At 43.5% G+C, this 130,402-nt stretch overlaps 1 protein-coding gene and 1 pseudogene across 1 annotated transcript; one reads left to right on the top strand and one right to left on the bottom strand.

The window, feature by feature from the left end:
• Positions 1 to 9,959: 9,959 nt before the first annotated feature.
• Positions 9,960 to 113,076, top strand: LOC115096360 (protein-glutamine gamma-glutamyltransferase 6-like). The gene is given in 14 exon segments (XM_029610835.1): positions 9,960 to 10,031; positions 18,808 to 18,981; positions 19,591 to 19,839; positions 20,702 to 20,820; positions 26,117 to 26,245; positions 26,986 to 27,163; positions 92,608 to 92,740; positions 96,094 to 96,197; positions 96,312 to 96,554; positions 106,494 to 106,672; positions 106,674 to 106,815; positions 107,827 to 107,984; positions 112,240 to 112,373; positions 112,495 to 113,076. Coding segments are annotated over 14 exon segments (2,100 nt in total). The 5' UTR covers positions 9,960 to 10,024; the 3' UTR covers positions 112,646 to 113,076.
• Positions 113,077 to 115,732: 2,656 nt separating this feature from the next.
• LOC115098404 lies at positions 115,733 to 115,888 on the bottom strand (annotated as a pseudogene).
• Positions 115,889 to 130,402: the final 14,514 nt, after the last annotated feature.

Raw genomic sequence — 130,402 nt, 5'->3', positions numbered from 1 at the left:
ATCTGGTAATACCAGAATTACAGGTATAACCAGATCAGTTTCAGCATACACATTAACTCAGAGAACGTTAGCCAAGACTATCCAATTATCGTTATTTAAATTATGTGGTAGGAAGCCAATATCCTCCTCTATCAAATTAGTGCCAAATGCTTACAAGAGCATCTCCAATTTCAAATAATTATGGTTTAGGTGTCTTTTATGCACGTAATAAAAATAGTTAACTTTCCTAACTGGATCAGTCATCAAAATGCATTATGGTGTTAATGTACATTTTTTGGAGGAGCAGGATCAGGGAGGAGATTGGGTGGGATTTAGTTAAATGAGAGGGTAGTATTGCATGGTTTTAGCTACACCTTTTTTCCTGGTGTTAGGCTTAAAATGGCCATTTCTGGGGGGGGGGGAGAGAGAGAGACTATCTACAAGGCTCTCATAGAAGTTAAGTATTTATATCTCTATAGGAGGGCCATCTAATAGGTTGAGATGAGGTGTTGGTGGTGGTTTCGGTTGAGGGGCCAGTTTCTCATGTAGCGTGAGATGTACGAACAACACAGTACACCTCGGTGAAGATTTGACGTCATTTGGAGTGAGGAAAGTCTCACAAAGATGAAACTTTGCATTGTTATCTCACCCTAGCTGGATGGTACCCTGCATTAGTAACACTTTTTGATGAATCAAGCTATAAGTCTGCTATATCCGGGTAAGTGGATTTTTAATTGCTTGAAAATCCGCACATACTTTTTAGGCAAGTGCTTTCATTTGAAACGAAATTAGAAATTTCAACAAAATTTCCTATTTCATTTCGAAAATGAAACAAAACAAAAAAAACAAATGAATTGTAACCTGTTTTATTTTGTTTTCAAAATAAGGCAGTCTCCCCCAGTCCTACCCCGCCTCCCACAACTCTTATTCCATTTGCAGGACTAAGAGGCAAAAACAAACAATCTTAGACCCTCCTGACTGCTTGTCTCAAAATGGTGCTGGCTGAGGCCGGTGCCATTTTGTTCTACAGAGATGGGCAGGTACAGAGATCCCACCGTACAACAAAATGGCACCGGCCTCAGGACCAGCTGATGCTGTTTTAAGATGGAGACCCAGCAGGGCAGGAGCAACTGGGGATTGTTCTGCCTTTTAGACCCATGGATGGGGTAAGTGGCTAGGGAAGAGAGTCTGGGGTGCACTGTAGAGGGCTTTGGTGATGATGGTGACAGTGACAGCAGCAGAGGGAAGACTCAATGTTTTTTCTTTTTGCTTAGCTTTTTAGGGTTTTTTTGCTTTATATTTTTTTATAAATTGTTTGTTTTATTTTAAATAGACAAAACAAAACAAATGAAATTTAAAAAAATAATAAAACCAAACAAAAAAGTGCTCCCGTACTTTGTGCCACATAGAAAAGAAGCATGCCAGGGATGAGGACATTTCGGAGCCATGTTTGAAAATTGCAGGTATTTATTTGGAAGGTAATTTTGAAAGTCGTTTCTGTGGGTGAAACAATTATTTTACTCAAGGAAATAAGCTTTAGAAAATTGCTTTCCCTGCATGCAAGTAAACATAAGCCCCTATTGACACTACTCATCTACACATGTAACAGTACCTGCAATGAAAAGCTGTGTTTGCATGTATGCACTTACATTGGAATTTTCAAAAATATGCCTCCATTTTTTCTTGGGGTAAACCACTCTCAAAAAAAAAACCAGGTGTAAACATGTGCGAGTAGTTCTTTCCCTGAGATCATTTTCAAAAGTGAAAATAAGTGCATTTTTCACTTTGAAAATTGTGGCAAAGTCTGTGGATAAAAAGAACCCTCAGACTTTGCACTGAAGCAGGCAGTTACAAAAATACCCACATAATTTTCAAAACAGTGTGCATGTAGTAGACATGTCACTAACACAGATACTTTATACCAATCTTTTAGAAGGTGTCTTACACTTTTAGCTGCACTAATACCCTGAAGCTTCAGCCTAACTACTTTAACTTAACCTCCTCAACTGCCCTGAAATGTTTTGAGCAGTGTGAATGTTTTTTGAGATGTAACCCCTTATACCCTTGTTTGAGATGTAATTTCTTTTCCACTTGTTTCAATGTAAACCGGTGTGATGTGCAAACGAATGTCGGTACAGAAAAGCCACAATAAATAATAACCCGATATTTAAACACAAATTATGCAGATGCCTTGTGTTTGAAAATCTATTTGATTTGTGCAGCCTCACTGTGCCCTGCTTCTATCTGCAATGATGGCTCTCCACCAGCAGAGGTCTCCAGTGAGCACTGTTGCCAGCTATCCAAGCTGCCAGCCTGTCCAGTCCATCGATGCCTCTTCATGGAGTCACCCTTGACTTTCTGACCTGGCCACGCTTACCTTGTCCATTTGGTCTCCAGGTTTGCTCTTGGTTTGGGCCTTGTCTTGTGGCCTGCTCAAGCCTATCCTTGCCTTGTGGCCTCTGGGCCTCCTCTCACCTTTTGCCTTGCCTTGCAGCCCATCCAGGCCTCTCCTTGCCTAATGGCCTTCAGGTCTTATGCTTAGTGGCCTACAGTCCTTCTGCACTGCTGCCTTCGGGCCTCAGTGTTCTCTGTTCTGTGTTGTCTTTGTCTAGTCCTTGTCTGGTCTGTCTTGTCCTGCCATGTTCAATCCAGTATACTTTCCATGCTTGCCACTGCCTTGTATTTCCCCAGCCTGGTCCTAGTCCCAGTCCCTGCACATTCTCCTGCCCATCCTGTGTCTGTATCCAATTCCAGTCCCCAGCCTGAGCCTGTGTCTCTCTTCAGTCTCCTGCCTAGACTGTATCTGTATCCAGTCCTAGCCCGTGCCCAGTATCCAGCCTGTGCCTGTCCAGCCTCGTCCAGCCTGCTCCAGTATCCAGTCCTCAGCTTCCAGCCTGTCTCTGCCACAACATCCAGCCTGTGTCTAACCTCAGTTCCTGCCTGTGCCTTTCCGGCCTACTCCAGTATCCAGCCCTCAGCTTCCAGCCTGTCTCTGCCACAACATCCAGCCTGTGTCTGACCTCAGTTCCTGCCTGTGCCTGTCCAGCCGTATCCAGCCCTCAGCTTCCAGCCTGTCTCTGCCACAAATCCAGCCTGTGTCTGACCTCAGTTCCTGCCTGTGCCTGCCCTGCCTTGTCCAGCCTGTTCTGCCTCATCCAGCCTGACTTATCTTCAACCCTAATATTCTGCCGAAGAAGCCAAGCCCTACCAGCCCTGAGAACCCAAGGGCTCAACCTTGGCGAGAGAGGGGGGGACTGGCTAGGCAGGACATAAATCCCAGTCCAGCCCTGTGGTCCTGCCCTGGTCCTGAGGGGCTGTTCCCAGACCCCAGCCAGCATGGCAGGTGCCTTACTGAAAACGTAACCATCTATAACTAGAGACTAGCAAGGAGTAGAGGACAAGTAGAGGAGTAGAGGACAAGTCATTTAGCCTGGAGACAGGGTTTGAATTGAGTATTTATAACCCAGCTATATCAGTTCACTATATCAGCACTTCTTCAGTGAGCCAGACACAAGCGACAGTCGTGAAGCACAGGACATGGCACACCTGTCTGTTAGGGATGTGCAGGGGCAAATTTTTAGTTTCAGTTTGTCTGTTTCGTGGGTCAGAATAAATGGAACAAAAATGTGTTTATTCGATTCATTTGAAAAATTTTTATTTTTTTTTTTACAATAAATTCATAGGGGGAAGCAAGCCTTAGGCTCATTGACTTCACTGTAAAACCAAAAATGGCAGGGGGCTGTGGCCTGCCTTAGGAGCCTGGACCTAGGGCCGGCAGCAGCATTAGGCAGGGTAGACAGTGGCCTAAGTTGCCAGAAGTGGGCAGGGCGGCAGAGGAACGGGAAGGACAGCAATTTTGAAAGGATGGCCGAGATGAGACGTGGCGAGGGTGAGGCACGGAGCTGGAGGGTGTTTTCCACGTTGGGGTTCATTTGTCATGTGCAATTTCATAGAGAGAGATCACATGATGACATCACCGCCTAGGGCGGCTGGACACCCTTCCACTGACCCTGCCCATCCTGAGGTAGAATCCCAGAACTCAGGCTTAGGCCCAGCACAGGCAGAAGCATACCTAGAGTATTTGGCACCTGAGGTGGTGACTTCTTTGGCACACCTCCCCCCCCCCCCCCCCAATGTATAATTTTTAGGGATGTGAATCGTTTTTCAACGATTAAAATTATCGTCCGATAATTTTAATATCGTCTTAAATTGTTATAGAACACAATACAATAGAAATTCTAACGATTTATCGTTAAAAATCGTTAAATCGTGTTAGTGCGCACTAACTCGAGTTAGTGCGCACTAACTGAAAATGATACAAATTGACACTTTCCAGGTCAGTAAAGGTCAGTTAGGAATGAATATGTGTTCCTATTGGCTGGCTGCCCTCTTATCTATTGATGTTAACCAGGTTCCCACTGAGGTGATGGTTGGGGGGATGGGAAATGGAAATGGAAACTCAGGAACACTAACAGAAAATGATACAAATTATTGACACTATCCAGGTCAGTAAAGGTCAGTTAGGAATGAATATGTGTTCCTATTGGCTGGCTGCCCTCTAATCTATTGATGTTACCAAGGTTCCAACTGAGGTGATGGTTGGGGGGATGGGAAATGAAAACTGTTGGTAGTTGACAAAAAAAGTAATGTGATCAGTCAATATGACTAGAACCTGTGCCCTATTCCTGATACCAGGGGTGTTGTGATCTTCCTGCACTCAGTGCCCTATCTCTGATACCAGTCTGAGACAGCTCCCTCCCTGCATTACTAGTGAGAGGCTGGCTTCACAGACAGGGGGGAGCTGCCTGACCCTCACTCCTGACTTCCCCCATGTCCCAGCTAGTGAATGGTGTGTGGGTGAGGGGGGGGGAGGATGGTGAAGTCTGAGACAGCTCCCTCCCTGCATTACTAGTGAGAGGCTGGCTTCACAGACAGGGGGGAGCTGCCTGACCCTCACTCCTGACTTCCCCCATGTCCCAGCTAGTGAATGGTGTGTGGGTGAGGGGGGGGGAGGATGGTGAAGTCTGAGACAGCTCCCTCCCTGCATTACTACTGAGAGGCTGGCTTCACAGACAGGGGGGAGCTGCCTGACCCTCACTCCTGACTTCCCCCATGTCCCAGCTAGTGAATGGTGTGTGGGTGAGGGGGGGGGGGGGGGGAGGATGGTGAAGTCTGAGACAGCTCCCTCCCTGCATTACTAGTGAGAGGCTGGCTTCACAGACAGGGGGGAGCTGCCTGACCCTCACTCCTGACTTCCCCCATGTCCCAGCTAGTGAATGGTGTGTGGGTGGGGGGGGGGGGGGGATGGTGAAGTCTGAGACAGCTCCCTCCCTGCATTACTAGTGAGAGGCTGGCTTCACAGACAGGGGGGAGCTGCTGACCCTCACTCCTGACTTCCCCCATGTCCCAGCTAGTGAATGGTGTGTGGGTGAGGGGGGGGGGGGGGAGGATGGTGATGTCTGAGACAGTTCCCTCCCTGCATTACTAGTGAGAGGCTGGCTTCACAGACAGGGGGGAGCTGCCTGACCCTCACTCCTGACTTCCCCCATGTCCCAGCTAGTGAATGGTGTGTGGGTGAGGGGGGGGGGGGAGGATGGTGAAGTCTGAGACAGCTCCCTCCCTGCATTACTAGTGAGAGGCTGGCTTCACAGACAGGGGGGAGCTGCCTGACCCTCACTCCTGACTTCCCCCATGTCCCAGCTAGTGAATGGTGTGTGGGTGAGGGGAGGGGGGAGGATGGTGAAGTCTGAGACAGCTCCCTCCCTGCATTACTAGTGAGAGGCTGGCTTCACAGACAGGGGGGAGCTGCCTGACCCTCACTCCTCCGGGGTATTGTGATCTTCCTGCACACAGTGCCCTATCCCTGATACCAGGGGTATTGTGATCTTCCTGCACACAGTGCCCTATCCCTGATACCAGGGGTGTTGTGATCTTCCTGCACGCAGTGCCCTATCCCTAATACCAGGGGTGTTGTGATCTTCCTGCACACAGTGCCCTATTCCTGATACCAGGAGTGTTGTGATCTTCCTGCACACAGTGCCCTATCCCTGATACCGGGATGTGTGCAAGAAGATCACAACACCCCCGGTATCAGGAATAGGACACTGTGTGCAGGAAGATCACAACACCCCTGGTATTAGGGATAGGGCACTGTGTGCAGGAAGATCACAACACTCTTGGTATTAATAGGGATAGGGCACTGTGTACATGAAGATCACAACACCCCTGGTGCCAGGGTTATGGCACTGTGTGCAGGAAGATCACAACACTCCTGGTATTAATAGGGATAGGGCACTGTGTGCAGGAAGATCACAACACCCCTGGTGCCAGGGTTAGGGCACTGTGTGCAGGAAGATCACAACACTCCTGGTATTAATAGGGATAGGGCACTGTGTGCAGGAAGATCACAACACTCCTGGTATTAATAGGGATAGGGCACTGTGTGCAGGAAGATCACAACACTCCTGGTATTAATAGGGATAGGGCACTGTGTGCAGGAAGATCACAACACCCCTGGTGCCAGGGTTAGGGCACTGTGTGCAGGAAGATCACAACACTCCTGGTATTAATAGGGATAGGGCACTGTGTGCAGGAAGATCACAACACCCCTGGTGCCAGGGTTAGGGCACTGTGTGCAGGAAGATCACAACACTCCTGGTATTAATAGGGATAGGGCACTGTGTGCAGGAAGATCACAACACCCCTGGTGCCAGGGTTAGGGCACTGTGTGCAGGAAGATCACAACACTCCTGGTATTAATAGGGATAGGGCACTGTGTGCAGGAAGATCACAACACTCCTGGTATTAATAGGGATAGGGCACTGTGTGCAGGAAGATCACAACACTCCTGGTATTAATAGGGATAGGGCACTGTGTGCAGGAAGATCACAACACCCCTGGTGCCAGGGTTAGGGCACTGTGTGCAGGAAGATCACAACACTCCTGGTATTAATAGGGATAGGGCACTGTGTGCAGGAAGATCACAACACCCCTGGTGCCAGGGTTAGGGCACTGTGTGCAGGAAGATCACAACACTCCTGGTATTAATAGGGATAGGGCACTGTGTGCAGGAAGATCACAACACCCCTGGTGCCAGGGTTAGGGCACTGTGTGCAGGAAGATCACAACACTCCTGGTATTAATAGGGATAGGGCACTGTGTGCAGGAAGATCACAACACTCCTGGTATTAATAGGGATAGGGCACTGTGTGCAGGAAGATCACAACACTCCTGGTATTAATAGGGATAGGGCACTGTGTGCAGGAAGATCACAACACTCCTGGTATTAATAGGGATAGGGCACTGTGTGCAGGAAGATCACAACACCCCTGGTGCCAGGGTTAGGGCACTGTGTGCAGGAAGATCACAACACTCCTGGTATTAATAGGGATAGGGCACTGTGTGCAGGAAGATCACAACACCCCTGGTGCCAGGGTTAGGGCACTGTGTGCAGGAAGATCACAACACTCCTGGTATTAATAGGGATAGGGCACTGTGTGCAGGAAGATCACAACACCCCTGGTGCCAGGGTTAGGGCACTGTGTGCAGGAAGATCACAACACTCCTGGTATTAATAGGGATAGGGCACTGTGTGCAGGAAGATCACAACACCCCTGGTGCCAGGGTTAGGGCACTGTGTGCAGGAAGATCACAACACTCCTGGTATTAATAGGGATAGGGCACTGTGTGCAGGAAGATCACAATACTCCTGGTATTAATAGGGATAGGGCACTGTGTGCAGGAAGATCACAACACTCCTGGTATTAATAGGGATAGGGCACTGTGTGCAGGAAGATCACAATACCCCTGGTATCAGGGTTAGGGCACAAGTTCTAGTCACATTGACTGATCACATTACTTGTTTTGTCAAGCTACCAACTGTTTCTATTTCCCATCCCCCATATACTGTCAGTGGGAACTTTGGTAACATGAATAAATAAGAGGGCAGCCAATAGGAATACATATTCATTCCTAAACTGACCTTAACTGACCTGAAAAGTGTCAAATTGTATCATTTTCAGTTAGTGCGCACTAACTCCCGTTAGTGCGCACTAACTCGAGTTAGTGCGCACTAATCGGAAAAAACGATTTTTAACGATTTTTTAACTAAAAAATCGTGCCTAACACGATTTTCTTGCCCTGCCACACGATTTCTATCGTTAAGACGATATGGAAAACGATTCACATCCCTAATAATTTTAAAGTTTCCTAAACTTGATAAAATATTTCAAACAGCAGACACATCAAACAACACCCAATAATTAAAACTAATAAGGATTTTAAAAATCCCCCGCTCTCCATATCTGTCATCCTGAGACTATCGTGAATTGGGGTACACATACACACACAGAAACACAGACAAAATATGCTCCCTCTGACTCTCACACACATACATGCTTGGTGAGACAGAAGGAGCTTGAGTATGTGTGCGTGTGTGAAAGAGACAGACATGTTTCCTACGTCTCTCTCTCACACACATACACGTTTCCTCTGTATCTCTCACACACGATTCCTCTCACCCATGCACACATACACACACACATGCTTCCCCTCTCTCACCCCCCACCTCTGCACACAGGCAGCCTCTTATTCACACCTACAGGTACCCTCTCATAGTTATACACAGACAAAACACATACTAATATTATTTGCTGTCTCATACACACAGGCATCCTCTCATACACACCCATACACCCTCTCATACACATACACCCCCTCATACACCCCACATACCCACTCTCATACACACATACTCACCCACATCCTCATACACACACCCCCACATACACACATACGCCCTCATACACACATACACACCCACACCCTCATACATATACCCCTCATACACACCCACACACACACACCCTCATACACACCTACACCTTCATACACACCCACACACACACACCCTCATACATATACCCCCCTCATACACAAACATACACACCCACACCCTCATACACACATACACACCCACACACATCCTCATACATATACCCCCTCATACATAACACTGGCATTTACTCTCACAGGGCCAGTCTCTCTGTTCTTCAGCTGCCAGCGGCACCGTAGGGCCTCTTTGGCCACTGGCTCTGGGAGCGCCGGCGGCAGCATTGGGCCTGTTCTTTGCTGCTGGCTCCAGGATTTGCTGGCAGCGCCGCTGGCCTCTGCCACTGCTGCAGGTCGTTGCTTTTGCTGGCGGAATTTCCCCCACCATTTCACTGTTCCGTGCCACCAAAGGACCTTCCTGCCGGTGGCAATGGCACCACCCCCCGTCCCAGTACACTTCTGAGCACAGGGTCTTGGGCTGAGGCCAGATCCCTTTGCTGAGACCTAGGCCCGATGCTGGGGCCCAGCCCAAGGCCAGATCCTGTTGCAAAGGCCTAGGTTTGTTTCATTTGGAAGAAACCTAAAATGGCCTCATTCATTGCATTTTATGCATTCATTTTAAACGACTTGCACATCCCTACTTTCTTTTTGCCAGTTGCTGGAGGAACCTGTCATTGTGGAAGACATTTGCCAGGGCTATAAATTAGTCCATATCAAGTAATCCAATAGAGATTGTGAAGGTAGAACATGTCAAAGCTAGCCATAATAATTAGTGACATTCTGAAAGATTAAGTACCTTTATTGCATGAAGGAGATGGTTTCTACAAGTGAGATGAGTTATGTACGGGTGCTAAAAAGGGACTTCACTTTCACGCAGGGCGATCTGTTCTCCTCCCTACATCTAGCTCATGTGCTTCATCAGCTTTACCTGAAATTGATCTCTATACATTCTTCATACCTTGGAAGATCCAGCTAATGGGCAACTCCACCTTTCACCACCCCCAATTTTGACAAAATACTACGATCTGAGACTCAGGAAGAGTGAAAGATGTAGCATGCCTCACCCTGAATTAATTAGAAATGCAGAGTTACAACATACAAGGAAAACCACCAGTTCTCATTTCTAATGCTCATTGGATGAATCACTGCATAATTGTTCGTCTCTCCCTGAGGGTGAACTAGCAGAGAAGAGCTCAATAGACAGACAGGCAGCACCATGGCAGGTGAGTAAATTGGGCCCTCTTTGCTTATATTTGCCAGGACATTGTTGTTTACCACCGAAAGATGACTAAATTCGATATAATCTAACTCTATTCTATCCATCCTCCTATAGGACTGTACACAATTGATTTCTACAGAGTAACTTTAGATGTTCGAGTATATTCCAAGTTGCAGTGAAGAATTCTCAAAGCTGTATTTTCCTTGGGAAAAAAATCCTGATACCTTTTATACAACCAACATGTTTGTTTAGATGTAAACTTTAGATATCATATACTGTAGGCCACTTCTGACACAACTGAAGAAAGGATCTATAGGGTCTGGAAAAATCATATACAGTAGCATTGGGTTGATCCAATAAAAAGTACAGCATTTTTTAATGCAAATAGGCATCAGGCTTGAGGTTATCTTGGCAGGTTGCTATATTATTCACCGATGCAAGGTGGCCATTTTTTAATAGAAGAAAGAAGATGATTATGTGAAATAAGTAATATTTTAGAATACAGTACTTAGTTTAACTGTAGGATAATGGGAATAGCTGCTGAAGCTATTACCAGTCAATATTATAACACCACTGCCACATCTGGGGAAGTGGATTTATAACTGCCTGAATGTCTGCGCAGACCTTCAGAGATTGATTCATTTACTCTGACCGAAAGTAGCAGCTGTGCAACAAACAATTACAATGAAAAATCTCATCTATTTCTGCTAAATGTCTGGAGCTTCTGGCAAATAGACAATAAAATGAATGTTAGTGTAATGAAGCATTACAGTGCAGCATGGTGACTTCCTGTTCCAGGTGAACACTGAAAGCTTTTAGAAACACGAACAGACCTGCTGAGCTGAATTGGTTTCCTAACAAGCATTTCATTGTAATTTGAGCCCTATTACAATGCATTGTTTTCAATAGAAAAAGGCTACAAGACTCAAAATGCACTTACATGAATTTTAATAAATCCAATATGTTACCAGCCCCTCAGGCTTGGCTTTGCCAAGAGGCAAAGCCAAGCAATATTAAGCCTCTGTAGACATCCAGAATTTAGGAGCTGCTGTCTAGGAATCTGACATGAGCTTAATATAGGCAGCCAGGATTCCACTCGCTCACATCTGCCCTTTTACAATTCAAGTAAGACACTGACAACATGTTGGGTTTAACAGAGCCACAGCTTTAATACAAACACATGGGATGCCCGAGCCCAGTAATTAACATTATGCAACGTCCAGAAATCATCCGCCACCTCCCAGCAAGGTGGTCAGCACCAGCCGCCCGGCTAGTATTTCCAAGCCTTGACAGAGCTCCGACCCCCGCCACCACCCAGCAAGGAGCCCGTACTAGACAACCGCACCCAGTTGTCTGCCAATCTAAAATGTAACAGGAATGAAGCTTGCACATAGAAAATATGAACTGTATCGTCTCGGGCCATCCGCCTCAATAACCACCACCCCCCGCTGCGACAAAACAACCCCCTTTATAACAGAAACAGAGAAGGGTGGGTGGAAGGGAAGCGACCCGAAACGGCTGCTGCGACACCAGACACTGCCGTGCACCGGCGGCGCACAGCCAGCAGAACCCCCACCACCAAGGTGACGTCACTAAGGAGCCAATGAAAACCCGCCAGCACATTTTGAATTGCCAGAGCTGGTGAATTGAGGGCTTTACCATCAGCGCCTCACCAGATCCAGCTCCTTCCTCCCCCCCCCCCCCCCCTCCTGACTTCCTGAAAGTTAACCCCTAAGGGGCCGGATTGTCCGCAGACTGACCTCCCCGCGGCCCCCCCCCCCCCCTGCGAGGCCACAGATCCCTGGGCTGCTCCCCGAGTGGACCTGGCACCACATTTTCGTCGACCGGTCCGGTCCACCTCCTATTAACTCTGTAATGACACATTAGACATGACACCCAATTTTTATGGTGTTAATATTCCGACTAACGACTAATTATTATAACAGCCAAAATATTAAGTCATATAATTAAAATACTGAAGCAAAGCTATAAGTTTCTGCATTCCAAACTGATCGAGTGGTATAGGATGCGCACCTGGTATGAACTGAGATAAAAGACCGCGATCTTTAGTGGAATCATAGCAGCATGATGGCAGCTCCCCACAACTGGACGGGCAGACTAAACCAGGCTTACCGGGCATCTCCAGGACTTACCAGACTGGCAGTCACACGAGACCAAGCCCTCTCAATTGCAGGCCCCTCTATTTGGAATTCAATCCCTCCGTCCAGCGCCAAAGATTTTAAGAAAGCCTTGAAAAGCCACTTATTCAGGCAGGCATATCCAGATGTCAGCAATGTGTAACATCCTTCAAGGCCAGTAAGCTTATGCCGTTTTGTTTTTTTGCCCAGTCCAGTTTGACTGATTTTATGAATATCTTTTTTATTTTATTGTGAATGTTTTTACTGCAACCCGCCCCAAACATTGGAGGGCATGGGTAACAAGTTCTTTTAAATAAATAAAAATAAATAAAAAACTCCTCAGCTCTACAATCCCTGCCATTCCCTCAAAGATCCATATTCAGTCACAGTTTGAACAGCAACGATAGCTGGATAAATTTATCCGGCCTGCTTTGGAGGTATATTCAATAACTGTCTGATTGTTGTGATGATGCTTTTTGTATTGCCTGTGTTTTATTGTTAACCGCTTAGCATAGTTTTTCTGTTATAGGCAGTATAAAAAAAAACCTGTAAAAAATAAAATAAATAAAAATAATTATACTGCATTATTGAATATAGATGGCTATTGTCATGTGCGTGAGCCCTTAAGCTGTGACCTGGTTGATGCAGCCTAGCACACAAACCCACTAGGCCCACACTGACAGCTGGCGGACCTGCCTTTGCTGGGACAAGAGCAGGAGCTGCACCTGCACCAACCCTGTTCCCCTGGGTTGCACCTTTGGGTTCCAGGGGCAGGCAGGGCTTAGGAAAATGTCCCTCAAGGAGCAGTCAGAAGGCATCCAGATATAGATAACGTTCAGGGCTGGCAGCAAGTCGAGAATATCCGGGTTCGGTCCAAGTGTCAAGGTTGTCGGCGTGAAGACAGAGTCTGGGTCCAGGCCAACGGACAAGGCAGCTAGTGTGCAGAGAAACCAAGCAAGGGTCAGAACCGGGAAGTCAAGCCAGGACAGACAGGATGGACAGAGACAATACACAAAGAGACAGGGCAGAGCAGGACAGACAAGAAAAGGCAACGAAAACCAGGACAAAACGGGGAAAGGACAAGGTACGGAGGGCAGAGCAAGGGGCATGAACCAGGCAGGGTAAACACAGTAGGGACACAAGCAGGAACAAAACGAAGCACAGGAACAGCAAGACAAGGCACAGAATACTATAGCAAAACAACTGCAAGGCAGGAGGATCTGGTGCTAAGCCAAGGATCCAGGGTCTGACTGGTTTAAATAAAGGAAGAGGCCTGATATCATCAGGTGGCACTGAGAGCTGTTTCCTGCTGCGGAGACTGGTGTTGAGGCAAGGATCCAGGGCTCTGACCGGTTTAAAAGATGAAGAAGCCTGACATCACGAAGAGGTGCTGAGAGTTGTTTCCCCATCGCGGGGCATTTAAGAGTGGAGCTGGTGCGCATGTGCACACTTAGCAAGTGGCACAACGTGGCTGGAGGCAAGAGTGGTGGCAGCGTTCCAGGCAGCATCAGGGTGGGTCAGCAGCATCTGCAGTCAGTGCGCCAAACCTAGCAGCTATCTTAAAGTTAGCTGGACAACTTTATCCAGCTAACTTTAGGACAGTTCTAGGGTATGACCAGATTTAACCAGATAAATTATCCAGCTAATTCTGAATATCGTCCTATTTCAAAATGCTCCAGAATGCTGCTATTTATCCAGCTAAATTTTAGCCATATAATAAGATAGTTGGCTAGCACTTAACTAGATAAATATCCAAATATTCATTTAGCCAGATAACTAGTAACATAGAAACACAGAAACATAGAAATGATGGCAGAAGATGACCAATAGGCCCATCCAGTCTGCCCAGCAAGCTTTCACACTTATTTTCTCATACTTATCTGTTACTCCGACCGCTGCATTCAGGGTCCTTATTTGTAGCTTTTTAATTCTAATTTCCTTTCACCCCCACCATTGATGCAGAGAACAGTGTTGGAGCTGCATCAAAGTGAAGTATAAGGCTTAATGTTTGAGGGTAGTAACCATCATATCAAGCATGTTATCCCAATGTTTGTATACTCCCTCAGATCACTGCCTTGTTAGATGTTGGCTGGATGTAAATCCTATTTCTTCATTCCCCACTGCCGTTGAAGCAGTGAGCTATGCTGGATATGCATTCAAAGTGAAGTATCAGGCTTAATGTGTTACAAATAAGCATGGGAGTAGCAAGCTACTCCCATGCTTATTTGTTTATCCAGACTGTGCAATTCAGTCCTTGTTGGTTATTGTCTGAATATAAATCCTCTTTTCTTCATTCCCCTGCTGTTGAAGCAGTGAGCTGTGCTGGATATGCATTCAAAGTGAAGTATCAGGCTTAATTGGTTCGGGCTAGTAACCGCCGCAAAAAGCAAGCTACTCCTATGCTTTTTGTTTACCCAGACTGTGCAATTCAGTCCTTGTTGGTTGTTGTCTGACTATAAATCCTCTTTTCTTCATTCCCCCTGCCATTGAAGCAGTGAGCTGCACTGGATAACTAGTGAGTTATCTGGCTAAAAGCTTCAAAATATGGATCTCCGTGTGTATATCTTGAATTCGGATACTGTCCTTGTCTCTACCACCTCTACTGGGTGGCTGTTCCATGCATCCACCACACTTTCTGCAAAGAAATGTTTCCTCAGATTATTCTTGAGTCTATCCCCTTTCACCCTCATCTCATGACCCCCTCATTATAGAAACTCCTTTATATTGAAATATTACCTTCTCCTGTGCATTTCTTTATTGAATTAACTGATTCCTTGAAAGTATTTAAATATATCTATCATATCTCCCCATCCTGCCTTTTTTCTAGGCTATACATGATATTTAAGACTGTCCCAATATGCTTTACAATGAAGACCACTGACTGTTTTAGTCGGTACCCTCTGCAATGCCTCCATTTAGCTTATGCTCTTTTGAAGGTGCAGTCTCCAGAACGAAACACAGTATTCCAAATGAGGAACTTATACAGGGGCAACAACACCTCCATTTTTTTTCTGCTGACATTTCCTTTCCTATGCATCCAAGCAGCTTTCTGGTTTTTGTGATGGTCTTATCCACCAGTTTGGTGATCAAGAGATCATCAGATGCGATGACTCCAGATAACAGACACACTTGTTTTGTGCATAGAAGAATTTCACCCCCTATATTGTACCACACCCTTGGAATTTTGCAGCCCAAATGCACAACCCTGCACTTTTTAGCATCCAATCTTAGCTGTCAGACTAGACCATTCCTCAAGCTTTACTATATCCCTCTTCATGTTTTCCATACCTCTCTAGATGCTTACCCTGTTGCAGATTTTGGCATCATCTGCAAAAGACAAGCCTTTTCTGCTAGTTTTTCTGCATTATCACTAAGAAAATTGTTGAAAAGAAACAGTCCAAGGATCTATCCCTGCAGAATACTGCCAGCAATGCCCCTCTCCCTGGAGTAAACTCCATTTACGACTACTCTTACAGGAACACATTAGCAGAGAAAACAACATTCCAAGTGTTGTGGGTCCCCCATTTGAGCTGTTAACATCAACAGGGGTACCACAGATCCGGGTCCAGTCAGATGGGGAGAAGCCAGCTTCCTGGGCTCCTGGCAAGGTTAGTCACCACCAGTAAGTAAAATGAAACACTCCAGTTGGATGAGACTCCAAAAGTACAGCAAGAACCAAAATAGAAGAAATGACGAAAGAATCAGTAAAAGGGTTAGGTAGCGGTCACCCCCATACTCCATCCATTCAACCAGGAGTACTGGAAAAAATAACCAAACTGAGTCCTTGATGCTCTTCAAATTAAACTGTTTAAATCAACTTAAATATTAATATCCAGGCTAAAATTGAGAAAAATAAAAAATAGCATAAAAAATATTAAAGTAATAGAAACAGCAGTTTTCTTGTCTATCTCAGGTCCTCCCACTAATCTCCCTTCTCCTGCACCTCCATCCATATCAAAGTCTCGACTGGAAAAATTATCCCCCCAAAATATTAGAAAATCCAATAGATTAAAACTATTAACTGTCATCCAAAATGTCGAAAAAGTTAGGTCTGTTGATGTCTCTAGTGAAAAAGTCCAACAACTTCTTCTCACCCTTGCTTCTTCTGTTTGCTCAGGCAAAAAGATCTCTTTGGCCTCAGACTTTCAGAATCCAAGACTGAGCCCGTTTCTATCCAAAAATCTTCTCTTTACTCAAGAATCTAGGATATTCAAACTGTAGATCCAAACCTTCAGGGATGAGGAAAAAAAATGATCCTACAGCCAAGCTCCTACTTCTCTCCAGCCACTTGCTGGAAAATTAGTAGGGAGCAAATGTTAGTGACTGGCAAAGCCCCTTCACACAAGTCACTAAAAGTGGGGCAAAGTGGCACCATGAGTGGCATAAATTATCTAAGGCACCGTGACAGGGAAAAGCAGTCAAAATAAAAACATCAAGAGCAAAAGGTACCGTGAGAGGAAAAAAGCCACACCAAGCATGACAAGAACCCCCCAGGGCTCCAAAAGAGGGGCAAAGGTACCAACAATATTAGCATGAACACCATGAGAGGGAGAGCAACACTAAAAGTGGCAGGAACACCTCAGGGCAAGAACAGCCCAGTGCACCTAAAGAGCAGCAAAGCAGCACCAACAATGGCATGAATACCCTGATATATTGTGAGAGGGAATTTGAATGAATTCCTTATTCAAAAATATTGATAATAAATCAAACTAAAAATAAATAAATAAGTAAATAAAATGGTGCCAGATGTCCCAAGAGTTCTGGGAGGAGCAACACAGCAAGACATTGAACCAGAAGGGTAGAAGGCATTTATTTATTTATTTTGTTTGAAATTGTATGTTTTGGGAGCCAAAACCTTCCAGTATAACCAAGAAAAAGATAAGGTAGGGGGACCAGGCTGGGCTGGAAAAGTGAAACAACAAAACGACAAGGCACCGAACCAAGAAAGAGACATGCCATTTCCTAAGAGATTATTTTTCGGGACAAAAAACTGTTTTTGAATGAGAGCTGAATTGTTTTATGTACAAATGAAAATGCCTTTAAGAAATGACATATGACAACAGTCAGGGTGTTTAGCTGGGCTAGAAAGTGTGACCTAGCTGCCTGTTTGATGCTACTTATAAATTAATATATTTCTGTGTGCATTGGCGCGTACAAAATAATTTAAGGACAGGTTTCCTTCTTGTTTGTTTTGTTTTTTTGTTTTTAAATTGTTAAAGGTCTCTGAAGACTCCTTAAAGACCATTTTTTTCCACCAGCTCTGGCACCAGTCATGAACAGTGTGGGCTCATGATGTCCCCTGTATTGACAATACCCTTTCACTAGGCACACTAGTTGCTGGGTAGGAAAGGAAATGCTGGGTTACGTTGGCCAGGTTTGACCAAACCAAGGCCTTGCATACCCAATAGGTTAATGGGAGTAGTTTTTAATTTGGTGCCAGGCCAAAATTAAATCACGTTGTAAATGTTTTAGGAAGGCGTTAAAGGCACATTTGTTCAGTGAGGCTTTTGATTAGATTGTGATCCTGATTGATTATGCTTTTATTTGATTTTATATTATTTTATTGTTAATAATATTGTTTTATTGTATATGTAGAACTATTTTTTATGATGTTGCAATCTGCTTTGAACAGTATATCTGAGGAGGGGATTTTGTAAATAATTAAATAAGCCCCATCGCTCTCACCATGGCTCCACTGTGAGCTATTGCTGGGAATGTCAGTGTTGGCGCCTAATGTGTCATCAAGACATGCCAGTACTTGTGGGAGGAGTTTTGGCAACAATTGTCAAAGCCTTGCAGTCAGCACCATTAGGGGTTAAACCCCAGCAGACAACATGGAGTCTATCCTCCCCTATGAAAGAGATATGCGGAACCCATGGGGTAAGCGCTGGGCAGCCTTAGGCCACAAAACAGATGCCCCATTTCAAGCAGTGACTGCGCACTCTAGCGTGGCAGCACACTACCCTAGATGGTTTGGATTTTGACAAGACTTTCCATATAGATAAATATACTCAGAATACTAAAAATAATGAATATGGACAGAATAAATGCTGAATAAATTCTGGATATGTTGAATAATTTTATACTCAAAATACCATTTCAAATTTCCTGATAACACATCATTATTATACCCATTGAGCTAAAGAAATCCAGAAAGCTAAATTTAGAAGCTTCACAATTCTGACTATGAGAATAATTAAGTTTTCAGAAGTGTGTGTGTAATTTCAAGTGCACATAAATCCCCCTTGATTTTCAAAGACACATGTAAACTAGACTTTGAAAGTCAGGTTGCTATTTGCCCAGAAAATCCATACATAACTTTACCCACTGCAAACTGCAAGCTGTGTGTGTAAATAGCATGCCCTTTTTCATTTATGCAGATTTATGTGCATAATAAAATATATATGCATATTTTTAGGCAGCTGAGCACAAACGGCCAATTTACATGTATATCTTTTTAATTTATGTGCTAATGTCCCAACTAAGCCATTGAATATTTAGCCTTAAATGCTTAACCTAGATGAATTTACATATGTAAAGTAAAATCTCAAGATGGACCATACCTAAGAGATGACAACTTTGATGGAAGAATCTCATCAAATTCAATTATTGTTCTCACTTTTATTCTACCCGGTTTTACAGCTCTTAAAGTGAAAGACTACAATTTGCAACTCGATTTGAATCTGGTGGAACATCATACTGACCAGTACAACAGCACAGACCTGATTGTGAGGCGAGCACAGCCATTCAGCATCACGCTGAATTTCAACAGAGCTGTCAGCAAAGAGGACAAGCTTAATTTTGTTGCAGTAACAGGTAAGCAAGATTATCACTAGAATGGGTAATCTCTATCACATTTATCTCATGGATAGGAAAATCCCCATCAGACGCACCTTAATTCAGGCAGTCTCCATTAGACTTAGTACAATGACACATAATCCTCCACATACGTATCTCATAGACAGTGTCATGGAGTGTGAGCCCTTGACTGTGGTGTGGTTGACACTACAGTGCCTAACACTGGTAGTACTGAGCTTCACATAGGATGTGATGTCATCAGCTGCAGGACCAATAAAAGGAAGTCCAGAGCTACAGGAAATTCTAGCCAAGGTCTAGGATGCAGCCTGCTGCCAGTGGCTATAGCAGAGCCACTTCAGGTCAGAGGTGTGAGGCGTTACAGACAGGTCATCTTCCTTCATTCTTGTGCATGCAAACACCTTTCCTGGAATGTTAAGAGCATTATCAGCTGCAATGTAGACTTTGATACCACATCACCTTTGCTGTTACACTTCACAGAGACAGGCATGAATGCACACACTTGGCTGACAACAATCATGTTTTATTTTTTACAATTTTTAAAACTATTCCTCCTGGGGAGAGGCTGAATTAATATCTTGATTCCCCTTCTGTTTTTCCTCCCCACAGGACCGTCCAGTTCAGGTCCAGACCGCAGTATTAACCCCATCTTCCCTCTCTCCACTTCTGGGAGCAGGGATTCCTGGAGTGCCATCCACCAAAGCAGTGATTCCAGGGCGGTGAACATCACTATCTGCAGCCCAGCTAATGCTGTCATTGGATGCTACAAACTCAGTGTCCAGGTCTCCTCCAAGCAGGGAAAGACTTCTTCCTTCAGACTTGGCCAATTCATTCTTCTGTTTAACCCCTGGGCACCAGGTAGAAACTAGGTTTTTGCATACTAGACGTTAATGTGATTTTCGACTGTCCGTAAGATTCAACTAATATACGCACCCCTTCTTCTTTCTCTAACACCTAAGAAATTGCAAATGTTTCACTGAGAAACAGCACAATCTATCTACTGACGATCTCCCAGCACTTTGGTTTACAAGATGTTATATTCCAGACAGCTCTTCCAGTGCCTAAGTGATATACAGAAAACACCATCATTGTTTCCTGGAACAGGAGGATTTTCTCTTTTATTTTTCCTAGGAATGTCAAGACTGTTCCATCAATTTTTCTCCTGTGCATTATAACAAAGTCATTTTCCACTGATTCTCAAAAGATGTTTAGCGCTTCATTTAGGGCCATGGATTTTAGTCACCTAAATTTAGAAATTTTTCAGCTGAACTTAGGTGCTTAAGTTTTTGGCTGAAAATTCACCTGCATTTAGGGGCCTGAAGCTCAGGAGACTAAATGTATGCCTGCAATTAATTCCCTAACCTTAGGATCCCGACTTAGGTGCCTGGAGCTGATGATAATCAATGCTGAATGCCCAACCTTAACTCCTCCCCTTTAGCTGCCCTTTTTTTTCAGGATGAAAATCAGCCCCAAATTTAGACACTCAGCCCTAGTCAGTTTTCCAAAAGGTTTAGATCCCTAATCCCAAAGTTAGGAATCTAAACATTTGTAAGAATGACCCTTAAGGAGCCAATCTTCAAAAAGGGAGCAACACCTAAAGTCTTCCAGCTTCTGAGCAGCCTCTCTAGGCACGTTTTCAGCTGAACCTAAACCGCAGAGTTTCTTCTGCTTCTCAGTGACCTAACATCATGTAACGGCGTTTCTCACCGTGGCTTTCCAGATGACGATGTCTACATGGCAGAGGAGGAGGAGAGGAAGGAGTATGTTCTGAACGACTACGGGATCAGTTACTTTGGACATGAAAAGCATATTGCAGAAGAAGGCTGGAATTTAGGCCAGGTAAGGAGGAACTTGCACTTTCTGGTAATAAGAGAAGCACGGTGCCCATACTGGTCTGCTTGAACGAACAGAAATAAAGGTCAATAAAAAAAAAACATTACGGGGGTAAATTTTCAAAGGGATTTCACCTGTGAAAACAGCATATTCGCGCGTGAGTGGCAGGTATGTGCGTATATGCTATGTTATAAACATCGAGGGTACGCTCATATTTTCCAGGCCACGTCTACATTTTACCGGGGTGGGGAAGGGACAGGGCTCAGGAGTATGCACGGTAAGTTGCTACTTTGTCAGAGATATATGCTCATGCATTACCAAACTTAGTCATACGCTTTTACACCTGCTAATTAACGTGTGCAAGTGAAATCAGGCTTACCTGTTGTCTGCAGTTTCTGGGTGGGGGTTCTGGGTGAACTGGAGGAAAATGGGTGACCTGGTGGAGATATCGGCAAACTGAGGATTTCAGGTACATACTCAAGTATTTTCAAAATGATATATGCGCATATTTTATTATAAAATTCCTGCCTTCGCGTATATATTGGTGTTATTAAGCATACGTTACTGTATAGATTTTTACATACCTAAAATATGAGTGCATGTTTTAGTAATATAGATACAGGAAGTTAGTTATTTATTTATTTATTTAAAGGTTTTTTTATATACCACGGCACATTTCAAAACATCACCTCGGTTTACAATGAACAATAATTTAGCAACAGGCTTTACAATCAATTCAGAAAGAACAAACATATATCAATAAGGTCAACGAACAAGGCAATAAGTCCACATATAGTACAATTCAATCCCGTCTAATCTCCTGGGAGAAACTATGTATAATTACAAACTATATATTTGTTATGTATTTGTGCATACTTCTGGAGCAGAAATACACAGTATTTTACAAACTGTGCAGCTCCAGCCACAGTTTATAAAATACTAGCATTAATCTCCATGCATCTACTTACCCGCGTAAATGCTGTACTGCAGATAGGTTTGAAAGTTAGGCTTCCAAGAAGATAAACTTTCAAAAAAGAACTCAAAATCTGGCTATTCAGACAGGCCTTCAAAGACGGGATCGGTTAAGCCCCCCAACCTAATCAACACAGCACACCTGAATGGATATTTAAAACATACATATTCTTCTTTAAACCATACAATCACAGTTACTTAAACCACATAGAGACATACCCAATGCGAATGATGTCTCACTCACATCCACTGTTGTCCTTTTCTGTTAATCATCCCCAAATTTGTGGCAGTACCAGTCATCTCGGTACAATGTTAGATCTAGGTACGTTTATCAAGTAACCACCTGATAAACCACCTATCACATGTTGAACAGTTGCCATAATGTTTATCTATTCTATCTTATAGTAAAGCTAAATAATGTTTATCTATGCTTATCTTTTCTAAATTATTGTAAAGCCTGTTGCTACGTTTACGTTACATTGTGAACCGGGGTGATGTTTTTAACGTGCCCCGGTATATAAAAACTCTTAAATAAATAAATAAATAAATAAATAAATATTCATAACTCACTACATCCCCTTACTATGTTACCCCCACACTGTGTTATCTCCCCCACACGGTGTTACATGTTATCTCGTTTTATGTAATTCATGTTTCAGACAGTTAACATTATGTTTTCCAATGGTTTCTACACATGTAATTTCAAATGTAAACTGGAGTGAAGGCATCTAGCTAAACTTCGGTATATAAAAACAAATAAATAAATAAATAAATAATAGACTAGCTTATTACATTTCTAAACTAATTTTCAGGAGCTGCACTCCCTTCATCGAGTCAAAACATGATGAGTAGGTCAAAGCAAAAGGTGAACAAACAGATGAATCACAGATTATGTTACAATGATTTCTTTATGTTTTTATTGGTTTCCATTTGATAACACACCCTGTTATCAAGTGCCCAGGTGGGGTAAATAATAATCACTTCCAATCAAAATCAAAATGAATACACAAGGCATTTTTTCAGGGGGTACGTGCCCGTATTAAGCACGGGCACATTTTGCTTCACCTGCTTGATTTGCCCTGTGATCCATCAAAAACAAAACAAAACAAACAAAAACCCCAAACATTCATCTTGCATGTGAGTACCGGAACCTTTTTTGCAGAAAGAAAGCACTGTAAATACATGTACACTAATACAAATCAATGCAAGTTAAAACATTAAAAATGTAAATCCATAAAAATGTAAACAGTGTCTGTATAACGCAGATAGGGTCAGTAGAGCCAAAACTGCTGGTGTGAATGGAGGATGGAATGGGAAAAGGAGTGAATGTCAAAGCTTTTCCAAGAAGCAGCCAGAGCCTGCTCTAAGAGACCAGGAATATTCCTTCAGTAAAACAACTGAAGTCTACATAATAAAGGAGAGAGAGAGTTTTGTTTGGGAGTTTATCGATTATTATGCAGTGCGAGCTGTTAAAGGGTTTTAGGATTCCCTGAGCATCCACGAGATATGTCTTTGTCTACAAGGAGCTGCCCGCTGATTTGCTTCAAAGTCCATGATTTCTTTTGGTAGCCTGGCCTGCACAACAAGTTCTCACCTTTACATGCGACGTTCCAGCCTTAAGTCTTTGCGGACGTGCATTCCACTCCGGACCTGTGACACTCTGTTTTGCCTCCCGACGTTTTGTGTGGCTGGCGTGCTGACATCAGCGTATCCCAACCCAGCTCCCGCTGCCGAGCGTGAAAGAGGCATTGTTCTCCTTCAGTCTCCTCCCCTCCCCCCCCCCCAAGAAAGCGTGCGGCAATGTAAGGAGTTCTCTATCGCCTCCGTTTCCCTCCCCTCTCCTGCCGGCTTGAGTCTGTTGTGACCCGACTCACCTATGGGTTCATGGGCCTGCTCTCAAGCTACCGGGCTCATCCCTAGGCACTCCTGCCACATCTCTCTTCTACAACTGGAGCCATTCTACAGTGCTCCTGCTGTCATCCTTGCCCCCCACTTTGCAATCTGCCCTGGGCCCCTTCTGAATGCAAGGCCCCAGCAGAAATGAAAACCTGGAGGAAGCCTTCTCCTAAGAACATAAGAACACGCCATACTGGGTCAGACCAAGGGTCCAGCAAGCCCAGCATCCTGTTTCCAACAGAGGCCAATCCAGGCCATAAGAACCTGGCAAGTACCCAAAAACTGTCTATCCCTCCTCTCTCTCCAACTCCCTGATCTCGCCATTGGGCCAGAGGTTGCACCCTGCGCCAGCCAGCTGCAGCAGAGAGTGGCAAGTCATTGCACCATCCCCACCCGCCGCCTCCCAGCAGAACACAGAGGCACCTAGATGTATTAAACCCCCAACAAGAGGCACAAAACAACATTGTGCAGCATTTCTTCAAGCCAGCTAGTTATCCGTCTAAATGGCTAGCCAGCGGTAATCAGGGTCATATGCGCCTAAATTCTAGGTGCACAAAGAGATGTGCGCCTTGAATTTAGGAATATAAGTCAGAGGCGTTCCAGGGGCGGGAGCGAGACATTTCTGGGCGGAGCAGAGTTAGCCACATAAGTTATGCAGCTAATTCTGATATTCGAAGTTAGCCGCTTATCCTATATGGCTAACTCTGGTTGGCCCATAGGGCTGTCCCAAAGTAGCCAGTTAGACTAACTTTAAGATATCCAGGGATTTTCAGCACTACAGCCACACCACTGAATATCCCCGAAACGCAGGGGTCGCACAGGCGCGCATTCATTCATCCAGGCGGAGGAGCCGGTGGCGAAAGCAGCCGGCTCCTCCGCCTGGATGAATGAATTCATTCACTGCCGGTGGGGGTTGCCTCTCCGGCAGCCCCCACCGGCAGTGAATGAATGAATGCGCGCCTGTTCAGCGTTCAGCGATACAGTCTCCAGCGATACAGTCGTGCAATTGGGTAGGGTAGGCGGCAGCGGGGTCCGGGGGTGGCAGCGAGATCCGGGGAGCCAGCAGCGGCAGCATGATCGATCGCGCAGGCAGGTAGGTGGCAAAGTAAAGATGGCCGCCTGCACGGGAAAATCGTGCAATTGGCCGCTGAAGACGTGACGTCACACCCCGTGATGCCAAACGTCGTGACGTCACGTCTTCAGCGGCCAATTGCACGATTTTCCCGTGCAGGCGGCCATCTTTACTTTGCCACCTACCTGCCTGCGCGATCGATCATGCTGCCGCTGCTGGCTCCCCGGATCTCGCTGCCACCCCCGGACCCCGCTGCTGCCTACCCGCCGCTCCCAGATCCTGCTGCCGCCCCCCCCCTGCCGCTGCCCCCCCGGACCCCGCTGCTGCCTACCCGCCGCTCCCGGATCCTGCTGCCGCCCCCCCCGCTGCCGACCCGCCCGTGCGATTTTGGCGCTCATCCAGGCAGGGGAGGGAGGGAGGAAGGGAGAAGGGACTACCGGATGCCGCTGATGGCTGCCCGCCGCCCACCGGCCGCCTGGACCCACGGCCCTCCGACAGGTATTTAAAATTGTTTTATTTTTTTATATAACACACAGGTTTTTTTGTTTTTTACACTTTTTACACTTACCATAGCAGGCCCGAGCCTTGCTACTTTTTCGTTTGTTTTTTTTTGCCCTGGTCCCGTCCGGTCTCCTGCAGCCCCGTCCGGTCCGGACGGGGCTGCAGGAGACCGGACGGGACCAGGGCCGGTAAGCAATGTTTTTACCCTACACTACACTACACTAACTCCTACTAGGGGGAGGCGGTAAACAAGCAGGTTAAGGCCGCGGCAGAACAGCGGGTTAGGGAGGAGATAATATCAGCGCCCGTTACAGTATCGCAGGGGAATAGATAATTCCTTCATTATACAGCTTTTTCGTTCATTTACATGCCGGGTGCGGAAAGGGTTATGCGTCTGTTTTCAGAAGCGATACGGACGCGTGAAACTGGAGACTGTATCGCTGAACTGCCTTGCGCGCCCGAATTGTGCGCTACGAGCACGTTACAGACGGGCAATCCTCGAGCGGACGATACTGGATCGAGCTGTAAGTTAGCCAGATAGCCATATCAGCCTCTCTATTTTTTAAAGGAAAGTGGGGTCATGGCCTTAATGTTTGAACCAATCCCCTATGTAAAACATTGTTTCCTAGGGAAAAATCAGTTTCAACTTATGACAGTTTTCAGGAACCAATTGAGACAAAAGTGCAAGGGCTTCCTGTATGTGTCTTATGTACGGCATGTGCGGATGTACGGTATGAAAAGGGACGGATCTTTCCATTTGTCAGAGGGAGGGTAATTAATGGGAACATGATACTCTATGTCTATGTCTGCTAGCAACTTTTGAAAACGAGGCGTTGCTATTAATTATATATTTTTTTCAAGTTTGAAGAAAAGATTTTGAATATCTGCCTTGCTCTGCTGGATAGGAACCTGATGTACCTTGAAGATCCAGCCCTAGACTGTTCCTGCAGGAATGATCCTCTCTATGTGAGCAGGGTGGTCAGCGCCATGGTAAGAACAGACTCTGACCACTAATGGGAGGCACTTAGGGTCTGTAATATGCTGTCTAGGACAAATCAGGGTGGGGGGCATTCAGACTACAGGGTACGCTGGGGAGAACTTAATTAATCTCACTGCTCTTTAGGCCTCTGGGAGCTATTTACCTGGGCACGTACCGATCTACCTGGGTAAAAGGGATGTCTGGGAAATTGCCCATCCTTAACCCGGCAAAAAGCATGTGCGAGGATAAACCGTGGGTGCACTTTCAGCCAAATTAGGGAGAAGTGTGTGATTAGTTCACCTGTAGATCGCATTTTGCAAATCTACATGGATTATTTTCCATTGAAAACGTCCTGGCAAAAAAAGCAATTGCAAATGTCTGTTGGTCTGGCCACGGAGCACCCAGCTCCTCTTTTTTTACTGGGCAAATAAAAGTTATGATAACCTACAAATATTCCAGTTTTATCCAGAACCAATTTAACTGCAAGAACTCTCCTCCATGACATATTGTGTCATGCTTGCAGTTCACCTTGCAATCAGCCATGTAGGATGGTAGAAATGCATCAGAAGCTCTAGAAGGTTTGCCCCATGACTGGTTGCTGATAAAAGGTATTTAGGTTTGCGGGCACCACAGATTATCCTCTAGCCTAAGTACAAAGAACAACATTTTGTAACAGCAGATTCCTTCTCTCTCCTTTTAAAATACATTTTCATTTCGTTCAGTTGGTGGTATTTTATTCCCCCTACCCCAGGTCAACGGTTACGATGATAAAGGGGTACTGGAAGGAAACTGGGATGATCGATTTTCAGGCGGGGTTAATCCTGCTGACTGGCATGGAAGTGTGGAAATCCTTTGGAAATGGCACAAAAGAGGATACAAACCTGTTAAATACGGCCAGTGCTGGGTCTTTGCAGGAGTAACGTGCACAAGTAAGTTTCATTGTAAATCTACAACTATGGATGGCAGTCATCTTATGGTGACCTTTGTTATTTCAGTGTTTCCTTGAGTTAGAGAATTGCACCACAGTATCAGGAACTAGGGGCTTTAGTTGTTTAAGAACATAAAAAGGGCTGGATCAGACCAATAGTCCATCAAACCCAGCAACCTACCTCCTACAGTCAGGGCCGGTGCAAGGGGATTAAACACCCTAGGCACATTCTACCTTGCACCCCCCCACCCCCACCCCCCGCCCTGCCCCCGGTCGCAGCCCCGGCTCCTACCTCCAGGGGCGGGGGACCAATGCCACCGCTCCCCCACCCCTGTGCCACCCCCCCCAAATTTAAATAGAATAACCCCTCCACCTGGCAGCCCCTGTCACATGGTAGGGGCTAATAGCCACAGGCACCATTTTGGTTAGTGGCAGCCAATGACCCGGGAGTGCCAGATTGCTCTCGGGCCCCCTGCTGGACTACCAGCGGTTTTCGTGAGTCTTGGGGGGGGTCGAGAGGGTGGCGTGATGAGGGGGAAGGCAGGGTGATGCAGGGGCTGGGCAGAATTTTGAAGGGGCACTTTTTGATGCTTCAAAATTCTGTTGCCTGAAGCGACCGCCTCACCCTGCCTCATTGGCTCGCAAGCGGCAGCGGTGGCCCCTAATGGTTGGTGCCCTAGGCCTTGGCCTAGCTCGCCTAGTGCTTCCGCCGGGCCTGCCTACAGTGACCAATCTGAGTCACTCAGAAGCACCAGTGGATCCCAATAGGAAAGCTTGTTCTATGTCGCTCACTCCCAGAAATATGAGGAAGAGGCCACCCAAGTCTTTCAAGCTAATGATTATTTATAGACCTGGCTCTCAGAAACTTGCCCAAACCTTTTTAAAACTCAGCTATAACACTTACCACATTCCATGGTAGGGATGTGCATTTGTTTGAAACAAAAGTGTAAAAGAGGACAAATGAACCAATTTTCATTTTGCATTCAAACAAAATAAGTAATAAACTAAATTTTGTGTATTTTTTGTTTTCGGCAAATAGTGTGCACTATTTGCCAAACATTAAAACAATAACATGAAAAATGTTTAAAAAATAAAAATTCCAAAAATGAAAATTGAACAAAAATAGTCCTCAAAAATGAATTGATGAAACAAAACTGAAAAAAAATTGGTGTGCACTTTCCTATTCCATACTCCATAATTGTGCATTGACTAAAAAAGTTCTTAAATTTGTTTTAAATCTGCTACCAGTTAGTTTCACAGAGTGTGCCTAGCCCTAGTACGTTTTGTTCTGTTTTATTTTTTTTGAGATGAGGTGACCAGAACTGCATATAATTCTCAAGATGTAGTCACAGTTTTGTTTTCTATTCCTTTCCAAATAATTTCTAATATTCTGTTTGTTTCATTGACCACCATCACACACCGAGCTGAAGGTTTCAACACATTTTCCACAATGACTCCAAGGTCCTTTTCACAGATAGCAGCTCCTAATATGGAACCCAGCATTGTGTATACATAGCTGGTGTTGCGACCGTCGCTGCCCGTCTTCACTCTGCCCTATTTACCTCTGTGGCGACTCCCTCCGGGTTTGAAGGACAGCTGGCCGCCACGGTGTCTCCCTGCCGACTTTCTCTGGCATCCCCGGACCAGCTCGACGCTGCAAATCCGCCATGTTGCCTGAAGCCTAGGGGGCGCACGCGCTCCGACTGAAGTACCAGCAAGGGCGCGAACCTCAGGGGTGTCCCCCTGAGATGACGTCATCTGCGTCCAATATTTAAAGGTCTCTGATTTCGCCAACGATTTGAATTAGCAAGGGATTCGCTAAGGACTCGCTAAGCTACCTAAGCTACTCTGCCTCCTTGGACTTACCAGGGGTACCCGCTCCTCGGGGGCCTCGCTCTCTCTTTGCTTTCAGGTTACAGACGGGAACCGGTACGCGCTCCTCGAGGGCCTTCGTTCCTGAACTCTCTGCTGATTCACTTCTGTCTGGAAGCTATCGCTGCCTATCATCTCTGTGAGTTACCACCGCTCTCTCAGAGCTTTCCCTGGAACCAGGTACTCGCTCCTCGAGGGCCTAATCCATTCCAGCACCTGAGCTTCCCTGAGACCATTATGTGAGTGTATTTCTAAGTTCTGTTCATGAACTCTGCATACCCTGCCTACTCACTATCTACAGTTTCTCAACAGCTCTGCCATCCAGGGATTGCTGTTCCAGTATCTGAGGGACTACAGCTCAACCGGGCACTTCAGCTCACTACTGCCACCTCTGGTGGTTTCAAATCCTGTTTAATAAAAGAACTAGTGTGTGTCTGTCTCCATACTCTAAGCCTAGCCAGTGGTCCCTCTCGGGATCTTCCTCCGGGGGCATGGTCATCTGCCACCGGCCCAAGGATCCACCCACTCTACCATCAGATTGCTACTCATCTAGCAACTCCACTATAGTTTGCTATCTCCAGCAAGATGATTCTAACAGATTGCTTACTCCCAGCACTCTTCACATCAGATTGCTAACTCCATGGATCCAGCTTAAACTCCAAGGATCTGGCTTAAACTCCAGGGTTCCCTCTTGACTCCAGGGTTCCAGCTAGACTCTAGGGTTCCAGTAACTCCATGGATCCAGCACAACTCAGCGCCTTGCAGGCCATACCAGGCCTGGCCCTGCGCATCTTGGAGCAGCAAGACGCTTTAGAGAAACTTACTGCAGCTTTTCATCAGCTACACACACAGAAGGTTCAAAGCAGAGCGTCCAACCAAGAAGGTCAGTTACAGGAGGTAACTTTAAAGACTACTGTACCACTGACAGCTCCAATCTGCTTTTCCAGAGAAATCCAGAAGATCCGGGGCTTTTTGAACCAGTGCTGCATGCACTTTGTTTTACAGCCATCTTTATTTCCTACAGCTCTCTCCAAGACCACCTACATCTTTTCATATCTGGATGGTAGGGCCTTGTCTTGGGCATCCACCTTGTGGGAATGCAAGGACCCCATTTTGCAGGACATAGAAGGATTTATGGACTTGTTTAAATCCATTTTTGATGACCCTGCTCGTACTTCTGTAGCCGGTTCTGCTTTCGTGAAATTGAAGCAAGGCAACAGATCATTGGCTGAATTTGCCATAGAGTTTAAAACTCTTGCAGCAGAACTTCGCTGGGACCCCAAATGTCTCAAGACTCTCTTCTGCGGAGGCCTGGATACCCGCTTAAAGGACGAGCTGGCTGCTCACCAGACACCTAACTCACTGGACGAATTAATAGCCTTGGCCACTCGGATTGTTCACCGGCTCCAGGACAAGGTGAAGGAACTCTGGCCTAAGATGTCACCTGGGTTGAATCAGGCTAGTACTATACCTGCACCTCGAAAGGTTCCAGTAATGCCTGCTGCTGATACAGATGAACCTATGCAACTTGGTCATGGATGCTTGACCTCCAAGGAGAGAAGATTTCGGAAGAAGCACGGCCTATGCATGTACTGTAATTAGCCTGGCCATGATGCCTGTACATGCTCTATTCGTCTGGGAAACGGACGGGCCTAAGTCCTGCAGGAGGACTGTTCTTAGGCCTTATCGCGTCTTCTCCTCCACTCTCTCTCCCAGTCTCCTTGACCTACGGACCAGTCATGGTTCAGAACCCTGCCCTGGTGGACTCAAGGGCAGGAGGCAACTTCAAAATCCACTACTGTTATTCTCCATTCACGGGGAGCCCTTACCAGGCAACGTGACTTACAAAACAGTACCAGTTACTCTTCGCACCGGAGCACTCCATACGGAATCAATTTCCTTCTTTGTTCTGGAGAAGGCTATGCACCCTATCGTTCTAGGGTTACCCTGGCTGCAAGTGCACCAACTCCAGTTTGACTGGGCATCCCTGGATCTCTCCCACTGGGGCCCAGAATGTCATGAGAAGTGCCTTAAGGAAATCTCACCTATCATTTGCATGCCTACGACTCCAGCGATGCCAGGACTGCCGCCCCAAGATGCATCCTTCGGAGATGTATCCTCCGAAGAGGTGGATGATGTCCTTCCTCCACATGGGCCTTGTGATGGTGCCATGCGCAAGGGGACCAATACTGAGCTACCAGAAGAATGGGTGTATCCTCTCTTAGTTCTTGAAAAGAAAGCGATGTTGGAAGATGTGCCTGATGAGCCACAGCACATAATAGACTCGAAGAAGATACCCTTGCCAACCACCCAGTCTGTATCTGCTGGCAAGCCATCAACTCTCATCCAGCAAGATCTACTGGAAAGTCATCTTTTGAAGTGGGTTTTGGATGTTCCCCAACACTGCCACTTCCACTGAAGCTCTTAGTGACGTCCCCAGCAGCTCAATCCATTGCTGCTGATATCTATAAAAACACTCAGCGAATTTCTTCCAAATCTCAAGAACCACCTGTCATCAATGCAGAAGACGACTTAGAAATTAAAATCAAGGAGATTCTGGATGTTCGTAATAGAGGCAAGACTTTTGAATACATTCTAAAATGGGAAGGTTTCGGCCCTGAAATAAACTCTTGGGAGCCTCGGACCAATATCTTGGACAAAGAGATGCTTCGTCAGTTTCATCTCGCTCAACCTTCAAAAACTCAAGCCTGGTACCCGAAGAGGAGATCACCCTTTGAAGGGGGGTACTGTTGCGACCGTCGCTGCCCGACGTCTTCACTCTGCCCTCTTTACCTCTGTGGTGACTCCCTCCGGGTTTGAAGGACAGCTGGCCGCCACGGCGTCTCCCTGCCGACCCTCTCCGGCATCCCCGGACTGGCTCGATGCTGCAAATCCGTCATGTTGCCTGAAGCTTAGGGGGCGCATGCGCTCCGACTGAAGTACCAGCAAGGGCGCAAACCTCAGGGGCATCCCTCTGAGATAATGTCATCTGCATCCAATATTTAATATTTCAATATTAAATATCCAATATTTCGCTAACGATTTGAGTTAGCAAGGGATTTGCTAAGGACTCGCTAAGCTACCTAAGCTACTCTGCCTCCTTGGACTTACCAGGGGTACCCGCTCCTCGGGGGCCTCGCTCTCTCTTTGCTTTCAGGTTACAGATGGGAACCGGTACTCGCTCCTCGAGGGCCATCGTTCCTGAACTCTCTGCTGATTCACTTCTGCCTGGAAGCTATCGCTGCCTACCATCTCTGTGAGTTACCACTGCTCTCTCAGAGCTTTTCCTGGAACCAGGTACTCGCTCCTCGAGGGCCTAATCCATTCCAGCACCTGAGCTTCCCTGAGCCCATTATGTGAGTGTATTTCTAAGTTCTGATCATGAACTCTGCATACCCTGCCTACTCACTATCTACAGTTTCTCAATAGCTCTGCCATCCAGGGATCGCTGTTCCAGTATCTGAGGGTCTACAGCTCAGCCGGGCACTTCAGCTCACTATTGCCACTTCTGGTTGTTTCAAATCCTGTTTAATAAAAGAACTAGTGTGTCTTTCTCCATACTCTAAGCCTAACCAGTGGCCCTCTCGGGATCTTCCCCTGAGGGCATGGTCATCTGCCACCAGCCCAAGCATCCACCCACTCTACCATCAGATTGCTACTCCTCTAGCAACTCCACTATAGTTTGCTATCTCCAGTAAGATGATTCTAACAGATTGCTTACTCCCAGCACTCTTCACAACAGCTGGGATTATTTTTCCCTATGTACAACTCTTTGCGCTTGGCAACATTAAATTTCAGCTGTAATTTAGATGCTCACTCAGTTCACAATGTCTGACTGCAATTACCCACAATGTGTTCATGTTTTAACTACTTTAAATAATTTTGCATTATCTGCAGATTCAATTTGCTCACTCATTGCTCTCGTTTCCAAATTTTTAATGAACAAGCAAAACAATGTTGGTCCCAGCACTGATCCCTGGGGCACTCTATTATTCACCTAATAAGTATTTATTTATTATTTTTATATACCGACATTTGATCTCAATTGAGATATCACACCGGTTTACATTCAGGTACTGTAGGTATGCTATTGTGCTTTTTAGTTTCTTTAAACGTTATTGTTTTTCCTCTCTTGGTGCCCCATAGTTACAGCATTTACTCAAAGCATACAAAGCATACAAAAGAAGACAAACATTTATTTTATTTATTTTATTTGAAATTTTTGTATACCGACATTCGTTAGGCAAGCATCACATCGGTTTCCATGTAACATAAAACTGGCCAACATGGCTTTACAATGAAACATATCACACCGGTTTACATTCAGGTACTGTAGGTATGCTATTGTGCTTTTTAGTTTCTTTAAACGTTATTGTTTTTCCTCTCTTGGTGCCCCATAGTTACAGCATTTACTCAAAGCATACAAAAGAAGACAAACATTAAAACATTGAGTTTGATTAATCATTACCAATTTTTCTTCTAATTGGCTGTAACAAGTTGAAATCAGAATATCTGGCACCCTTTGCATAATACAATACCGCTGATCTTTTTTGGTGAAAGAACTGCATAAAACTGTTTTTCATATATATGCTATTTAATATTCATGAAGTAAATATTGACAAGTAGGTCTACTAGAGAAGGAATATGGACAAGGATACAGAATTCTGGCCTTCTACATATTATTGTGGCCAGCAAAAGGCATCACTTTTGTTGTCAGAATAATTCTTCATAGAGAAACCTGAAAGGTTTCAGACAAATTGAAGTTGGACTGTTCAGTAGGGATGTGAATCGTTTTAGGACGATTAAAATTATCGTCCGATAATTTTAATATCGTCTTAAACCGTTATGGAACACAATACAATAGAGATTCTAACGATTTATCGTTATAAATCGTTAGAATCGTGAGCCGGCACACTAAAACCCCCTAAAACCCACCCCCAACCCTTTAAATTAAATCCCCCACCGTCCCGAACCCCCCCCCAAATGACTTAAATAACCTGCGAGTCCAGCGGCGGTCCGGAACGGCAGCGGTCCGGAACGGGCTCCTGCTCCTGAATCTTGTTGTCTTCAGCCGGCGCCATTTTCCAAAATGGCGCCGAAAAATGGCAGCGGCCATAGACGAACACGATTGGACGGCAGGAGGTCCTTCCGGACCCCCGCTGGACTTTTGGCAAGTCTCGTGGGGGTCAGGAGGCCCCCCACAAGCTGGCCAAAAGTTCCTGGAGGTCCAGCGGGGGTCAGGGAGCGATTTCCCGCCGCGAATCGTTTTCGTACGGAAAATGGCGCCGGCAGGAGATCGACTGCAGGAGGTCGTTCAGCGAGGCGCCGGAACCCTCGCTGAACGACCTCCTGCAGTCGATCTCCTGCCGGCGCCATTTTCCGTACGAAAACGATTAGCGGCGGGAAATCGCTCCCTGACCCCCGCTGGACCTCCAGGAACTTTTGGCCAGCTTGTGGGGGGCCTCCTGACCCCCACGAGACTTGCCAAAAGTCCAGCGGGGGTCCGGAAGGACCTCCTGCCGTCCAATCGTGTTCGTCTATGGCCGCCGCCATTTTTCGGCGCCATTTTGGAAAATGGCGCCGGCTGAAGACAACAAGATTCAGGAGCAGGAAGCCCGTTCCGGACCGCTGCCGTTCCGGACCGCCGCTGGACCCGCAGGTTATTTAAGTCATTTGGGGGGGGTTCGGGAGGGTGGGGGATTTAATTTAAAGGGTCGGGGGTGGGTTTTAGGGGGTTTTAATGTGCCTGTTTTACGATTTTTCGATTTTTCACGATTTTTCACGATATTTTACCCCCCCAAACGGCAACAATACGATTCCCTCCCCCTCCCAGCCGAAATCGATCGTTAAGACGATCGAGGACACGATTCACATCTCTACTGTTCAGTATCCAAGTTGCATTATTCTGTCAGCAAGAAACACCTTTCACTCTCATTCCATAATGGACCAATGTATCAAATATTTAAGGTGGGTGGTGATGCCCAAGAACCTTTGAGGTCACATAGGACTCTTGTACAGTCATATATGCACTGCATAGCTGTCGTGCATTTGTATTCAGTTACTAAAACCAGAGGATAACCTGACAGGATGTGACCATCAACTATTGTATCACACGGAAATTCTAGCTGGGAAAGCTGATGTATTGTTGAATTTCCTTTAAATTGCTTGAGAGTTATACGTTGGTATATTTCTTTCTGATTCTTTCTGCCTACTTTAGTCTTGAGGTGTTTGGGAATCCCGACGCGCAATGTGACCAACTTTGCCTCTGCTCATGATAAGAATCGAAACCTCTGTATTGATGAATATTATGACAGTTCCGGAAAGGCCCTGAAGAAAAGCGACGGCTTGTGGTACCTGGCAAATTATATTCAATGTCACCCCATGCATTTTCCTGTATATATGTCATTTCAACCCTTTTCCCATCGCCCTGACTTCCGAGCTGCTTGAAAGTCTGACAGAGAGATTGTCGGCATCAGCTCTGGCTAAGTACAGAAGCCCCCAGTCAGATCATTCCTGTTTATTCTTATCTGCAGGAATTACCATGTGTGGAATGAGAGCTGGTTCAAAAGGAATGATCTGAAATCATCCTACAGTGGATGGCAAGTTGTGGATGCAACTCCCCAGGAGATAAGCGACGGTAACAGATAAAGCCATTTGGGAGCTGATATTCATACACCTGTTGAGAGGATAAGATAACCGGGTAAATATGCCCGGTTATCTTTACATAGATATTCTGTCGCATTTACCTGGCTATTTGTGTGGTTGAATATCTTGACTAAATATACCGGCTCAAAATTTAAACAGATAGATTTAGGCCTGCCATATATAACCCTCGTCTCGGGTACATAAAATGATGGAATGGATTTCCCTGTTTGTAGAAGGGCTATCCTCCCATATTTATTTAGTGAGTTCAATATGTTGGTCATGCAGATGGTGACGTGAAGTGTATAGAGAGAGCAGGGGTGACCTACATTCTTCTACTCATAGGAGGCAACTTAGGAGCCAACTTTCCAAAAATGATTGGGGCTGCTAAACTGAACCCAAATTATCCCTCCCTGGACACAATGAAGGAGCTTGCTAAATACTGAGGGTGCTCAAGCACCCACTGCATCCACAGAGCTGGCTCCTATGCTTCTACTGACTGGACAGGGAGAACACCACCCAACTCCCCTCTATTAACATCGGCCCATGCCCTACATTAGTGCTGACCAAATAAGGCATGTTAGACACCACTTTCAAAATACCAATACTTGAACTTTATTTCTGGGTTTTCCGGCCAGCAACATTTAGCATAGAGTAAAACCATCAATACTGAATGATCAAAATTCATGGGATACAATAATCAGTATTACATCTTCTCCCAATACCTCCTGTACTTTTAAAATATAATGTGAAGGCCTCTCAGCCTTCACATGAATATCTATTTGATAGATACACACACACACACACACACACACACACACACACACACACACACTCTCTCTCTCTCTCTCTCTCTCAGGAACAAGGATTACATTCCCCTATTTCCATAGGTATTCTTTCATCCTCTGTTAATCCACCCAAACTACCAAGGATGGCCTCAAATCCCAGATTCCTCTTCAAGTTTACCACAGTTTCACACTCTATAAAGGAACGAGATTCATTCCCTTAGACTTAACTCACAACCCCTCATGCACTCATCTTCTCTCCCTTGGTCTACCATACCAAAAATCACATCCAAAAGAGACATGAAAATGCCATTTCCCCAATCTACTCATGAATCCTTGGTCACACAATCTCCCACTCTTTCCACACTTCTCCATTCCCTTAGCATGCAAGGTTCCTTGGCATCTTCCACACAATGGTCCTCTTCAGGAACTCTTCATTTCATTATCCCCCTGATTCCATGTTCTCCTGGACTCATTCCTCAAAGGGAGTAACAATTGCTTCTTCACCCCTGTTCTGGTCAGTTCCTCAGGAAGAGGAAAATATCTTTCTACTTCATGGCCTCGGGCCTCTCCCCTTGAGATGAAGAATCCCTGAAGGGCTCTACTCCCATACTGGGAGGATCCCCGAGTCCACCGACCTGCAGGCTGGTTACTGCAGGCCACTACATCCTGAAGATTCTTTCATATGCTAGCCCCATCCCAGAAAGGATAGGAACAAATGAGTGAAACCCACCAAAATTCTCCCACTTCTATACCACCCTGTGGCATAAATATGAGCAGTCAGGGCTTTCCCCTTTTAAGTGCTTTTATTTGCAGTGGCAAAACATCAATATTCAGCATTTCATCATTAATCTATAAAACAGGCTAGCTATATTTCAAGGGGCTGCCTTACCCTACTTACTCTCATTCTTTAGCTTCACAACTTCCAAACATAACTCAGGCCAGCTATTCTCATGGGCTGCCTAATCTCTCTGTACTCAATGTAGTTTCACTTCACTTCACAAACGCTCACTCAGGTCAGCGATGTTTCAGGAGCAACCTTCTCCTGGAGTGCTGGGGTCTGCCTAAGTCTTCTAGACCTTGACTTTTATCCCCAGGTATGGGATCCTCTCTGGAACCATAATCCCTTGCTGCAGCTACACTCATTTTTTATGTAAACCAGGCCAGATACTTGTAGTCAGTCCTCAAGGTGTTCTGGAGCCTCTTGGGACATGCTCTGTCATTACTCCTACCTTTACAACTCCTCCACAATCACATAAATCTCAGTTTTTTAAGATAACCACCACCTTTACCATAACTGGAACTCTCCGGATTTGGCCTGGAGACCTCAGGAATTCTGACTGAATTGCCGGGTCTCCAGGCTAACACCTGAAAATTCCGAGTGCCCTGCTGCAGAAGGCTGGAAGGAAAAACAGCTGGAGCAGTGCAGACCCGAAGGAGGAGGAGCATCAGTAGTCATGCTGCAGGAGGACAAGGAGAAGCATGGGGCCATGAAACAGGAGTGAGACGAGCAGGAGCACAGTCCCTCCCCCCCCCCACAAGGAACAAGGAACTGCAGATGCAAGCAGCAGTGTCGGGCCATGCACAGAAATTGAAAGAAGGGCATAGCGGGCCAAAGCTGCAGAAGGAGGTGGAAGTGGAGAGCTTGTCCTGCAGGCCTGGGGAAATGAGGATTGAGGGTGAGAAGAGAGATTGAAAGTGTGTGTGGTGTGTGTGTGTGTGTGTGTGTGTGTGTGTGTGAAAGAGGGCGAGAAGAGGGAATGAAGTGTGCATGTGTGTGCATGATTGGGTGTGTGGAAGAGGGAGAGAAGTGAGTGATGGCATATATGTGTGTGAGAGTAAGTGTGAAGAGAGAGAGAATGTGGGTGTGTATGAAAAAGGGAGACGAGTAAGTGTGCTGGTGTGTGGAAAAGGGATGAGGAGTGCGTGTGTATGTGTGTGTGAGAGTGCATGAATGTGTGTGATAGAGGGAGAGAAGTGTGTGTAGACGAGAGAGAAAGTTGAGTGAGAAGAGAGTGAACATGTGAGGTGCTAGTGTGGGAAGAGAGAATTTGTGTGCATGCTGCTACCGCTATGCCCCCCCCCCCCCCCGCACGACAATCTCAGGGTGTTAAGAAATCAGAAGTTCCCAAGGTATTGCCCCTTACCCAAACAGTGTTAACTCAATACCTTGCATTGCTCACTCTATAAAATGCCACCCAGTGGCCATTTGTTGTATAACTACAAGTTCAACATTCAACATATTTCTCAGTGATTTAATATATAATAGGCTCCAATTCTCCCCCACCCAGAATATCTTGTAGTACTAGAAACCAAATAATGACTCAACAGTTGGGGGTCTTCTTACATATATGTGCGGCTGGGATTACCCAGCTAAATTTAGCTGTAATCGCAGAATATCACACTAAATGGCTAAATCTGAAAACTCGCCCAAGTCCTTTCTCAGCTAAAATAAAGAAAGATGGGAACAGCAAGATGCATACTGCCCCACAAGGGTCAACTAAACTTCCACACCTTAAAATGGTGGCAGTTGATTTTTATTTGCCAGGAACCCACCTTGTTAGGTTCTCACATGGGGCTGCTGCCCCCCCCCCCCCCCCCCAATTTAGGAGATAACCAAATACTCCTGGTAGAAAACCTAAAGGATTTTTACACTGAAGCCTTCCCAGACCTTCCCCTACCCCACCTCCCACTCTCCACTCACCCAGCTTTACCTCCATAGAACAAAATGGCACCATCCTCTGGGCCTGCCAGCATCACTGGCAGGGCAAGAACAACTGGGGTATCGCCTCTGCCCATTTAGACTCAACAAATGGGGCAAGTTGGATCTGGAAAGGGGTGGCAGATGGGATGGGGAAGGATTGGGGAAGCTTCAGTTTTTAAATCTTGTCGGCACTGTTGTCGTTCGGCAGGGGGAAAGGGAGACCAGAGTGCCTTTCTTTCATTTTATGTTTGAGTGGTTTGGTTTTGTTAATTTATTTTATAACCCACAGACAGATGAAAATAAAACAAACCATAAAGAAATGGAAGTGTAGCGCCCCTCGTAAATGTTTTTGCGTTGATAAGTGCGTGCAGCGTGGGCAGTCTCTCAGTGCTCTTCATTTGTCTCCATGTTCCAGGAAGGTATTGCTGTGGCCCTGCCTCTGTCCAAGCCATTAAAGAAGGAGACGTGGACCTGGACTATGACACTGCTTTTGTGTTTGCCGCAGTGAACGCAAACCGCCTGCACTGGATCTACTATGACAAGAAAATAAGAGAGAGAGTTTACTGTGATACTAAGGTAGTCGGACAAAACATCAGTACCAAGGCGGTTGGCAGTGATGACCGTGTAGACATCACAGCAAATTACAAATACCCAGAAGGTAAAGAGGTCTGGAACCCAGTGTGATCTTATTGGTCAAAAAAGTGATCTTTCCAGCAAACTGAACAGAATTTTATCTTAAGAATTAGAGGTGTGCAGTGAAAATTGTTTTTTTGTGTCACTTTTTCATGTCATTATTATTCTTTTGAGGTGTGAGAGGAATTGTTTTCATTTGGTTTTATATTCCCCTTTTTGTTTTAGTTTTTTGTTTTATGCTTTTTTTTTTTTTTTAACGGCCACACCCCCCAACTAAGAATAGCAAGAAAGAAATAGTTCATATTTACTACAAAATATGTAACATTATGCACGCCACAATGTCCTACAGCCACCTCCTCTTAAGGTATAGTGAGCCATAAATTATCATGGATTATTTCCAGAAGCCCCCCACCCCACATCACACTACTGTTCTTCATCTACCAGCCCTGGTTATCGAGAAGGGTTCTCTTTTATCCTCCCTTCCCCCTCTCACCACAATAATCTCTTTCTAAATCTCACCACCGCCCCCTCACCAGACCCCAGTCCTCCTCCCTCCCCTCCCCATAGGCAGGAGCAGCCCAGGGAGGACAGCAGACAACGCTGAGGCTGGGGAAAATATTACCTTTATTTACATATTTATAAGTGCGTTACATGAAAATGTAGTCCTACGCACCAGTCATAAGACTGCAGTAATACATGGCTATAATCCATCAGCCAAAAAAGAATAATTTTTACAATTCAAGCATGCACACATTTTATTAAAGCTGCAAAAAAAAATCATCAAGAAAAAATGGATGTAAATATCGTCAATGGCTAATACACCTCAGTCCTGGTTATTCACCCGCGGAGTTATTTTGATTGTACTTCTGTGGCAATTTCATATGAGGTGAGAAAGCCTATACCTTAAGAATCCCCAAATATAGGCAAACCTGCCACCACACAATGGAGTCAGGCAATGTAAAATGTATTCCTGTGCTTTTCTGGAATTGATGCCTAGCCTTTGAATCACAGTCCAAACCCTTCCCGACCCCTCCCTCAGGAATGCATCCACTTTGTCCAGGCAAACGTTATAGCACAGGGTCATAAATTTACCTGCATGTTGGACAATTTTATAACAAGCTATTTCCTGCACCATTTACCCTTGGAAATCTTGGGGAAAAGCCTCCGTGTGTACATTTTTCTTTTTAGATCAATAATTGTAAAGTATGACACTGATTCTTGTAATTTCCTTGATTTGCATTTTTATTCATGCATTTAAAAATATAAATTAATATAATGTGAAGGAATTCTAATTATATAACATGTTTTATGATGCACTTCCGATTTTATAGATTACTTATTTTGTCTGTATTGCCATTTTTGTGATCTACTATAGACTTTTTGGCTTTTATATTTTATCTCCCCTTTCCTCTACCATCAGGATCTGCTAAAGACCCGAAGAATTTACATAAAAGCATGCAAAAGCTACAGAAAGCTGGCATAATAAACAAAAGGCTACAGGAAGAGTCACCATTGGCAGAAAAAAACCAATAAAAAAAACGTCCCTAGCACCACAAACTGAAGCTCCAGTGAAACTCCCGAAGACCCAGCCGTGCCCTGACATCTCTGGAAAGTTCCAGCTGCAGGAGTCTCCTGCATTTGGTGACGGACATCCACCTTGTTCTGATTTCTCAAAAATTTGACTTCGGAGAGCAAGGTGTAAGGGTTAACTTAGTTCCTCAGCGATCTGTACACTGGAGTGCCAATATATGAGCTCTTGAAGGGACTCACTTTCTGCAACTATTGATCCAAAAGGAGGTAGTTCTCACGTACAGCAAACTTCACTAATTTTCCTTTTTCCCTGTTTCATGAAAATACGCAGTTAGGACGGGCGGAACCAAGGCTGGGATGTGCTGGAGGGCACTGCCCCTTTAAATTATTTTGTGAAAAGAAGTTTTACGAAGTAGAGCAAAGTGCTTTTCAAAGTTACCCGCTATGCCCAATGTTCTGGATGGAAAAAGTGACCACACAGGAGCAAATCTCTGCAGGTGCTGCATCCCGTCGCCAGATTTGAAGGCAAAAGAGCACGTGCACCTTCGGTTTGAAAACAGTGTGGGTAAAAAGTACATATAGACTTTGCACCAATGCAGGCAGCTTGAAAATTCACCCATTAGAGGTTGATTTTAAATCGAGCGCGCTTGCGCCCAATCACACACTTATTGGTGCGGAAGCGAGGATTCGCTGGAATTTGTAACTGTGCATGCACGCACGTTTTAAAATGCACCAACCACGCCTAATTTTAAGAGGTCACTCAAGCACAGCTAGCACGCGTGTGTCTTCCATAGGACCTTGTCCGCTTTTATGCACGTATGTCAGCAAATTTCAAAATATGCTCACATGACGCACTTTCCCAGTTTTACAATTGACCCACCGATTTGTCCAGTTAATAGCAAAGGCCTTTCGGATCCCTCTGGTCCTTCATCCTACATACTTCCCTCACCCAATTGACCCGGACGCCTCACCCTGTTTTGTAAGCCCTAAAACTCAAGATCTACTGACTCCCTCCTCATCAGGAGCAGCAGTAAAGTTACGCAGATATACGCGTGTATGTGGGCATTTTTGCGCGAGCAACGCTTTTAAAATCGACTTAACAGTTCACAGGCCTCTAAGCCTGCTAAGCCCAAGCTGAAATGAGCAGAAGACTGTACAGAAGCTGATTCATTTCTTTTATTATTATCCAGCAAAAAGAAATACAAAACCCCAATAATAACCAGAGATGTCCCCAGAGAATACTGCGAAGGCTCATAGACTAAATGTAGAAACTCCCTCCGGGTATGAGACTAAAGTAGCATTGCTGAGGAGCCAGGGTCTCTTAAATGTGGCAATCTCCTGAATTATACATGGGGAATGCGTGTCAGAATACAGCTGACCTGTCGCCTTCACGAGGGGACTATTTCAAGTAAAGAATCAGAGATGACAATTGCACCTGATGCAAACTACTTAAAAACAATAAATATAAATGTGTTTGGCTGAAAAACCTGTTTTCTAGGATTATACTGTTTTCTTGGAGTGGAGAAGTAGCCTATGGGTTAGAGCAGCAGGCTGAGAACCAGGGTTCAAATCTTGCTGCTGCTCCTAGTGATCCTGAGCCCTCTGGAGACAGGGAAATACAAATGGTACCTGAATGTGATTTACTTTGAAGTGGTGGACCCATGAGAAAAGGCAGAATATAAATAAACTCTTGCTAAGGCCAAAAGCTGCAAACCAGGAGCCTTATTAAGGATAGGCATAGAATGGAAAAAAAAGTCCTTTTTGAATAAGGCCCACTATATCCTAAAATTTTTCATTATTATTAAGATATAACTTTACAAAATATTATCACACAAGCAGACCAGTGTTCTAATTTATATTTTAAAGTTTTTGAACCTTCTGGGGTGAATTTTCTGATTGGATGTTGCATGCACGGTCAGAAGAAGTATTTTGCAAAAACCTGAAGTGTGTGTGTACTAGCAGTATCCTGCATAAAGTTAATGGGCATTTTGGGGCTATTTTGTAGGTAATGTAGGCTATTTTGCCACATTACCAAATTTGTCCGTACGCTTTTACACCTGCTAATGGACTTGTACAATTGAAACCACACTTGTCTTTTGTCAGTAGTTTTTGGATTAGAGGTCTGGGTGAACTGGTGGGGGGGTTCAGTGTAAATAAAGACCTGGATGATCTAAGTGAATTGGTGAAGGTATTGGTGAACTGGTGATTCCAAGTACACATGAGTAGGTGTTTTTAGAAGCAGAATACATGCACACTTTCTAAAATACCTGCTTCCATGTATAATTGACAGTTATTACATGGCTTCCGCCATGTAATATTTACAGTTTATAAAATGCTAGCATAATCTCTGTGGGCCACTTAGGCAAAGGACTTAATGTACCTAATTGTTTCTAAATACGTTTTAACTTTCCAGAAAAACAGATTCCATTAGAAATACATAACTCCCTGTATGAAACACATTTAACTAAAGACTACATGATAGAGGTGTCTGCCCTGTGCAATGTGAAACAAGGAAGGAAGCTGCTAGTGAGGAAGGTCGTCTCGCTGGAGAAACCTCCCATCACAATCACGGTAAAGAATTCTCCAACCAGTAGCCTTGAAGGGAAATGTGATTTGGATGAATGAACTGGTAACCACTCCGACCAGATCCGGCCAAGTTGGCTTGGATTTGTATCCGATTTGCTCGGCCATTGCTGGCACACTTGGAGGATGAGGTTTGTATGGGTATCTGTGACTTGGAAAGTAGGGAGTACATAAGATGAAGAGTGGTATACCACAATGAGGCTGATGTACTAAGAAGAGAAAAACTGGCAGTATAGCATGTGCTATTTTTCTACTGGAAAAATAGTTTGCATATTTTTTTGACAGGAAATTGCACAAAAACTTTAACTACACTATTAAATCAGCTCTGCAAAGCAAATTTTGTGCATAGTTTTATTAAGTGCCAACTAAGCTAATAATAATAATAATGAGGTGAAATCAGTAAATAAGGTGAATATAAGCAGAGCCTTTTACTGGCTCCCCCTTGTAGTTAATAAGAACATAAGAACATAAGAAATTGCCATGCTGGGTCAGACCAAGGGTCCATCAAGCCCAGCATCCTGTTTCCAACAGAGGCCAAACCAGGCCACAACAACCTGATAATTACACAAACACTAAGAAGATCCCATGCTACTGATGCAATTAATTCTCCAACATCTACTAATTACAAGGGAAAACCTTGCTCGGTGGTTTTTGTACGGTGGCTTTATGCAAGGAAAACCAATTTTCTGTTATCCTTTTTGTTTGTCCCGTCTATTATTCTTTATTATTTATAATTCTTTTGCTTTTTTCTTTTATACTATTTCTCTTTTATTCTTTGCTTATAAAATCCCTTCTCCCCCACGACTTACCGACCCACTGTTTTTCTTGTTATTTTATACTTATCCAGGCCGCTCCCTTGTCACTTCTTATGGGTTCGGATCTGCCCGCCCGACATTGGCCATGTTTCGGCACCATGTGCCTGCTTCAGGGACTGCGGGAGAATAATCTACTGTGTCCAAACCGGTTCACAGTGTCAATATCACTTTTTTTAATATCTTACTAGATAAACGAAGCCTGACCGACGTGCCGCAAATGCGCAGTAGAGACCAGCTCTACCGCGCATGTGCGGGCGAGCACGTCGCTCTGAGCAAGCGTCAGAAAGAAAAAATGGCGGCGTCCAGTGGCAGCAGCGGGCGGCGGCGGCGGTACCGGCAGCGGGCGGCAGCGAGCAGCGACGGCGGTAGCGAGCGACGGCGGTAGCGGTGACGGCGGTAGCGGGCGGCGGTAGCGGCCAGTAGCGAGGGAGGGAGAAAGAGAGAGGGAGGGACGGACTGAGTGGGAGGGAGGGACTGAGTGAGAGGGAGGGACTGAGTGGGAGGGAGGGGGACTGAGTGAGAGGGAGGGAGTGGGACTGAGGGAGAGAGAGGGAGGGAGGGAGTGGGACTGAGGGAGGGGACGGAGGGAGTGGGGACAGAGTGAGTGGGACTGAGTGAGAGAGAGGGGGAGGGAGTGAGTGAGACTGAGTGGGAGGGAGGGACTGAGTGAGAGGAGAGGGAGGGAGGGGAGGAGTGGGGGAGGGAGGGAGGTAGGGGGTGGTGAAGAGTGAGGGGAGAGAGAAAGAGGGGGAGGTGAGAGACAGAGGGATGTAGCCCGTTTTAACGGGCTTAACGGCTTGTCCCATGTATAAAGTGAGAATGGAAGGCGTCGCTCACTTTATACATCTCCGGAACTGGTATCTCCCCAATATCCTCATTAGAACACAGAAGCAAAGAATCCATTTAGTCTTTCTGCAATGGCCTTATCTTCCTTAAGAGCCCCTTTAACCCTTCAGTCATCTAATAGTCCAACCAACTCCCTCACAGGTTTCTTGCTTCGGATATAGTTTAAAAAAATTTATTACGAATTTTTGCCTCTATGGCCAATTTCATTTCAAATTCTCTCTTCGCTTGTCTTATCAATGTTTTACACTTACCTTGACAATGCTTATGTTTTATCCTATTTTCTTCAGATGGATCCTTCTTCCAATTTTTAAAGGATTTTTTTTGTATAAAATAGCCTCTTTCACTTCACCTTTTAACCATGACGGTAATCATTTTGCCTTCCTTCCACCTTTAATGCGTGGAATGCATCTGGACTGCGCCTCTAGGATTGTATTTTTAAACAATGTCCATGCCTGTTGAACACTTAACCTTTGCAGCTTCACCTTTCAGTATTTTTCTATTTTCCTCATTTTATCAAAGTTTCCCCTTTAAAAATTTAGTGTTAGAGCTGTATATTTACTTATTGTCCCCCTTCCAGTTATTAGTTTAAATTTGATCATGTTATGATCACTATTCCCAAGTAGCCCCACCATCATTACCTCTCTCACCAAATCCTGTGTTCCACTAAGAATTAAATCTAAAATAGCTCCCTCTCTTATTGCTCCCTCTCTTGTTGCTCCCTGAACCAATTGCTCCATGAAGCAGTCATTTATTACATCCAGGAACTTTATGTCTCTAGCAAGTCCTGATGTTACATTTACCCAGTCATTATTGGGGTAATTGAAATCTCCAATTATTATTACACTGCCAAATTGGTTAGCTTCCCTGATTTCTCTTAGCATTTCATCATCTGTCTGATCATTTTGTCCAGGTGGACGGTAGTATACTCCTATCACTATACTCTTACCCAACCCACATGGGATTTCTATCCATATAGATTCTACTGAGCATTTAGTCCTGTTGGACTCTATACCCTCCCAGACATAAAGTGCCACACCCCCACTAAGTTGATCCTCCCTATCATTGCAGTATAATTTGTACCCTGATATAGCACTGTCCCATTGGTTATCCTCCTTCCACCAATTCTCTGTGATGCCAATTATGTCAATCTCATCATGTACTGCTATACACTCTAACTCTCCCAGCTTACTACTTAGACTTCTGGCATTGGCATACAGACATTTCAAAGTGTGTTTTTTTTTGTATTTACAACCTGCTTTTCAGTTGTTTGGAAATCATTAGCTTCGGAGCTTCAGTGACATTTTACATATAGGCACATGGACTATGTTTGCTTTTAATGGAACCTCTCTGTTGGGATGCCCTAACTCTCTTTCTTCATTAGTATCCTCCAAGGATACATTTCTCCGAACCATGCACTGCTGAGTGACTGTCGGCTTTCCCCCTTGTTCTAGTTTAAAAGCTGCTCTATCTCCTTTTTGAAAGGTAGTGCCAGCAGCTTGGTTCCACTCTGATTAAGATGGAGCCCATCCTTTCGGAAAAGTCTCCCCTTTCCCCAAAGGTTTCTCCAGTTCCTTAAAAAACTGAATCCCTCTTCCCTGCACCATTGTCTCATCCACGCATTGAAACTCTGGAGCTCTGCCTGCCTCTGGGAACCTGTACGTGGAACAGGAAGCATTTCAGATAATGCCACCCTGGAAGTTCTGGATTTTAGCTTTCTACCTAAAATCTAAATTTGGCTTCAAGAACCTCTTGCCTTGATGATTTTGCGTCGCAGCAACTCATTAGCTAGTAATTTAAACAGAATTTTATAAGCATAAAACTACACATAAAATATTACTCTTAGCAAAGCCTAAAAAATTTGCTAAATCAGTTTAGCACATTGAAAGGGAAAATGGAACACACTATCACAGATAGCGTGCACTATTTGCCATTTTTGCACTCAAAGTGGACTTTCTGAAAGTTTGCTCAAATTAGTCCCTCTCCCTCAGTGAGAGATACCTGGCATACCCGTAACTTTTACCAGCTAGAGACAGGAACCAGTACCTTATTTGCTCTGCTCATTCCTTTTCTACCACAAACACTATTTCACTTGCAATAAATTTACCATTCAGACATTTGTGCAAAAACCAGGCAAGGTTAGTTTGATGTGTGATATTGTAATTTTGTTGTAACTATGTTTATGTTATGATATATGGGAGATAAATTATTGTGCCCTGGGCAGCAATGATAAGGTATGAAATCAAGTGAAATGCAAATACAATATTTTGTATATAGGCTATGCCCCTACCATAACTGTAGCCGTTCATTCCCAGGTCATAGCCTCTGGAGATGAGTGGCTATAACCTTATTCTGTACTGAATTGAGATGATCTTATCAATTGTATTTGGACTTATTTTAAAGCAGTGAATTATTTACTCCTCTGTTGACTTCTGTGGAACTAGTGAACAGTTTAACTCATTCACGGTGCTAATCTTTTAAAAAGAAATGTTCGGAGATCACGTGACCTGATGAGCGGGTAGACAGCAGGCTAACTGCACTTCTGGCTCCCCCGCCAAAAAGCCCACACTACCAGCATTAACTGCGCGAATCGTGGCGGCCCCCACCGAAACAAGCCCCCACCAAAAGACGATCGAATCGTTTTTTTTATCCGATGAGACTGGGATGGCGGCTAAGCCGCAGAGAAGAGAGAAACTGGCCGGTGGGCAACACTAATGGAAAAAGGCCGCCGGGCCTCCGAGCCCCAGCACGCCGGCAGAGAAAACAGACCTCATTGGGGACGTCACTCAAGCAGTGGTGCAGGCGCTGGAACCGCGATTCACCGACTTAGCCCACAAAATCAGCGCAGGTAATGAAACTTTACAGGAAATTAAAAACCAAGTGGCTGACACACAACAACATATTGCAGATGTAGAGACAGAGACCCAAAATCTCCTGCAGAAACAAGAACAACTCGTTAAGCAAGTACACACACTTGAATACAAGGTGGAGGATCTGGAGAACAGGTCAAGGAGGAACAATTTGCGATTTGTGGGGATCCCGGAATCCATCCCTGAGAAGGAGCTAGCAAAGATCCTTGAAACGGGGTTAATACAGGAGCTTGGCTTGGCTTAGTGGAGCTTGCAGGCAGCGTAATAGTTGAAAGAGCACACAGATTGGGGATCAGAAAATTGGAGGCGGCAAGGCCCAGGGTGGTTAGCGCAAGGTTCTTGAATTTCTGTCACAAGACAGCAATACTTCAAGCTTTTTGGCGATTTCAAGATTACTCGGCTGCGTTGTCTGCAAAACGCAAGGAGTTCTCCCCTGTTTGTGCTGATTTGCTCAAGAGAAAAATAAAATTCATGCTGCAATACCCAGCCAGGCTCCGGGTGGAGCATAATGGCGCCTGGCGTAGTTTGGACTCTGTGGAAGCAGCACGATAATTTATCACTGAAACTTTGGACACCAGGTGAATCATATGGCATTATATGGAAGCAATACTCTGTTGTTGTTTTTTTTCTTCTCCTTTTGTAATTGGAGAATCCCAGTATATCTTGCTCTGCTCAGGTCTATCTTATTCACATTGTTCAGTTGGATGCACTGTTTACTTTTTGTTGTAAGATTTGATTCCAGTTTCGTAATATTTGGATACTGATGGGGGAGCTGGTAAGGTTACTTAGTGATCTCCTGCCTCCGTTACTGGTGGTGATAAGATGCTGGGGTTGAGGGTACAGGGAGGGGGCATGTGGTAGCGCTGGGGTTTTTCTGAGTAGGTGTCTTTTCCACTCCTGGGAATACAATTATCGATGTTTAGAATGGATTTTTATACAATTGCCTCACATGATAGTGTTTAGGGCGACACCTCTAGGCTGGGAGGGGTGTGCCTCATGGTTTCTTGTATGTGGATTTATTGCACATTTCATTACCATACACCGCCAGGTAGATGGCTGACAAAAGCTTAGATGTATATCATGGAATGTAGCAGGTCTAGGCTCCCCTGTAAAGAGGGCAAAAATTCTGCAATCGCTGAGACGGCATAAAGCTTAAATTGCATTTTTGCAAGAGACACATCTAACGGCTGTGGAGAGTCAAAAGCTGTCCCGAGACTGGGTGGGGAAGGTGTTTTATTCCCCTGCACAGCATAGGAAAGCGGGAACTGCAATCTTGGTAGGGAAACAGACGGTCTTCGAGGAAGCCCATACCACTGCTGATAAGGAGGGACTCTATGTTTTAGTTACAGGGAAATTATTTGGAGTTAAGGTGACACTTTGCAGTGTATACGCCCCAAACTCATACCTGCACAGTTTTTTTTTTACAGATTTAGCACAACTGGTGGATCCTTGGAGAATACTACATCTTGAACAGAGAGATTACACGCATGTAGCCTGAGCCCATAACTCAATGTCTAGAATAGACTATGTTAGTCTCCACACCCGAAGAATGTTCAGACCATGCCATGATATGGATAGATGCGAATCTGGGGGCCCGAAACAACCTCAACCAAGGTGGCGCTTCCCCGCACCTTTCTGAAGACAAAGCTTTTAAAGCTTTCCTTCAAGAAAAATGGGAAAATTACACCACAATTCGCAACATCAGGACAACCCGACCTTATTCTGGGAGGCTGGTAAAGCTACCATGAGGGGGGGGGAATCATTGCTTATGTAATTCGGCAGCAGAAACTAGCTAGTAAGCAGTTGATTGATCTGGAAAAAGAAGTCCAGGTGGCAAAACAAAAACTGATAACGCGACCCACTCCCCAAGCGAAACATTATCGTGATTTACTGAACACACTAAATTGCTATATCCATATACTCTACCATTCGCATAAACTTTATAGATTTGGAAACAAAATGGGGAAGTTGATAGCGAACCAAGTACGTGTACAACGGGGTCAGTATTTATTGTAGCTCTCTGAGATAGACATGGGGTACAGCATACTTCTGGCACTCACATTGTGAACTTTTCCGGCAGTTTTATGAAACCCTCTATGCGGCTGAGTCAAACCCCAGGCAACTGTGGTTGAGCATAATTTTTTCAGCTCCCTTGCTTTGCCTACCCTTACTGCTAATCAACTACAAATCCTTAATGCCCCAATTACCACACAAGAAATTTGGGATGGGATAGGGTCAAGCCAGTCTCATAAAGCGCCCGGTCCAGATGGATTGAATGCTGATTATTTTAAGCTGTTGAAATCGGAACTTGGCGATCCTCTGACGCTTTATTTTGCTGCAGTCTCCCAGGGAGGGTTCACTAAAGAACCCACTACAGCATACACTACCGTCCTCCAGAAAAGAGGCAAGGACCCACTAAATCCGGCATCCTATAGACCCATCTCACTGTTAAATTATGATGTCAAATTGTTCGCATGGACACTAGCCACAAGAATGAGTGGGATTTTAAACCCCATTTGATATCGGGCAGCCAAGTTGGGTTTGTGAAGGGCAGGAAAGCTTGCAAACACTTACTTAGTTTATGGGTGGCTATGATGCATTGCAAATCCAAGTCCATCCCAGCACTGGCAATCGGTTTTGATGCAGAAAAAGCATTTGATCGGGTGGCCTGGGATTATATGTCTCCATGCTATTCTGAAGGATCAAGGGACGATCCTTCAGAATATCTCCCAATTGTACTAACAACCACAATCCATTATTGTAGCAAATAGCCTGATGTCCTCCCCCTTTGCTATACAGAGAGTAGTCCGGCAAGGCTGCCCCCTTTCCCCCGTTGTTATACATCCTCATGCTCCGACCCGCTCTTACAGGCTATTAATGCAGATGTGGGTATTGAAGGTCTTAACATTGGGGAAAACGTGTTTTAAAGTGGCTTCATTTGCCAATGACGTGCTCATATTTGTGACAAAACCCCTACTTAATTGCATAGCGTCTTAGAGCTGCAGGTCCTATTTGGCCAGTTTTCAGGCTTAAAGATTAATATGGGACAAATCAGAAGCCATAGACGTTACTGGCCAGGTACGTGGGATCTGGCCGGGAGTCTTTCCTTTGCGATGGGTTACTACCACAATTAAGTATTTTGGGGATCATATTCCAATAGATATTAGTAATATAATATACTGTTAATATTGCTCTTCTGCTTACCAAGACCAACAGAAGTTGAAAGACTGGATGACTTACCATTATCCTTATCTGGCAGAATACTGCTCTTTAAAATGATTGAACCGCCCAAGTGGCTGTATGTCATGCAAATGCTACTGATATGGATAACAGCGTCCGCATATCACAAGGCGCTTCGAGGATTTCTTTGGAGAAATAAAAAAGCACGAATAGGCCTGACATGTTTAATGCGTCCGTTATCTGAGGGGGGTTTGATGTGCCCCGAATATCCACCTGTACAATGTCGCCAACTTGCTGTGCTACCTTCAAGATTTGGATCAGTGACACGGATGTTTTGATACCCAAGGGATCTATTCCAGGCCTGGTGCCAGCCCTTTTGAATTATGCAACCTCTTTGTAGTCCCACAGTCGAAACTACCACCTCATTTAAGCGAATTTCCATACTTTCGGCATGCCGCGCTACGTGGAAATGCTTGTGTTCTCAGTTCCAAGTTTCGTGGCAGACATTGACATTCGCAACCATTGTTGGCCTGCCAGTCTTTACCACCAGTTGGGAGAACTCTGTTTTTCTTCAATGGAAATTGGTGGGCCTAGTACACTTTCACAGCTAGTAGGCCTCACGGGGAACCACCTTCAATCTTTTACGGAGTTACAAATGAAATATGGATTTTCCACTACTTGTTTCTTTGCCTATCTCTAAATCTGGCATTTTTTACAGACCTGGGACGGACAGTATGCCATTGTCCACTACAGATGTGAATCGTGTCCTCGATCGTCTTAACGATCGATTTCGGCTGGGAGGGGGAGGGAATCGTATTGTTGCCGTTTGGGTGTGTAAAGTATCGTGAAAATCGTTAAAATCGTGAGCCGGCACACTAAAACCCCCTAAAACCCACCCCCGACCCTTTAAATTAAATCCCCCACCCTCCCGAACCCCCCCCCCAAATGCTTTAAATTACCTGGGGATCCAGCGGCGGTCCGGAACGGCGGCGGTCCGGAACGGCCCCCTCAATTGAATCGTGTTGTCTTCAGCCGGCGCCATTTTGCAAAATGGCCGCCGCAAAATGGCGGCGGCCATAGACCAAAACGATTCGACTGCAGGAGGTCCTTCCGGACCCCCGCTGGACTTTTTGGCAAGTCTTGTGGGGGTCAGGAGGGCCCCCCCAAGCTGCCAAAAGTTCCTGGGGGTCCAGCGGGGGTTCCGGGAGCGATTTCCTGCCGCGAATCGTTTTCCGTACGGAAAATGGCGCCGGCAGGAGATCGACTGCAGGAGGTCGTTCAGCGGGGGTTCCGGACCGCCACTGAACGACCTCCTGCAGTCGATCTCCTGCCGGCGCCATTTTCCGTACGGAAAACGATTCGCGGCAGGAAATCGCTCCCGGAACCCCGCTGGACCCCCAGGAACTTTTGGCCAGCTTGGGGGGGCCTCCTGACCCCCACAAGACTTGCCAAAAGTCCAGCGGGGGTCCGGAAGGACCTCCTGCAGTCGAATCGTTTTGGTCTATGGCCGCCGCCATTTTGCGGCGGCCATTTTGCAAAATGGCGCCGGCTGAAGACAACACGATTCAATTGAGGGGGCCGTTCCGGACCGCCACCGTTCCGGACCGCCGCTGGTTCCCCAGGTAATTTAAAGCATTTGGGGGGGGGGTCGGGAGGGTGGGGGATTTAATTTAAAGGGTCGGGGGTGGGTTTTAGGGGGTTTTAGTGTGCCGGTTTTCCTGCCCTCCCCTTCCCCCGATTTACGATTTTTTGACGATAAATCGGGGGAATTGGTATTGTATCGTGGCCCTAACGATTTTTGACGATTTAAAATATATCGGACGATATTTTAAATCGTCAAAAAACGATTCACATCCCTATTGTCCACATTCAGGAATTATACAGTTTTCTTACCCCAACTTCGCAATGTAGAACATGTGCTAATATGGTAAAGAAACTCTTTCTCTTGAGCACTTCCAATAGGACAGAAACACTGACGGACCTATGGACTCAAGATCTGAACAGCCAGATCTCATCCTCTCATATTACCATATGTTTCAAAGCTATAGCTACCTGTGTAGAAAATGTGCAACTAAGAGAAACTCAGTACACCTCTCTTGGCTTATAAGTGGAAGTTGATAACGTCACCGGCCTGCCTTAAATGCACCATGGAGAAAACCCTCACTACTTCACAATTTCTGGGAGTGTGCACCTATTAGACAATTTTGGACCCAAGTTCTCCGCTACCTAAGAGGCCTCTTGGTGTTAACTTTACCTATTGATCCGAAACTTTGTCTGTTACATCTTATCAGAGAAGTAGTGCCCGACCTACACAAACACTCTCAATGTAGTTTACTGAGCAAAGCCTTTTTGTTGGCGACGCAGACAATTCTTACTCAGTAGGTAGCTACAGAACCTCCGTCGCTGACCCAATGGCACCTCAAAATACACCGATTAGCCATTTATGAGCACCTATCAGCAAAGACCTCACCATCTACAAAAAGATACGACCAGTATTTGGCCATTTTGAATCCGCACTTGCTTTCTCTTAACCCTCGGGCTTGCAGCAAAATCCTGGACTCGACAGTGTAACAACACCATGCCACCGGTATGCTCTGGGACACATCCCTCCAAGCTAACAACATGGACTACAGTCTTGGCCTAGGAGCATTCTCACCGATACTGTCAATCTTTTTCACCTTAGCTCTACCGGGATTGATGCCTACAATCACCCAGGATAGAAGCCTACATAGACTGATGTGATTTTTCTCTTTTTTTTTCTTTTTTTCTGTTTACACTAGATAGCACTAAGGGGAGTTAGGGGGGGGGGGGTGGAGACAAGGGGACGGTGGGAAGGGTGGACGATGGCATATTATCCACATCCATTTGAAAAAGTGGGTTTGATGTATCATATATGCTATCATGAACCCTAGATATGATGCTGTGTTTTCCATACCCACCCTCATGGGGGGGCTTGTTGCTACTGATAACGTTATACAGAATGCTGTTGTCTGTTACATAATTGTGAAAAATTATAAATAAAGGTTTAAAAAAAAAAAAGAATGTTCAGTGGTCTTCCAGAAAATAATGGTCAACAATAAAAAATTTAAATATGACCAGAGTGCTTACATCTAGTGCACTGCAGACCACAAAGAGTCAGAATTCGAAGAAAGCCGAGTTGAATTTTACTCCAGTCCCAATTCTGTGGATGCCTTTATGTCTTGGAGCAAATGATTCTTCTATAATAAAGTAGAATTAAATCAACAAATGGAAGATCTCTTTTGTAGTATTGTAATATTTTTGATTGTAATAAGCATGAAATTTCAGAACGGGCCAGGATGGTTCCATATCAGCACTGAAATGTTGCTTCAGATATTCATTGTAACTCTAAACATTTCATTATCCCTGGGAAGTAAGATTACACATTCATTAAATCTGATTTCAGAGATTGTCACAAAGTGTGGTCATGATAGGAAAGAGCTCGAATTCATTACATTATGAGTCAGAATCCAGATGATGATTTTTTTTCCCTCTGTTCACAGCTGCTTGGAGATGCTGTGGTTGATGAAGTGGTTGAAGTAGAGGTCACGTTAACCAATCCTCTCTCAGAGTGGGTGAAAGATGGTGTCTTGGTGGTCGAAGGCAGTGGCTTGATTGAAGGGCAACTCAGGAAACAGTAAGTAAAGAGAGAAAACGTTCATCTTGGCACTTCTGAGATATGCCAACAAGGCAATGCCGTGGTACAATTAAGAGGGACATTTTGGAGCTGATGCAATACAGTGCGCTCAGCTGAGCGCACTGTATAACCTGCAGGTGGACGCGGGTTGAATAGGCGCTAATCAATCCCCTAATGCAATAAGGGGATTAGCGCCTATACAATGCACATCCAACATGCAGTGAACCTAATAGCGCTCATCACATGTAAAGGCATTCTCTCCGATGCAAAAAAAAATATGTGTGTCTTGGACTCACATTTAGTGATCAGAAATTAACGCCTGCCTGGGGCAAACATTAATAGCTGAGCGCATTTAAAACAAGTACAGAAAAGCTGAATAAAACTGCTTTTCTGTACTGCCTCCTACTTAATATCGTTAAGGTAGGAGGAAAAACTTAAAAAAACAAGTTTAAAAAAAAAAAAGTCAGGTGCAGGAAACGGACGCCCAACTGACAAGTGTCCGATTCCTGAACCCTGGTGTCGGTTTTCCTAACCAGCAGATGGCCGAGTTAGGAAAACCGATCGGGTTCTCATTAGCAAGGAGGTGCTAGGGGCGCGCATCCCCCTAATTAAAATATTGCATTTCCCTGAAATAGCTCATTATAAAACGGCCCACCCGATATCCAGGTAAATTTACGTGTGTATGTCTGTATCCATGCGTTTACCCAGTCTTGAGTGGGGAGATTCCCGGGGAAGAGACGAGGAGGGGTTTGTACTTACGCGTATACTTTTGGATTCCTGCACACAAATCAGCAGGCCTAATTGTATTTGGGATAATTTTCAAAGCCAACCTATTCATACAAATTTGTTTTTGAAAATTTTTTGCTACTTATGGTCCTATCTGCCAACTTCCTAAGACCGGCTGTTAACAAAATGATCCCCAAACTGGATTCGTATCAACACCATATTAGATTGCTGAATTCCAATATATTTGCTTTAATGAATTGAAGAAATTGCTTAGAAGTAAATCCTCATTCTCAAAATCCAAGGTGGCTTATTGTCCAGCCCGGTAAACTTGCTTACTTCGATCTATGCAAGTTGTGAGCTAGCTTACCTTGACGTGGGCTTTCCGAAGTTGCGGGGAGCATCCATTTTGTGCTGCATGAGCTGAGCAGTGCTGACGTCACTGAGCGTTTAGTAGATGCCACTAAGTAATGACTGCGTCCTCCAGCAAAAGCAAAGCTCATAATCCATTTGGGTCTAGACCATGCTGTTGAATTGACTGAGGACTCATCTCACGGGACAATATTTATTTACTCAGATTTGAGAGCTCAAGGAGAGTTATTTAGGTTTCCTCACATTCTCAGCATGAGAAATCTTCTAAAAAGGTTAACCCTGATCATTTCAAGTTGCGTGGTACATAAATTGAAATGTTTTTTGGGTTTTTTTTAGTTTTTCAGAAGTGTATGTGTCATGTTAGGGGTGAATTTTCAAAGGCATTTGCACACATAAAATATAGGTTTATGCATGAAAATGACTTATAAAATTGGTGGGGGGTTTGCGTGCACAAGAGTATGCAGGCGATTTAACAAATACTTATGTGCGCAAAACAAAAAGGTGAAAAGGTGTTGCAGGGTGGGGAGACGTGGGAGCAGAATTTGGATTAACTATTATTTTTAAAAAATACACATGGAAAGTTATGCACTGCACACAGCACATGTGACTTTGTGCAGGTGAGCTTGGGAATAAGTTTGCTTTGAAAACTGGTGTAACTTAATGCGGGTAGCTGCTGCGTAAGTCACCTGAGATATTACAAAATTGCCTTCCCTGTGTGCAGTCTAGTTAACACCGAGTCATTTATTAACAGTTATGGAATCGGGATGGTTGCATGGACAATGACATTAGAGCTTCACTTCAATAGTTCAAACCCATTGCAATAACAATGCATTGTTTCATTTTTGGCATACTTTCCCAAGGGAAAGAGGGATTATGAGCTTCCTGCGTGAGGGTGCTTGTGTTCCTGATAACTTGTTTGTTTCATGTGCTATCCATACCAAATATTCAGGACATGTCAGGGGGCACATAAGGACCCTAACGGGGGTGGGGGTTTGATCCATGGGTATCTATGAACTGTGGACGAGGGCATGAGTGCAACCCAGAAAGTAGGCTGCTTTTGTTGTGGGTGGAGCTTCTAGTGAGTTGCCGGAAATAGTTGCGACATATTCACTTTCCAAAGGAGGAAGCGGAAGAAATGAAATGGATTTTCCTATTTGGATCTGCCAGGTGCTTCTAAAAGACTCAGCCTGGCCGCTGTTGGAGACTGGATGCTGGGCCTGATGCACCATTGGTCTGCCCCAGGGTGGCGCTTATTCTGTTTTTAGGCTTTTATTTGAATCAACCTGTCCTGAACCTAACTGATGACTGCTAACTCATCCTGGGTTTTTTTTCTGTCTTAGGGTGCCATCACTCAAACCAAAGGAGAGCACCTGTGTCACATTTGAAATAATCCCCCACAGGAGCGGGGCCAGGCAACTGCTGGCTGACTTCACTTCTAGAAAATTTTCAGATATTAAAGGATTCCAGAGCATCGAGGTGGAAGAAGGGTACTAATCACTTCATGTTACACGACACTGGGAGGCGCTATATTCTCCAACTAAGTCAATTTCAGCTCACAACAATTCATGTTATCAGAGGCAGGGTTCAGGAAACACAAGATATGTCCAAGTATCCTATTATATTTTATTAAATATTCCATTCTAATCAAAGGGTTTTCTTGGATGTGGGGACCTACTTTGTGGAGTAAAAAAAATGACTCTCTGCAGTTCTGTCATTATCATATGAATTTTTTTTTTTAAATAAAAAGGTGCTTTAATTAGAAATGCATCCCATGTAAACCAAGAAGGTATACCTGGACAGATCAATTATGAAATCTGGTGACTGATACTTTGGGAATACTGACTCTACTGAGAACATAGGGACCACTGAGACCGCCTCATGAGTAACACTAGGTGCCTGGCTTGTGATGTTTTTTGTGGACTTTTATCTGGGTTTCTTTTCAGCGCCAGCTGTGTTGGTCGCCTTGACTGTGTCCTCTGGTGACAGATTGCGTGATGTGCTCGTTTACCAAGTGATAAAGTACTCCATGGTGCTAGTGCATCGCGAGCATTTTGTGCAGTTCTCGTTGCCCCATCTAAAAAAAAGACATAGCAGAACCGGAAAAGGAGCAGAGGAGAGCAATACAAATAATAAAGGGGATCTCACAGTTCCCTTGTGAAGAAAGGCTAAACAGGCTAGGAGGATGCTTCAGGGTGGAGAAGAGACAACTGAGAGTGGATATGATAAACGTTTGTAAAAGCATGTGTGGGGTGGAATGGGTAATAGGGGATGGTTATTCACCATTCAAAAACTTCTCATACAAAAGGATAATTTATGTAAAACAAATCGTAAAAAAAACTCTCATTCACTGTGCTGTTGGGCTGGAATCTGTTGCCAGACGACGTAGATGGGGCGGCTGGGATGGCGAGACTTAAAGGAGGTTAAGACAAGTCGTTGGAGAAAAGGTTCATGGAACATTATTGGCCAGATAGACTAAGGAAAACCATTAATATCCTTGGAAGTGAGTAAAAAAAAAAAAAAAAAGAAGAAGTCACTGTCAGAGAGAGGATGCTAGCCTCAATGAACCTTGGATTTTCCCCCTATCGTTATCGGACCCATCTTCCCACTCTTCCTAGTCTGGTCACCACAACAACAGTCCTGCGTCTACAAGCCATGTATCAGGGCTTCTTCCAGAAGGGCTCAACAATTACCTTCCCCCACCCCCAATCCCCGCCCCTCCAAGGTGCTGTGAACACTGCCTCTGCACTATCCCTAGCCCCTGCCGACCCCAATGCCAAACCAGGGACCTTCCACATGGCAGTGTGCAGCACTGCTTCTGAGCCACCAGGCTGGTCTGCATCAGTATTTCATATGTTAAGAAAAACTGTTTTTAAAAAAAAATATATATATATACAGTAACTTTGTTAAAAACATTTTTCTTAATTGTAAAGAATTTTCACGATACTATGCACTGTAAAAAAAGGTTGTAAAGTATATCTTTTATTATATTGTATTTTTTCCTTTACTAGGTCTCCAGCAGCTTTGTCACATGGCTGCATTCTCCCCTGGTTGAGTCAGGAACGTTATAGAGTAGAGATGGGTCATCGCCAATGCATTTCTGTAAGTTACCTGGGGCACCATAGGCAACTTTCTCCCTGCCAGAGATGCTTCACCTGTTTCACAGTTTGAACGGCACTGGACCAGCAGCAGGTCACACAGGCTATGCGTCCCATTCAAACTATGAAACAACTGGAGCACCCCTAGTAGGTGTTGGTGGTCCCCTTGCAGCTTAGAGGGAACATTGGTCCTCACTTTGCAATGAGGGTTAGAGAAGAGGCATTTCTCGTAGTCAGAGAACTATAAATACTGAAAATCCTGGGCCACAGACTCAGTAGCTCTGACAAGCAAAAAATAAAAATAAATAAAATTACAGGAAAGGTAGAAAACCTTTTTTTGGAATAGAAGAAAAATGCTTAACATTTTTGGCTGTGTCTCTAGGAGATACTGGTGCTTTCAAGGCAGAATGTACTGGTATATTGAGATCTTAATAAAATTAGGTGAGAGTGTCCCTTTTTGTGGCAGTTTTGTATCTGTCAACACCAATACCAACACAAACACTGCACTCAGAGGACTCAAAGCATCGGTATCAGCAAACCAACAAGGTCAGCAAGTAATACATGAGGGATGAAGTTGTGGCCTAGTGGTCACAGCAGCGAGCAGAGAGCCAGGGTAGCCAGGATTCAAATCTATTACGTTCCTTGGACAAGCACTTTCTCCCCACCCAATTCTCTCAGGTACAAACTCAGGGACCTATTTACTAAACGTTTTCTTCCAGTGTGTGCTGATGAGAAAAATACTTAGTAAATAGGACTTACGTTTTAAGTCCTCTGCGGTCAGGAAACTATCTGCAGCACTCAAATGTAATTCACCTTGAGCTAATACTGAAAAGATATAAGCTACGTGCACAAACAAAAGATCATTCCAGGTGTGCACATACGCAGCCATTGACAACCGCCAGTTTGCAGGGACCCAGACAACTTAAACCATGGCGTATCCATAAACAGTCAAAATATCAACATGGAGGGCGCGTCACAATGTAACTGGACTGACTTTATGCATGCCATGCAAAATGAATGCATATGTCAAGAGGCAATGCATATTACCCTCAGGTACAAAGAGACAGCTGTCGAAACGCTCGGTCTGTCACACACACTCCAAAATTAGTTTCCACTGCCTTCACAGCCCCTTTCACCTTCCGGAGCCACCACAGAGTGGAGAAAGGCCGACTGGCTCACTGCACCCGAGGAGCAGCAGGTTATGGCTGTGATACTAAATTTAGACACTTAAATTCTGAGCAGTCAGGGGAGGAGGGGAAAGCAAGAAGTTACCGTAAATGGATGTCACCTACGTTGGCCTTCTAAATACACGAATGGCCATAGTAGACTGAAATTTGTTCTGATCTCCCTTCCTTCCTGCTTTCCGACTGTATTAAATATTTGCAAAAAGGTCCCGCAGCCCAATCTTCACACTTTCTGCTCTCCTGCCGGGGATCAAACAGGCAAAGTGTCTGCCAGAGATCCAGCTTGCCCTCCGCCCCTCTCCCTCCCTCCTGTACAAAAATGAGAAGTGCCAGCAACGCTAGAGAAAGGGTAAGAGAGAGGATGAGCTAATATCAGGCATCCACAATGGTAATATGTACAAAAAGAAGGTTAAAACGGGTATTGCCTATACAATTAACAAAATCCAGATACCCGTATATTATATTCAAAGCTGTTATCAAAGATATTGCTTCGCATTGAGCTAATCTGAGGCATGCAAGGATTCTTTAGCACTAAATTACAAAGGTTGGCTCAAAATGGAGCAGAATCAGTGAGACGATTTCTAATTTACTAACTCTTATGTTCCATATTTTTTGCAAAGATAATGTGGGAGAGGACATATATGTGTGTGTGGGATGTGGGGAAGCTTTACTTTCAGACCTTTGGTGCTGGCAAACATTCCGATACAGAAAAAAGTGCGGGAGAGCCGGTGAGCGCCCGCTCTCCTGACACGTGACCAGGCCACTCTCCTGTGCGCGAGATTTAGTATCGGCCCGCATGCAAATAGAGGCCCACGGTAAAAGTAGGTGCTAGGGACTCTAGAGCATCCCTAGCGCCTCCTTTTTGACAGGAGCGGCGGCTGTCAACGGGTTGTCAGCCGACGATCAATTTTTACCGGCGTCGGTTCTCGAACCCGCTGACAGCGACTGGTTCGGAAAATGGACGCCAGCATAATTGAGCATCCATCCTTCCAACCTGCAGGCCCACTGGCCGATTTTTAATTTTTTTTTTTTAATTTTTAATTTTTTTTGGGGGGGGGGCCTCCGACTTAATATCGCTATGATATTAAGTCAGAGGGTGTACAGAAAAGTAGATTTTTCTGCTTCTCTGTACACTTCCCCGGTGTCGGCCAAAATTAACGCCTGCCTTGGGCAGGCGTTAATTTCTGAAAGTAAAATGTGCGGCTTGGCTGCACATTTTACTTCTGAATTGCAAGGGAATAACTAATAGGCCCATCAACATGCATTTGCATGTTGCGGGCGCTATTAGTTTTGGGGGGGTTGGCAGAGCGTTTGACACGCTATTACCCCTTACTTTATAAGGGTAAAAATAGTGCGTCGAAAACATGCGGCCAAACGTGCAGCCTGATTGGTGGCGAGTTTTTCTGGCTTTTCCTCCACTCCTCTGTAGGCAACCTCAGCCATGGGGCAGGTTCAAGCTCATCTCTCCAATCCTATCCCTTAGGCACATAATGCCATTAGTGGAGACACATACGTATCGAAAAAGGAATAATATGAGAGCGAAGAAATGAACCGAAGGCAATCGTGTTCAGGAGATGGGATTTATGAGATGCGTAACACCCAGTTAGGCACTTCTGCTGAGATATACACTAATCCTTCAGCCCTAGTCTTGAACTCAGAAGGTGACTTTTAATCACAGGGCCTCTGGACATCCATAGGAGTCCTCGCTCGCAAACCCCTGAATTTGACAGTCTTGACTCCTTTGTGTTAATCAGCACTTGAGTAAAAAATGCTAACAGATGAATGAGGAAACTGAATATTATATTATAATGCATTATTACTGCTACTGAAGATGTCACAAGATTTCCTGCATCCGCTTTTAAGGTAAAGTGATCTTTGCAGGCTTGTGTTGAAAAGCCTAGCCATCTTTCCCCACAGCTCTTACAACTTCTCTGTTCTCTTTGGTTATTTCACCATGGCTAGAACAGAGAGTTCTGAGATTACTCCATTAGCCTCTAGCAGAGCGCTGATTCTGTACCATTGAAACCAGCGCAACTGTGCTACGTCTTCTCTGATTGACGAACTGAACACAGATGCACTCTCAGTCAGTTTCTGAAACCAAGTGATACAACCCCGTTCCCTCCCCGAAACTTCATTTTTGTTTTCCTTTATTTGAAATGGCGTGTACTATTTCATAAAATGCAATGGACCAAAAAACAAAACAAACCGAAACATTAAAAAAACAAAAGTAAACAAAAAAAATGTGGTCTCACTGTTGATCTATACAGAGGCATTATCGCCTTTTACTTACTAGTTATGCACCCTAGTCTTCTACCAACTCAAAGCCACTGCCTCGCTACTCGGTTTCACTACCTTGAGATGGTCTGCTAGGATCACCCTGAAACGTCTCTCCTGATTACTGGTATTTTAGCCATCAAGTGTTACTCCCCTTGTATATATCTGTACCCCAAATGCATGATCCTGCTTTTTTTTTATTGCACTGAATTTTTAGCTGTCAGTTACTCAAGCACGCCTCGGGATTTCTTTGATCACTTCTTTTGTCTCCTCCCTCAGGGCTGTCCACTCCATGGTGGATTTTGAATCATTTGCAACACACAAACTTTTCCTACTAACCCGTTTTCTGGTATTGCTCATGAAACTAGTGAGCAGAACTGGCCCCAAGACAGATCCCTGAGATACACCACTGATGGCCCCTCCTTTGTCTGAGTGTACTCCATTTATCACTGCTCTGTTGTAGAGATGTGCAGCCCCCAAATTTTAAGTTTGGTTCATTTTCTCATTTCAGGCAGGGGTGGGGGGGTGGGGTTGTGTAATTTTTTGGTTCTTTTAAATGTTTGGGGGATTTTTTTGTTGTTGTTCAGTTCATTTTCCAAAGCAAAGAAAACACTGAAATGCAAAAAAAAAAAAAAAAGAAAGAACCAAATACCCCCCCCAAACAAATCATTTTAAAAAGGGCCCCCCTCCCATGATCATGGAACTTCTCCTCCTCCTCATTATTTATTACACGATCTTCCAGCGAGAAAGAATCAAAGCATGTTATAAAAAGAGGAGGTTAGTCTTGGAAGAACCAAGCACTCTGCTGGACACAAATTTTGAACAACAAGCAGTATAATAGACAACCATTTTAAAATAAGATGTTTATATTTGAATAGTAAAGCATCAAAGTAGGTAGCAAACTACTGATAGAAGGCAAAAGGGTGAGGGGTGCTGGGGGGAGCAAGTCTGAGTCAGTTTAGGGAAAGCTTCCTAAGGTGCTATCTGGTAGACAGAGCTTAGGTGACATGGAGTGTGAGGTAGTTACTAGGGCTTCTGTACCAGATCAGTGACTCTAGAGAATGTTTGAATTCAATGCAAGGGGAGGGGGAGCAAACAGCGTAGGATTGTCCGTACCATAGTGGAGAAGGTGACTGAGGGAGTACACGATTGTGTTAAAGGAACAAGAAGTGGATCAGGGTCAGGGGGATTTTCAGGCATTGCTCGGAGAGAGCTAGCGTGAGGATCCATGAAGCTCTAATTGGGAAGGGGAAGAGTCTGACCAATGGGGGTCAGTTTATGGTCCAAAGGCACCAATAACAGCCAGGTTTTAATCTCTTCCTGAAAATGAGGAGGTCAGGTGCAAGCATGATGTTCAGTGGTAATGAGTTTCAAGGGTTGGGGCTCATCCTGTGAAAATATTCTCTTGTGATGGAGAGCATCATTTCCTTGGAAAACACTACAGTATCACCACTCGAGTGTGAGGCAACGTGCACAGAGGGTGAGAGGGGGTGTACAGGGACAGTTTGTCTTTAAGTAGGGAGGTGCTAGGCCCTTTAGTGCTTTGAAACCAGGACTAGGACCTTGAAAATGATGCAGTAAGAGATTGGGAGCCAATATAGTGTTTTTTAGCAGCAGGGTGAGCCATGCGAATTGCTGGTCTTAAGGAGGCACCATGCTGCTGCATTTTTGTATATGTTGTAAGCAGTGATTTAGCTTTTTTCAGGAGGTTGGCATACAGGGAATTTCTGTAGTCCAGGTGAACAACTATGAAGAAGGCTGAGTTGTCAAACAGTAGACAAAGATGGTGAAGTTTACGTAGTTGATGGTAGGCAGACTTTGTCACTGCAAGTCAAATCATTACTAAAATTAATCCTGCTATTCACCCACGTGACCCATTTCCAGCCAGTTTCTTGAAACAAGTACACAGGGTTGTCACTCAGACAATCACAACATTAATTTAACCTGTCTCTCTCAGAAGAAACTGTTCCAAATGAGTTTAAAAACAAGCAGTGATAAAGCCAATCCTAAAAAATAAGAAGGGTAGAACTGACGATTGGGACAATTATCGCCCAATATCCAACTTGTCTTTTCTAGCAAAAGTTCTTGAGAAAGCAGTGTTGTCCCAGCTTTTAAATCACCTCAAAGATCAAAATATCCTCTCCCCAAATAAATTTGAATTCAGGAAACATCACTCAACTGAGACATTACTCCTCTCATTAATGGACTCGGTTTTATGAGGGCTTGACGAAGATGAATGTTATTGTCTTGTGCTAATTGACTTAACGGCTGCCTTTGACACAGTGGACCATAACCTGATATGCCATCAGATGAGAAACATTGGGATAGTTGGCAGGGTTCTCAGATGGTTCTTCTCATTTCTAACAGAACATGCCAAGTCAAACTGGGCAACCATATATCTTACATTTTCCAGAGTGATACAGGTGTCTCTCAAGGCTCAGCCCTCTCAACATTATTCAATATTTACATGCTCCTACTGTGCAAATTACTGATGAATCTAGGAATAACTTTCTTCTTGTATGCCAATGACATACAGTTTTACATCCTATTCTCCAAATCATTTGAAAATACAGCTTCATACTTTCTACCTACATGAAAGCAATACAACAAGGACTTTCTGCAACTTAAGCTAACACTAAACCCTTAAATGACTGAAATCATTTGGCTGAGCAGAAAACTTATCAGTAGTGAAATCATCTGCCTTAAACCTGGGTAACTTTCAAATTAATCCCTCAAATCAAGTATATGATTTAGGTATATAGCTAGATGAGAACCTCACAATGAAAATGTCCATCAGTAAATCAACCAAGTCAGGTTACGCCAAGTTGCGGATACTACATCGATTGTAAACCATTATTAACTTTTCAGAACTTCCGTACTGTAGTGCAAACTCTAATCTTCTGAAACCTAGACTACTGCAACTCCTTACTACATATACTAGGCCTTCCAGGTTGTAACTTAAAACCACTATAACTATTACAAAATGCCTCGGCAAGACTCTTATTAGGATCTAGGAAACATGATCACATTACACTCTCACTGATCTCACTGCATTGGTTATCAGTACAATCCAGAATCTACTATAAAGCATTAACAATAATATCCAACATCATTCACTCAAATAATACCAGCCTGTTAAGAGTGACACTACAACCATACAATCCACAGTGAACACTAAGATCTCAAAATAAAGGACTATTGACTATTCCGACAATATGGAGCACACATCTAACACAAATAAGAGATTATATATTCTTTTAGCAGGTCCAAAACTCTGGAATGCTATGCCTGAGACGTTACATATTTTACTAGATAGAAAGAAATGTAAAATCTGAGCTAAAAACATGACTATTCAAACCTCTTATAATATAACTTAAAAACATCTGAAATACAGAGCCACAGAGACAAGGACAAAAGATAATAATCTAATCATGAAAAATAAATCAATCAAGAGAATGTAAGAATCTCAAAACAATCACTAAAATGTGAAAACTATCACCTCATTTTAATTTTCAATACTCTTTGCCTTAAGTACTAGATTAATTAAGAAGATGTACTAGAAAAGTTAATGATAAATATTAATGCCTATCTATGAATACCACCTTTGTAAACCAATTGTTTGTTTGTTGAGTTATAACTATGAATGTCACTTTGTAAATCGCTGTGATCTGTTCATGGAAGGACGGTATATAAAATGTTTAAATAAATAAGTTGAGCTTCACACGAGAGTTTTGAGTGTAGGACGAAGCCTAGGCTTTGGAATTGGTGGTTGAAAGGAGTTACTCTAGAGTGAATTTAAGTGTAGTCAGTTTTCCAAATCCAAAGTACTTTAGTCCTTTGGGGGTTTAGCTTTAAGCTTGTTTAAGTGAAGTCAGCTTGCTATTGAATTCAGGCAATTGTTCAGGTTTGAGATTGCCTGGTCAGGGTCAGAGCCTAAGGGTCACAGTAGCTGAATTATTCTCCTGTCCAGCTAAAACTGAACCTGGAGTCTGGCCTGCCTGGCTGGGCCTAGGTGGGGCCAATCGACCCCCCCCCCCCCCCCCCCCCCCGATTCCCACTTCTGTCATACAATAAAAGCAAGCCCATGGCTTGGGCCTACCCAACTGGATATCCCAGCTAGGACCTCTTTATGATCCTCCCACTCTCTGTTAATATCTGCCAGGACTGGAGAGCTCTCTCCCTGGCTCCAAATTACCCCCTTCCTGTGATTTTCTGTAACCCGCCCTGAACTTTGAAGGGCATGGGATGCAAGTAATTTTAAATAAATATTGTAAATAAATAAAATTCTTAAGGGCTGGAGTGAAGTCCACTCGCTCCTTCCAAAGCTACAGGTGCTTTAAAAATGGAACCATGCACTTGGTGGACAGCTCAGAAGTGCCATCACTTCAGTGCCTGTCTCTGGTGCAGCTGTCACCATTTTTAAAGCACCTGTACTAGGGGCAGGAATAAATGGACTTTGATCCTACCCTTAGGATTTTACAGAGGACTGCCCCAGCAGATTTTAACAGGGGCAGGAGGATCACAGAGAGGCCCCAGCTGGGCCCTGGGATGCCCATTTGGGTAGGCCCCATCCCAGGCTCATTTTTATTGCAGTGGCAGGAGTGGGTGGTCAGAGAGGCCTGGGGAACCTCCTGCTGGGCTTGGAGAGGCCCAGCTAAGCAAGCTTGGAACTGGGTTCAGTTTTAGCAGGGCGGGAAGGTAATTCCAGAGCTGTACATTTCCAGTGTTTTTTTTGGCAATGAATACAAAAATACCCCAAAATTTCTGAGTATTTTTAGTTTACAGCCATTTTCAGTTCGTTCCATTTGGAACAAACAGAAAATGATCTCATTCATTGCATTTTAGGCATTCGTTAAAAATGAATGCAACATCCCTACTTTGTTTACCACTTCACCAGTTTCTAACCCAGTCAACCACCTTGAAACTCACCCCTAGGCCACCTCCCTATATAGGACAGTATTAAAAGCTTAGCTGAAATCCATCTAGTGTATGTCTCTAATCTAGTCTTAAGGTCATCCAGTCAATGAAATTAATCAGATTGTTCAACACAATCTCTCTCTCTCTCTCTTTGGTAAAATCACGTAGCCTCAGATCCCACAACCTGTTTGGATTCAGCATCACCTTTTTCTGCATCAGTTTACATCAAGGTCAAACTAATGTGGTTACTAATCATAGCAATTGTTTGTAGAAGAAAAGAATATAGTGTGTCACAACTGAAATGGAATACAGTGTACAACTGAATTCTGATAAACAAATATAAATCTCTAGATTAGCCATAGTCTAAAATCTGACTAAACAAACAATTGCAGTTACCTCACTGCTTGGGGACAGAATAAGCCTATTAGCCCTTGAAATAACCCAAAACAATGACAATGATTAAATCTTACCAGAGGATTCTCTACATTCCTTCTTAACTCCTCATCTCCTTTTCCCGGACTGCTATAACCTCCTCTTTCTGGTCTGTCTTGCATACCAGGTCTCCTTCTGATTGGGGAGAATTACTCAGCAAGTCTGTTAGGTCACTAGTGAGTTACCCTAGTGGCAGGCTGCTAGAGGAAATTGACTTTTCATTTGGCAATATATGCTCCCTCATAGTCAACCTTCATTTCTTTTAATCAGCCTCCATCTGTTTTATAAAGATACATATACATATATATATACATATATAATATAATATATATATATATATATATATATAATATATATATATATATATATATATATATATATATGAGATGTGCATCGTTTTTTGTGTTCGTGTCGTTCTTCGTTTTTTGGCCGCCATGGAAATTGTCGTTTTTTTTTCGGTTTTCGGGTCTTTTTTTTCATGAAAAATCAATTTTTAGTTAGTGCGCGCTAACGGGGAGTTAGCGCGCACTAACTCCCCGTTAGTGCGCGCTAACTCCTGTTAGCGCGCACTAACAAAAACCGTTAGATTTTGTTATTTTTTGTTACTTTTTGTTAGTGCGCACTAACGGGGAGTTAGCGCGCACTAACGGGGAGTTAGCACGCACTGACTCCCGTTAGTGCGCACTAATCGGAAAAAAACAAATTTTTGCGAAAAACGGGAAAATCCTGATTTTTTTTCGGGCTCCCTGAAACATGCCGAATTGGACAATTTCATTGCAATTTTCCAATTCGGAAAAAACGAATGCACATCTCTAATATATATACATATATATGTTTATCTAAAAGATAGAAAAGCAGCTACCACCCCTATTTGTTGTTACAATAATTTAAAAAAAAGACTGATTGCTAAAGGCATCATCAAAAATTTGCTTTATATGAAAATTAAGATGAGATCATCACCTGAAAAAAAAAGAGAAACCACACCGGTCATCATTATCTTTCAATCTTCCTATTTGTATTAGAATGAGCCTTGTTTCATATTTTTTCAATTGAAGGTAAAAAAAGCTACTGAAAATGAAATCCATCAGAGAGATTCCTTAGGGCATTGATATAACATCCACACACTCTGATTTTATGATTTTTCAGGTGTACCAGCTCTTTGAAACTCCATATTATATTTGTAGTTTCAATGTAATTTATTCTTGATGCAAGTGTTGTTGCTGAAACGTGGTCATGTGGGTTGTCTATTTTAATGATATATTTTTGTTGTATACCACATGTATTATTTGAACGTGTATATTAACAGGTTTTATATTGATATTGTCAATTTTTGTAACATTTATATTATCATTTATATTAATTGATTATGTATTATTTACTTTTATTATTTTCTATTTATACTTCCTTTACCACTGGGTTCATCTGTAGGCATAATTTTGCAATAATTTGCTTCGCTATACAAATTTTTGCTGGTCAAAGACCCAAGGTGATAATCATCTTCCTGTCTGCTGAGGACCTTGGGATGGCTCAATCTCCCCTTATTTCATGGCAAAGGTAAGAAGGCCCCATCCAAGTCATAAAGGCGAGGAAGAGCTAGACCTACCCCAACTCAAAAGGCTAAGAAGGCCCCATCTGAGCCATAAATGCACAGACCAGAATTCCCCCTCTGGACTTTTATTTTCATTGAATAGCAAACAAAGGGCTCACCCAAATAATAGAAGTGCATGAGCAAACTGCTCCTGCCCTACTGCCATCATAAGTGAACATAAACAAAGCTCCATTGAAATAAGGTTAAAAATAAACATTGCTAAATCATATGTTAACTATAATATATGCCCAGATGGATCCCTTGAATTCATCAGTCACTATGCTGTGACAAGGATACCCCTAAATCCACCCTTTCCCCTCTTTCCTTCTGTCTACCTTACCCCTTTGTCCTTATAAACTAAAAGAATCTAATTCAGCTAAGGGCCAGACACACCTCATTAGGAATGGGCCAGGAAAGCAAGCCAGTGGATGAGGGCAGGAAAAGAGACAGAGCCAGTCCATATTCAGCCTCTATAAGGCTGCTGTGATATGGGATGCCTGCCCCAACCACCCCAACCCCCAGTGCATCTATTGACCTGATTTCTTCTGATCTTGTACTTTGGGCCTTGGTTTATGTCAGATGTCAGGCTGCCATTTTAAGGAGTTTCTGGGAGATGGGAGATGCTGAACTATGCTGCAGCAGACAGATTGTGCCCTCGGCCACAATATAGCATCACAATTCAAGTTCTAGTAAAGCCTCCAAATGCCTTATTTTTAAATATGGATTCAAAATCTCACCAATATACACTCACCACTATCTGTCATTCTACCTTTATTATATATCCCTGAGATCTTCTATGTCACATAAAAATGCAGTCTTTAATGAAAGATAATGAAATCCACCTACAAATATTTACATCATGCATTCTCTCCTATGATAGCTTGCACACACACCCAATTATATATTCATCAAGCACAAAGATGGTCTTTGCAGCGAGTAAGAATTGCCCACAAACAGGTATATTCCGTGGTTTACGCGAGAGCCCTTCATCCCAAGTCATTAATTCAAATCCAGCCCAAGCCAATACGCACCAATAATCATCTGATTTTGAATTGTAAGAGATTTGTAAGGCAAGATTTCTCTTGGGAAATTCATGCTGGCTGTTCCCATTAAGCCATGTCTATTCTAAATATTCTGTGATATAATTGTCAGCAATGGCTTTATTTTCCCTAAGTGCCCCTTTAACTCCTCGATCATCTAACGGTCAACTGACTCCCTCACAGGCTTTCTGCTTTGGATATATTTAAAAGGTTTTTTTAATGAGTTTTGCCTCTACAGCCAACTTCTTTTCAAATTCTCTTTTAGCCTGCCTTATCAATGTCTTACATTTAATTTGCCAGTGCTTATGCTATTTTCATATTTGAATGAAGATCTTTTAGTTAAAATAGCCTCTTTCACCTCACTTTTTAAACCATGCCAGCAATTGTTCGGCCTTTCCTTCAACCTTTCTTGATGTGTGGAATACATCTGGATTGCACTTCTAAGATGGTATTTTTAAACAATGTCCATGTCTGTTGCATACTCTTTATCTTTGTAGTTAAACCATTGTCTGTGAACTTTACTGTGGCTCCTATGGGACTTGAGAGTTGGTTTGTCCTATCCTGTTTTTGCATTTGATTTAATGAATTTGTCACAATGGTACCACCTAACCAACTATTCCCAGGGAGTAGGTTTGAGCAAGGTGGTGGTGATGCAGGAGGATTAATATTTACTCTGTTGAGGAGTCCAGTGCCTGCTTGGAAGAAGAGGAGCCTGCCATCCAGAGAGGGGATTTGCATGCCCTCCCCAGTAGAGGAAGCACTTTGGCTGTAGGGCACTACAACGAATGCAAACTCGTTTGCTGAAAACTCCATAGGCATGTAACCACTAAAAGGTTTGGACTCCTTTTACCAACAAATAGTTATATAGGGCTAATTTTCAAAAGCATTTAGATGCATAAAACCCAGGTTTCTGCATGCAAATTGACTTTTGAAAATTGACCTGGGGTTTGTAAAGAAACATGCGGAAGAGATTCCATGCTTACTTTTATGCACACTGTAAAAAGATATTCCAGCGGAGGCGACGTTAGGGCAGGGAAATCATTTATGTATGTACTTTTGATTTTCAAAAGAATGCACGTAACGGTTTGTGTTAACATTTGCTCATAAAGATTTGTGTTAACATTTACATCTGCTCCCTAGCAAGTTTAAATGTGCGCATTTATACTGTGCTAAGGTTTGTGGGCCATATTTAATTTTCTAGGCGGACTTACGTGTATAAATCTGCTTTCACACTTTGGGGCTGAAGTCTGTGTGTACCTTATACATGCAGATTTAATTCCTATGTGCACTGTTATAAAATTAGCCTCATAATATGCAAATCATTGGAGATAAATTGATTTACACCTTATTACATTGAATCACCTTAAAAATGTTCCTAAAATTGGTTAGTTCGTGATAAGAAAACACTGATAAACATGTTTTTAGTACCCACAAATGTATGTATTGCCTAAAAAAAAATAAGCACCTAAATTTGCAATTTATAAACCCAGAGCAGAAGCCCCAAGTTATATTTTATGTAACAAAAATTGAGTTAATAATATTAAGGTACAAGAAAGGATTTGTGCTATGAGCTGACAATGGATCCTTCTTGGCTTTTTGGCTGAGACAGAGAACCTGTACAATACTGGGGAGGGGGGGGGGGGTGGATAATGTCATGCAGCCTGACTCCATTGGGAATACCAATGACAATGATGTAACAACCATTGGCAAAGTGAAGGAATAACAACTGGAGCCTTTTATCGATAAATCGCCCCCATCATGCACAGTTTATCTAAATTTTTAAAAACACACTATCTTAGTAGAAAGAAAAGCACACTTTTCATTCACCTCAGGCATTTTCAGCTCTAGTCTTGCCCGCAGGATAAGCTCTGGAGAATTTTTGGATTGCGCAGCATTGCCGTCCTCGGATCTTCTTGCGCAAGTGACACAGTTTCAGGATTGCACAAGTTGCTGTGGGAAATGCAGTTCCCCAATAAAAAACAAACAAAACAGCATCTTCACCTATCTCATGTCAGTGAATTGGATGGGGGTTGTTGGCAGGAATGCATGACTTGGGGTTATAATACAAGACTCTGTTTGCAATATTACAGAAGATTTCCTGACGTTTTTGAAAGGGATAGCAGAGCAGACGGAGGCCATGGAAGGTGAGTAAAGTGGATGGTTCTTTCCCACATAAGCCAGGCTTCCCACTTCATTAAGAAGCCTTTACAGTATTCATAAAGGACTAATTAATGAAACACCCCCCTCCCCTTCATTTGCACTTCCCCCTTAACTTTTTTTCCCCATTTACTTCTCTTCTCCCTTCTCCCTCCCCCTCACCTCTTTCCATTTCACCCTCTTCCCTTTCTCTCTCTTCAGCCTCAGGTTGCCTGTCCGTGCTGTACTTAACAGCCTCCTGCTTTTGCCATCATTCTCTCCGCGAGGGTGGCCCGTGCTGCTGATGGATCTGAACAGTCAGTGCCTGCTTTCCTAACGTGGTCCCCCAGGTGCCCCCTCCTTGGGACCACCCCTGGAAAATTAGGGTCGCGTACCAAGGAGGTGTCAGGCGTGGCTTGCCTGCCCCTAGCGCCTCCTTGAGAACGGGAGCCCGTGAGCTTCGGCCGTCCACCAGTTAGGAAATAGATGCCAAATTTATCGGCGTCCATTTCCCCTAAATGGCGCACAGGCAGGGGCTCAGGAAACGGATGCTTATTAACCGAGTGTCCATTTTCTGAACCTGACTTTGGCGCTTTTTTTCCAACTTTTTTTTTTTTTATTTTTTTAAAGATCTGTTTCTCCTGCTACTTAATATCACAATGATATTAAATAGCAGGATGTACAGAAAAGCAGTTTTTTCTGCTTTTCTGTGCAATGTTTGGGAGCGTTCAGGTGCAGCTAACCTGCTACCAGTAGATGTGGCCAGCCTCAGTCTCTATCGTCTTGCTGCTCTCCTCTTTCACTAATAAGCTGAGGCTACGAAATAACAAGTCCTGTCACTGTAGACAGCTTCACTGTAAACATATGCACAGGATGAGTATCTATTATGCTAACACTTTGATTCCATTCCGGAAATATGATAGGCTGTAGCTCTAGGTGTCCATACTGTCTATTGTAATCATAGGATACTGCCACTTTGTCGCACCTGACGGAACGAAACTCCACAGACAGGCCGTACCATGCGTCCCAGGAGCCTTATTATCTACGATGATGATTATGATTATAGCATCATAACCAAAGCCCTGATTAATGTGTTTATTGTTGTAGCAATTCAGACTACTGTTTTTCACTGTATCATTGAATAAATAGTGAAATATATCTGTTTTAATAATATTGTTCTACATCTGATGTTTATGAAAAGCACCAAAACAAATTGTTCCTAAAAGTTAATACACACGCTTGTCAGGCCAGTCTACTTATTTATGTATTTATTTGCTTAGTTTCATTTGATTGAACGTTCAATCTTTCATCTCCGACCACGTTACATAAAACATCATCAAAATGGCAGTGTCATGCCATATTTAATAAAACAAATTAGTTACATTCAAATAACTATAATAACAACAATAATAATAACTCCCAAAAAATCCTGGCCACACCCTTACCTCCCCAAACTATTTCTTCGCCTATCGCCCCTACCCATCCCTTGAATCGCAACTCTCTGACATTACTCTCCCCAGCATCATTTCACCAAACTCCACTTTCCCACTATTCAGTTCTTTCTTAAAACCGCACACTTAACTGACTCCATCATTCTCCAAATGCTTCCGTAAAGAGCCATGATTTCAAAGTTTTTGTGAAAAGTCATATAATTCAGTTCCATTCGCAAATCCAGCAGCATCGAATCCCATAACCACGGCCTAAAGTACCTGGATGCCCTTTGACGAGTACCAGATTGCTTGTCTTGTTCCAGCCCCTGGTGCAACCAACAAAGCCTTTTGTTAAGTTATTTAGTTATTTATTTAAAATATTTCTATACTGTCTTAACAGTATGTAACTGACCAAAACGGTTTACAAAAGTAATTAAAAATAATAAAAAAATAATAAATAAAATAAATAAGTTAAATCTCAGGATGGAGAAACTTCCCTAATAAAGCTTCTTTCTGCCCTGCTTCTCCGGGCACCCGGTCTCTCCCTTGTTCTCTCTCATTTTCTTTAAAGCTTCCCTGGCTGAAGGGAACAGGCTGTACCCTACCAGATGGGTATCAGAAAACCAGGGGCAGTAAAGCCACTACGAGCATACAGAGGTTAGCTGTCCTAAACAATGAGGAACGTTCTAGCTGCTAATATTATGGCACGCTACTCACCTAGAGTTGGCTTTTTTCTCTCTTTTTTAGCTAAAACTCTTTGAATTAAATTCTGTTTTTCCGCTTTATCTGACATTACTTCCTGTGGTTTTGGATCACCTGATGTGCACTGCAGTTTATGTGTTCGAGGAATTGTGCGTGAATCAGAAAAATAACTTCCCTTTGCTGCCGTTTAACCTCATCAGTGGTGGAGATGAACTGTCTTTTATACACACCAGATAGAAAGGGACAAAACAAAAGCGCACACTGAAAATGCAGCACAGATAGGATGAACGAAGGGAACGCAAACAATGCATGGAAAGAAGGAAGGAAAGCCGGAGAATGCGATTGTGGGAATGAGAGGTAGAACCTGGCTAGTAAAGAGATCATCTGAATGATATTGGAAGTACATGCAATATTGTGATTTGATTGGCTGTGACATAAGGCAGCAGATGATCAATCAGAACTGAATGTGGAGTATTCAGAATAGCGAGAGTATCTGGAATCGTTTTCACGTTAAATGTTCTTTCGGAGGATGTGAACTTTGGTTTCAGGGGAAAATATGTCTGCATTTCTGGTACAAAATCATGCAGTAAAACCAGATATTTATTATTTAATGCTTGTCCTAGATCTAAGCGAGGCAGGGAGCAGATAAGGGTGTACTTGAGGGTTTTCCCCACTTTGTGTCTATAGGAAAAATACACTTAGTACACTTGGCCCTAGGCTTGTTTTTTCTCCTAGCTCAGCTCAATTCTGCAATCCATCGAAATTATTTGTATTATTAACCTTGATATACTGCTTGTATGAAACAAACCAAGTGGTTTGCAAAATCAATTACCCTCTGGAATTATATGTCACAGTAGAGATGGTGATCAATGCATGTAGAAAATGCTGGAAAAACTGCCCTTAGTGGCGAGAACTCATGTGAAATTGTGTGAGCCCTCATGTCGTGATGTGCTGCAGTAGCCTGCCCTGGGCACCAACACGTCTCAGTCTATGTCTGCTGAGCGGGAAACTTGCGGTCCAGGGTGCCCTAAATTATCAGAACAGTAGGAACCTAATTAAGCATCAAATTGGAATGCATAGAACAGGGGTGCCCAATCTTTCACAAAACCAGAACGCACAGTAGCAGAGAGTCACCATACCTTTCACGAATGAGGGGGTAGGGGAGTGAAGCTGTCCCCGTCTCCCCTATGAAAGAAAAGGTCAACCATCTCTCTCCCAGACTCGCACACTCTCGCTCCCTCTCTCTCCCCCAGACGCACACCCTACCCTTCCTCCCACTCTTCTTCGTACATACAACCCCTCGCGCTCTTTCCCAGACAGACACACGCCTCTTCCTCCCTCTCTTTCTCTCCCAGACATACAAACATACATCCTCCCTCTCTTTCTCTCCCAGACACACACACACACCTTCCCTCCCTCTGTCACTCCCAGACACAAACACCCACCCTTCTCTCTCTCACAGACCCTTTCTCCCTTTCTTTCTCTCCAGAACACACACTCTCTCTCACTCTTTCTCCCAGACACAGACACAATCTATCCCAACAAACATACTGCTGTTCTGCTGCTCATGTGCTTACTCAAGCCTAGATTTTAAAAAGGCTACGTGTGTAAATTTTGGGGCTTATGCGTGTGGCTGGGCCTTGCACGAGCTGCGCGCATTTTACAACAGATCCAACCACGCGCATAAACCCCGGTAAGCACAGATGTGCTGGGCCTCTCCAAAGAGGCAGGCTGGAGGGGCGTGATCTGGGCTGGGACAGGCCAGGACAAGGCCATTACTCGGAAGTTGAAGTAAGTAGAAAAAAAAAATAGGTAGGGGTAGAAGTTGGGGAGGAGAGCGGAAAAAGTAGGAAGGTTAGATAGGGGTATAGAGAATTTCACTCCCAGTCTGCTCCCTAATTGGAATGGACTGGGAGGGAACCGGGGAAGCCCTACTCGTGTCGCCGCACGTTGCTTGGTAAAATTTCCCCCACACGTGAGTGAGTCATTGGCTTTTATAACATGCGCGCTCCAGCACACGCATGTTATAAATTGGGTGCGTCCATGCGCGCGCGTGCCGGGAATCGCACGGGTCCTAAAATCGACCCCTTAGTGAGTGCCCCCAAACCAGCACTGCCATATCATTGTGAAAAGTTTAAGCCCTCGCTTGCTGTCAGCCCTCCTGCAGCTTGCAGCCGTCCACTCCATGTCCCATCCCCACCCTCTCTTGGCACGCCAACTCCCCAGGAGATTGGTGGTTTCACTGCCAGCTGCCCGTCTCAGAGCTCAGTCCAGCCACACAGAAGCCTTCAAAGCCATGTGTAAGCTGAATTACAATTACAGAATAACCTCTCCTACTAATTGCCAGCACTCAAATTGTAGCAACCTCATCTATGAAAAGACAATATGGAAAACATTACACCAGCCCTGAAACATGAATACACTTCCAATAAGAACAGAACAAGTCAAACTGCTATAGATCCCTATCCCGAACCTACATGCTGGCAGAATACTTCATCTTGGCCACACATGCAGAACACGGACAGATCCTCACCAAATACTGAATAAAGTGACCATAGGTATAAATAGAAACACTCAGACATTAAAATGAATTGGAAACTGCAACAAGCCAAACTGTATTGTTTTATGCAGTGCAACGATGGAAAAACTGAAATGTCATGTTTCTTCATAACACCAAAGAAAAATCAAGAAATATAATTCATTCTTAACAGTAAAACAAACTGATATATAGCATAATTCAAATAACTGACAAAAGAATGTTCAATCATTAAAAACTTGTATTTTATTTTTAAATTTCCCAAACAGCAATAACATTTTTCAAAAATCAGATATATCATAAAACAATCAATAATTAAAATGAATAAGGATTTAAAAATCATCCACGCTTCCTATCCTGAGATTGTTGTGGATCAGTTAAGGCGGGGGAAATGGGGCCTGAGGTGGGTGTAATTTCTCCCTCTCATGCGTGCACACACCCACACACACACCACACACACACACACATTCACTGACACTGACGTTCGCTTACAACCACACATCCTCAAATGTTCACTCTTCCTCACGGACACATACGCTCGCTCACACATATGCTCACAAATATTCTCACTGACATCCATTCACGCGCACTCTCACTCACAGACACACATGTTCACTTGCATGCATGCTTGCAGATAAATATGCTCACAGACACATGCTCACTGGCCACACTCACACCGATGCACTCTCATACAGCTAAGTGGCACATTTTAAATATTCAGCCACAGTGAGCGGCCGCTATTTAAAAGGATAAGTATTTATCTGGCTACGTGGGAGGGGAATGGACGTAACAGAGAGGAGTTGAGTTAGCCAGATAAGTTTCTGGCCACCTCTGGTCGCCCCATAACAAGTCCTAAAGTTAGCACAGCGGCTAAATTTGACCTCTCCATGGGAACTGTGTATCATATAGTGATGTAAGTGCTTGGCTGGTAAGTGCTAACTGTACATGAATTAACTGAGCATTCTGGAAGTGGATTCAAATGGAAAATAATGAGTAGATAGAAACCTGTTCTAAATACGTAAAGTTTACATTTATTTTGGTTGTGTCTGGTTTACATAGTAATCCATACCTCACAGTAGTTAGGGACAATGAGAATCAAGGACTATGACTGAGATTTTATAAACAAAGCCAACTACATTTAACCACGGTGGTTAAGTAAATGTATCTATAGAAAGGTTTATGGCAATAGCCATAGCCAACCATAGTTCAGTCATGTGCCTATAAACAAATTAGATTTTCCTCTGCCATTCTGGACTGGGTTTGAAACATGCTAGGATTTGAAGCTACAAAACCTCCATTTCCAGCCTTCTGTAGAAATCTAATTTCTGTTAATTGACACTTACAATAATAACAACATCCAACGCCGTTCTTCCTGACTCCATTCTGTATCAGAGTAGCAACTGTCAGTCATACAGTAGCAACCTTACATCTGCAAACTCCTATTATACGCATAAATGGGCCGTGTTCCATCTGGAAAAAAAATTTCTGTCATCCGAAAATTGGTTGGCTTCTTATGTTGCGTTAACCAGAAAAGCTTGCACGTCCGATTATATTTTTTAGCAGAAAACTAGAAAAAAGAATCTGTTCTCTAGATCCAAGCCTGATCTCAACCATTCCAGAAAAAAAGATGCTCCGCTACTACTTCAGTGATTTCTTATCATAAAAAATAAAGATGATTACTATATCTACTTACTGTACAGTGCTAATTCACTGATTGCTTGTCTTGGGAGTGGAGAAATTCGAACAGAGGCTAAATTACACTGCTTCACAGGTGTCATAGTGGGCCAAGCACTTACGTAATGAACAAGAGCAAACCACACAGCAGTTCATGAACTGTATTGATCCTGCCCATTTCATAATCTTTTTTTTCAGCTGTAAGGAAAATGTATTACAGTTTGATGTTGCAAATTCTAGCCCTAGTGGATTACCAACAGATAAGGCACCACATCAATAAGAGGAAGTGCTTTATTAAAACATAAGATGTAGCACTGTTCTGCCTCTTGTTTTGAAATTAACATTCTTGATTATCTAATGAGATTCTGTGATAATCTGTATGCCTAGGCCAGAATTATAGACTTTGCAACCTCTTCAACATTCACTGTAAGGATGCACGAAAACCATTTGATCCTGTTCGGCTTCAGATCTGAAGCTAGTTTACTCAGATAATCAGAATCAGCTGCAGCTAAAGTAAAAAAAATTTTTTCCAGACTAGAAGTACTGTAATTTCAATTCCAAATACTCTTTGAAACAGTTAAAAACCTTCTCCAACTCTAATAACAAGTACTTGAAATATATGAAGACAATGTAAGTCTTCAAATGCATCTGTAAACGTGAACTAGGTAAAAAAAAAAAAAAATCAAACTAAACAAGCAGACATTGCATCTGTGCCTCAGATAGGTCATTTTTATCTGAGTTCATTTGTGGCCACTTCTGATCCTACTCTGAGTACCTGAACACATTATTTCTCCACAAAATTTGATATATATATATAATATATGTGTGTGTGTGTGCGCGTGTGTGTGCGCGTGCGTGCATGACAGGTAAAAGGTTCTCTCTCTCTCCCCCCCCCCCCCATTCAGTTCAAGAAGATGTAAATCCCCTTACTGCCTCTGGATAATTCCATTATACCATTTGTTTGACCATTTTTTCATTCTTGAACTCTCTCCAAGAGACTGGCCATTAGCCACATTGAGTGCCAGATCCACTCACATTATATGCACCCTGTCCTTGAGGTTACATATAGATTTACTTATACACACATGAAGCTGAGACCCATATGTGTGGGGTAATTTTCAAAGGATTTAAGTGCATAAATACTATGAACAAATCAATAAAACAAAAAAAGAATACTATGTAAAACAGATTGATGGTGTAATATTCAATTCCAAATTACTCTTTGAAACAGTTAAAAACCTTTTCCAACTCTAATAACTATCAGTTCTCAAAGAACTCATGCAATGAATATGCCAAATCACTGCTGAACTAAATTAAAAATCTAAAGACACAATTCTCCACCAGCTCATCAACAATAGAGCCTGAAGGAAAATCCGGTCAAGTGAAATGGAATTCATTCGACCCAGTATCAAATTTTGAATTAAACCAAATCATCACTAAAATGAAGCCGGCCACCCACTCACTGAACCCTATCCCTGCAAGTGCCCTAAAAACTGCAAACATATAGGCCGATACAGTAAAAATTGCGCGCACACAGGACACTCTCCTATGCGCGCGATTCAGAAAAAAAAATTATTCAAATTAGGGCCTGCGGGAAAAAGAGGCGCTAGGGACAGTAGCGTGTCCCTAGCACCTCTTTTTTGACAGGAGCGGCAGCTGTCAGCGAGTTTGACAGCCAAAGCTCAATTTTGCCGGCGTCAGTTCTCAAACCCGCTGACAGCCACGGGTTCGGAAACCGGATGCCGGCAAAATTGAGCTCAGGTTTTCAACCTGTGAGCCGCGGGCCAATTTTAAATTTATTTTTTTTTTTAATTATTTTTAGCTTTTGGGACCTAAGACTTAATATCGCAATGATATTATGTCAGCGGGTGCACAGAAAAGCAGTTTTTACTGTTTTTCTGTACACTTTCCCGGTGCCGGCAGAAATTAACGCCTACCTTTGGGTAGGCGCTAATTTCTGAAAGTAAAATGTGCGGCTTTGCTGCACATTTTGCTTTCTGTATCACGTGGGAATGACTAATAGGACAATCAACTTGCATTTGCATGTTGCGGGTTCTATTAGTTTCGGGGGTTTGGACACGCATTTTTGAAGCGCTATTACCCCTTACTGAATAAGGGGTAAAGCTAGCGCGTCCAAACGCGGGTTAACAGTGCGCTCCGCCGGAGCGCATGGCTAGCAGAAGGACTGGTCCCTGATAGGGCAAAATAAGCTGTAATGAAACCAATACAAAAAATAAAACTGGCAGAATAGACAATTGGGACAATTACTGATCAATATCCAACCTGCCTTTCATCGGTAAAGTCCTAGAAAAAGCAGTGTTTACACAATTAGAGAACTACCCAGAAGACAATAATATACTATACCCAAACCAATTCGGATTCAGAAAAAATCACTCAACGGAAATTCTACTCATTTCCTTAGCCAGCCCTGTACCTCAGGGCTTTGACAACAATGAGTCCTATATCGTGGTACTAATCAATCTTACAGTAACATTTGACATAGTTGACCACACCCTGTTATGCCACCAAGAGAAATTGGAATAAATGGAAATGTTAACAATGGTTCTCTTCTTTCCTAAAAGATAGGACATTTCAAGGCAAACTGGACAATATCTGACACCTTCCCAATTGATACAGGTGTCCCCAAGGATTCAGCTCTATCAGCCACACTATTCAACATTTGTTGCCTATATGCACATTTCTGGCAAATCTAGGAATCAACTTCTTCCTATATGCAGACAACATTCAATTCTACATCCCTGTTGACAAAACATTTGAAAACTGCGTTGTCTCTGTCAACATGCATGAAGGAAATACAACAAAAACTCTCAGCTGAAAACCCAAAAGAACCTGAAATTGTGTGGTTAAGGAGAGATACAACGATAATCAAACCGCCAACACTAGACCTAGGAATTATTAATGTTACTCCATCCAATCAAGTACGAGACCTAGGAACACAGATAGATGAGAACTTCACTATGAAAAAGCATATAAGCAAATTAATAAAAACAGGATACACTAAGCTGAGAATATTACACTGGCTGAAACCTCTACTAACATCCAGGATTTCCTCACTGTTCTACAAACACTAGTATTTTCAACTTAGGGGGTCATTTATCAAAATGCGATAAGGTGTTTTCGCATGCGATTGCACCATATCATATGGTGCGATGCAAATTCAGAAAATAGGAGGAGTGTGGGGCTGGGTTAGCCTGTTTGCAAAGCCATACACACTGATGTTAACTATACCTCTTTGGATTGTGTTAGGCTGTCATCTCCTGTAAGTCCAATGTCAGGTGAATGGATATATGAGAGTGAGAGTGAGAGTGAGAGTGAGAGAGAGCAGAGAGAGAGAGAGAGAGAGAGAGAGAGAGAGAGAGAGAGAGAGAGACTGGCCATGATATTATGGCCCATAGGCAGGTATTTGTATCCTATGGTAGGCCCACCTAGTAACTCGAGGTGGGTTTAGGTAAGAGTGTAAGGGATTAGGGGCCACTTTGACATTCTACGAGACACCTACGAACAGAACAGTGGTCTCTTGTGAAAATTTGCTGGCCTTTGGAGTGAGGAAACTCACTCCAAGATGAGATTTGGGCAATGTTCTCTCAACCTAGCTTGATGTTACCCAGGTAGAGAGTCCATCAAGCTAGGTTGAGAGAACATTGCCAAATCTCATCTTGGAGTGAGTTTCCTCACTCCGAAAGGCCAGCAAATCTTCCCAAGAGACCACTGTTCTGTTCGTAGGTGTCACGTAGAATGTCAAAGTGGCCCCTAACCCCCTAACACTCTTACCTAAACCCCACCTCGAGTTACTAGGTGGGCCTACCATAGGGATACAAATACCTGCCTATGGGCCATGACACTATGGCCTCTCTCTCTCTCCTCTCTCTCTCTCTCTCTCTCTCTCTCTCTCTCTCAAAACAATGGTCCCCTGGTGGTGAATGACAGACATACAACAGGTCTGGCACAAATCTGAAATGGTATCACATTTTGCACTAACTTAGCTCTTCACACAGGTAATTAGTGCAAATTGTGATAAATGCTATATTAGCATAAAACACGCCCCTTCTGCTATCACATGTGGTACTTACCACATTTTGATAAATCCACCCCTTAGACTACTACAACTCCCTATTACTAGGCTTCAAGCTTACTAAAACCACTACAGTGACTCTAAAACACCGCTGCTAGACTTTTACTAGGGACATGAAATTTTGACCACATCAGCCCCTCACTGATGGCGCTGCACTGACTTCCTGTACAATCCAGAATTCAATATAAAGTATTAACTCTAATTTTCAATATCATCAACAATTCTGACCCATGACTATTACACTTCCACATTGCTCACCACAGAGAACCCTAAGATCACAAAACAAAGGACTTCTAACGCTGCCGTCCACTAGGAACACACACCTAACGCAAATAAGAGACCGCATGTTTTTCATAGCGAGTCCCAAGTTATGGAACTCCCTTCTGTCTTAAGTGATACTAAACATGTTTATTGTGTACTATTGGCTGGGTGGGAGGTCTGGGTGAACTGAGGGGAGTTCAAGCTGAAGAACCAGGAGGGTCTCAATGACTTGGAGAAGGACTGGATGACCTGGTAAAACTGGGACAAACTGGTAAAATTGATAATTTCACTGACGTGCGCATGTTTTCAAATATATCGATTTAAACATTAATATTCTGATTTACAAGAGTAAGTTCTATTTTATTTTTGTGGGTTAAATATATGCACGTATATTTTTAAAATAGGTAAGAAAATTATATGTTTTCAATGCATGTATTTCAATTGCATGTATTTGCGCATAAGCCTGCTTGTGCATGTCTGCCTGTGTGTGCATGTATATATGTGTGGGAGGGGGGGTATAGCTGTATGTGTGTCTGCTTTTGCCTGTGTGTTTGTCTCTGTGTGTCTGTCTGCATCTATGCATGTGCTTGTATGTTCCTGTGCATGCCTGTGTGTGTGCATGTGTGTGTGTTACCTCTGTGTGTTTGCCTGAATGTGGCTACCTCTACTTGTGTGTGGGGAGTGCCTGTGTCTGTGGGCACCAGTGCCTGTGTGTGTATGTGTCTCTGCCTGTGCCTGAGTGTGTGTAAGCCTGCCTGCATGTGCAAATCAGTGTGTGCACATTTGTGAGCCTATGCATGCTTGTGCAAGCTAAACTTGAGCACACTTGTGCATGCTTGTGTATGCTTGTGCAAGATTGCACAAGCAATAACAGCCTCTGTGTGTATGTGTGTATGTGTGGTACCTGTGCCTGTGCCTGTATGTGTATTAGAAAGAATTATAGTACAGAAACTTTATTGTTGGCAATGAATAATACAGTGCTTCAAGGATTCAACACCAGCTGCTCATATTTTTGGTCTTACTGGGCCTCTCAGCTGCATTTGACACGATTGACTCAATATTGATTGAGATTGGCATTGGGGGGGAAGTATTGAATGGTTTAAATCCTTCTTATCAGATCGCTCATACCAAGTAAGACTGGGCGAATGCTTATCTGAGACAATTAATATGGATACAGGACTGCCTCAGGGCTCAGCATTGTCTGCTACTCTTTTTAACATATACATATTACCATTATGACGATTACTATCAGGGATGGGTTCCAGCTATAATGTATATGCAGACGATGTATAGTTTCTCATTCCAATAGACATCTCAGTTGATCATTCATTAAAATTGCTTGATCTCTATTTCTCATTGATTAAACAATTATTGAAGCACGTGAGGTTAGTTCTAAATACACAAAAGACAGAAATTATACTATTAAATAGAAAAATTCCAATCACATCCCAGTAACTACCATGAATGATCAAACAAAAATAGAATTAACCGATCATGGCCGTGATCTTGGTGTTTTAATTGACAGTAACTTGCTAATGAAAAAAAAACGTATTAGTCAAAAAATAAAAAGCGGTTATTACAAACTGAATATTTTCAAATGCTTAAAGCCTCTCCTCTCTTGTGATGATTTTAGAACAGTATTACAAACCTTAGGGGTAGATTTTAATACATATGCACGGGTGTCCATGTGCGCGCGCCACCCGGTGCGCACACATGGATGCCCAATTTTATAACATGCGCGCACAGATTTCAGAGTGGCCCCTAACCTACCCTCCCTTCCCCTAACCCTCCCACCCCCTAGCCCTATCCTAACTCCCCCCCCCCAGACTTTTGTTTTACCTCTTGAGCCTGCCTTCGGCAAATGGCTGCTGTGCTGGAGGCCTCTGGCCCCGCCCTGCCCCCTCCCCGCCCCTTTTTTGAAGCCCCGGGACGTAGGCGCGTCCCAGGGCTTTACGCTCGTCGCCTGGCCTTTATAAAATAGGCCCCGGTGTGCATAACCCCACTCACGCCCGTAAATCCTATGGATTTATATGCATAGGGCTTTTAAAATCTGGCCCTTAATTTTTAATGAATTTGATTACTGTAATGCCTTATTCTTGGGTTTTCCTGCCAGTGCAACGTGCCCACTACAGTTATTACAAAATGCAACAGCCAGAATACTATCAGGTAATAGGAAATATGACCATATAACACCAGTATTGAAATCACTGCACTGGTTACCAGTTAAATTTAGAAAACAATACAAAGTGCGTACTTCTAGAAATCTGAGATCTGCCAAGTTCCATCACTGCATTCCGCACATTTAAGCGAATTGAGAGAAAGGGATTACAATGCCGGCCAACTTATGCACTCAGAAAGACAGTAAGCAGTTTAAAAAAGATCTAAAGACATGGTTATTCAGCACAGCGTATGCTAATTAAGATAAACATGAAATGCTGGGTCATAGAATACTGACGATATAATACGCATTTTATTGTATTTATATTGTTTGAAATGTGATTGATTTATTTCTGTTCATGAATGCTATTGATTTTATGTTTTAAATAGTGTTTTATTGTAAACCACCATGATTGTTAATCCAGAATGACGGTATATAAGTAAATAAATACATATGAAATATATATATATATATATATGGGGGCCTGTGGTGTTATATATATATATATATATATATATATATATATGGGAGCCTGTGCGAGTATGTGTCTGCCTGTCTGTCTTTGTGTGTCTGCCTGTGCGTGTGTGTGTGTCTGTATGTGTCTGCTTGCGTGTATGAGCCTGTGAGTATGTGTGTGCCTGCCTGTGATACTCTGTGTGTGTGTGTGTGTGTCTATGTGTGCATCTGTGTGCCAGTATGTGTGTGCATGTGTCTGGGCTTTGCAAACAGAGCATATTGTTTTTGCACAGTGCACCTTATACTTTCCAGGCTCCACCTGGTGGCCACAGACAGACACCACAGTGTGACGACCGACCGACAAAAGTCTTTTATATACATGTATACATATATATATATACACATAGATATAAAACAGTTAAAATAAATTTGAATTAGAAATTGATGTGACAAGCATGTCTTTTTGAAGTGGATTTTTTAAATGTCATTGATACAAGAGAAAAATATTTCTGCAGAACAATATTTTAACAGTACTACTATTATTTTCTGAAGTATAAACATAAGCACAAGCCTACAGTCACATTTTTTCTATCTACAGAAGAAAGAAGAAAGAACACTTTTCAGTAAGATCTAATTGTAATAGAGGATATTGTAATTTTTAGCCCATAATTATTCTGTCCCACTTTGAATGTGTTTCTTCTGGAGTAGAATATTTTTTCTTGTCTTTTTTTTTTTACAGCATTACAGCTGACAGGTGTGAACTTCAAACTTGCCTCAAACAAGATTGCACACCACACTGATAACTACACCAGCAGTGCTCTGATTGTCAGGAGAGATCAGGACTTTGACATTATCCTGAGTTTTCAACAGAATGGTGATGCCCAAAGATGTCATTGCATTCACTGTGGGACTAGGTAATCTCATCCCATCTAGCTCAAAGTGTTTTCTGACATATTTCCCATACAGTCAAGGCTCATGTGTCGTTATAAAATGACGGGGAAATAATGACATGTGTTGCTTTGTGTTGTGGTATTTCCTATTCGAATCATCTCTTAAACAACAAAATGTCAACTTAATTTTTTTCTGTCATTGTAGCATGCATTTAAACTATGCAGTAAAATGATTCAGCACATGCTAAAATGATAGGAACAAATAAAAAGATACAAAATAAATAATAATAATAATAATTAAAAACAAAAAAAACAAAATAGAAAATAAAACAAAAGATTTTCCATGCATACCCCTACCGACAGGTAATTGCTCCAACACATTCATTCCTCACAGACAGGTAATATCTATGCCTATCACTCATAATTAACTGACAAAGTAATCTGTTGCACATATGCATGAATATTTCTTTATGTATCCAATTTGCCAAACCTGGCAAATAAGAAAATTTGGCATGCGCTGCAAATGGGCCAGCTTTATCCAAGCTGAACCACAAATGACTCAGTTCTCCGAAACACCATTTCTACACCCTGTTCTGGGGTACACCCAACCAGCAGGACAGCCACAAGGAATATACATGAGATAAATTTGTATTTATTGGAGACCCAGGGTCTGCAAATCCATTTCATGCATATTCCTTGTGGCTGTCCTAAAAACCTGACTGGTTAAGTGCACCTCCAGAACTGAGTTGGGAAATGAACATTTCAAGCAGTTCATTGACGATTCTGGCTTCAAGGTGTATAATGGAAATACCTCACTCCTAGTAAAGGATGAGGTTTGCATTTAATCAACACTGATAAACATCCTATAATGCACCACATTTCATTGCCTGAACATATATTGGCATAGTAAGTTGGAACCACACATATCTGGTGTAGGCTCTGATCATTGTTGTTATTTGCTTACAAGTATAAAGAAGCCAAATTTCAAAACCATTTACCCAGATAAATAGTGATCTACCTGGATAAATTCTCCTGGCTGAAAATTGTTCTCCTCTAGCCACCTGAAGTTACGTTCCTCAGACAGTGTACCTTTAACTGGGTGAGGCAAAAATAATACATTATGCATGACCTGGCTTTGCCTGCCTCTAAGATTCTCCTAAATTGTTTCCATCATAAGCAGGGGGAGGGGGTTGTGCACTTTTTGGACTCCTCCACCTTGGTTTGTCCCCACCGTTTTGTGGGAGGCCTCAAGGGATTCTAAAAATCCCCCAGAGCATGCGATTTGGGTCTTTTGCGGTCCCCCCAGGTGGACGGACTGAGAGGAGAGGGGTTTTCTCTGCTTCAGGAGAGCTGACCCAGGGAGTGGATTTTGGAGACTGGAAGATGTTTGCTGCTCTTGGATTCTGATTACTTCCTGAAGGAAGGGAAACCCCTGCTTATCTGCAAAGGGCTGGGTTCGATTTGTTTTTCGCCTGTCCTCACAGTCAACATCAAGGGTGAAGAGAGAGTACTAGTAGAGGATTTTTGGATTTTCCCAGCAAGTTGTTGAATGCATTTCATTCTGAAGGCTAGTTTTGCACTAAGGGGTTTTGTCACCTTTCCCTGGCTATTTTATATGCTGGAACTACAACGTGACTATCCTACCCTGCAAGGGGAAGGAATATTGGGTACGGATGCTGGTGCAGTGGAGAGGAGGAGTGTGATGGATAAGGAGACCATGGTTTTTCTGACCTTGATTTTCTTAAAGCTGCTCCTTAGTTTTTCAATTTTTTTGCTTGGATTTTAATTTGTAAACTCAAATAAATTTGACAATCAGCTAGATTGAGCAGTGGGAAGGAGAGTGGAGAGAGTGTTTGTGGGGTGTTTTTCTCCATTCATTTTTGCAGGTCATTTATCTTGGCTCATATTGAAGAACCTCCTGCACCGCATCTGATTCCAGGGGTTTGGGAACAAAGGCAGTCTAAGGTGGACATGAGCGTGCCAAAGGCCCAGGAGGTTAAGCACCCCGCCCCCTCCCTCGCCGGATGGACTCTGGCATTGTAACTCCCCGGATGCAGCACAACAGCCAAACAGGGGGGCCCCGCTGCACAATTCACATGCTTTCCATTTTCAAAAGTACACAACCTATTTTACACCCATTCTCCATTCCCCTCACCACCACCCGCACATGTAGCAGGTGCAAGAGTGCACGGTCACTTTTAAAGCAAGCGCTTTCACAGAGAAGCAGTTGCAGTAGTTTTTATTTATTTGTTCTTGTCCAGAATTTAGGTGATGCCCATTCTGTACAGACCTAGGCGACTTACAAGAGAGAAAGCATTTTCTTTGAAAATTGGCTACAAACAGCTCTGCGTGTGCTCTTGTTTGAAACAACACAGCAGATGCCAGAAAACATTTCCAGTTTTGTTTTAGTTTCAGTTTGAAAACAAAACAAGTAAAACAACATTTTTGTTTGTTTCTTATTTTGCTTCATTTACAAATCAACCACTCCCCCGCCCAAATACTGAATGGTCTGAAATCTTTCTCCCCCCCCAGGCCCCTCTGGTCGTGCCCACCGGGGTCCAGCTCCAAGTGGGGGTGGACCCGCTCCCTAGTCGTTCCTGCCTCACCAGTGCAGGATTTCAAAATGACACCAGCCAGCCCGAGGACGGCGCACGTTGCAGACGGCCGTACTCTGAAATGATGCCGGCTTTAGGTCGTAGTGGGGATCGCTCCTCCACATTTGGAGCTGGACCTCCAGATTCCAGATATAGGGTAAGATCATGGGAAATTACTAAGTCATGGGACAGGAGGCAATGTTCTATTGTGGATTGGTAATTGGTTAAACGGCCAGAAACAGAAGGTAGGACTAAATAGTCATGTTTCCAAATGGAGAACGTTCGTTAGTGAAGTATCACAGGGATCGGTACTGGGACCTGCGCTGATTAACATGTTCATAAATGATGTGGAAAAAGGAACAAGTGAGATGATCAAATATGCAGTTGACTCAAAAGTATTCACATTTTTTAAAACAGCAGTGAATTGCATGGAACTGCAGAAGAACCTTGAGAGACTAAGAATCTGGGCAACTAAATGGCAGATGAAATTTACTGTTAAAAAAGTGCAAAGTGATGGACATAGTGAAAAATAATCACAACTACAAGGTACACACTGCAGGGCTCTGTATTGGGAATCACTAACCAGGAAAAGGACCTTGGTGTCCATGTGGACAATACATTGAAATCTTCAGCTCAGCAGTGGTCAAAAAAAACAAAAAGAATGATAGGAATAATCTGAAAAGGAATGGAGATTAACATGGAAATTATCATAGTGCCCTTGTATTGAGCCACAGAGCAACTGCACATTGAGTGTTATGTACCATTCTGGTTGCCCCAGGCATAGCGAAACTAGAAAAGATGCAGAGGAGGGCAACAAAAATGATAAAGGGGATGGACCATCTCTCTTATGATGAAAGGCTATGCAGGCTCGGGCTCCTCAGCTTAAGACTGAGAGGAGACAAGATAAACATTTTAAAAAATCATGAGTGGGGTAGAACAGGTAGATAAAAGATGGTTATTTACCCTTTCAAATAATACTAAAACAAGGTGAGACTACATGAAACTAACAACCAGCAGATTCAAAACAAATTGTAGAAAGTACTTTTTCACTCAGCGCACAATTAAGCTGAGGAATCTGTTACCAGAGGATGTGATCAAGGCACCTAATATAGTAGGGTTTAAAAGAAGTTTAGGCAAGCTCCGGGAGGAAAAGTCCATAACACGTTATTAGCCAGGTAGACTAAAGAAAGCTATTTCTATCCTTGTGAGTAAGTAACAGGAATTATACCTGCTTTATAGGTCTGCCAGGTACTTGTGACCTGGATTGGCCACCATCGGAGACGGAGACAGCATGCTGGGCTCGATGAACCTTTATCTTTCTCAGCATGGCAATCCCTATAGTCTTATGTTCTCAAATGCATACCGATACAAATTAATGCATATTAATGCCTTTTAGTAAAGGTGCTTCTATAACCGGAAAGCACAAGCCCTTCTTAGATGCAGTAGAGTTTCAAAAATACACACAGAAACTGAAATCATGTAGCTGTTATTTGTATTCCCACACACTAATAGAAGAGAGCTGTTTTGAAGCTAATTTCTATGAGTGAGATGCTTCACCTCATTTGTATTGAAAATAATATATAAACTACAAATTGTTTAGTGGACCCTTGGGCCGACCTGCAGGAGACTGGGAAAGGTATTCTAAAGTCTCTAGTACCCCACAGGCCGGGAGGCAGATGCTCAGGCTGGACGTAGAGATGCTCTTCACCCTGGAAGCTGGTACTCCCCCGGGAGGAGCTCGTAGGAGCCCAGCCGCTGGGACTTAGGTAAGGCTTCACCCTTGGAAGCCGAGGCCCCCCGGGAGGAGCCCATAGGAGCCCAGCCACTGGGACTTAGGCAGGTTGATGATCTTGAGGCTGAAGCAGGCTGGCTGATGAGCAGGGCTGGGAACTGGAACCAGACTAGAACAGTAGACAGGAACTGTAGCAGGACTCGGGTACTGGCACCAGGCAGGAACTGTAGCAAGACTCGGGTACTGGAACTAGGCAGGAACTGTAGCAAGACTCGGGAACTGGAACCAGGCAGGAACTGTAGCAAGACTCGGGAACTGGCACCAGGCAGGAACTGTAGCAAGACTCGGGTACTGGAACTAGGCAGGAACTGTAGCAAGACTCGGGAACTGGAACCAGGCAGGAACTGTAGCAAGACTCGGGAAATGGAACCAGGCAGGAACTGTAGCAGGACTCGGGTACTGGCACCAGGCAGGAACTGTAGCAGGACTCGGGTACTGGCACCAGGCAGGAACTGTAGCAAGACTCGGGTACTGGAACTAGGCAGGAACTGTAGCAAGACTCGGGAACTGGAACCAGGCAGGAACTGTAGCAAGACTCGGGTACTGGAACCAGGCAGGAACTGTGGCTGGCAAGCAGGAACCAAGCAGGTACTGTAGCAGGCAAGCAGGAATGGAGCGAGTTCCAAGGCAGCTCACTCCGGGGCACGAAACAACAGGGATCCGGTAGGTAAGCCATTGCAAGGTAAAGACTGAGTGCGGTTTATCAAGGCCACGGCGTCTGACATCAGGAATTGGGTGGAGTCACCACTGGCGGGAAATGGCCTAGAAAAGCGCCCAGCGGCGCGCGTGCTCGCCTAGGAGCAGGGCGTCCATGGGAGGCTTCCCGGCGGCGCGGCCCTCACGGGGACGCCGCCAAACAGGCCGCGAACTAGGCCACCAGAAGCGGGAACAGGTCCAGGAACTCGGAGGTAAGGGTCTGGTCGCGGCGCTCGCGGCCAGAACCGTAACACATATTACATTGTTGGGATTTCTTTTTTTCATTTTAGTTTTAAGATGTTTGGGGATTCCGACTCGTGTGATCACAAACTTTAACTCTGGCCATGACACAGATGAAAATCTGAGTATTGATGAATATTATGACATTAATGGAAGGAGCCTGGGCAGAAATGACAGTATATGGTGAGTATCAACATACCAGCACAAGATATATTGCAGGGGAAGAGCTCAGTAACCCATAATCCAGTGGGAGCACTGAGAGGAGAGGATCACTTTGCTGGTGGCTAAAGAGAATAGATAAGTACTGCTTGGGGAAATTTGAAAATTGAAAAGTTTTGGGGAGAAGCAAACTATTGGGGTATATTCTTTAGTGTGTTTGTCTGTATTAAAATAGCTAATGAGAAGGCAGGGATAAACCAGGAGTTTTGAGTGTATTAAATAGCTAGTCAGAGGGCAGGCAAAAACCAGGAGTTTGTGTGGGTTTGAGGATTTTCTGGCAACATGCGTACCTGGTGGAAAGTGGCAAACCTCACGCATCACCTAGTTAAGATTTTAGACAGTGCTGAGGAGGAGCCAGCTGTCATGGTACTTGTGGGCAACAATGACATAGGAAAATGTGGGAGGGAGATTCTGGAAGCCAAATTTAGTCTCTTAGGTAGAAAGCTGAAATCCAGAACTTTTAGAGTAACATTCTCTGAAATGCTTCCTGTTCCATGCACAGGTCCCCAGAGATAGGCAGAGCTCTGAAGTCTCAATGCGTGGATGAGACAATGGGGCAAGGAAGAGGGATTCAGTTTTGTAAGGAACTGGGGAACCTTTTGGGGAAGGAGGAGTCTTTTCCAAAGGGATGGGCTGCACCTTAACCAAGGTAGAACCAGACTGCTGGCACTAACCTTTAGAAAGGAGATAGAGCAGCTTTTAAACTAAATCAAAGGGGAAAGCCAACAGTTGCTCAGCAGCGCATGGTTCTGAGGGAGGTATCTTTGAAGGATACTAAGAAATAAAATGAGAGAGTTAGAGTGTATAGCAGTGAATGATGACATAGACTTAATTGGCATCTCAGAGACATGGTGGAAAGAGGATAACCAATGGGACAGTGCTATACCGGGGTACAAATTATATCGCAATGACAGAGAGGAACAACTTGGTGGAGGGGTGGCGTTTTATGTCTGGGATGGCAGAGTCCAACAGGAGAAAGATCCTGCATGAGACTAAATGCACAAGCAAACCTTTATGGGTAGAAGTCTGTGTATTGTGGAATCTGCTTGCTCCGGAGCTAAGGCTGATACATTGCCCCAACACGTTCAAAAAAAGACTCAAGACATGGCTATTCGGTCAAGCATTCCCTTAACTTACTTAGTCTTCCACAGCTCCCATAGACTGTTTTCATACTGTTGACGTCCAGAACCTATGCTCATGTTTTTACTCATCAATAAGAAATTTCTCCCTCCTCCCCCCCTCCACGAACAACCTTCCTTCCCCCTCCCCCCCCATTAGCAAACCTCCCTCCCCATGCGCTAGTTTTGCTCTAATAGTGCATACTGCTACTGTTCCTAGTTATGTTATGTTATATTATCCAAGTTGTTCACTCCCTTGTTCATTGTAAGACATATGTTGTCATTGTTTTCTACTTGTTATAATGTAAACAGGAGTGATAAGTAATTCTGTTACCTGAACTTCGGTATAAAAAAGTTATAAATAAATAAATAAATATTGGGAAAGAGTATAGCGATAGGATTATACTACTGTCCACCTGGCCAAAATGATGAGATGGACAGTGAGATGCTAAGAGAAATTAGGGAAGCTAATCAACTTAGTTGGTAGTGCAGTAATAATGGGAGATTTCAATTACCTCATTATTGACTGGGTAAATGTAATATCAGAACATGCTAGAGAGATAAAGTTCCTGGATGGAATAAACAACAGTTTTATGGAACAATTAGTTCAGAAACCAAAAAGAGAGGAAGCAAATTTAGATCTAATTCTCAGTGGAGCACAGGATTTGGTAAGAGAGGTAACGGTGGTGGAGCCACTTGACAATAGCAATCATACTATGAACAAATTTGAATTAACAACTGGAAGGGGGTCAGTAAGTAAATCTGTGTCTGTAGCACTAAATTTTAAAAAGGGAAACTTTGATAAAATGAGAAAATTAGTTTAAAAAAACCATATAAAAGGTGCAGCTACAAAGGTTAAGAGTGTGCAACAGGTGTGGACATTGTTAAAAAATACCATCTTAGAAGTGCAGTCCAGATGTATTCCATGCATTAAGAAAGGTGGAAGAAAGGTCATATGATTGCTGGCATGGCTAAAATGTGAGGAGAAAGAGGTTAATTTAGCCAAAAGATCTTCATTCAAAAGTTGGAAGAAGGATCCAACTGAAGAAAATAGGTTAAAGCAGAAGCATTGGCAAGTTAAATGTAAGACATTGATAGGACAGACTAAGAGAGAATTTGAAAAGAAGGTGGCCATAGAAGCAAAAAATCATAATACAAACTTTTTTAAATGTATTCGAAGCAGAAAGCCTGCGAGGGAGTCAGTTGGACCATTAGATGCTCAAGAGGTTAAAGGGGCACTTAAGGAAGATAAGGCCATTGCGGAAAGACTAAACAAATTCTTTGCTTCGTTGTTTACTGAAGAGGATGTTGGGGAGATACCTATTCCAGAGATGATTTTCAAAGGTGACAATTCAGATGAACTGAACCAAAACACGGTGAACCTGGAAGATGTGGTAGGCCAGATTAACAAAGTGAAGAGTAGTAAACCACCTGGACAAGAAGGTATACAGCTCAGGGTTCTGAAAGAACTCAAAAATGAAATTTCAGACCTATTACAATTAATTTGTAACCTATCATTAAAATCATCCTTTGTACCTGCAGACTAGAAGGCGGCCAGTGTAACTCTGAAATTTAAAAAGGACTCCAGGGGTGATCTGGGAAATTATAGACCAATGAGCCTGACTTCAGTGCCGGGAAATATTGTGGAAACTGTTATAAAGAATAAAATCACAAAACCATTTAGATAGACATGGCTTAATGGGACACAGCCAGCATGGATTTACCCAAGGGAAGTCTTGCCTCACAAATCTCCTACATTTTTTTGAAGGAGTGAATAAAAATGTTGACAAAGGTGAACCGGTAGATGTGGTGTATTGGGATTTTCAGAAGGCGTTCCACAAAGTCCCTCATGAGAGGCTTCTAAGAAAACTAAAAAGTCATAGGATAGGAGGCGATGTCCTTTTGTGGATTGCAAACTGGTTAAAAAAAAAAAAACAGGAAGAGAGTAGGATTAAATGGTCAGTTTTCACAGTGGAGAAAGGTAAACAGTGAAGTGCCTCAGGATTCAAACCCAGTTTATGTGGTTTATGTTTTTAAAAATCGGATTGTTTGGGGCATGCTTAAAATTATGTACGCGACTTTGCTGTTAGGCACTGTACTCCTATTCACACAGAAGGAGGCGCTTGTATGTTTTGTCAATGCTTCGATACGTTTCCTAGCAGATTCACAGACGCAGTATCTGTTTATTCTTTCCCAAAGGAACTTCCACGTATGGAATGAATGCTGGTTCAAACGATCTGACCTTGGGCCAGAATATGATGGATGGCAGATTCTCGACGCCACTCCTCAGGAGAAGAGTGAAGGTAACACAGAGCTTCAGGTTCAGCTAAAAACAAATCATGGTTAAATTAAATGTAGGGGGGCCTGCTCTAGTAAGCTATTGCGCCATTTGTAGTTGTCTTGTCTTGATGCTCTAGGAAAATATCAGCTGGGTCCTGCATCACTTAAAGCCGTTAAGGAAGGAGATGTGAATCTGTCGTACGATACTGCCTTTGTGTATTCCGAGTTGAATGCAGACCGTATTGCTTGGATATATCACAGCGATGAAACCTTAGAAAGAGTGGCATCTGAGAGCACTTCTATCGGCCAGCACACAAGTACAAAGGAAGTGGGTATGGATACCCGTAAAGATGTCACTCATGATTGCAAGTATCCAGAAGGTAAAGAAAAATGCTTTATAGTTCCTAAGTATCATTTATTCAGCATTAAAAGTCTTTTAAAACATTGTGGCTATTCTTAACATCCTTCTAATTTCCCCCATTAACTGAATGCCAGAATTTGTCTACCAATAATAGAATCAAGAGACTGAATATGATGCAAATGTTAAATATTTTGCATGTAAATTTAAAAAAATCACTATTCCCTAAGTAGATACATCATATATATTTAGCAGGTTCAATAGTCAAAGCTAGGAGGCGTTTATTGAGTTATGCTTTGTTATGCTTAGTGCATGAATTAAGGTACATGATGAATAAAATGCCAATGGAATGGAAATACAAAAAATGAAAAAATTAAGGTGAGAAGTTTTTCTCTGGTTACACACCATAAAAGCTAACCTCAACAAGTCTCTAGATAGAAGTATGGGGGGGAGAGGGGGGTACAAGCTAAGTGTGGAGGGGGAAGGAAAGCCAAAGTGACATTTCCACACAACATGCTCACCTCAACAGCACAGCCCCCTGCCCTTAAATTTGCTATAAAAGATGCAATAAGGAAAACGTCCCAAGGTCATTTTGTGCAATTTTAAAAACACGGCCAAATAGCCTCATTCAACCAATTCAAATAGCCTCATTCAACCAATTCAAATAGCCTCATTCAACCAATTCTAGTATCTGTACAGGAAGGGACAGAATTTAAAAAATAAATCCTGCACCTCCAGTTCTGCCACTCCCTCTGCAACCACAGGACATTCTCACAACAATGGACCTAGAGGTTAACCCTTAGCAGACAAAAAAAAATGTATTCAAATTCTGATATCATCTCAGAAACAGCAAACACCTTCCACTGTCGCACACCTTGTGAAATAGCACAAAACTCTGCAAAAAGGCACTAAGAACCCGCAGAGTAAACCTATCACACCCTAACAGTACCACCTCCCGAAACTCAAACATCAACAACTATTCCTATTAAAAAAAAAAAAAAAAAGCAGCATTGTAAATATTACACCAGGCCCTGAAACACCAATACACCTCCTCCTACTGAGTAAACAAAGCAAAACAAATTGCTACAGATCCCTACAAAGAAACTGCAGGTTAGTAGAATTGGTCAGCTTATTCACACACGCAGAACATGGACAGACCCTCGCCAGGGCCGGTTGCAAGCATATTTGGTTGCCCTGGGCAAACCTGTCATCATTCACGCCGCACCCCCCCAGCTTTATTGGTGGCAGTGGTTCCAGCCCACTGCTCCCTTTCCTTGCTATTGTACATCCTGGAGGAAGATATGTACACCCTGGAGGAAAGGAGGAGCAGAGATGATATGATATAGACTTTCAGATACTTGAAAGGTTTTAATGATCCAAAGAAATGACAAACCTTTTCCGCCCGAAAAAAATCAACAGAACCAGGGGGTTACAATTTGAAGCTCCAGGGAGGAAGATTCAGAACCAATGTCAGGAAGTATTTCTTCACAGAGAGGGTGGTGGATGCCTGGAATGCCCTTCCGGAGGAAGTGGTGAAGACCAGAACTGTGAAGGACTTCAAAGGGGCGTGGGATAAACACTGTGGATCCATAAAGTCTAGAGGACGTGAATGAAGAGTGGGTGGCTCGCGGGAATGACGGCTACTACCTGGAGATAATACCCTTATTCAATAAACACACACAGTTAATGCGACTCCAACATTGCTCTAAGCTTCAACGGCAAGAGGAAATGAGGAAAAAAAGGATTTGCATTCACAAAAAAGCGGGGGAGTAGCTTGCTTGTTACGGCGGTTCAATGCACATCCAGCATAGCTCTCTGCTTCAACGGCAGGGAGAATGAAGAAAAGATGATTTATGTTCAGCCTCAACCAACAAGAAATGAATTACATAGTCTGGGTAAACAAATAAACATGGGTGTAGCTTGCTTGTTACGGCGGTTACTACCCCAAGCCAAATAAGCATGATACTTCAATTTCAATGCACATCCAGCATAGCTCTCTGCTTCAACGGCAGGGAGAATGAAGAAAAGATGATTTATGTTCAGCATCAACCAACAAGGAATGAATTACATAGTCTGGGTAAACAAATAAGCATGGGTGTAGCTTGCTTGTTACGACGGTTACTACCCAAAACAATTAAGCCTGATACTTCACTTGGAATGCTTGTTACGGTGGTTACTACCCCAAATCAATTAAGCATGATACTTCACTTAGAATACATATCCAGCGTAGCTCACTGCTTCAACGACAGGGGGGAATGAAGTAAAGAGGATTTATATCCAGACAACCAACAAGGACTGAATTGCACAGGCAGGGTAAACAAATGGGAGTAGCTTGCTTATTACGGCGGTTACTACCCCAAACCAATTAGCTAGATACTTCACTTAGATGTAGCTCCAGCACTGCTGTCTGCATTGATGATGGGGGTGGAAGGGAATTGGAACCAAAAAGTTACCAATAAGGGCCCTGACCTCAGCGGTCAGAGTAACAGATAAGTATGAAAACAAATAGGTGTGAAAGCTTGCTGGGCAGACTGGATGCTGGGCCGTTTGGTCTTCTTCTGCCGTCACTTCTATGTTTCTATTTTGGCACTTAGCATGGTGCCCCTTGGACCTCACGCTGGCAGGATTTTGCTGCCCCCAAAATCTTGCTCCTCTAGTTAACTGCCTAATTTTCCTAATGGAAGCACCAGCCCTGGCCCTCACCTAATACAGATTAGAGGGCCAAAACCTGAAACGGAAAACCCAAGAAGCCAGAGTTTATGAGTCACGCGGTGCTGAAGAATGAGAAGCAGAAATGCATTTCGCCCTGCACTTTTCAAATTTACCTAAACCGACATATTCCAATTCTAAAATGTTTTCTTTTCTGGCTTTGTTCCCTGGGCATTTTTTCTGCTCTTTTGCACTTTCCCACTTTCCTGCTGTTGGACTCCTAATTTCTTCTTTCTTTTGAAATCTCTTCTCTCTCCATCCTTCTCTACTTCCAGCTCTGACTCTGACCTTTTCCTTTCTTCTTTGTCTCCATTTCCCTCTCTCTCACTGCCTCTCTATCCCCTCATAGCTAGATTTTTCCTCTCATTCTTGTCAGGGTTTCTGGTGTCTGGGAAACCCACCAGGAGAGCGGCACGGGACTGCGAGGCAGGACTCTGGACATGACAAGGGCCAATTTTCCGCCTAGCCAGCCCCCTCCCCCGCAGAGTTCTGGGAGTTCTGGGGGCCGGTAAGTTTCTGTGGCAGCAATACATATGGTGAGCCCATATAGGCTGGAACCAGACCAGGCAAGGCTGAAGGCAAAGCTTGGACGAGGCAAGGCTGAAGGGAGGGGGGGGGGGGGGGGAGGGAGGAAGCCTGTGGATTTAAGGAGGAGGATTGCACTGTGCTGCTCCACTACTTTGACAGCAGTGCCTCTCAGCATCAGGTCAGGCAGAGGTTTGGTTTATCCCTGCCCAATCCGATGTATGAAACTGGGGTGGTAAAGAGGTGGCAAGCTATTTTTTGAAGTGGCATTTGTCACTTCTTGCCAGCCTGTAGTGACACTTGTGAACAAGATCAGAGTCTTTCTTTCCCTTTTACCTGAAACACCTCTTCTGCTAGCTATGTTTTTTCCTTAATATGTATAACTGGTGTTACCTTCAGTCTCTTTCTCCCCTTTTCCATATCTGTCATACAGCTTTACTACCTGTTTGACTTTAACATATTCACTCATTTCTTGCTTTTCATGCTACAAGGATCCTCTTTCATTCTCAGATCCTGTCCACCCTCGACTTCCATTTTTCCCTCCTGGCAAACTTTCCACTATTTCCTTCACTTACAACTTATTACCAGTTCCTATTTCATCGCGTTTCGGGGGGATGGACAAAACGATAAGAAAACCCATGAAATTTTGTGTGGTTTTCTTATCATTTTTTGGGGAGGGAGAAGAAGGGCACATTAAAAACACACAAACCCCCAAACCCACCCTAACCCTTCAAATTTAATTAATTGCAACCCCCCTCCCTCCTGACCCCCAAGACTTGAATGACCCCCCCTCCCAAGACTTACCGGAAGTCCCTGGCGGTCCAGCGGGGTCCAGGGAGTGATCTCCCCCTCTTGGGCTGTCGGCTGCCACTAATCCAAAATGGTGCCGATGGCCCTTTGCCCTTACCATGTGACAGGGGTTATTGGTGCCATTGCTCGGCCCGTCACATGGTAGGAGCAATGGATGGCCCGCACCATTTTTTTAAGATGATGCTGGCTGCCCATTGCTCCTACCATGTGACAGAGGCCGGCCAATGGCACCAATAACCCCTGTCACATGGTAAGGGCAAAGGGCCATCAGCGCCATTTTGATTATTAGCAACCGACGGCCCGAGAGCGGGAGATCACTGCCAGGACCCCCGCTGGATCACCAGGGAATTTTGGAAAGTTTTTGGGGGGTTGCAATTAATTAAATTTGAAGGATTGGGTGGGATTGGGGGGTTTTTTGTTTTTTGTTTTTTTTTTTTTACAACCCCGTTGTAATTAATTAAATTTGAAAGGTTTGAGGTGGGTTTTTGGGTATCGTTTCAGGGGCAGCCGAAATACAATCGGCTCAAACCGTGGAAAAATGAAATTTCCCACGGCGGGCCAATAACGAAGGCCGAACCAAAAGGTTCGGCCAAATTACATCCCCATTCTGTTCAGATCATACTTGTTTTTCATATCATGTATTTTATTATGTCTCACATTTCCTGATTAGCATTGCCTGCATTTATTATTATTATTATTATTATTATTATTATTATTATTATTGCTTTAAAACCCACGTCTGTATTATTTCTAATCTACCATTTCCATGTTGTTTTGGTTCAAAGTCCTATATAAATAAAATAAAGTAATATAAACAAATGGCTTATTTAGATTGTTTTTCCTTCCTGGCTAGTCTAAATTACATTTCAAAGAAAAACGATCCTGGCCACTTTCTTTTTTTTTTGTGTACAAAGGAATGTAAATGCAAAATGTTCCTTTTGAAAGCTGGAAGGTCATTAACACATCCTTGTGATGGTTATTGCATTCTTTTGATGTCAGCAGGGGTCAGCTTTGGCTGGAAGTCAGTGCTGTATTAATCCCTAGACTACACTGACACCAAATGGGCATCACCAGAAAAGGAGGATACTAACATTTATTATAATTAACTTTCTATGAAATACACATTTATATTTGAACTGATGAATGGTATATCTTTGCGCCAATGACAGACAAGTGATTAAATGCTAATAATTAAGTATAAAAGATGGCTGCTTTTGTTGAGAGAGAGAGAAAGAGAGGGGGGAAGAGACACAGGTATGTAATCATGGGGTAGGTATATTTGCATCCTGCAGCTGGCTGCTAATAATAAAGGAAAAAGCAGCTCAGATATTTGGGAGTTTTCTTGTAGTTATCGTCTTGAAGAAAATTACTTACTCAGGGGTACTAGGACAATTGTTTGCTGTTTCTAGCAAGGGAAAATAATGTGACTTTAGATATTTCCTGAATTTGTTTTATTTCAAGCTAAAGAGTGCATGGGGGTGCATAAGGTCCACTAGACCCCAAGGTGTTTACCCTTTGTTGTAGGGCAGGGGCCAGGGGGCATGGAACATGGGATGGAGGCTTTTATTGGAATGGGGGGCTTGGCTTTCACTGTAGAGGCAATTTCTGGACAAATGGGAGGGGTTAGGATAAGGGGACAAGGTATCGCTGTGTGTTTTTAAAACTTTTTTATATTGGGGGATTTTTTTTCTAGGCATCAGTGGGTTAGCAGGGGTCTAAACTGACCCCTGGGGATCATTATTGCACTATGGAGGGGGGAATTTGGGGCTCTTGGCCTACTATGTTGATAGCAGCTCTGGGCAATGGGGTCCATCATCATGTTCTCCCCCCTCCCCCAGCCACGTTATTGCTTTTCTACAGTTTTTTCCAATATAAACAATTATGTAGTAATATCACCCACAATATTTTGCTAGGAAGGGGCATAATATTGCAGGACCACCCTCCGTGATATGTTTGCCACTACTGTGAGAAAATATCATGGCTTAATAAATAGACCCCTAAATGTGTTATGCAAATGTACATGTACTGATTTTGCTTGTATTACTTGCAATAGTAATGTTGTGTGTTTATTTTACGTTACTTTTATTTTCTGCTACAGCCTCTCCTCCCAACCCCTGGGAGAACTTTTAGCTGTGTAGACGTGCTTACATGCTCACTGTAAATCAAACAACTGAAAGCTGGAGTTATTTATGTGGAGCCTCCCATTGGTGGGGGGTCTACAGTAAGTTAAACTAAACCCTCCAATGGATTACCATTTTTTAATATATTTCCTAACAAGCTTTGTTCTGTGAGTACCAAAATAGTATAATGAAAAGCTACAGATTTCTGGGATGGCCAATAGGGTGTTCAGAATCTGCAATGCTGGTGCAAGGCCCTAGACGGTGATGTCATAACAGTATCATGTGATCTCTCCCCTGCAGATCGCACACCACAAACTGCATGAACTTTCCCAGCTCCATGCCTCTCCACCCTCATTCACTGTTTTCAGAAAAGCCGCCCTCACATCCGACTACGGTGCCCCACCCACTTCTGGTGCCCTAGGCTGCGCCTAATCCACCTAATGCTCCTGCCGTCCCTGCGAGTTAGGAAGGCGTATTTTTTATCTCTTTGTAGAAGGTAGGGAAAATAAATCCCAGCTGACATGGGGCTTAACTATTGAGATGAGGAACCATCTCAATAAACAGCAAACAAACCACAATGAAGAACATTTTTCACAAAGCACACTACTAATTTAAAAAAAAACAATGTGCCACAAGAATCATTTAATTTTAATATATTATTCTATTGCAAAGCAAAACAGAATTGTTAAAATAAAGCATGCAGGCATACTTAAATCATGAGGCCATGAGGAGAGCTGTGCTATGAACCCTCTTCTTCTGAGGAGTGGCAAGATTTAGGGGACTGGGGAGAAAGTCTGATCATTCTGTTGATTCTGATCTTGGAATTCAGTATCATTAATCAACTTTATTATAAACTGCCTCAAAAAATGTGGACAAGCCTTCTTCTTTTTTACAGTTACAATATTCCTGATAAACTGCAGGGGAATGTCATTCTTATGCATCCCCAGTATATTTTTTATCGCTTAACAATACATGCAAAAGCCCAAATGTATGTAGGCCCCTTACTTACAGAGTCTGTATTATGTGACAGACACTATTTTTGTATAGGGTCACCTTGCTTTAATTTAAATTAATCATCAATAGTCCATTTTTTGTTAGAAATTTTTCATTATAATAAAAACTAATGTCACACACTCCAAGAAAGGGGACACAAATACTCATCTACTCCCGTTAGTAGTACTCCGTAGTAGTAGGGTGAACTACTACTACGGAGTAGATGAGTATTTGTGTCCCCTTTCTTGGAGTGTGTGACATTAGTTTTTATTATAATGAAAAATTTCTAACAAAAAATGGACTATTGATGATTAATTTAAATTAAAGCAAGGTGACCCTATACAAAAATAGTGTCTGTCACATAATACAGACTCTGTAAGTAAGGGGCCCTACATACATTTGGGCTTTTGCATGTATTGTTAAGCGATACTAACAACAATATTACTGGTGATACCTCTTGTTTTTGATATTGTTGGTAAACTATTCGGTACACTGGATTACAGTGGATGGGGTTATTTTGTTGTGATTCTTATGCATCCTCCACACTCTCTGCACCAGTAATAAGTCAGGAAATGATGGTGAGGGGTCAATAAGAATTTGCCAGAACATTTGGAAAAGCAAGTTCCCATTGAGAATGCTGGGACTTTTTTTTGCTGTGTTATCAATGGTTTTTTTTTATCGAGGAGCTTTCACCAGTTCAGCTCCTGCCAGCATGCGCTTCCCCGGGACAGCGTTGAATGGCGCTGTCCTGGCCCGCCCCATCCCTCCCTGTCCAGACCACACCCCCGGCCGCTCCTTTCTTTGGGCCCAGCACTTTGGCGCGTAACGGGGGTTACACGCGTGGCCGGGCCTTTGTAAAATGCACGTGGCGCGTGCAAGGCCCTGGCACACGTTTGTAACCCTCCATTTTTATGCGCGCGGCCCTTTTAAAATCGGGCCTTTAGGGAATAGCCAATGTTATTACTGACATCAGCAGCATGGGATCTAATTAGTGTTGGGGTACTTGCCAGGTACTTGTGGCCTGGTTTGGCCTCTGTTGGAAACAGGGATGCTGGGCTTGTTGGACCCTTCATCTGACCCAGCATGGCAATTTCTTATGTTCTTATGCACACTTTTCTTTCATAAGTAATTTAATAAGCAGTTCCTCAAGATGCCCTCAACCAGCACATCACTGGACTTTCTATATGTTTGCCTGCTCATAATATAATAAAAACTTATTTTTTGCCAGAAAGTTATATTAAAAACGTGTTTCCTTTTTTTGTACTTACAAGTAGCTCACGTATATCTCCTCTTGTAACATGCAGTAAGCCTGGCTCGCTTTAAATCTGCTTTTATGCCCACACATGCAAGTTCTATTTCTCATATTTACTTGTTTAATCGAAAGAGGTGGTTAATAACCAATGCAAGGACAGAATTCAATCACGCTTGACTCAGATACAGAGACCAATGAGGACAAGGTGGAGAGAGCCCTGGAGCTCAAGTAGGGTCTGCAGTGACAGAGCAGTTGCATGAAGCAAGTAAATTCAGTGAGTTTTGTCCAATGACAAAGTCCATATTTCCCCCAATACATATTATGGAGTCATTAAACCTTTTCCCCACAGATACAGAATGGGAGAAGAAAAGCCTTAGTGAATCATGCCCTACATTTAGGGTTGCCAATTGGCTCCAGTTTCTCAGGACCTACTGATCCAGTCCTGGTTTTACCCCCATGGCTTGCATGGACTTGCCTTTCTTATGGAAATCAATAACTACAAGTCTATTGATGGAGTGAAGTAAAACCAGGTGTGCTGGCCTCAGTAAGAAAACACCCGGGTTTCCCTCTTCCACACAGCTAACTTTCTTCCCAATCAGTCTTCAGACAAAGATCTTTAAGTTTGAAATATTTATTGTACAGATAATTTTCCATTACTTACAATCGTTACTTCCAAACGTATATATGCCCCCAGGCAGAGATCTTTGTAGCTGGAGATAGGCAGGAGAAGGGAGATGGAGTTTCTTTGGATCAGGTGAGAAGACAAACGGTTCTGAAGCTGATATAATCTTTAGAATTAAAGCGGTAATAAGAAATGTAAAAAAGCTAATTGTATTACAGACGTCGAAGGCACTTCTAGCTTTGAAGCAGCATGGCTTAGACTAACAGTCTTGGAGAGTGATACAGGAAACGTCCCCACAAGCTGGGGCTAGAGGGCGGAGATCCAATGGTAGTGAGCCTAGGATCCATGTGACCACAGGGGGGAGCATGAAGGGCAGTCCCTTGAGCCAATAAGGCACTCAAGACTCAAGTTAGATTGACAGGGCATACAAGCTCTTCCCAGAGAGAGAAGGCAAAGGGGGAGAGAAAATCTCTTAAGGGCAAAGTTCCCCCTAAAGGCAAGGCTCAAAGGCTTTTATCATGGGTTACAAGGTAAGGACTGCACTAGACACAGTTAATCTGCAATGTATATACAGATGCCAACATGTACCCACTGCTGGGGACAGAACACCAGCTTCTTGAAAAAAATCAAACGAGTTGACAAACTTGCCTATATTTCTGTTGTATATGCACAAACTTAGAGGAACTTAGTATAGGATTCTCCCTCATAATAAAGAGCAATTAGCTGTTATTCTTTGACTACTTCTATTATGAATGTATTGTTGTAATCCATTTAGAATAGTACTTAAGCAGAATAGAAATTTTTAAATAAATAATTACTTGGTATTGCTAATTTGAACAGTCTTACTATATGATATCGAACACATACCAGAAGAGTGGTTACTTTAAGACAGAAGTATGAAATTTACTTTTACATTTCTCCCTTTGCCAGGCAGTGATGAAGAAAGACAGATATATAGCAAAGCTTTTCCAGATTTCTATTTGGGCCTATTATGTACGCAGCAAATAGCCGAAAGAATGACAATGGCTGAAGAAACGCCGGCAAGAAAGCCAGAAATCTCTGGAAAATTCAGTGACATCAAACCCCCTGTGCTTGGCCAGGACATCAACCCTGACTTTGAATCTCACAAATATGACCTCCGATGTCCAGACTGTGAACGTGAATATGAACGCTGTTGCTACCCTCTACACCCGGAAACGGATGCAAGAGATTATGAAAGATGCCAAGGCTCTTACTCTGGGACCAAACAAAAGTAGGAATTCCTTATGAATGCACAAGAAATGCCTCATGCACGTTCTCTCTGTTTAATCAAATGCATTCTTAGGTATCTATTCTCATACACACATATATGCAAGAATTAGATCACTTTGGGAGGGAAGAGACTAAGTCCATGTGTACTTTGTACTCATGGACGTTGCACAAAGTTACGAAGAGAAAGTATTATGCACAGTAGTGACAGTACTTTCATTTTTAACTAGATGCAGGTAAAGAAAAAAAAAAGTACCCATAGACGTTTGCCTCTGTTTTTTGTGCAGGGGGATTTCCTATTGCAAATAACATACATAGATTTGAGAACACAATCGGCGTGCATTATTCTCCGATCTCACTCACACACCCCTTTGAAGGCATCCACTGAATGAGGCTTAATGCATGTACATGTTGTGGATCCCTGCACAGCTTTTAGACGTAAAGACGGAGGTCAAATTTTCAGGAAGGCTAATTTGTGTGCAGAAATTGCTATTTAGCGGCATAAATGACTCGGAAAATTGATCTCGTTATGCCTTTTTAGAGTAGTAAAGGGAGGAATTCAAGCATATCTAAACCTAGCCAGTGAAGTACACTGCAGGGTATGCAATACAGGGCTGTGCATGTGAAAGCAAAGATAATCTGGCAGTGCTCGGCAAAGGGTTGTGAATTTTAGGATGAGCTTGTGATCTGGATGTATAAAATGGATTTGCTAAAATTTCATAATACCTTTTCCTAGAAAATAAATGCAAATTCTCACAATTTTTTCAAACAAACAAAAAATATGAAGTTCAGCTTACATTTCACACAGTAGGAGAACTCTCTGCTGAACTCTCAACTGCAGAAAGTGGTATCATTTCCAGACTTCTAAAGAGAGAGGCATACATATGAATTTAATCCAGCAGAAACCACTGCAAAGAAAGGGAAATGGAAACATAGCATCTTTCTTTTTACTGACACAAGTTAAAACATTGATCATCTCTAATGGTAAGCTTTCCGTATGTACTTCACTTGCCAGCGAGACAGATTCCGGTGCAGATACCTTATGCTCAATATGAAAAATGTTTGACTGAAGATAATGCGATTGAAATGACTGCCCTGTGTGAGATTGATGAGGGGATGAAAATGTTGGTGACACAGAACATCGTGTTGGAGACACCTGCTCTCAGAATCAAGGTAAGAACCCATGTCATTGTGGACAAAGGCAGAGATTCATTGGAAGGACATATTTCCTGAAACCAAATATTACCATGGAGGGTCCTGCTTTCTTGAGCAAAGACAAAAGAACAGTAGAATTCCAGTGCTGAAGAGGTACTGTGGAGGTTGCAGCCCACCTACATACTTCTCCCAACTGCACTGGTGGTCGACTCCAGAAGTCACCACAACCCACCTTAGGTCTGAGCTGTGCTCCATCCTGTGCTTTTCAATCAGTTGGCCAAGAACTAGGGAGGTTACTGCATATCTGCATACCTCTCCCAACTTGAAGAATAGTCCAACCCCCTTGAGTTTTCCAATAGATGGCTAGAAGGTACATGCCATTGCATGACCTCTAATCAGTAGATTTTTTTACCCTCTTATCTCAATAGCTCTACTACATCTACTCTTCCTGATACTATCCTCCTCTCAATCTGATTTCCTGCTACACTAATGCTAACCCCAAGTCTATTGTTCCCATTCTTTACCTTGCCTGCTATTTTGTCTCTGCTCTGTCCACTGCTCCTGAGATTCAAAGTTTCCTTCTCTCATCCAGCCATTTCCACTCTCCTTGACAGCAATTCATCCTCATCACTGTCATCACACCTCCACCTCTGTTCTCCGTATTCTCCCTGCTCTCACTCTCGATTGTGGATATTAATCACACTCCTGGACCTCCAAGGCAAATTTCACCCATCTGTTCATATCAAACCTCCTTTACCCCTCCAATCTTATTCCATTCCTCTCCTCCTTCCCTTCCTTTCCTCATGCTCCCTGTGGAATGCCTGCTCTATTTCCAGCAAGCTCATGACCTCTTTATTTCTCATACTTTTCATCTTCTTGCTTTGACCAAGACTTGGCTTTCCTCAGACTCTGTTTCAGTTGCTGCTGTCATAGAGGTTATCTTTTCTCCCATACACTTTGCACAGTAGGCATGGTGGTGGTGCTGTTGGACTTCTGCTCTCCCCCCTCCTGTAGGTTTCAACCCCTTCTTCCATCCAATCCTACTCTTTTTCTTCCTTTGAAGCCCACTTCATCCACCTATTCTCCTCACTAACTTTCTCAATAGCTGTGATTTATTGATCCCCTGATAAAGTCCCTCCTTCTTTCTCAGTGACTTTGATTCCTGGTTTCCTCCTTCCCTGAATCATCTTCCCCTTCCCTTATCTTGGGGACATTACCTCTTATGGCTCAAAATTCCTTCTCTTAACCTCCTCATTTGATCTCCAACTCTGCTCTATCACCCTGCTCACATGCATGGCCACTGCCTACTGATATCTCTCAGACTTCTACATTTCAATTCCTCCTGTCTACGTCCATCATCTGATAATTTCACACTGAACCACCCTCCCCTACAGCATTGTCCAGTCACCACCAACGCTCTGAGTAATCTCCAAGCTGTTGACCCATGTATCCTCTTCATTACCACCTCATCTATTCTCCCTCCCACTACTCTTATCTTCCCTCTAGGCAAGAAATAGGTGCAGGCTGGAAAGGTTTGAGCAACACATTAATTAATTCTAATGAGCAAATACAGTCCAATTTGCATTTAATTAACATGGAATGAGTTCAAGAATCCTTAATACTGCCAAAAAGAAGGTGGTTGAGAAGAAATTTGATCTAGCTTGTGTATTAGAGCTCAGAAATATTCCACAGCTCCCTATGATTTTATTTCACAATTCCTGTACAGTCCCGTTTTTATTATTGTTAATATTAGCCCAGCAGTTTCCTTCTGCCCTTTTGCATCCAAGTCCCCAGCAGACCCAGGGAGCAGAAAGAACAAACCCAGGTCCCTCCGTATGGCAGTACCCAGCAGTGCCACTGGGCTGGCCTGAGACGGGAGGCATTCTGAATGAATTGGTAGAGATGTACATGGGAAAAATGTGTGGTTTGATTTGGGGTTTTTTCCATAATGGGGTTTTTTATTCTTCGAGTTTAGGTTTCTTTAATGTTTATTTTGCTTTGGTTCATTTCTTGAATCAAAACAAATACATTAAGGGGTTATTTTCAAAAGGATTTACACACCTAGACCCCAATTGTAAATCAGCTGTTGAATATTAGCCTGTGGGCTGTGAGGAGAAAAATATGCTTGTAACTCAATTACGCATGTTGAGATCTATATTCAAAAGCATTTAGCATTTAAGCCAGATAAATCAGAAGTTAGCCAGGTAAATGAAGATTGGGAACTTATCTGGCTAAATTCTAGCTAGCTAACTAGGTGATGCATCAAGAATTTATCTGGCTAACTAGGCGATGAATCAAGCCGCAGTAATGCTCTAACACGTTAAACAGCGTATATTGCACAATATTCTCGATAATCTGCATGGTCCAGCCCAGGTACCCCTCCCCAATTACAATGACCTGCTTTGCATGTGATTTGCATATTCAATGCAAATATGTTTCCACGGCCAACCGAGAAATTGGTCAGCCACAATAAAATAAAATCTTTTCAATTTTTGGTAAATGTAACGTTAAAGCCCCTGGATCCTAACGCGGATCCCGAAGCTCTGTATTACATTACTGGGCAATGCAAATCAAAACAAGGGCTGCGGCAAAATTGGGAAGTTGAGCCAGGGGTCAGGGCTGACCCCCAGCTCAATCCAAGGACTGCCACTAGAAGCGGCCCCAACACCCCTAAAGGTAAAAAAATAGAATAAGGGCCAAATGCAGCGACAGCCCCATCCCCCAACCCTGTCGGCAATAAAGTGCAATCCCCCCAACCCCTCCTTCCCATTGAATTAATGTAGGCAAGACCCAATCCCCCAACCTCCAACCGCAAGAGTACCCCACCACGTGGCCGAGGTCCAATCCCCGATCCTTGCCCCAGTCACATGGCTGGGGCAAGGTCAGATTGGCGTCATTTTGAAAAATGGTGCCGACTGGTCCTGGGGCTAGGAGGCACCCAGAGCCCCTTTCAGGTATCCACAACCGGTTTTTAAGGTTCTTGGATGGGGGGGGGGGGAGGGCATTGTGAATGCAGGAGGGTGGGGGTGCAGGAGGGGGAACACTAACCCCAATCATTTTTCATATACCTTTTTTTGGGGCTGGGGAGAAGGGGGGAAGGGATCACTGTATCCCCAAATATTTCAGGTGCTTTTATGGTGGGAGGGGGTCCTTGCATGCATTAGTTCAATGGAAGGGGTTGGGGGTTGTCCCTTTATTACTGACATGGTTGGGGGGGCTGTCACTAATGCATGGCACTTGTTCTATTTTTTTACCTTTGGGGTATCAGGGCCACACTTGAGGCCACAGGACAATCCTGATCCCTGCTCAGCTTCTCCATTTTGCCACAGCACTTGTTTTTGTTTGGCAGGGTCCCTTCTGGTTGGAGGCCCCTATCAGTTTAAAGGGCCGCTAGCCACGGTTTTTTTGTCCCACTGTGTTTGGCCGCAATTATCTTGCACATTAGAGCTGCAATATTTTTTGGGGGGGAGGGGGCCCCACTATTGTGGTGACAACCCACCCCCCCCCCCCCACTTGTGATAGTGAGATCCCTCCTGCAAAAAAAAAAAAAAAAAAAATCACGGCTTATTGCCTCTAGGCCTAAGTTAGGAGCATTCCAGGGGCGTAACTGGAAGGAGTTAGCCAGCTAAATTATCTGGCTGACTCCAATATTCAAAGTTAGTAGTCTAACTTATCTGGCTAAATCTGGCTGGCCCAAAGAGCTGTTTTAAAGTTAGCCAGATAACTTCAAGATGCCTGTGTATTCAATAGTGCGGCTGCGGAAAATTGCTCTCCTCATTACAAAAAGGAAGAAAAAAAAACAAAAAACAGAAAATCCTCCCATGCTTGCCTTTGACTAGCCCACACTTACCCTTTCAATGGGGGTCTCCGAAGGAGAAAGGGGCAGGAGTTCCAGTCACTCCTGACCCAGCGGCTCCTGGTTCCACAGCACCGCCAGCCAGCCCTGAGAGCGGTACCAATTTGTTTTATGACTGTGAAGCATATCACCGCTGTAAAACAAAACGGTGCTGTCTAAACTCTGGCAGTGCCATTTTGAAGCTGGGACTGCCCCAGCAGGAGTGATTGGTGATCAGTTCTGCCCCTTTTGCAAATCACGCATGCTGTTTGCTAAACGAAAAAAAAAATACCTGAAGGATTTTCAGATGGGCTCAATAGTTTGGTTGGTTACAACAAATTGAACCAAAATTCAACTCATTCAGTGCATTTTACCCATTCTGGTAAAACAAGTGCACATCCCTAATGATCGGTAACTTTCTTTTCTCTCTTGCCACAGGTTCTTGGAGAAGCCATCGTAGAGAAGCGGCTACCCGTGGAAGTCACGTTTACCAATCCTCTCGCCACGGAGGTAGAAGACTGCGAACTGGTGGCAGAGGGCAGTGGCCTGATTAAAGGGCAGCTCAACCAAAAGTAAGCACTCATCACCTGGATGAGATTCTGGGTTGCCACCAATGTGAAACTGCAGTTCTGGATGTTTCTTTCCTAAATGCATGAATGTCTGATTTCTGTTTGGCTCCCTCGTGTTTTTTAGGCTGCCAGCTCTGAAGCCCAATGAAAGCACCGCTGTTCAGCTTGAACTCACTCCCTCCAGGAAAGGGAGCAAGCAGCTGCAGGTCAGCCTCAGATGCAGCAGGATCCCCAATATTAAGGGATTCAAGACCATTCAGGTGGCAGCACCTTAACAGCAGCAAGTCATGCGAGAGCTACGTCTGTGTAAACCTTGCTATTCTAGGTCCAATATACCACTATATTTTATGGCTTGATTGGCTACAGCATTTGTTTCTGTTTCTTTTTCAAAGTCACTGGTAAGCATCATAGTCCTGATTTTGTGATCACTGCTTATGTTAATCAGATCAGTTGCAGTCCAGCAATCAATATTTGACTTTTTGGCAAATCAGACCTATCCCCGCCGCCACTGACCCGCTTCCCTTCCCCTCTACTCAGCAAAATAGAGCAGGGTCAAATCACTTGCCACATTACTTTTCTATTGCTGCGAAAAATGCTTTCATAGACGTTGCAAATGCAATAAAGAGGTTTGGAAGGAACTTGCCTGATGTATTTGTGGAAATGGATTTGAATAAAGGAAAGTAGGAAACCACCCTGTGGCGTTCTCTGACATATCCCGCCTACAAAGGAATAGGGTTTATTTTTACACTGGGGATGTTTACAAAATATATGAAAGAAAGAAAGAAATAGAAGAAACAGAGCCACAAGCAAGTTGTGAATGTTTACTGCGCTAACAAACGGGAGCCACATTATCAGTTTCAAATTAGTGTCTATGTGCTTATTATCGAAATTGGAGACCAAACGTTCAAGAAAAACAATCAAAGAAGTAGAGACTTCCCGTCTTCCCTTTCATCACCTGAGAAAAGGGACCCAGTCCATTATGAAATCCAATATTTTGATGCACAATAAATCTGTAACGCATCTGTGAATAAAGTATGACCTTCACAGACCTGGCAATTCATGGCCGAAAGACTAAAGAGGAACTATTTCTGCTGTCTCTCGCACCTTTCTCACCCCTCTCCAAACACATCCCATGCACCCCTCTCTCCCCCATCCTTCTACCATACAGCTCTTTGCAGCTTTGAACCATCACATCTACTGTACTCCACCCTATAGTTTACCTCGATTTTCAAGCCACCTCATCCCGACCTAATTACGCACCGGCGTGATGAAGAGAGCGCAGCTCTCGAAAGCTAATCACAAACGTACCAAGTAAATCCTATAAGAAGGTATGGCCTGCTGCTTTTTTTCATCACTTTTATTTGCATTTCCATTCTTTTTAGTATTTTGTACTGCAAAATAGTAGGAAAAGAATCCCTGCAATGTGATTGGATGCCAAAATTTACCAACCACTAAACTGTGGAATTTGTTGCCAGAGGAAGTGGTGAAAGCAGTTAGCAAAGATGGGTTTAAAAAAGGGTTTGGACAAGTTCCTGGAGGAAAAGCCCATAAATCACTATTAGCCATGTAGACATGGAGAAGCCACTGTTTATCCTGGTTATAGGCAAGAAGGACTGAATCTTTTCTTTGGGATCCTAACAAGATCCTAACTTGTGACTGGATTGGCCATTTTTGAAGATAGGATGTTGAACTTGATGGACCTTTAATCTGTCCCAGTATGGCACTTCTTATGTTCTTAAATGCAATATAAGGATACTGAGTATACATATATGTAAGAACGAAATTAGAAATGGAAAATAATACTCAAGCTACAGTATGTACTTAGTTCTGTTTTTCGGACAATATTGGGAAATTAATTTAGATCAAATACTTTTTTAAACAAAAATTATTTCAGCTTTATATAACACAAATAGAAGTTGATGTCATAAGTTAATACAAGCAGGGCTAACTTCTCAGGTGTATTAGTGGTTTGGGATTTAAGGAAAGCATTTTAACATTTGGGATGTGACTTCAACAGAGTTGACAGTAATCAGACTGTAGTATAACTACTTTATGGAATGGCACAATAACCCCTAATCAGCAGAAATATGCAGAACTGTCAGGTTAGGGCCCCCTGGACACAACACAGTACTCCTGTGTACTTGTATGCAAGGGTTTTTATTACAGGACATGAGTTTATTTAAAACTGGTGTTGACCCCATCCATTATTCACTGTGAATGGTTAGTCCAAGTCTGATCATACTAGGTTGTTTCACCAGTATTCCAGTTCAGAGTCCAGGCCCACCCTGCAGCAACAGAGCTTCTCCCTCCGGCTCCAACATGCAGGCCTCAGCCATAAGTGGCAGTTCTTCCTATTCTGTCTCCTCACTCCTCTGGGGCAGCCCAGTTCTTCTGTTATTTGGGGGTTCAAGATCCCTCTGCCCCAGATGATAGAACTCCCTGCTGAGGGCAGCATCCTGTAGGATGTATTCATTTCCCAAAAAAAACACCCATCCCAACCCTTTAAATTTAATTAACTACAACCCCCCCTCCTGACCCCCCCCCAAGACTTGCCAAAAGTTTTGCGGGGGTCAGGAGGGGGGGGGGGGTTGTAGTTAATTGTGACAGGGGCCGACCAATGGCACCGATAGCCCCTGTGACATAGTAAGGGCAAAGGCTATCGGCGCCATTTTGAATACCGGCAGCCGACAGCCCGAGTGCAGGAGATCGCTCCAGGACTCCCACTGGACCACCACGGATCTTTGGCAAGTCTTGGGGGGGGGGGTCAGGAGGGTGGGGGGTTTATTCGTTAGTGATACGTTGTATTCATGGGGGTTCGCCATACGTTTCGCGACCCCCACGAATACAACAAATATAGCATATATGTTGCGGATTACAAATATGTTGCAAACAAATGCACACCCCTAGCATCCTGCCATGAAGTGTCCAAGACTACAAAGTCACAGACAAGAGGTTCATGGCCATTCCATTCCCTTCCCCAAGTCCAGATCCCAGGAGGGAGTCACATCCACTTGCATTGGCTTGGAGGGGTTTTCCTCACAGGGGTTCAGCGTAGGAAGACACGGCCATCCTAACACACCTCTAAATTCTCTTTTTTGCTCTCCCAGTCCCAAATCTATAGACCAGTGAGCCTGACTTCAGTGCTGGGAAAAATTGTGGAAACAATTATAAAAAAATAAAATCACAGAACATATAGATAGAAATGATTTAAAGGGACATAACCAGTATGGATTTACCCAAGGGAAGTCTTGCCTCATAAATCTGCAACATTTTTTGAAGGGGTGAATAAGTATGTTGATAAAGGTGAATCGGTAGATGTGGTGTATTTGGATTTTCAGAAGGCGTTTGACAAAGTCCCTCATGAGAGGTTTCCCGGAAAACTAAAAAGTTATAGAATAGGAGGCGATGTCCTTTCGTGGACTGCAAACTGGTTAAAAGCCAGAAAACAGAGAGTAGGATTAAATGGTTACTACACTACTACACTACACTTGATCTTAGCCAAAAGGCAGAGAAGCGATTTAGTTTTCACAATGGAAAAAGGTAAACAGTGGAGTGGCTCAGGGGTTTGTACTTGGACCGTTGCTTTTTAATATATTTATAAATGATCTGGAAAGGAATACGACGAGTGAGGTTATCAAATTTGCAGATGACACCAAATTATTCAGAGTAGTTAAATCACAAGCAGATTGTGATAAATTGCAGGAAGACCTTGTGAGACTGGAAAATTGGGCATCAAAATAGCAGATGAAATTTAAGGTGGACAAGTGCAAGGTGATGCATATAGGGAAAAATAACCCATGCTGTATCTACATGATGTTAGATTCCATTTTAGGAGTTACCACCCAGGAAAAAGATCTGGGCGTCCTATTTGATACTGGTTTGAAATTATCGGCTCAGTGTGCTGTGGTGATCAAAAAAATCAAACAGGAGTCCCCCGCTTCTTAACAATGGGTGCAGAGCAGAACTAAGACATTTCCCTGTACAACTCACCATACAAAAAAAGATATTCTGATTCTGGTGTCATCTCAATAATAGCATCACAAACTCCCTCAATTACCAGGTGCATTGTAAAATAATACAAACAGACCCCACTCTGTATACGTCTTTCATACCTGCCATACCTCAGTAGCACTAACTCCAAAAAATGAAACAGCAATAGTCCTACCCATGAAAATGCAGCAGTTCACCACCAGTGCAATATAATATTGAGAAAATACAACACATAAGGCTGATACAAACCTCTAGGAGAGTACCTCACCGCAGTCACATGCACACAGAACATAGACAGACCTGCCTTCAGCAAATATAGAATAAAATATCACAAATTACAAATGTGGAAACAAAATCTGGAATGGAAACTCCAAGATCACCTTCTGCATGCAGTGCAAAACAGGAGACTAGAAACAAAAATATATTTCCTCCTACACTAAGCAAAGTTCAAAGAGAGAAGAAATACATTTTCTCAAAACTGACATAAAAACATAAGAAATTGCTATGCTGGATCAGACCAAGAGTCCATCAAGCCCAACATCCTGTTTCCAACAGAGGCCAAACCAGGCCACAAGAACCTGGCAATTACCCAAACACTAAAAAGATCCCATGCTACTGATGCAATTAATAGCAGTAGCTATTCCCTAAGTAAACTTGATTAATAGCCGTTAATGGACTTCTCCTCCAAGAACTTATCCAAACCTTTTTTAAACCCAGCTACACTAACTGCACTAACCACATCCTCTGGCAACAAATTCCAGAGCTTTATTGTGCGTTGAGTGAAAAAGAATTTTCTCCGATTAGTCTTAAATGTGCTACTTGCTAACTTCATGGAATGCACCCTAGTCCTATTATTCGAAAGTGTAAATAACCGATTCACATCTACTCGTTCAAAACCTCTCATGATCTTAAAGGCCTCTATCATATCCCCCCTCAGCCGTCTCTTCTCCAAGCTGAACAGCCCTAACCTCTTCAGCCTTTCCTCATAGGGGAGCTGTTCCATCCCCTTTATCATTTTGGTTGCCCTTCTCTGTACCTTCTCCATCGCAACTATATCTTTTTTGAGATGCGGCGACAAGAATTGTACATGGTATTTAAGGTGCGGTCTCACCTTGGAGTAATATAGAGGCATTATGACATTTTCCGTTTTATTAACCATTCCTTTCCTAATAATTCCTAACATTGTTTGCTTTTTTGACTCCTGCAGCACACTGAGCCGACAATTTTAAAGTATTATCCACTCTGATGCCTAGATCTTTTTCCTGGGTGGTAGCTCCTAATATGGAACTTAACATCGTGTAACTACAGCAAGGGTTATTTTTCCCTTTATGCAACACCTTGCACTTCTCCACATTAAATTTCATCTGCCATTTGGATGCCCAATCTTCCAGTCTTGCAAGGTCCTCCTGTAATGTTTCACAATCCGCTTGTGATTTAACTACTCTGAATAATTTTGTATTGTCCGCAAATTTGATAACCTCACTCATCATACCTCTCTCCAGATCATTTATAAATATATTAAAATGCATTGGTCCAAGTACAGATCCTCAAGACATAAAAACATAAGAATATAAGAAGTTTCCATGCTGGGTCAGACCAAGGGTCCATCAAGCCCAGCATCCTGTTTCCAACAGAGGCCAAACCAGGCCACAAGAACCTGGCAATTACCCAAACACTAAGAAGATCCCACGCTACTGATGCAATTAATAGCAGTGGCTATTCCCTAAGTAAACTTGATTAATAGCCATTAATGAACTTCTCCTCCAAGAACTTATCCAAACCTTTTTTGACGTGGTATGGTCCTTGTACCCAGCCAGTCCCCTCCATGCCCCAATTTGTCTCCCAACTACTCAGTCATCCCTTCACATGCTCATACCCCTGCCCAACATTCCCAATACTCCCCACCCCACATCCTCTTCTCAGTGCCTCCTCTCTCCCAGCTCAACTCTTTCTTCCCTCTCCCCTTCTCTACCCTGAATACTTCTGACCACCTCTTTTCTACCCCTTCCTGCTCAGCATCCCCCACTCCCCTCTCCCCTCTCTCCCAAACCAGCAGCCCCCCATTTCCATCTCTCTCCATTTCCATCTTTCTTCCCTGCCCAGCAGCCCCCAACCCCTCCCTCCTCCACCTCTCCTTACCCAGCAACCCCAACCTCCTTTCCCCCACCCCTTCCTGCCCAGCAGACTCAAACTCTTATCTTCCCATGCCTTCCTGCTTTCACATCCAGGACCATAGGGTAAAGAGGACATCAGCAGCCTCACTGCCAGGCCAGGCAGAGGAAGATAAAGTTGGTGTGCTGCCGGGCCCATATGAACAGGAGATGGTGATATCCCGCTCTGATCTGGGTGAAGGAGGAGGGAACAACCTCCTACTGGCCAGGAAGAGGAGAAGGAAGCAAGAGCAGCTTCCAGTCATACCCTATAAAAGAGAAGTCAGCCAACTCCTGCCCACACTGATAAGGAAAGATCAGTTTTCTGCTGGCTCTGTGACACCTCCTGGGACCTTGTGACACACTAGTGTGTCCCGACACACCTGTTGAGAACCACTGATATAAACACCAAACGCTGCAAATAGAAATTGCAGTGATCCATATGGCATAAATGGTTACAATTTTTGGTCAATGCAGTCTTATTTTTTAAGCATGTTTTTAAAGAATATGTGAACAAAACATTTTTTTCAGGGTCTAAAGAATGTCCTTTTCCTGCAAGTAGCACCTGTCACTGGCAGTGTTTCAAAATCTCAGAGAAATCTACATCAGGGTTGACAGGACATAAGTAAATTCCTGTTCAGCGTATCTGCACAAAAGGACAACAGGAAACCTTAGCAGAAATGTGTCACAGAACATTTTTTTAAATTCTAAGTATTAATTGTGGCAAATGATCACAGTCCCTAAAAGCTCTCTCTCTCAATTTTGAGAACACTAGACATCTTTGTGCAGGACAAGTGAAACTGACAGGGGAAGCCATTTTGAGCACTTTCGATATTTTCATCCCTCTGTCTTCTGAAGGGCTCTGTTACAGGGTAGCAAATCTTAGCTAGCCTGCTGCCACTAAATATTTGCCATCCTAGGCGCAGACATAATGGTTGCCTATTGACAAATCCATGGCTGCGTCTTCTTTGGAACTGCATTGCTTCTGATACCAGAGCCATCAGATACGTATGTGTTGCATGGAAAGACATTATAAAGCCCCTGAGAGATTACATCATTAATCCAGAGATGGACTGCTGCAATCCTGATGTTTGGAAATGCTTTACATGATGAAAATGTTTGAACCTGGGCCTCATCTCCATTTCCTCTCCCATCTTCCCACATTAAGGGAAGTCATGTGGTCATTTACAAGAGAAACAATGGGTTTTGGTCACTTGAGATGGGAAGGTCTGTCACAATGCATCACACGATACCTTACCTTCACCTAATATACCCTGAGGGCTAGGAGTGAGTTCCATCCGACTGCTAAGAAAGGCGCAAAGATATCATTCTCGTTGCCAGCTGAGGGCACTGCTCCCAGTTCTCACAGAGGTTCCCGCCAAAACGTAGGCTGTGCCCCAAGCAACCATGGAGTGGCAGGTGAGTGATGACTGAGTTTCCCCAAATGCAACAGTTCAAAGTCCCTACTTGCAATAACCAAATTGCGCAGCTGCTGAAAGCAGCTACACCACCCACTGACATAAGAATTTTCACTGTTGAACAAGGGAGTTCACTTTAACATTGATAAATTAGTTTTGCTCCATGCAAACTGTAAGCACATTTTCAAACCTTTCATCCATCGCATATTTCATTTTCCTGTCTCCTTACCCAATTCTAAGGGGCACAAATAATCCCTTTAAGCTACATATTTGGTGCTGCTGAAAGTGCACCAGCATTGTTACTCCAGCCTCCGACTAGAAAAGCCCTCCTGTCCTCTTCTATGCTGACTGCCCATTGCAAAGGGTTGCATTGTGACACTTTCCTCTTGCCTGCACTGAGCTCCACTGTCTGCTGTAGAGGTCATAGAATATATGGGATTCGTAGATTGAGTAGATGGTAGGAAATTTGCAACCCCAGGATTCACATGCAGTAGCACTATTATTTCGATTTCTCGGGGCACTCAGTGTGGCAAAGAGTAAACGAGGACTCCCAGTCATAGAGTTTCCAACCTGTGATCTTCATCTGTATCGCTCCATGGTGAGACCGCACCTTGAATACTGTGTACAATTCTGGTCGCCGCATCTCAAAAAAGATATAATTGCGATGGAGAAGGTACAGAGAAGGGCAACCAAAATGATAAGGGGAATGGAACAACTCCCCTATGAGGAAAGACTAAAGAGGTTAGGACTTTTCAGCTTGGAGAAGAGACGGCTGAGGGGGGATATGATAGAGGTGTTTAAAATCATGAGAGGTCTAGAACGGGTAGATGTGAATCGGTTATTTACTCTTTCGGATAGTAGAAGGACTAGGGGGCACTCCATGAAGTTAGCACGTGGCACATTTAAAACTAATCAGAGAAAGTTCTTTTTTACTCAAAGCACAATTAAATTCTGGAATTTGTTGCCAGAGGATATGGTTAGTGCAGTTAGTATAGCTGTGCTTAAAAAAGGATTGGATAAGTTCTTGGAGGAGAAGTCCATTACCTGCTATTAATTAAGTTGACTTAGATAATAACCACCGCTATTACTAGCAACTGTAACATGGAATAGACTTAGTTTTTGGGGTACTTGACAGGTTCTTATGGCCTGGATTGGCCACTGTTGGAAACAGGATGCTGGGCTTGATGGACCCTTGGTCTGACCCAGTATGGCATGTTCTTATGTTCTTATCTACTAATGCTTGGAAAACTCTGCTTCCAACATTTAGTGCCCTCAGGCCTCTGTTCTTCAGAATTCCTGAACAGCAATGATCAAACATCCATCCTTAAACAGAAGAACATGTAGAAAAATATCCAATAGAGATGTGAATCAGAACCGGAATCGGTTCGGATTCTGGTTCCGATTCACATCCTGATTTTTTTTCATCTGCCCCGATCGCAGTTTTGTTTATCGGCTGCGCCCGAGCCGATAAACAAAAAACCCACCCGACCCTTTAAAACTAATCCCTTAGCTTCCCCCACCCTCCCGACCCCCCCAAAAACATTTTACAGGTACCTGGTGGTCCAGTGGGGGTCCCTGGAGCGATCTCCCGCTCCCGGGCCGTCGGCTGCCACTAATAAAAATGGCACCGATGGCCTTTGCCCTTACCATGTGACAGGGTATCCGTGCCATTGGCCGGCCCCTGTCACATGGAGGGAGCACTGGATGGCCGGCGCCATCTTTAAAAATGGCATGGGCCATCCAGTGCTCCTACCATGTGACAGGGTCCAACCAATGGCACGGATACCCTGTCACATGGTAAGGGCAAAGGGCCATCGGCGCCATTTTGATTAGTGGCAGCCGACGGCCCGGGAACGGGAGATCGCTCCAGGGACCCCCACTGGACCACCAGGTACCTGTGAAAAGTTTTTGGGGGGTCGAGAGGGTGGGGGAAGCTAAGGGATTTTAAAAGGTCGGGGTGGGTTTAGGGGTTATTTTTGCGTGCAGTTTTTCCCGCCCTCCCCCAAAATGATGAGAACCCCCCACGATCAATATCGTGGGGTTTTCCTATCGTTTTGGGGAGCCCCCGATTTCTGACGATTTTGAAAATATCGTCTGATATTTTCAATCGTCCGAAGCCCGATTCACATCCCTAATATCCAATACCTCAGCAAGCCTAGAAGGAACCCCCAACCCTATGATCAGATTCCCACTTGAACCCCCAAACTGCCAATGCCCATCACAGAACCAAGAAATATGTACCCCTGTTTCATATAACCTAATCAACAGAACCATGTACCAATCCACATCCCCATTCCCTAGCCCAAACCACAGTGTACTCTCCCATCTCCCCTGTCATCCCCACATTTCCAACTAGGAGAAACCACGTGTAAATTGCCATGGGGCCCAACCACTACCCACCCCCCAATACAGGAAGTACTAGAAAAAAGCAGGAGAAAATCAGACCCCATAGGACCCTCAGAAACTAAAATTGAACACAGTAATCATGGGCCAACCTCCCTATTCAAAGGCTATAAAAATCAGCACAGATAAAGGTATCCCATAGACTATAATGTAGCCATTGTATAATGAAGTAAGGGGGGGCTTATGAAGAAGGTCCGGGGGGAGTACGATTGCTGATTAGGTGGATCTATATTTTTTTTTGTTGACTTTCTGAAACAAAAAAATTGTTAAGGGTTTTTTTAATTTAATTTCTAAACAAAAGGACATGTGGCAGTTTCATCACATTTTGTCATTTTATTTAAAAACAAAATGAACATCCCAGTCTGAACAGGACTTGCAGACCCTAAGACCAATTAGTGGCAGCATGTGATGAGAAAGAGAAATCAGTGCAACGTAGAGGGTAATTTTACAGTTCGCAACATAGGTGAAGTCTGGGTGTGCTTTGAGCACACTGCCGTTACTGAGGATTTTCAAAGCAAACTTAATAACTTATGCACACATGTTTTGCTTTGAAAATCCTTGGGTAATTGGCCGAGAATACACACAAACAGCCTGGCATAAAGTTACACCTTCTCTTTGGAGGTCAAAGAAGTTAACGTTCGTAAATATAAAATGCTATCCCAGCAATTTTTAAAAGCCCACTTAAAGTGCATTTACATGTGTAAGCCCCAGTTTTACCTCTATACTTTTTAAAATAGAAAAATATGCACATAAGTTCTAACTCCGCGTTCAAGAACCCTGGTCTGCAATTTGCTTTAAAATGCATGCAGGCCCTTTCACATGCTCAGAGCCCCAGGCTAGTTTAGTACAGCCATGTTCAACAAGCATAAAAGCAGATTTTGTGTGCATAAATGGCTCTGAAACTTTCCCTTTTAAACATTACCGCTGACAGGGAGAGAAAACTGGGAGTGCTCACTAAAGGCACTTTGGATCTTATCTTTCAAAAACAAAAGCTGATCCAGGAAGAAGAAAATATAATTATTCTCCCTGTAGCTCATCCAACATTTGCATGGATACTTCAAAGAGAACTCCTATAGAAAATATCTCTTGGTGTAGAAACATTTTAAGTCAAATTTGATAGTTTAGGAGATGTCAGAAAACAATAATTTTCTGACTCAGATACGAAGAGTTCATTTTTACAAAAAATAAAAAAGAAAGTCTCTGAACCCAGTTCCTGTCTAGATAGAGAAGAAAACTTACCAGCATTATAGCTTCTCCCAGAATTTTCTCTTCAGAAGACTCTGGAACCTGAGTTAAATCCATAAACCATTCAGAAGTAATTTCAGCTGAAGTTGACCCCTGAATTCAGGATTTAGTTCTTAATAATTGTATCACAGGTTTGTAGGGTAGCGAGTTGATCGTCCACCTCTAATAGCTTAGCAGAATGCTCCTCCAAGTTGGATGCCTGACTGGAGATTCTAGTGTACACGTCTTTCTTGGAAGCAGTTAAATTGTGAACGCTAACGCATGAAACCAGCTATGATTTGCAAATGGCTTTCCAAATTTCCTCCAAGGTACTACTAGAGAGGGGTCCTCAAACCACTCACTTTCCTATCCCAGTGGCAACCAGTATGATCTCTTTCTTAGCAGTCTCAGTCATGACACCCAGATCCTCCAGGAAAACTGCTCCACCGATCACAGTATCGGCCAAAGCCGACCCGCTGATGAATATATGAGCTGATGTAGTATCAGCATATATGGGGTCTCCGATGAAGGCAAATTTATCCCATAACACATTCAGTGTGGATATTCTGAAAACCCAACTGGCTGTGAGGTCACTGAACTGCTGGAATAGCAACTAGGGATGTGCATTCATTTTAAACGAATTGTACATCTGAACTGAAAATAGCCATTTTGGGTTCATTCCAAAATGGAATGAAACAAAAAATAGCTTGTCCAAATATATCCTGGCTTCCGTGGATTCCCATAGGTTCTGCCACTGATTTCCAAGGCTTTCCTGGGGCCTCCTGAGCCCTTTCAATCCCCTTCCTGCCCCCCTGCCCATGAAACCGGCAGGGTTCAGGCCTATCAGGATGAACTGAGCCAAGCCCAGCCTGGGCTCCTCCAAACTCTCTCCTGCCCCTCTCCAAAAAGAAATAGCTTGGCCCAGGCACCTTCCAGGCGCCCGCCCCCCCCCCCCCCCACTTACCACTTCTGTGAAAGAAAAGGGCAGGGGTTATACCACTTGCTCCAGCCCCACCTCGATCCTTTTAAAAATGACTCAGGCCGCCCTGAGACAGAGCCAAAGTAATCATTTTGGCACTGGTCGTAGGGCCATCCAGCACCCTTATGCTATTTTTCGCTACCAAGCATTTTGGCTTGTATTATTTTTCCTTTTTCTAAAAATAAATAAATGTTGCATAGCTGTACAAATGCATGGCTGTACAACTTAATGGTGCCAGGAGACCTCATATGTCACTTTGGCGTGGGTCTCAAAGCTGCTTGAGTCAATTTTTAAAAGGATCGCAGTGGCGCAGGAAACAGTGGGCATCGCTCCTGTCCTTTTCTTTCTCCATGGACGAGGTAAGTAGAGGCTGGGGAGGTCCTCAGTCATGGCAAACGTTTCAGAAGGGAGGTTGGGGGGGGCTCTAGGGAAGCCCCAGCTGGGCTTGGCTCAGCCCATTTGGGTAGGCCCTGGCCATGCAGGTTTCTTGGCACGAGGAGGTGGGGAGGAGATTTCAGAGGGCCCAGGGAGGCCTTCTTTTAATTTTTTTGTTTTGAGGTTATTGTTGATTATGCCCGGGTTCCAATCCCGGCCTTTCCATCATTACTGAACATACTGCTGGTATGGAAAAATACCAGCAAGTCTCTGAACACGAACCAGGGGACCTTGAATTCCAGATGCCAAGGAAGAAAGCCATAAAACTGTTTTTGCAGACACCAGAGAAGCAGTAAATAAGCCACAGGATGGAGCAAGAGAAGAGATAACACCGAGAGTACGAGCACATAGTCTGTGGGAAAGAGACAGAGAGATAAGGGGAGGACAAAATATATTAGACCATAAAACTTGCGGTGTGAAAACATGAAAGCAGACACCAGATGGCTTGCTGACTATGTTGGTTTTTAACCTATATAAGCAAGGGCTGGTTTCTAGTAGAGAGAGAGAGAAAAAAAAGAAAGCCAGCGCTGTGCTACGTAGCTACGTATATTATGTAAGTATCTATTGTGCTTCCTTGTATACATTTTATTTGTTTGTACGCAGTATATGATAATGTAGAATGAAGATGAAATTGTAGAATAAAATTCAGAGTTGTTCTCCCAAACATACGTTTTTGTTTGGTCAGTTATTTTCGGCTTGACAAATATGTAACCAAAAAATGAAAAAACAAACAACAAACTGAACCATTGTTTTGGACAGCACATCCCTGTTAGGATTAGGATAACTAATTACTGGTTCCTTTGTTATTCTTTTGCTTGTGACCTTTCTTAGCAGTTTCTGTAGATGGCGTTGGTGTCCCCCATTATATGTATATGTTCATATTGTGAATACTCCTTTTTTTTCCAAAATTGACGATTGTTTCGAAATGAATGTAACCAAAATGTCAACAATCAATTATTTAATTTTTTCAAACTTCCAATGTATACGTTCGCGGTTTAATGATTTAAAATGTAATTAAGCACGTCCCATTCAACCACGGAGAGTAAACCCAATATCAGGGACGACCTGAGGCAGCTTTGGACGCGAAACGTGATCACGTCGAACTGTACTCTGTTACCATCTAAAGGAAAGTATTTTGAGTTTACCTCTTCTTAGAGCAAAACGATAAGAGAGGATTCTATAGCTGGCTTTGAAAAAGCAAACAGCACATTTTAACATAAACAAAAATCTTTTGAATAAAACGGAAAAATATTTTGATATGGGTGAAGCAAAGACCAATGATTAAAGATGATCCCACAAGCAGTTTAAGCAAAGAGCAGAGATGCCCAAAAACACCGCAGGATGGTATGAAAGTCTTTAAAACCTAGCACCCGTTATATCAATAATGGGTTCTTCGCTTAAATAATTGATAGTTGACATTATGTTCATATTGTGCCATGTCTTACATTATGATTTCTATATTAACATGACAGCACTCTCAATTGTGAGTTATATTGTGGATTTAAACCCTTTTTAGTTCTTACTGTATGCAAATAATGGATTACAATTTTAAAAAATGGGGCAACCTAGCTTGACTGGAAACGGTACAGAGAAAGGCAACAAAAATGATAAAGGGGATGGGATGGCTCTCTTATGAAGAAAGGTTAAACAGGTTATCTTCAGCTTGGAAAGGATTCAACAGACAAGGGATAGGATATATGTTTATTAAACCTAATAAACCATGAGTAGAGTGAAACAGGTGTAGATGCCTCCAGGTCTTTACTAGATGGCCCTTTAGTTAGTTTGAATAGGGATGGACCATTCCCTACAGCACCTCCCTCGAAGGTTTTCAGAAGTAGGTTGATCTTTGTCAGAGATAGGGTGTTCAGGCCCTTAGACTGTATGGTCTTTTGGTTTCGCTTCTGGAGGAGTGAGGAGTTCTTTTTGGTTTCTCTGCTTGGGTTAGGGCCTATCATCCTAACTGGACATTTTTTGTAAAGAGGAGATTCCTGTCAGTGCACGCCCTGCCTGTAAGGATCTGCCTCTTTATGGAGAGTAGACTGTTGTTTGAAAGGAGGCTTTTGGAATTTTCCTCTGGTGAGACCTTGGCCATGTGGAGAGGGACAAGCCTCAATGCCTGTGGCTAGGGGTGAGAAGATCTGTGTGCTCCTTGCCCGGACAAGAAAGGGGTTGTAGGAAGGCCAGTGCCTCACCTAGAATGCCAGAGTTTTTGGGGCAGCAAAATCCTGCAACACGAGGCCCAAAGGGTTGCTATGCCAGAGCAAATACTGCCAAAAAATGGAGCACTATTCTGGAGCCACTGCTCCCAGGAGAAGGAGCGCTATGCTAGAGGTAAATTGGGAAGGGGTGCATGACCGAAGGTTCACCTAGGGCACTCTTGCACTGGCCCTGGCTTTCAATGACTCCTTACCTGTCTGATAGTGTTTGCCCTTTTGGGATCCGTAAGGAGGTTTAGAACCACCCTTCCTCACTGGGGAGCTGGACTGTGATAACCTGTTTCCTGTTTAACATCAGACCTTTCCTCCAAAGAGGTCATAGTCATCAGGAGATTGGAGAGAGGGATAAAGATCTTGAGGCCCATCACTGGATCTCCACCCTATAGGACATAGGACATAGGCTGGGAAGAGAAGACTGAAAGTTGAGGACTCAAGTAGGATTTTTTTAATGGGATTTAGGGGATCTCCTACTCATAGTATTAGGGGATCAGTTTGTGCACTCAGCACGGGAGTGATAAGCCTCCTCCCAGGAACCTGAGAAAAAGATCACCTATTCAGAGAGAGACAAAGGACAGAAACCACCCAAAGGACAGAAACCACCCAATTGGACATAGTTTTTCTACTTGATTATTTATTCTGAAAAAAATCACAGTAAAATGTATTTTCAACACCCAAACACTGTGCCCCAACTGGTCCCATCAGAAGAGCATCACATAAAGACAGAGATATTGCAGCATACACAGAGGAAGGAAAATCACATCACTGCCTGGGCCAAGAAGGCCAGCCTTCCCCCCACCTCCACAGAAAGGACCCAGACCTTGGGACATGAAGCTAAGGGGGGAGTATGCCAGTGGAGTCAGCCCCAGTAATACATTCTTCTCTCTTCTGTGTATCCTCAGAAAACAGTACAATCCTACAAATCGGGATACGACAGATAAATAGGGAACAGTTATTTTACCCTTTCAAATAATACTAGGACTAGGGGAGACACTCCATGAAACAAACAGGTGGCAGAATTTGAACAAATTGCACAATCACATTGTGGAATTTGTTCTTGAAGGATGCCATCAAGGTTTAAAATAGGTTTGGGCCAGTTACTGGAAATGTCAATATACCAACCATCATTAGCAGCCAGGTAGACTTGGGGAAGCCACCAATTATCCCAGGAAGTGAGCAACAAGGAATGGATATATTTTGGGATCCTGCTGGTTACTTATCACCCATATTGGCCACAGTCATAGACAGAATGCAGGGTTCGACATGCTGTAACTGCACAAACCAAGCAATGCAACATTTTGGTATTTTTTGCATAATTTCAGAAGGGGAATGACACAAAGCAAAAGAACAAATGCTATTGCTCTGTCATTTAAAAATGACAGCCCATCCCTAATCATCCTAACTGCATAGAGACAATGTACCTAGGATAGATTTTAAGAGGGATCTGGACTGCTAACTCTTTAGCTAGCTGGCTAGACCCTCGGAGTGAAAAATCTACCGTATCTGAATGGCTAAATTTAACTGATCAGTGTACTAGGGAGTTATATTTAGCCACTCAGAAAATAAACATTCCCTCGGACATTGTTGGGTTGGAAGACGTGGTAAATATGCAAGTATAATACATTTTCAAATATATGTGTAGCCCCTCTTCTAAGGTAGCTATGAAGGAAGGGGCATCAAAACCCTGGATTATCCGAAAGGGTATAAACTCACACTCTGTCTCTGTACTGCTAAGTGCTAATAAGCTGGCTGGACATAAAAGTAAAGTTCACTGTTCATCTGGGTCTATGGGAATTAATTGGCAATAATTAATTATCTTCTTGTCACATCCATAAGCAAGACAATAAACTGGTCCCTTTATCTTTTTCCCTTAGATGGTATGATAGGGCTGCCCAGGGTACTCTGGACAGGTTCTCCTTTCCCTCAAAGACCTTCTCTTTCATAACATTTCCCTGCTCTGCAGATGGCCCCCCCCCCCCCCCCCCCCGTCTTCCACCCGCCCCAACCATTTCACTTCCATCACCCGTACCCCTGACCCGGTACCTAAATGTGTTTGCATGGTAGCGTCCTACCGCGATCCAGGCCCGGCGCTTCTGCCATTGCTAGGCTACTATGATGGGTTCGCTCCCATTCGGAGGGGGCAATGCTGGGGTAGGTGGAAGGTGTGTGTGGGGGGTGGGGCATCTGCAGAGTATGGAATTTAAAAACAAAACAAGAATCGGAAGGAAGGGGTGGGGGAAGGGGGGATGAAATTCCCATGACTCATGGCACTAGGAGTTTTTTAGAGATTGGACAGGGGCAGCAGGTTTGGACCTGGAGGTCCTTTTGGAATTTGGGTGGATGGGAGGCAGGCGACAGGTTTGGGCAGGTGTAGGCCCAAAACTTTTTTTTTTTTTAAACCAGGAAAGTTACTTAACCGGCTATACTTTGCTGAATAGAACTGGTAAAGCGTACAATTATCCGGCCACTCAAAGCCAGCTATCTTTGCTATCCAGCTAACATAGCCGGTTATTCTGAAAATCGGCCGAGTTATCTGGATATTTATTTATCGGGTTTTATATACCGTCATTCGGTTTCGTCATGACAACGCCATCATAACGATTTACAAAAATACAAGGTTACAAGGTTAAGGGGGATAAACGGGGTTTCAAAAAGATACGTTTATCACAGCCCAGAACGCCCGCAGAGCCACATGCCAGACTTCCCATTTAGACGGATAACTTTTGAATATGAACCCCCCCCCCCCCCCCCAAATGCATGCAGTCTTCTTTTGCACAGGGTTGCTAAATGGATCCATTTTTTTCAGGACAGATTTAGGAATCAAACTGAAGTTTGCAACAATATGTGTCACTTGGTCAGTTAACTAATTAATAAATTCATTAATTCTTTACAGCACTGACAGTTCTGGTTAACAAGCAAGCTCAAAATAATACACAAGTTATGGTTCACTGGTCATCTGTTTCAAAATTCTAATTACCAACAGATCCAATGATTTGATATTATTAAAATATGTGGGACCGACACTGAGTCAGTTCATAACATCAGGGCTGCTCTTAAGCTTAAGTCCACTTTAATTTATTTTTTAGAAGTTCTTTTTCAAAAAAAAATGTTATACTTAAAAAGTAGCCTTATCCTAGGATCAATCAAAAATTAAAATGAACGAATATTTAAAATACTTAGCTATTCGTTCACTTTAATTTTTGAGCACATGTGAATCAGT

The sequence above is a fragment of the Rhinatrema bivittatum genome, chromosome 8 (genome assembly GCF_901001135.1).
Source record: "Rhinatrema bivittatum chromosome 8, aRhiBiv1.1, whole genome shotgun sequence".
Classification (NCBI taxonomy): Eukaryota; Metazoa; Chordata; class Amphibia; order Gymnophiona; family Rhinatrematidae; genus Rhinatrema; species Rhinatrema bivittatum.
Note: the sequence above shows the minus strand (reverse complement) of the source record. Positions and strands in the feature narration are given on the sequence as shown.